The following is a 144,179-nucleotide window of genomic DNA, read 5'->3' on the forward strand; positions in this document are numbered from 1 at the left end:
GACATCTGCTTGCTTGATACTTCAGATCTCATATAACCCAATCCGCAACAGAAGAGTGGGCCAAGGTGCCTTCTTCTTCCGATGCAGTCTAGCTGTCAATCCTACTGAGATGTGATATGCTACTTCCTGCATGACAAGTATGTCCAAGGAAAACTTTGGCAGAACATGCAGAGGCTTCTCTGCACTAAACATTCGGATGAAAGTGTCAGACGGTGAGGCATACCAATCTGCAATGCCTATCAATGCCTCCATTGCTTCCTTTGACATGCAGGGTGGATCCTGTTCGAATATCATCTTGTACACAAGGGCGACAAAATGATCAGACAACCGTGTGATTACTCCTTTGAAGCTGCATTCAGACAACTTGAAATATGTGTTCACAACAGTCTCCACTGGTGACTATGCCCCCTCCAAACCCGGGAACTCCTATCGGGCACAGACTGCATCTAGGATGTAGGCAGACATGTAAATCTCTGCATGCATACCTTCGGGTGACTGTCGAGCCTTCATTACTTGCTCCTTCAACTGATGAGCCAGTATGTCGAACCAGTTACATGGTTTTCCTTCTCTAGCCAATTGGTCCAGTGCAACCATCCAACTCTGTGGGAAGGTTTCCATGCTTGCTTGGCCATACAGTTGACAATAAAATATGATCAAGTATTGGTACGCCTTCCTCAGTATATTTTCTTGTAGACTTGGTTGGGTGTCAACCTGAATCGAGCTGGCTCCTTTACCCAATTCTTCAGAATGTCTCTAGAGTTAGTACTGTTGTTGGGTAAGCTGAAAGGAGTCTCCATGACAGTCACGGGATTTGACATCAGATACATCTCATCATAATCTCGTTCCCAGAAGGTTGCAAGCTTCGTCCCACTAACACTTCTCAAGGTAATTGTCTTGAGATCAATGTAAGAGACAATCTAGTGTATCATGTCCGCGCATGGGAACATGGGATATCTACATGCAATCCGGTAGAAGCAAAACTTGTGAAAGTTCACGTACACCTGACGGTCTTTGAGGTGTTCCCCAAAAGTGCCTGCAAATATTTCATTGACCTCTTGCCACTTCAGCTTGATGTCCTTGTTTAGATACAACTTTGTATCTTCATAGATCGACATACTAGAGGACACTTGCTCAACTACTGCTCCAGTTGCATTTCCATCAGTGTCCTGTGATCCTATTCTCTTGGAAGCCATTGAGATAGATGAACACCTGAAAGATAGAGACAAGCAACATGCATGGCAAGAAACCTGTCAGTGAAAACAAGGCATCTTCGGGAAATGACATAGCACATACTTGGGAAACTAATGGGCAAGATTGCACAATTTCTTCTGGTAGGTTAGGTGACTGGCTGCTAGAACTGTGCAAAAAGCAGTCTAGGCTATCTGGGAGGTAGGACTAGTTGCTAGATCTATGCAATGCACAATCCAGACTGGCTATTGGTTGTTGGGATTGCACAATGCGCAATTATAGCTGGGAGTGACTGCAGGCTTAGGGACTGCATTGCACAATTTTCTGGGCCAGCAGTCATTGCCCCTCATAGATGTGAAAAATAGTCTGGAGGGTAGTGCTAGACAGAGATGCGCAATTCTAGAGAGGAAGGTAGAGCCTTCCTTCCCCAGATTGTGTAATGCAGTCTTAGTGAAGGTAGAGTTTGGGCCAAGGTTGGCCCGACTCGCTGACAGGCAACTGAAAGAAAATAAGATAGTGAATGCATTGCAACACTAAGTGAAAGCAAAAGTGATTGACAGTGCATGCAAAAATGAAAGATTCAACAAACAGATCAACATGCATGTGGGTGAAGCGATTCGCTGGTTCGAAGAACATTCGTGCAAAATAGTTTCATGCATGCAACAATAGTGAGATAGCAACAAAAACTGAAACAGAGCTAGGACAAGCTAGTATACATGTAAACGATAGAAAGTGTTCAAATAAATCAAGAAAACAATGCTCACACAAGTGAATACACAAAAAGCAACATAAATGTTGAAAAAGAGAAGTTAAGGCCACTTACCCGTGAATAACTGAGCCGGACATGTCCAAGAGTCCTAGATATGTTGTGGGGTGTCAGAGCTCCAATCAGTGTGAAAGAATGGGCTCTGATGCATCGAATAAATAAGTTTGGGCTCATGACGCACATGCCACAAATCTAGGAAAAAGTGACACTTGGAGGGAAGTTTCTAAAACAAATTTGCATGTAACCCCCGACTACTAAAAATAGCTCCTTGAATCAAGGGATGCCTTTTTCATGTTGCCTTTTGCTATTCCAGGAAAAAGCAAGTCATGCATGCATGCAAGTCAATTTTCCTTGGTCCCGGGTGGGACTGGTCAACTGGACTGCTCATGCATGAAACTACTCAAATGCTTGAGAAAAATGTACATTTTTGGCTGGGAGATGGGCTGGCTACCCAAGAGGTTTGCGCAATTTCTGGGCAAAGCAACCGACTGCTGCCCAGATTTGCGCAAATTTTGGTCTGAGCAGCCCTACTAGGGAAATTTGCGCAATTCCTGTTGGGAGTGTTGGCTGGCAGAATTGAACAATTTTGGAGCCCAGCAGGCTGCCAGATAGAATTGCGTAATTTCTGGAGGGAAGGCTGGTTTCCCTCCAGAAATGTGCAATTTTCTTGGGGAATTTGCTCAACCTGCAACTGGACTAAGTATATGTGAAAAGCCTATGAGGGGAATGCATCAAGCTATGATCAACAGGCTGCATTTATGCAAGAAAAACACTGAGGCTTGTGTACTTGATGAAGCAAGACTAGATGTTGTGAAAGGTTGGTAGGGAGGCTGCAAAATGGGCTAAGGAAAAAATTTGGAGGGTGGTTGTTGCCGCTACAACACTTCTATATGACTTTTCACATTCTATAGGTGACTCTTGGACTTCCACTTTACATTTATCATTTATTGAAATTGCATAATTACATCTTCAAATGATGTGGTACATGGTGACTCATATGACTCTTCAAATGACACTTTGACAAGACATGACTTGACACTGATGACATGGACTTGTTGTTGATCTGGAAATATCAAGTTTGTTCTCTTGATGTTATCTTTATGTCTTCATGAAAGATGTTGCATGGTATTCCTCTTCCTCTTCCAAAAGGCTTGAAGATAAGGAGTCTTAACTATGATCTTGATCTTCCAACTTTTGTCGCAATCTAGTGCCTCTTCGTCTTCTTGTTCAATGATCATCTTGCCTTTACATATTCAAAGTGTCTTCTAGCATAGTCTCCTTCTCCTATTTTCTGAGTATCATCATGTCATGTCAAGATGTAGTACCTACAAATGAAATCCACTCATCACAAGATGACATCAGTCAGGAAAGATCCTAGTCTAACTTTCTTCATGAGAATCATTGATTGGCCTGGAACTGAGTACTGTACTGGGAGAAAGGGTTAGGGATTGTGAAATGCATAGTTGCATAGGAAATGAGTGAGGGAATGTGGCTTGTAACTACACAATGCACATTTAGGGAGGCCTCAGAGGAAATATTGTGCAATTTACGGTCATAGTGAGGCAAGCATGCCCACTGTAATTGTGTAATGCGCAGTTTTGGAGGGAGACTGGGTAGTTGGGTTGCGCAGTTCAAGGGGCCAAGGAGACATACTGCAGACTGGGATTGCGCAATGCACATAAATAGATTGGTTGGGAGGAAAAATTACACATTTATGGAGGTCAAGAGGTAAGGATTTACCACTATGACTTTGCATTGTGTAGTTCTAGGAGGCAGAGATGCAGTGTTGAGGTTTGCAACTACGCAATGCACAGTTCAGAGGGGCAGAGTGAGCTCATGTTGGCTAGGTATGAAGTCTTCTAGAATTTGACTAAGTGTGCGATCAGTAAGGAAAATATGAAATCAAGGTAGGACTTGGACATGATCACATACTAAAAACCATTGATGATACAACATAGAACACTCAACACTTAGAAACAACATGATCTCCTTAATGTGATGACAAAACAACAATCTCCTCCAAGTGCGACACTTAAGATGTAATTTGCGATGATTGTAACGACACTAGTATGACAGTGCATAAAAATTTGGAAATGAGTCTAGTACATTTCTATATGATAGATATGAACCATTAGTACCAAAGTTGCCTCTTGAAATAGACCAGAACTCTACTTTCACAATTTGTGACACTTCCCATGACAAAACATGACACTTTGGTTTTCTACTTAAAGGGACTGGAAATCTCAGAGAATTTACATTGAATGATTCTTACCACTAAAAAAGACAGCGTGCAAGGTCAGAGTAGGCTCCAAAATTTGGATGTAGGCCAAAATTTTGGAGGGAATTGTAGCAATGATAATACTTGGCCACACACTGATAAGACTCCAACTTCTTTGACTTGGTCTAGCTTTATGCATATGGTCTAGTTCCTCAGGAAGTATTGATTCATCGTGTGGATTAATCTGCTTTTCCCACTTAACCTAGTTATAGATGTAGTCCCCCCCATTCATTTCTTGGTTAAACACATTCATAAATTTAGCTATATCAAAATTGTTTTGATTTAGAAGAAGGGTCATATAGTTCATGAATTTAAGATAATCAGAGTCCGAGTTTTCATCTCCGGCGTTGCTCCGCTGCTAGTAGGCCTAGACAATACCCCAACAGAATCACTAAAGGAACAAAAGCATTACTTCGTTGTTAGGGAGCGTGTTGAGTATCTTGAAGAAGTTACTTTCTTCACCTCTATACGTAGGAAGCCTTTCTCTTCTTTTGCCCTTATTTATTTTATTTATAGAACGATGCTAAGGAATTTATTTATTTCCATGTGGCAGAACAAGGATTCCGACTTATTGAGATAATAAGAGGTTGTTCCTTTAGAGAAGTATTTATATATCTCTAGTATAGGTTTGATCGTTATATATTTTCCGCTTGTCCTTCTCTACTTTATTGGATCATCATGCAAAGCACCAAAAAATTACAAAATTGAGCTCAAAAATGAGGTTCCTAGAATATATACGGGTACCATGGTTCTACAAAAAGCTCTCCTTATGGAAGGATCAAATTTTCCATCAAAACATCATTGACCAAAAGATATAAGAAAAAATAAAGAAGGACTAAAGGTTAGCTAAATGTTGCAGTGTCACAAGCCCTTTTCATTTTTCCACATGCATTGGAACTAAACAAAATACTTTCACACCAAGTTTTATTCACAAGGACAACACAAAAGACAATGAAAAAACTGGACATAACATGAACAAACAAACAAAATAAAGACAAGAAAACAAAATAAATTTGTACATCAGGTTGGGACACAACCCTAGGTTGCTATTGAAAATATCATTTTAGATCTTGGCCATTGACAGGAAGAGAATCCATCTTCCCATCCAAAGATTGGAGATGATAAGTATGGTGGCCAAGCTTGTCATGAACAACAAATGGTCTGATCCACAGGGACTAGAATTTAGTGTGCTTCCCTTTCTCTTTGTGGGCTTTATCCCACTTCAATACTAGGTCTCCCACACTAAACTCCTTTTTCCCCGTAGAATTCTTATCAAGTCATCATTTAATACGACTCTGATGAATGGAAATTTTTTCTTTTGCTTTCCTCCTTTCTTCCTGTAACTTCAAAAGAGTATATATCCTACTCTGAACCATAAGAAAAGTCTTACTCCATGACTCTTGAGAAATTTGAAGGTTGTTAGGTATATGTTCAGAGGTAGGATGACTTCTTTCCCATACACCAAAAAGTATGGAGAATCTTTCAGAAAGGGCTTAGGTGTAACATGGTTAGCCCATATAGAATTCATCAAAGCATAATGTCAGTTCCTTTGTTCAAAGTAACTGGTTTTCTTGATAATGAAGATCAATTTTTTATTGGTTGACTTAGCAAGATTGTTACCCTGTGGATAATAGTTATATGAGTGTTTCAAAACAATGCGTTTCTCTAATGAAAAATCATGAAGTTTAAGCAATGATAAATAAGTTTCATTATCGAAAAAAAGTGACGTAGGAACGCCAAACCTAGTGATGATGTTTTTCTTGAGGAAATTCATGACTTCCAGTTCATTCTCTTGTTTGAGAGAAACTGCTTCTATTTACCATGTGAAGTAGTTTGTAGCAGTTGGGATGCATCAATGTTTCTTTGATCAGTGTGGAAATATTTTTCCAATGAAATCCAATCCCCATTGTTGAAAAGGATCTTCTACAACGATGTGTTGCAATGGGGTAGATGACTTCCTATCATGACCAACACATTTCTAACAAATCGAACACTTGTGGGCATTAGCATGATCATCTTTGAAAAGTGTGGGCCAATAGTAACCAACCCACATGATCTTGTGCACAGTAGTGTCACCTGCATAATTTCCACCAGCTGGTCCCTCATGGAGATCTCATAATACCCTTTCTAAATCATGTTGTTCTAGACTTCTGACTAGGATCTCATTATGGTGCTTTCGAAAAAGTATTATGTGTACCAATTAATATGATATAGCTTTAAGTCGAGTAGTCCTCTTTTTTCATACTAATAAGTGTGAGGGAAAGGTACCATGCTCAATATACTATCACAGATATGTGTACCATGAGGTGGATGCTTCAGTGGGGGTAGCTTGTTCAATGTTATACATTTCCATTTTCTATTCCCACCCAGAAGACTCCTCTTCTAGCGTGTTAATCACTTCTGCTGTAAGTTGGCATAGACCATCGCCTTTTATAATGTGAGCTGGATTAAATTTAATATCATACTCTTGCAAGCTCGTCATCCAGTTCACCCTTATTTAGCCTAGCTCTTGTTGAATAAACAATGATCTGACCACTAGGTGAGGAACAAATATAATGACATGATTTTTCAGAAGGCATGGCCTGAAATGTTTTACCACCTTGTACATTGTGTACGCTTCTTTATCAATGGTGGGCTAGTTTAACTTAGGTCCTTGCAAGCTAACACTCGTGAGCGATATGGGCTGCTCATTACCTTAATCATCCTTTTATGTGATAACGATTGCAAGAGAAGTATCAGAAGCGAAAGTATACAACAATAATTCTTTACCAAAATTTGGACCATATAATGTTGGAGCTTCAACGATTGCTTTCTTGATATGGGAAAAGGCATCCTTTTCCCTTTTATCCCACTTATAAGTTGCATCCCTCGTAATAATCTCTTGTAATGGATTTACTATCTGTGCATAATTAGAGATGAACTTATGGAGGAAATTAATTTTTCCTAAGAAGGATTACAAAGCTTTCTTGTTCACCGAAAATAGAATATGAGTGATAGCTTTGACCCATTATGGGTCCAATTTAATCCCACTCTTTGTGATAATATGGCCCAAGATATTTCCCTCAAACACTCCAAAAATTCTCTTGTTAGGATTTAAAGATATCTCGTATTTGCGATATCAATCGAAAATTTGCTTCAGATGATGCTGGTGATGTGATCTTTTCTTTGAAAATATTGTTACACCATCTAAGTAGAACACAACACTTTGACCAATCAAATCATGGAATGTGATGTCTATAGATAATTGTAATGTAGCTCCTACGTTGATAAGCCCAAAAGGAATTCATTTGAATGAAAAAGTACCCCACTTGGTCCTAAAAGTGGTCTTGTGTCTGTCGGGTTTTGCTACTCGAACCTGGTCGTAACTAGAAAAAATGTCTAGTAACGAGAACATATCCAACCCCGATATTGTTTCTAGAATTTTTTCCATTGACGACACGAGATAGTTATACTTATCCAAAGCCTGGTTCAAATTGAAAAAATCAACACATAGATGTATTTCCCTGGACTTCTTCCTTACCGAAACCAGATTAGAGACCCATTTCAAATGACAAAATTTAAATATGATCCGAGCATCCAACAATTTTTAGAGTTCTTTCTAAATAATGGGTTCGAGCATAGGTTGAAATTTCCTTGGTTTCTGCTAAAATGGCTTAACCCCTTCCTTGATGGGAATCACATGTTGGATTATTCGTGTGTCATAAGTTTTCAGATCATCGCATGTCCATGCGAACACATCTCGATATTGTTTAAAGAGGTGAATGAAAGCTTATCGCTCTTGAGGTGTGCAACAAGTATTGAGATTTTCATACCTCATATCCTCTTTTGTACCAAGATTCACTTGTTCATGTGAAAGAGTGGAACTATGAGTCTTTACGTTAACTGGTACCTTGAAGCGATTGTGCAGGTCATATAGATTTTCCAGAGATACCGCACCCTTAGACATGGGGTTTCCTTTATTTGCTTAAGATGATACCTACAATGTTTTCTCATTCTTGTCCTCACCAATGGTTATGTACTTGAACACATCAGTGTTCGCCATAATGTCCAGTATCTACTAGTCGTCACTAAAAACACAAAATTTATTTATATTGTTGGGCATGGATGGCCTATAAAGAATTTCAATTGAAAATCCATCCTTCAAAGGTGAAAACCTAGCAACAACATTAGGAATTTGAGGAACATAATTAATATTGAAATCTTGAAAATGCAAAATTTGATGCCATACCTCTTGATAATATTTTTTGAGATTGGGTGAAACACAATGTATTGTAGTTCATACCTGTCGTGTAACAAGTTATGAGTCACCTATTGGTTTTAGTACTTCAACTTTGAGGTCAATGGATTTCTTTAAACCCAGAATGAGCACTTCATATTAAAAAACATTGTTAGTGCACTCAAGATCCAAGCGACAAGAGATTAGATATTTGTTATGTTGTGGGTCTATTAAAATACAACTAGATACAAAACCCTCTTGTGCCCTCGAGCCATCAAAATACAATGTCCAAATGTTAGCAGTACTAAAGTTTAATACTATTTACATCTACTGTACAAGAGTCATTTTCATTAGTTGGATTTTGAGGAAGGAGTTCCAACTATCTATCTAGTGGGACAGGTGAAGGTTTTTCTAGATAACATCCGTGATCTACTTCTAGACAACAATTTTTGAAATTAACCTCCACAAATCCAATTGGCTCGTTTCATCCCCCAAGTGGTGCCAAGGTATATTTCCTATAGGGCTCGCTTTATACTCAAATATGATTGTTTATGCCCTTATACAGAAGCCATAAATGTGTCCAATCTATTGAGATATACCCTTCCAACTTACTGGACCAATCTCTACTCAAAAGTAAACCATAGGCTTCGAGAATATCCACAATAACGATGTTTATGCACTGGTGAACTCTATGGTATGATGACAAGTGAATGATGACATTGTTAAGTTCACTAACAACCTAGACTAATGATCTATCCATCTGTATGATTCGGGCATCAATCTTATCCCATTTAGTATTACTTTGCTTTGTAACTGATAACGACATGAAATTCACAGATGTGTCAGAATCGACCAAACAATTATGGAAATTATAATTAAAGATTTCAAATGTTGAAAGAAACAAGGGGTAGAGTGTGTTAGGATTTAAATTGACAACATTCACTATATATTTGATGATGTCACGAGAGTTATCATACATAAATTGAGAAGCAAAAACTTCCTTACTTGCCGAAGAGTGTGATGAGAGTGCTTGAATAATCAGTTCTCGTTGTCCCATTTTTTGAGAAGTGTCTAAAGATAGGCTCAATTTGACTTTGCCTTAGTCAAATTGAGAAAATTTGAATTTCCACATCAACAAACAACTTGGAGGCAGTTAACTAAGGTGTCATGGGTCTTGTCACTTAGTTAACTCAGTAAATTTGAGTTAAAGGGCTTGGAGTTCAGATAAGCATGTGTGATCGGTAAATTATAGTAATCTAGTTCAATTATTTCTAGTTGTATTTTTTCAAACTAGTTCCAACTATGATAGAACTAGTGGAAGGGCAGTTGTGTAGTGGGACAATAGTCTAACTCAGTGATCATCTAGTTAATTGATCAATTAGCTAAAAATATCTAGTGCATGCAATAAATTTGATTTCCTCAACTATGGTGGATATTCCAAGGTACTGTAATAAGTAGTTGTAAACTAGTTTGAGTGTACATGTGTTGCATTTAGTCAGATGATCAATCATTGATATTTGCGTAACCAATTGGAGAAAAATTATTAAAAAATAGGGGCTAATTCCTCAAGATTTGCGCAAGGAAATAGGGGCTCAAGTTGAGGCATAAATTGACTAAGTCTGGGTCAAATCTTCTCATTGAGCAGAAAAATTAGTTATTCACTCGCTGGTTGAGCTCAGAGCAAGCAAGAAATTATAATACATTATCTATTCATCTGATTAATGCAAGAAGGCTTAAGGAGTTTTTACCAGTTGGTTTCCCCTAGATAAATTTGTGTACTTGTGTATGTGATTGATGCATGTTTGTGAATTTTGTTCTAAACTGTGAATTAATATTCGTAAAGCAATAGAGTAGAATTGTGTCTCTTGATTTAGATAAAATCCCTTGAGTAGTTGCATTTTTATCACCATATTTCTACATGGTATTAGAGCAGGATTCACATTAGAACAAAAATTTCAATTTTTTTTCTCAGGAGGTTCAAATGTACAGCTTTAGTGTGGCAAAATCTCGTCAGAGTTGGGAGAATGACCTTCAACGGACTGAGATTAGAGTATGCCTTGGAAGGATGCTTGCATTTACTTTCATGGAAGGATTGCATGGAGGTGGTGCTTGCTAACAATGAATTGTTGGAATATGTCAATACAGACATTCTAAAACTAGGATCATCTAAAGCCCAAAACCTAGCCGAATGGAAGAAGGATGTCACCAAGGCGAGTAGAATAATATTGGAGGCGGTGTGAGACCACATTATCTCAAGTATCCATCGGAAATAAACTCCTTTCGTAATGGGGAATGTAGGCTTTAACCCTGTACATAAATTACTTGCATACAAATTCTAAAACACAGAAAATAAACAATGCGAGAGCATTAACACATAAAACACATAGACACAGATATTTTCCCCTGGATCCCAAAACTGGGACTACTAGCTTGATTTTTCATTATGTTCCTTTCAATGTTACAATACATATTTATACATGTTGAAGCATCCAATACCATGGAACGAAACCATCACGTCCAAAACCATGGACCGAAAACCATCACGTCCAAAACCATGTGTGAAAATCATGAAAAAAACCATAGGTAGGTCCGCCCAACCTAATATAGGGTCCAAAAAACAAAATTTTTTGGGGTGCTGCCCCAGACCCCATAGAGGGGGGTTACCTGCACCCCTCAAACCCCTGTGACCCCCTCGCTACGTAATCGACGCAACAAAGGGGGGGCTCCGCCCCCCTTGTAACTCCCCGGTTAACTATGTGGGCTAGTTGTGGAAAGAATATAACACAACCCAACATTCTCCCACTTGTTGTTTTCTTTCCACAGGGTCCCACAAGAGAGCTTAGTCATTTATACAGCCCTGCAACACCCATTATTTGTCTACACCAAGAGAAATTCTCAGAGCTCACAGATTTTGTCAATGCATCTGGAGTACTCTTCAAAGTGTCCACCTTTACGAATGACACCTTTTTGTCTTCTATCATATCCCTTAAAAAGTGATATTGAACATCAATGTGCTTTGTCTTTGAATGATATGCAGGGTTCATTGCCAAGAAAATTGCACTTTGGCTGTCACAGTCTATCCTTATAGCTCCTTGTACTAACCCCATACTTGAACACAATCTCTACAACCAAACTGCTTCCTTGCTTGCATGAGTGGCTGCCATGTATTCTGCCTCTGTAATTGATAGTGCCACTACAGATTATTTCTTACTCATCCAACTGATTGCAAATCCAAATAGGTTAAACACATACCCACTTGTAGATCTTCTTTGATCCAGATCTCCAGCCCAGTCTAAATCAACAAAGCCACGAATATCCAACACTATGTCGAATCCTAGTCTTCCTTGGTAGCACAAACCATAATCACTAGTGCCACGCAAATACCTGAAAACCCGCTTCACTGCTATCCAGTGCTCCTTCCTTGGTTTTGACATAAAGCTGCTCAATTCTCCCACTACATGTGCAATGTATGGTCTAGTCTAGACCATTGCATACATCAGGCTACCGACTACACTTGCATATGGAACACGGGACATGTCCTCTTCCTCTTCTTGTGTCTTGGGACACTGTTCAATAGATAACCTCACACCTACAGGAATAGGAACCTTCACCGGTTTACTATCCTGCATATTAAACCTCTGCAGTATTGTCTCGACATACTTCCTCTGGTTTAACCAGAGCTTCCTCTTTGCTCGATCTCTTTTAATTTCCATGCCCAAAATATAGTTTGCAGCACCAAGATATTTCATGTCGAATTTGGAGGACAATTGGGTCTTCAAATCCTGGATAATTTCTTTGTCATTTCCAACTAGCAACATATCATCCACATACAAGACCAGATAAATAACACGATCACCAATTAATTTAAAATACACACAGTGATCTGCTTTGATTCTGGTGAAGCCAAGTCCCCGTATAAATGTATCAAATTTCTGATACCACATCCTTGGTCATTGTTTTAACCCATACAAAGACTTCCTTAAATAGCATACCAGTTCTTTCTTAGCCTTCACCGCAAAGCCTTCAGGTCGCTTCATGTAGATTTCCTCTTCCAGATCCCCATGAGGAAATGTTGTCTTCACATCCATCTGTTCTACCTCAAAATTAAAAGCAACAACGATAGATAAAAGTAATCTAATAGATGTTACCTTGGTAACAAGAGAAAAAATATCACAAAATCAATTCCCAGCACCTGGGAATAACCTTTTGCTACCAACTGAGCTTTGTATTTCTCCACCTTTCCTTCTGCATTCGTCTTCTTCTTGAACACCCATTTGATGCCAATAGGTTTCCTTCCAGCCAACAACTCCACCAGATCCAAAGCCTCATTTTTGTGCAAAGATGCCATTTCATCAACCATGGCCTCTTTCCAGAGTTTGCCATCCTCTAAATCTACTGCTTCCTTCACAGTTTTGGGATCATCGTCAGTAATAGATAAAGAAAAATTTGAATAGAAAGCAAATGGACTATACCTTTCTGGATACCTTCTTTCTTGAACTGATATTCTCATTCCTGGAGTTTGTGGCTCTTCATCTTCTGATTCCTCCTTTGTTGTAGATTCTGATTCTTCCTCCTTAAGCTCAAAATCTATCTTCTTAGGTTCCTTTGGTTGGACTTCATGTTTAATAACATCTTTTACCTCTCTGAACATCACATCTCGGCTGTACACAACCTTCCTTGTTACTGGGTTCCAAAGATTATAACCCTTTAAACCATCCTTGTAACCAATAAAGATGCACTTTTCAGATTTACTATCCAACTTGGTTCATTTCTCCTTTAGAACATGTACATATGCATCACATCCAAATACCCTCAGATGTGAAAGAGAGGGTTTCTTACCAGTCCATACCTCTTGTGGAGTCTTATCCTCCAACGCTGATGAAGGTGATCTATTGACTAGGTAACATGTTGTCTCCACCACCTCTACCCAGAATATTCCTGTCCTAACCCGACCGCACTGAGCATGCTTCTTGCCCTTTCCATCAATGTCTTGTTCATTCTTTCAAAAACTCCATTTTGCTCAGGTGTGTATGGATTAGTCTTCTGCCGTGCTATACCACACTTCATACAGAATTCTTCAAATTCCTTACTGCAAAACTCTCCACCGTTATCTGTCCTCAACACCTTTATCTTCTTCTTTGTCTGGTTTTCCACCAGAGCTTTAAATTCTTTAAACCTGTCAAAGACTTCAGATTTCTTCTTAAGGAAATATCCATGTGTTCCTTGAGAAGTCATCTATAAATGATACATAGTACACAAACTTACCCAGTGATGGAACCTTCACAGGTCCAAACACATCACTTTGCACAAGTTCTAATATTTGTTTCTCCCTCTTACCACCAGAGGGGAAACTCACCCGATTCTACTTCCCATATATACAATTTTCACAGAAATCAAAATCCAGAGAGCTATTACTCATACCTTCTAACATACCTTTACCATGAAGTATTCGAAGACCCTTCTCTCCAATATGTCCAGGACTTTGATGCCACAACATGATCTTCTCTCCAGAGACCACTAGATTTTCTGCTCCACTTTCAGGAACCACAGAGCTGTTGCACCCATCAACAACAATGCTACCTTGTAGCTTGTACAAATTTCAAATCCGAACTCCTCACATCAATACCAGTGCTCCCCCCTACCATCTTACAGGTATCCTTCTCAAACACTGTTTTTACACCTACATCATCCAACTTTCTTACAGAAATCAGATTTCTGGCCAATGCAGGAATATGCAGAACACTCGGAAGAGTTCTAACCCTTCCACCTTGCAACTTCAACTTTACTTTTCTACAACCAACGATTCTAGCCTTCCTATCATCCCCTAAGAAGACATCACCACCATCGTATTTCTCATACTCACAGAACCACTCTCTATGGGGAGTGAAGTGAAAGGATGCACCTGAGTCAATCAACCATGCCTCATGATCTACATGTGTACTTAAAGAAGCCAAGTACACATCCCCACCTTCATCTGAGGTGGTTTTCACCTTTGCAGAAGGAGCATCATCAAATCCCTTTCCTTTATTAGGAGCTTTAGATGTACAGTCCCTTTTGTAGTGCCCTTCCTTTATGCATTTCCAGCACACCATCTCTACAAATTTTCCTAGAGATTTAGATCTCCCTCTAGATTTAGATATCCCACTCGATGACTTATTTTTGTTTCTGTTCTGGGAGCATCCTCACACAGACAAAGCATCACCATTCTAGCTCTCCATATCTTTCCGTATCATCTCCTCTGTTAGCAAGGATGAGACTATTTCATCAAAGTGTAAGGCAGTTGTATTGCTACCTATTGCAATAACCAGACTATCCCACGAATCTGGTAGAGAACACAACATACTGATGCACTTATCTTCATCTAAAATTTTAATATCAACAGATAATAGCTGACTTACGACAATATTAAATGTGTTCAGATGCTCTGTCATTGAGTCTCCATCTTTCATCCTCAGGTTATACAACTTTTTCCGCAGGAAGAATTTAATCACCAGAGACTTATATTGGTACAAAGTCCCTAACTTGTTCCACAAAGCCTTCGTCATAGCTTCCCCTGATACATTTAACAATACGGAATCTGAAACACACAATCGTATTGTGCTCTTTGCCTTCTGATCCAACCAGGGAAAATTTTAAGAACCCCCCCTAAATTTATAAATATAATAAATGGGCGAATCTCCATGGTATATAGGAAAAATGGAAGGCGATTTTATCAATAATATAATATGTATATATAATTTTTTGGCGAATCTCTCACCAAGCATGGCAAATATTTTACTCAATTATAAAATCTTGTAAGATCTTGGCGAGTCTTTCACTAAATAATAAAACTTTGTAAAGTCCTAGTGAATCTTAGCATAGGCTACATGCTGGTTTAATTCCCCCATTTAAATAGGCTACATTCCAGGTGAATACCATGGGTCAATACCATGTGCCATTTTGGTGAATACCATGGTTCAATACCATGTGCCATTTTTATTTTTATTAATTCTAATATTAGGGTTAATAATGGTTTTTTGCATGGTATTAATAACGATCTAGTCCATGGTATTTGTCCCATAGTATTTTGGCCATAGGTTTGACCTAAATATAACCCATTTTTTGAGTGTTCGTAAATATAAGGTGACTTATGGAGTAAATATAAAAAAATGTTTTATTTGTTTACCATACCTCTCGTTTATTTATATTTTTATTAATTTACCATACCTCTTTTACAAATATGGTATTTGGCCCATAGGATTCACTTAAATAAAACCTCTTTCTTGAGCCTTCATAAATAGAACGAGGGTTATGGACTAAATATAAAAAGAGGTTTTATTTATTTATGATACGTCTAGTTTATTTATATTTTTATTTATTTACCATACCTTTTGAGTAAGTATAAAAATACGTTTTATTTATTTACCATACCTCCACTTTACTTATATTTTTATTTTTTTACACCCTTACATGTATATAAGGTGACTTATGGAGTAAATATAAAAAATGTTATATTTATTTACCATACCTCTCATTTATTTATATTTTTATTAATTTACCATACCTCTTTTATAAATATGGTATTTGGCCCATAGGGTTCACTTAAATAAAACCTATTCTTGAAAATAGGCGAATGGATGCACTTAAATAAAACCTATTCTTGAAAATGGGCGAATGGAAGGTTGTAAGTCCTAATTTCAAGGGCTAAATTTACCTTTTTTACCCTCTCCCTTAAAATAAGGTGGGCTATTTGAGGTGATTTGTAAAAATGTACTATGATACAAAATATTCGCCCACTAAAAATTTAAAACCCCTTAATTTCGCCAAAGGGCGAACATTCGCCCCTAAAATTATCCTTGGATCCAACTTCTTCCATTCTTCATCGGACACTCCCATTGGTTTAGTACTCGGATCTACCATGATCCACTGATCTTTATCCACCAACAGATCCTCCATCTTGAATTTCCAAACTCAAAACTCTGACCATTAAATTTCTCGATCACTATCTTTCCACTGCTCGCCATATTCTTTCACCACTAGAATCGATCTCGCAGATCTCCCACTGAATAGGGTCTACTACAGGCTCGAGCGAAACCCCTCAACAATAAAGGCGTCCCCTTGAAGCCAAAACAACTATGATACCAAATGTAGTTTTTAACCCTATACAAAAATTACCTGCATACGAATTCTAAAACACAGAATATAAACAATGCGAAAGCATAACACATAAAACACATATACAAAGAGATTTTCCCCTAGATACCATGGACCGAAACCATCGCGTCCAAAACCATGGACCGAAAACCATCACGTCCAAAACCATGTAAGAAAATCATGCACAAAACCATAGGTAGGTCTGCCCAACCTAATATAGGGTCCAAAAAACAAAATTTTCCGGGGCGCTGCCTCAGAGCCCATAGAGGGGGGTTACCTGCACCCCTCAAACCCTTTGTGACCCCCCCGCTACACAATTGGAACAACGAAGGGGGGGCTCCGCCCCCCTTCTAAACCCCCAGTTAACTACGTGGGCTAGTCATGGAAAGAATATGACACAACCCAACATGGAAGACACTAAAAGAGTTATTCGAGAATAATGGTGATCATAGAACACTGGCCCTCAAAGAAAAACTTTGAAATGTCAAGATGTAGAAGAATGATATTATTCTGTAGTATCTCACCATATTTATGAAATTTTGGGATGAGCTTGGAAGGGTTGGTGTGAATGTTGTAGAAGATGACCTGGTGAGCCTAACTCTTCTAGGCCTTCCCAAAATATGGCATAGCTATTAGGAATCTGTGAATGGGAGGGATAAATTGCCGAATAAGGAACGCTTATGGTATGATTTGGTGCACGAAGAGATTAAGCAGAATGACAATGGACCCTCATGTGGTGAAGTAAAATTATAAGTGTAGACACAAACAAATTCCTCTAGCCCGATAATGGGCCTAGCCACAAAAGATACATTCTATGGAAGATTTCCTTAGGTTAGAACCAATTAAGAGGGCCTACCTCTTAGTACGCTTATCCCGTTTGATGATGTCCTTTCTTGCTTGCTTAAGCTATCTCTTGCTTCCTTCTTCAAGCACCTGAAACAAGTAAATAGTAGCAAACAACAACTGTGATAATAGACAAATTGTAATTCAACCTACTTAACAAGTCAAGAAACATTAAGCCATGAATATGTAAGATGACAAAACATGTAGGAAATCTATTGATAGTTGCATATATATTGACATCAAAGAGAGATTACAACCATTGTCTTGACGTTGCGGTTCTCCTCTGTCAAGACCAGGTTCCCACACATTTCTGCTAGCATTCCATGATGGCCTAAATCAATAATAGTTTTAAGGCTCTTCCCTTTGGGCTTCACTCTAAACCAAATCACACTTCTCCCTCACATAACTAGATAGCTACATATATGAATATCTTTCTGTTTACCCCAAACCAAAGTAGCACTAGCACACCAACATTAACACTAGCTTGTGATTGGGAAGAAGGGAGGTTTATATAGGACGAATGGATGGGAGATGGACCCACTTCTCATGGGAGAAGGTCTTATCCCTTGAAGTAGTTCCATCATGATAGGGGAAAGGAGCCCAAACTGACATCCTCGACCCCATCCGGCCAAACCATTTACTAGACTTCCGTTACAAAGCTTCTAGAGCTGGAAGCTCCAACTCTTAATTTAAAAAACTTTCCATAACGGGACTGGCGTGACTGTAACACAACTCAGTCGCTTCGGTCAGTGCTATGGATAGTGCTAATCTCTGCACATTGCGGTGGGGGAGACAAAGGTCATTAGCACTGGGCTTGTAAATTGGGCAAAACAGAAGTTTCAGGGGAAATGGTACAAAAGGGAATTGATCTACTCATGAAGAGGGACACAATGGGAGTTTCTTCATGAACGAAAAGCATGTGGGGTTCACTGTAGATTTCCTCCAGGATCAAGGAATGGGGAGTATAGGGACAGTGACAAAATGATGTGTAACAGATGCTCCCTAAAGCGTGAAGGCCGAACTAGAGTGAGGGATGAAATGCTTTATAAATCAGTGCGGGGAACTATAGTCTGCCGTCGGAAAACCTACAAGAAAGTGCAAATACATATACATAATTGAGAACTCTGTCAAATTATACATGAATCGTGGCATGGACGCAACCATCTCGAGAATGATCATGTAACTGGACCCATGTATGGGTGCAACCATCCGTTAAACAAGATCATAATGAAACCAAGTTATGGTTGCAACCATCCAATAATGAGAAGGATCACATACGTTAACTCATGGTATGGTTGCAACCATCCATTTGAAAGAGACATGCATATAAACATAATCATGTCACATCACTTCGCAACTTGGACTTTTGTGATCTAAGTCCAGGGTCTTGTGCTCCAACACGACCCGATCAAAGTACAAATTCTAACATGTGAATACATGTGTTGACGTCGAACATGCTAGAAAGTTGCTTGATTACCAGTAAATGATGTAAACTGTTAATAAGTATGAGAGAAACCACCAATAATGACAATGGTCCTCAAGGTACTATTAGCACAATCCATGGAATGTGAATAGAGGAACTGAAGTCAAACACCTATGAAATCACTCAATTGAAAGCCAATGATGTGAACTTTTCATTGAGTGTAGAGAACTTGCCATTAGGGCATGCAAGCTCTGAGGTACTAAAAGGGAGTTTCTCGGTCAACTTCCCAGATAATGAGCTGAAGTCGACAGGAAGCGACCATCTCGAAGGAGGGCCATAATGTTTCCCACATCATCGACACGAGACGAAAGGATGAAAAATTATTTTGGATGATACAAAGAATTAGAGGTAAGTGTAACTACAGAAGGACAACTCTTGAACATATCGGCGAGACAACTAGAAGTTTGGCAGCTTTTGGATCCATTGGATCGGTGGTCATGATGATGTGGCAAAGACAAGATGGAAGGCAAAAATGAATGACCTAACCTAGGAAAGGTCAACGATTCAAATGAGGATATCCCAACCCGACACGATTCAAAGGAGGATATCCCTTTTCATACGTTCGTGTCTCTCGAGCCCGAAAAGGTAGAAAACGATACTTGAGAGAACTACTTGACCATTTCAGTCAAGGAGTGCCTTTTTTGTAAATAGTGCATCCCAACCAGAAAAAGGGGTAAACTTATATTGGGCGCATGACATTTCACATCCGTTAATGAGTTCGAAACGACAAGGTCTCGGCTATATTTTCGCTTTTAAAGGGTCAGAAAAGAGCTTGAAATCGGACTCCCCATTTTATTCTCTTTTACGAGTCAAAAGGAAAAAATACTCGGCAATCTTTTCATTTTTTACGAGTCAGAAAAGTGCTTAAAGATGACTTGTCCTGGAGCAACGAGTGGTATAAAGGGTAGCAATTGGTTCCGGTAATGAAGGAACTGCTCAAAACATGTAATGGTCAAGGGGTTGGCTAACAAAACCACTCATCGCTGCTATTCCTCTGGAAAAGGAAAAACAATCGAGTGAAAGCATATGATCGGCCAAAGAGATGGTGGCAATGGAATGAAACAACCAAGGCTCATCTAGCAAAAATTAGCTGATTAAAATGACAATCACAAGATGTAAATTGGGCATGGGTTCATTTTTACACAAGCTTGAATAATGGAGAACCCTGCTTGGATTTGGTTTCATGTTTACACAAGCTTGAAATGAAAAAATATGCTTGCTATAAGTTTGCATGCCCCCAACATAATGACTCAAATCAAGGTACATGCCCCCTAAGCTTCATTTCATTCAAGTAGGTGGATGGAATGAAGGTTTGCTTTTGAGATCATGGAAAGAATCGACTGGGATTTTATGAGATCTTAATCAAAGACTCGATTTGGAGAAGGGAGTTGTTTCATTTTTTTAACGAGGTTGACACAGTAAAAGAACTATCCTCATAACTCCTTGTTTCATTTTTTAAGGAGCTTGACACAAGACCAGGAACCATGCTCCTACCCTTTGTTTCATTTTTTAACGAGGTTGACACAAGATCGGGAACGATCCTCATGCCCCTTTGTTTATGACCCATAAGAGAACATGGCTCCCAAAAGGTCTTCACTAGATGGAAGAACCACGCTTCAGGAGGAATACATGTCATTTGGTACCAAAGATAGATCAGGTTCCAATGCCCCCAATATATAACGTACTATACCATCTGTGTGATCATTAGCAAATGTGGGGACAAAACGTGTAGCCATATAATTGACCTGCGGCGGAGGAGGTACTGCTTGCAAACAAGAGCCAATAGGGGTTGATGGTTGCAAAGGTGGCACCTGGTGACCAATGAATGACAATTGATCAATTGTCACTATTCTCCCTTCACGCAGAAAACAAGCCACATGGAAAAGTGAAGAAATAAGAGCTCCCATGACATAAACATAGTCGCATCCAAGGAGAAGATTTAAATCTAAAGGACCTTGGACTACCATCACATCTATATAGATGGTCTTCCCTTCCAAAGTAATAGGGAACTTTGGAAGGACCCCCAAGGGTTGACTGGTTCCTCTGTTGAAAGCCAACAGATTCTGAGTGACAAGCACAAGTTGTGGGGAGCCCAAATCTTGCCAAGTAGTAGAAGACATGATGCTAACAGATGCGCCTTCATCTAATATAGTGCCATGTACTACCATATTATAGGTTTGTACTGTGATTTGGAAAGGCACATAAGATGGGAGGCGGAAAGCAGTCAAGTGACTCCAATTGAAAGAAACAACAAAACTACTTGGTGGGGGCATCGTATGATTTCCCTCATGCTGTATAGGAATAGCAGAAGGACTCTCCTTAACAACAGGGATGGGAGGGTCACCCTTCGATTCATGAGAATATGAAGAACATGAGTAGTATGATCACTACTCTCTTTGGGAACAGAGTGAACAACTGAAGGCGGAGCCAAGTCAACACTCTTTTCGATCAATGGTTGGTCGGGAATAGACAGAAGAGAGTCTCGCTTAGGAAGAGAAGGATGGGTAAGAGATGAGCCTAAATCAATCTCTTAACCAATTGGGAGAGGGCCAGAAGAAAGTCTCCGATGACCAACAAGAAGTTGGGGTTGAGGAGTTGCAAGGTTTTCCAAAAATTTGGAAGCCTTATCCATAAGAGGACAAAGGTGAAGGAGATGCTCTCCTTCACATAACTTATAGGTGAATCTAATCTTTCTCTTCTTCTTCCCATCATTAGCTGAAGGTGTAGCATCGACATGATCTCCAGAGGGAGATGGGGATAGTCGATTTAGGTCTTGAGACCATACCTCTAAGACTTTGGGAATACCAGGACAGTCGTGGAGGAGATGGTCACCCTCACATAACCTATAAGGGAATCTGACTTTTCATGGAGGATCAGAAGGTTTGTCTACAGGAGTTGCATTTGGAGTAACAGCCGCACAGTTGGCCTCTCTCTTATCTGTCTTCTTCTTCTTCATCATCATCTTCTTCTTCTTAGCCTCCCGGTTACTGGATTTCAAACTTTCACTAGGTGATGTAGAAGGTGAAGATGAAGAAACATGGGAAGAAGGTGAGAGGTCAACCTTAGAATCATTGTGATGTGATTCAAATGAAGGAGATGTTTGGACAAGAGTCAGGATGCTCGGGACCACCGAGGTCAAAAACATCCAAATAGGTATACCGATGGTTAACCTAGTAAGGGACAACATCGCTATATAAGGAGCACTAGCGTTTCCAAAAGAAGGAAAAAGACCAGGATTCCCATCTGAGGGGAATTCTTGACTAGTAGAGTCTGGGAATGTTGCCATCGGAATCGAATCTAAAGAATTACCAAGGAAGATAAACTTTTTCTAGGAATATTTCGTGGGAAGTTAATTTTAGAACACTGAAACAAAACTTTACCTTTTCATGTTTTAAGAGTCAAGAAAAGGACGAAAGATGACTCTAGTTGCTTTCGGAGTTAACGAGCTTGAAAGGACCAGTGCTAGATGATATTTTCAATTAACGAGTCAAAAAGACCAAAATGACTGCTCAGGGTACTCTAGGCGTAAAGGATTACCAGGTAACCGTGAACTGCAGAATACCTCTTGGCAAACTGAGAAGTAGGGGCAGGCAATCTCCCCGAATATTGTGTTCGGTGTATCATGCTTACAAGGCGGCAGACTTGGCTTCCTATGGATAAAGGATTGCAACCTAGTGGGGTCTCTCTTTATATACACGATGGTATGGGTAGTAAAATTCCGTACTAGCGTTGTCTAGTGTCGAAGCAAACAACAATTGCTAGGTTTAAAGATGTCGGAACACGTCTCTAGCCTAGACCACTAAATGTGAGCGTTAAGTTTCAATGCTTCCTTAGGCTAATTCAATAAATTTTAACGGTTGATCTTGAATTAGGTTTCAATTTCAAGGACCTACCACTATCATCTGACAAAACTCCTATGAAAATAGATACCTTTGTCTTTAATGAAAGTTAACACTAATTGTGAGATAAGGAACACAAAATCAATGGAACAATCAAAGAATGAAATCTTTCTTTAATAAATCTCCTAAATGCACTGAATCTTCCTATAACAACAAAATAAGTTTCATTTCATTTCCAATGCTTATGATGATGCAATTCTAGCTTCTCAATGGCGCTACTAATACAATATTTTCGCTTAAGTAAACTAGAATGATGTTCTCCTTTTCATAAAATGCAAAATGAATCTTTCACATAAAGCACTTTAAATGAAAATTTTCACAATTCCGAACAAACAAGCATCAATCAAATCCAAAGCATGATGAATGAAACTAAAAACAACTTCTTCCCTGAATCGAACAAACCAAACACATAAATGCTTCAATTGAGAAACCAAGCAATGTAATCTATGCTTGGAAAGAGAAAAGAGACACTCGAAATAAGAGAACAAACGTGACTCTTTCACTCATTTAATTGAAAATGAAGCAAACAAAGCAGCCTAGTCACTTTTGGGAGGAAGAAGAGAATCCGAGGGTCAAGACACACTTACACTGGAATGGGATAAATTCTGTATTTATTTATTTATTATTATTATTATTTTTTAAACTTAGAGACCGGAGTGACTTTTGGGCCAAAATTAGCGCTGATCGGCACGACTGACACGACTTTCAGGCTAAAACTAGTGCTGATAGGCCTGATCGGCGTGAATGTTTGGCCAAAAATAGCGTTGATCGAGGGATTCAAAGAAAAATAAAAAAGAAATTCACACAGGGCCAGACTTAACACATCAGAGGGTGGGCTAAACCAAGAAAGCACACGAATCAAGCTAAATGAAGCTCTCTAGTCAGGGAGAAGACGGTCTAAACAACTTACGAGGTGGAAATGATGAGAGCAAAACACACTGGCCAAGATTGGGGACGAACCCTAATCTTCACTTATAGGCATCGGCGTGACTGCCTAACTGACAACAAGCACCAGAGGTTGGTTGGCGCGACTGTTTCTCAGCATATCGCGCTGATTGGCATGATTGTCAGCGAATTAAGTGTGCTGAGTGAGGGAGCCAAAAAAAAAAACAAAATTTAAAGCCGGGACCAGATCTATTACTATGAACTTCAAACTCAGACTAGTAAGCAGAAGAAAAAAAACAGAACCAAAGGGAAAAAGTGGAACTATAAAAGTTCACACGAAATCATGAAATTTAAGACAAGCAAAATGATTGGTTCCCCAATGTGGTCGCTAATTTGTGGTGAAGTAAAATTATAAGTACGGACACAAATAAATTCCTCTAGCCTGATAATGGGTCTAGCCACAACAGATACATTCTATGGAAGGTTTCCTTAGGTTAGAACCAATTAAGAGGGCCTACCTCTTAGTATGCTTATCCTATTTGATGATGTCCTTGCTTTCTCGCTTCAGCTATCTCTCACTTCCTTCTTCAAGCACCTAAAACAAGTAAACAATAGAAAACAACAACCATGATACTAGACAAATTGTAATTCAACCTACTTAACAAGTCAAGAAACATTAAGCCATGAATATGTAAGTTGACAAAACATGTAGAAAATCAATCGATAGTTTCATATATATTGATATCAAAGAGAGATTACAACCATTGTCTTGACGTTGCGGTTCTCCTCTGACAAGACCAGGTTCCCACACACTTCTGATAGCATTCCATGATGGACTCAATCAAAAATAGTTTTAAGGATCTTCCCTTTAGGCTTCACTCCAAACCAAATCACACTTCTCCGTCACACAACTAGATAGATACAACTATGAATAGCTTGTTGTTTACTCTAAACCAAAATAACACTAGCACACCAACATTAACACTAGCTTGTGCTTGGGAAGAAGGGATGTTTATATAGATGAATGGATGGAAGATGGATCCTCTTATCATGGGAGAAGGTCTTATCCCTTGAAGTAATTCCATCATTATAGGGGAAAGGAGCCCAAACTGACATCCTCAACCTCATCCGACCAAACCATTTACCAGACTTCTGTTACGAAGCTTCTAGAGCTGGAAGCTTCGACTCTTAATTTAAAAAACTTTCCATAACAGGACTGATGCGACTGGAACACAACTTAGTCACTCCGATCGACGCTAGGGATAATGCTAATCTCTGCACATCAACGGGGGGAGACAAAGGTCATTAGCACCGATCTTGTAAACTGGGCAAAATAGAAGTTTCAGGGGAAATGGTGCAAAAGGGAATTGATCTTCTCATGAAGAGGGACACAATGGGAGTTTCTTCATGAAGAAAAAGCATGTGGGGTTCACTATAGAGGTCCTCCAGGATCAAGGAATGAGGAGTACAGGGACAGTGACAAAATGCTGTGTAACACCTCATCAAAGGGAGAGGATGAAAGAAATTTTGCATTGATTGGAAAGGGAAAGAAGAGACAAGGGAAGAAGTCTCAAACCAAACCAAAATCCATCCAAGGGGGTAAGAAGCAAGACTTGTCCAAAATAAAATGCTTCAATTGTCATGAATTCAGGCACTATGCTACAAAGTGTCTCACACAAAAATTCTAGCAAGAATAACTCAAGAGGAGCAATAGGTGAAGCATTAGCCTCACAATTCGAGCTAGACTTCTCCCTAACCACATGCACGACCAACATTGTGATGGGGAGTGTGTGGTACTTGGTCTCAGGTGCCTCGTTCCACATGACATGGTCTAGAGAGTTTTTTAGTGACTTGGAGGAGAAAGATCTCCAGATGCATATTGAGCTTGGGGATAACGGAAGGTACAATGCTACTAGGATTGGTACAATAACCTTTAAGAGGGAGTTAGGATCCCCTCTTCACCTCAAATATGTCATGTTTGTTCCAGGTCTAAAGAAGAACCTCATCTCTGTAGCAGTTTTGGAATAACGTGGTTATGATGTAATCTTCAGTAAAGGGAACACATTTCTGAGGCACATAACCACTAGACAGGTGAAGCAGATCAGGGTTCATGTGAAGAACATGTACAAGTTGGATGTGGAATATTGTGCTACATTAAGCAGTAAGGTAGAGAAAGTGCAGAGTCGTGATGTCAGTAAACTTTGGCACAGGAGATTGGGCTATTTGCATCATGACACCCTAAAAATTATGCAACAAATAACCACTATCCTCCCTAAAGGATCACTTGAGCAACAACATGTCTACAAAGGTTTTACCATGATCGAGACATCAAATCACATGTAGTCTTGGAAACAGTCCACTCTGATGTTTATGGACCTTTCTCGACAGCCTCCACTACTAGAAATCAGTACGGAAATTTTGAGGTAAAAAATGGACCTCTTAAGGAAAATGTACAATCAAAATTCATTTTATGTAAACCAATCACATTTTAGGGGATGCCATCATTCCCCATGGTTGAGGTGGCATTGCTTGAGTTAAATGTACTTACTTGTCACATTCTCAATGGTGGATAAAAACTCATGGTTAATCATGGTAGTGCTATAAGTACTTTTAAAGTCATAAAGTAAAATACTCATAATAAAGGTCATTTTACACTTTTTGAACAAAATATTATAATTGTTTGTGAAAGAAACAATGCTTATCCCTATACAATCTTCATGTCTTTATGCATTTTTCAATAAATATTATATTTGTAGATTTTCATACATTTATTTTTAAATTAAAATTCATTCCCTTTTATTTAATATTACAATTTCAAGTTAATTATAAGTTAATATCTATACATATATAAATAAATACCTACTCATAAATACAAATTACATCTATTTTAATACTTTTTTCTTTAATTTTAAATACAACTCAATTCATTTCATTATGATTCTATTTTTTTTTTTTGTGTAAGTTAGAAGATTATATTATAGAACAGAGTATAATACAAAAAATCTGCCGAGGCAGATCAAAGCAGGGATGTACAATAAACGAGAGCTAATCACCTGCTTAGAAGTTCAAACACAAAAGACCAAAAAGAAGCCCACCGCGCAGGGTGGCTCGAACAGAGCAAAACAAAACCTTAACACTGATACTGCCGACACATTACAGTAAGAGGCAACAACACAAACAGACTTATGCCGAGACAGAAAGAAAGCAGAGGAGAACAAGACAGGTGCCTCCTTAGATGTGTTTGCCCATCTGGCCGATGGTGTCCAGTCCTATCTCCCGCACATGGCGATCCACCTTCGCTTGCATTGCTTCAAGGGACTCGGGCTTGTCCTCTTCAGTGGTAGCCTGCTTTGGGGTCGGAGGAGCCGTGTTAATAGTGTCTCTCAGAAGCCTGATGAGCAGCGTTAGCATCCGATGGAGAGTCTTAACCGCCTCATGCACAGTGGAAATCTTGCTGTCCAGCGCGCTATTGTAATCAATAATCTTAGCCATTTGCGCCTCCGTGAGGTTCACCTCTGTGACAATGTGCTGCTTCTCCTTTTCAATCGACTCCAGAGCCTTGGCTATAAGGGTCTTGGTGTGCCAGCTCTCCGCCTTTGTCCTGACAAATTGAGTTGCCCTTTTCGAGGGGGTTCCCGGGTCCTTCAGCCAGTCCACCTCCTCTGCAATTTCCTCCTCCGTTCGCCCTTCCTCCTCCTGCTTGGCTTGTGCTTCCAGTTCAGCAATCTTCCGTTTGATTCTTGCAACTGTCCGGGTTTCATAACCTCCCTTGGCCTCCTGGAGGTCCCGGTTTGCTGCAGCGCAGCGACTTCCTCCCGAATCCATTACCGACGCTTCGTGCTTCTTCCGACTTAAGCAAATTCTGTTTACAGTCTCGTTCTCAATACTAACTTGAAGAACTGTGAGGAAGACAGGGCAGTTGCCCGCTGCTTTATAGCGAATTCCCTTGTGCATCCTCATGAGGGTGGTGTTAATGCCTTTGAAGGTGGGAGTACTTTGATAATAAGTGTGATTGAGGATCGCACAAGCGGAGCTGACGCAGGTCGAATAGGATTGCAAATGGCTGCTCCCAATCTGACTGACCTTAAGCCATGTGTTTGGTACTTTCCATCGGTGGGGATGGTGGAAGGTTGTGCTTGCGATGCCCCGTATGCCTGCATGCTCGATCTTAATCCGCGGAGCCTTGTTCCACCTCTCCTCAAACAGGATTGCCATTAATGGCAATGAAACCTTGCTATACGGATCCCCTCCATGCGTGTTGATTGTGCTTTTGCTGATATTATGCATCCCGTTTCTCGATCTGTAATGATCGCCTTTCTGAAAGACCTGCCGCCGCCAGGATCTCCACCGTTTGAGACGTCCTGTCATCCCGTAGTATAGTTTGGCCTTACATCCATGACCGGTATCCTTAGAATTCCGGTACCAAAGCCGAATGCCATCACCAATTAAGGTTGGCTGGCCTGGAGTAAATCTTTTTCCGCCAGCTGTTCGCATGTAACTTTGATGATTGGGCACGCGACCTCCTGCCAACACCTGTCCATAACATTGTTCGGGTTGTCAGCTCCATAGTTTGCCAAAAAATCCGCCAATCCATTAGCCTTTCTCCTTACGGTCTGGAAGACTAGGCCTCTCATCTCCGTAATTAGTTCTGCTATGCTCTCCGTTGCTTTGGCTAGCCTCCAGTGTCTTGTAGCCTTGCTGATGCTCGTTCCTGCTTGTAGGCGTTTAGCCGCCATGATGGCCAGGAGTGAGTCCCCCTCGACTATTACATTTCCTCGCCGGAGATTCCTTAGAATTTTTAAGCCCTGCTCAAGCGCAGCAAACTCTGCTTCATTATTTGTACTTTCGCCCAGAGCTCTGCAGAAAATATGGATGATTTCCCCAGCCTGATTGCGAATGGCACCACCAATGCCTGCTGTACCTGGGTTGCCCCGCGAAGCCCCATCAAAGTTCAATTTCAGGCCACCCTCAGGAGGGCACTGCCATTTTAAGATTTGCGATGAAGGTTGTGAAGAATTTCCCCCTGTTGGTTGATTACTGGACGCTTCCAATTGAAACACCTTTAAGATTTGTAAGTCCTGAATCGTAGGTTTTTCATCTGCTTCTACCTTACATTTTGCCTGTATGAGCTGTTTGATGTTAATTGTTATAGAATCCTGTGCTAATTCTAGGCTTCGAGTTTCTTCTCTGAAAATTCTCCGGTTTCGTTCTTTCCATATTGTCCAAACAATAAAGCCGGGGGCAGATTTCCAGATACTTTCCACTCTGTTCACTCTAGAAAATTTACTCCTCCAGTTGGTGATAGTTTCCTGGATGGAGTCTCTGTTCCGGTCAGAAGCTCCAAGAATGTTTTCCATCCAGTGCCAGAGCTGGGAGGCCCAATCACAGGAGTTAAAAAGGTGATTCATTGTTTCCTCCTCCTTTGTGCACATAGGACATCTGGAGGGTCCCCTGAACCCTTTTTTCATTAAGTTCTCCCAAGTAAGAGTCCTCTTCTGCATAAGTAGCCAGAGAAAAGTTCTGATCTTCGGCCATTGAAGGCTGTCCCAAACTTTAGTGGCCCAGGGCATTATGTTCGGTTGTTCTTCCCCCTCTATGATGCTCCTAGCCTCTTTCAGGGAGAAGTCCCCGTTGCCTTTTGGACCCCATCTGAGCTTGTCATTTTCAGCAGCAACTCGAATTTTCCTTTTTAAGATTCGTTGATTTAGATCTTGAATGGTTTCCTGAGTGTGTTCATTGTGGGTGGAGTCGAAAACCATCCACTCCCTCCAATCCTGGTCTTCACTGTTGGGAGTCCAGTATTGACTCACTTTGAATCTGCCCTCATTTTGATGAATATGTTTCAGGGGAAGGAGTTGAGGGGAATCCAATTTGGGAGACTGCTGCCAGGCATCCTCCCAGAAGAGAGCTTGATTGCCATTTCTTATCTCCCAGAAGCTATAGTCCTGGACAATGCTTCTATTGGCTTGAGCATGATTCCATATCGGTGAGCCGTTGGGGGTATCCTGCATTCTTATTAGGTCTAGATAGTTGCTGTTTGGCACATACTTCTCCTTCCAGTGAGTTGCCCAGGGAAGGCTCGTTTCTGAGATCCACTTCCACCAAGTCTTGGCTCCGCAGATTTTGTTTACTGTCGAGGGGTCAACTAAATTCAGACCCCCCCTGTTCTTAGGTTTACATAGCTTCTGCCAGGCTACTAGAGACCATTTTTTCTTCTCGCTGCTTCCACTCCACAGAAAGGAACGTTGGATGACTCGTATTTGGTTTAAAACCCCTTTCGGTGCCGGAAGAATAGAGAGCATATATTGAGGAATGGCCTGCAGAACCACTTTTGTTAGAATTAATCTGCCTGCAAAATTCAAGGCCCTGTTGGTCCAATGTTTACACTTCCTTTCCATGCTAGCTAGGACTTTCTCCCAATGTCCTTTCTGCCACGGTTTTAGAGTTAGGGGGGCACCAAGGTATCTTGAAGGTAAAGAGCCAATTTTAAACCCCAGAAGTCGGGAGAGATGAGATTGGATAGCTTGATGCGTGTTGAAGAAGAAAAGAGTGGATTTGGGGTAGTTAATCTCCATGCCCGAGGCTTGGCTGAACAAGTTGAGGATATCTCTGTAGGCCAAGGCTTCTTTGACTGTGGGGGAGCCATGTAACATGGTGTCGTCCACAAACTGTTGATGAGTTGTGGCTGGACAGGCTCTAATTGGTTGTAGACCTCTAATTTGACCTTCTACTTTTTTCCTGGCTATCAATCTGCTAAGGCCTTCCATGAGAATGACAAACAGAAAGGGGGACAGGGGATCTCCCTGTCTGATGCCTCTGGTGGGGTGGAAGGGAGCAGAGGGAACACCATTCACCAGGATGGAGTATCTGGGCGATTTGATGAGGGCTAGAATCCACTTGATCCATTGACTACTGAATCCAAAAGCTGCTAACACTGCTTCCAAATAAGACCAGCTTACCTTGTCATATGCTTTGGATAGGTCTAACTGCATGAGCATACCGGCTTCTTTTCGCGAATGAAGAGAGTGAATCATCTCCTGGGCAAGCAAGATATTGTCCATAATTTGCCTTCCCTCCACATAGCCAGACTGTTCTTGCGATATGATGCCGGGTAGGATAGCCTTCAGTCTGTTCGCTATGACCTTTGAAATTATTTTATAGATGACATTACAGAGTGCTATGGGTCTGAATTTTTCCGGAGTGTTGGCTTCCTCCACTTTGGGCACAAGAGCGATGAAGGTGGAGTTTAAAGATTTAAGGATGGTTTTGGATCGTCTTGAGTCTTCCACGATCTCCCAAATGTCTTGCTTGACGATGTTCCAGCAGGCTTTGTAGAAGTTGATGGTGAAACCATCCGGACCCGGAGCTTTGTCATTGGGCATGCTTCTAACTGCCTCCTCAACTTCTTCCATAGTAATTGTTCTTCTAAGGGTCCAGTTCTGCTCTTCTGTGATCATTCTTGGTATTACATTGGTGATTTCTTTAATGGCTTCCTCCCTATTAATCCCTGGTTCTTGCGCTATGAGGCTGAAGTGGTTTGTTAGGGAGGCTGAAATTTCATTATGATTTCTGAGAATAACACCCTCACTGTTTTTTAGCTCCAGTATTTTGTTGGCGCTTCTGTAGTCCATGGCTGATCTGTGGAAGAACTTGGTATTTTGCTCCCCTTCTTTCAACCATAGGATTCTAGATTTCTGCTTCCACAATGTTTCTTCCTGCTTGCATCTGTTGTGCCATTGCTGAGTTAGCTCGTCTTCTAGCTTGCTGGTTTCCTCCTCTCTGCGTCCTGCCATGCCTTCCTTGTGAATCTGTTCCAGCTTGTTTTCGATGATGGCCTTCTCCTGAAAGATATTTCCGAAATTTTTTTTGTTCCAATCCTTCAGTTTCATTTTGATGTTTTTTAATTTCTGTTGAAGAATATACATTTTGGAGCCTTCCTCCCCTAAGGGCTCTGACCACCATTTTTCCACCATCGTGAGGAAGGTTGGGTGTTCTATCCAGAACTTTTCAAACCTGAAGGGTTTGTTTCTAGGGGTGCCCTGTATCTCAACGGCTAGTGATATCGGCCAGTGGTCTGAACCTCCACTAGGGAGGATATTTGATTCAACAACCGTCCCTTCTAAAATCAGGCTTTCTGAGACTAAAAAACGGTCTAGTCTGGAAGAAATGAGCCTTTCGCCCCCCCTTCTGTTGTTCCAAGTATAATTGCCACTCTTGGGATAAACATCAACCAGTTTTGCATTGTCTATGAAACTTATGAAGGCCTCTCCATCCCTGTGTAGTTTCCTTAGGCCTCCTTTTTTCTCCAGGAGGGAGGTTATCATATTGAAATCTCCCCCCAAAATGAGTTTAGCATCATGGTGCCTATCTATGAACTTGGTTAAAGAATCTAGGAAACTAATTTTATCTTCTAGCTTCTGAGGACTATAGACATTGATGCATAAAAAAGATGATGAGTTACCTGTTGGCTGCACTTCCAGTGCCAGGTAATGTTTGCTAGCTTCAGCTGTAATAAGCTGGTATCTTCTTGTATCCCAGAAGGTCGCTAAGCCCCCTTCTCACCCCTTACTTCCGATCTCCAAAGCTTCAAGATTTCTCCCTAACTTCCCTCGTAGCTTGTCTATGAGAGCGCTGTTGCATTTAGTTTCTTGTAGAAACAGCATGTCCGGGTTATACTTTTCCATCTTCCGTTTCAGAACCCTCTGTTTGGCCTGACTGCTTATCCCTCTTGCGTTCCATGAGACAATCTTCATAGTTAAATATTTGGTTGGAAGGACGGGTAGTCACTTAACTGCCTTATCAAACCGGCATTGATTAACATCTCTCCGAGTTCCTGTAGGTGTTCTATGCTTGTCTTGCGGCCTCTTCGGCGTTTGTGTCTCGAGCCTGAGGTCCTTCCTAGCAGTGTTTGGTAGTGAGGTGAGCCTCCCTTGATTATACCTAGCTTTCTCTTCTGTGTTTCCATTATTGCCTTCTGCCGCGCTATAAAGAGGTTATTGACCTTCCTTATTTCTTCCTCCGGTACTGCTTCAATCCCTTTGGCTTTCCAGCTTTCTACGAGCGCGGTTAGGTCCATCCCGTCCATTGCTAGGGTTTCTTCTAGCTCCAAATCCTCACTCCCTGCTTCACTTGTTAGCATATCTGTTTCTTCTTCCGTTTCTGCTGTTCTGTCCTGCATATGGATTTCTCCTGTGATTGCTTCGTCTGTCCTTCCTTCCCCTGTGGGTTTTTCCGGATCCTCTTGCCCTGCCTCCCTGTTGGGCATATCCTGCTTTTCCTCCGAGTCCGTCTCCAGGTCTAGGATCTCAAAGGGATTACTGAAATAATTTCTTTCTGTGTTTCCTTTCGTGTTCCTCCTCCTGTTGGCCCGCTGCCTGTTCTTGGGTTTGGTGAAGTTGTTCTTGTCTCTGGTGTTCTGTATTTTCTCTTCTTCTGCCTCCTTTCTGTTCAAAGGACAATCCCTTACCAGATGTCCATGCTCGTGGCATTTCCGACATCTAAAAGGTATTTGCTCGTAGTCTAGTGCCTGAAAGTATTCTTCATCCCTATATTCGAGCCATACCCCCTCGTGTAGCGCCCCTGAAACATCCAGTTCTACACAGATTCTAGCATAGGTTGTGTATCTTTTCTGCATGGTAGCTTCCGATGCTTTAACAAAGGTCCCGAGCTTGTCCCCTATTTGCTTGAGTGCATTCAAACCCCAATAATCGATTGGGAGAGAAAAAAGTCTGATCCAGACAGGCACCTGGGTGAAAGTTTCCTTCTCTGGGACGAAGTTTGGCCTCCAAGGTCTCATGTATAATCCTGCTGCTGCAAGGAAATATGGGCCGCCCTCAAACACTCTATCCTTGTCTTCTAGACTTGTGAAGACAACTGTAAAAAATCCTTTAGCTCCTAAATGTAACTGCACATCCCCTTTTGGTTTCCACTGCTGTCTTATCCATTGGCACAGAGTCCTCTCAGATGGCCAGATTCCCATAAATTTGCAGATGATGGCGTGTTCAGCCATGTGTTCCCTGTAGGCTTGGATTTCAGGGTCGATGATTGTAACCCGCAGGCTGTCTTCTTTTTTAGGCTTACATGCGTTGCTGGTCACGTTGGTTCTTTTGGGGGTCGCGCTTGTCTCCCCCTCCTTCTCCGGATGGATTATTCCTTTATTTTTTGGTTCTTTGTCTTTTGTAGGTTGTTCCTTCTCATTTTCTGAGGGCTGCGACTTGTCAGCAGTTTTGTCTTGTTTATCAGCATTATTCTGCTTCTCTGTATTCCCGTTTTCTGAGGTCTTGTCTGTCTTGTCAGACATTATTGGCCTTTTTTCCTTGTTTTTCCTGCTGCTTTGCATCCTGCTGTTCATGCCTTCGATTCTGACTCCTTCTTTCATCTTCTGTGGCTGTTTCTGCAAAACAGCTTGCTTAAAAGTTGGGGTCCCACTGGACCCCTCTGCTCCCATCCAGTCCGACAGCAGTTGCCCTCTTCGAAACAATGCTGCCAGAGTGGTTCTGTGGTGTTCCAGGCCTGCTACCACTGCGTAAATGCCAAACCCTAGCTAGGTCAGAACTCCATTGCTGCGCGCTCCATGTCTGCCGCCCTATCGATTGCAATGCACTCATTATGATTCTATTAATATTATATATTATTATAATAATATTATGAAAAATAGTCTAAGCGTAATAGAACATATGTTATATTCCTTTTTATATTATATATTATTTCTTCTTAGGTTATAAATCAAGTCAATTCAATGTGTAATATAAAATTAATACATAAAATAATATATTACATTTATTATATTATATTATTTGATTTTTATCTAGTATCTTAATTACGCGTTATTATAAAATTTAATTGTATAATTTAAATAATATACATTTTAATTAATAGTATATTATACAATTAAGAATTTATGAATTTATAATTTCTTTTAAGTACAAAGGACAAATCATTAGTTGTTCAATGATAATGACTTTTTCTTAAAAAGCTCATTTTTATTTATAGTCACATCAATACAATTTTTTTATTAATTTTATTTTGGTACAATTTTTCATGTGGATTTAACCATGGTTACATGGATTGTGGTGCAAAAAGTGAATTGTAAATTCATAAATATTATTTCGTTGGTTTAGCTATTATTTTATTATTTCCTTAGGAGGCCCATTTTAGACCTCGAAATTGCCCTAATGAAATACTTTGCCATTTTTATTAATGATTTCTCAAGAAAGTGTTGGATCTTCTTCATGTGGAGGAAGGCTGAGAGATTCTCAAAGTTTGTAGAATTCAAGGCATTAGTTGAGAAAGAGACCAACAAAAAGGTGAAGGCTCTTAGGAGCGAAAATGGAGGTGAGTATGTTTCGAATGATTTCAAGGATTTATGTGTGAAAGAAGGCATTCAAAGAGAGTTGACAACACCCCACAATTCGCAACAGAATGGGGTAGTTGAGAGAAGGAACCGAAGCATTGTTGGAACTGCTAGAGCTATCCTACATGACCAAGGCTTAGCACTACATTTGTGGGCAGAGGCATGTAACACAACAATCTACTAGTAGAACTGAAGTCCTCATCGGATTCTTGGTATAATTACACTGGAGCGGGATTTCTTGGGGAGAAAGATAGATGTGTCTCACTTCAAAATTTTTGGATCCTCTATATATTGCCACGTCTCAAAAAATTTGAGGAAGAAACTTGAGCCAAAAACCAAGTTGGGAGTTTTTGTGGGTTACACCAAAACTCCACACAATTACCATGAGTAATTAACTTCCCTCAAAATGAGATTTGTGTGAAGGGATGTAAAGTTTGATGAGGAGAAAGAGATGTAGTGTTCTCTTGAGAGGGAGCTTCAGATCCCACTAGAAGAGGAGCTTTTATCTCCAAAACAAGAGCTTGAGGAAGTTTTGGAGTTGCCATAAATGGATAAACAAAGAGGAGGCAGAGTGGAGACATCCACTCAAGTATAAACATCCATAGAAGGTAGGAAAAGAACCAAGGAAGTTGATAGATTAGTGTAGGATGTGAGGGAGAATGTGGGAACTCCTTCAAATTTGCGTAGGAAAAGGAGGTCACATGAGAGGTACACTGCCTACATGCCTCTAATGGCTGAGCTTGTAGATACTGAGCCATCCAATTTTGAGGAATAAGTTGAGAAACCAGTTTAGGTTGATGCAATGGTGGAAGAATATGAATCCATCATGAAGAACAATGTTTGGGAAGTGGTCCCAAGACTAGTAGCTAAATCAATTGTGGGTTCGAGATGGGTCTTCAAGGTTAAGCATGCAACAAACATAAGAATAGATAAGTATAAGGCCAAATTTGTGGCCAAAGGATTCTTTGAAGTTGAGGGATTTGAATATGAGGAAAAAGTTTCCCCCATAACAAAATATTCATCCATTAGATCAATTCTTGCACTGACTGCGTACATAGGGTGGAAGATCCACCATATGGATGTAAAAACAATATTTCTCAATAGTTTTATTGAGGAGGAAGTGTACATAGAGCAACCATAAGGTTTTGAGACATTTGATTGAGAGTTTCATGTGTGAAAACTCAAGCGTTCTTTGTACGATCTCAAACATGCACCCTGAGCTTGCTACACTCAGATTGACAGTTATCTCACTGGTTTTGGCTTCACCAAAAGTGAAGTAGATGCAAAACTCTATCATGTTTTGGTAGAAGGTAAATTTCTTATCATATTTTTATATGTTGATGATTTAATATTGACAGGTGATGAGCAGTTGATCAACTCTTGCAAGGAGGACCTTGCAAGGGAATTTGAGATGAAGGAAATGGGTCTCATGCACTACTTCCTTGGGTTGGAAGTATGGCAAGGTCATGGGGAATTGTTTATGTCTCAAGGAAGGTATTCCACTGAGATACTGTAGAGATTTCACATGGAGAGTTGTAAGGCCATGGAGACACCTCTAGCGACAAAATAGGGGAAGGATGATGCCACTTCAGGTGAAGAGGTTGATTCTACCTTTTACTGGTAGCTAGTGGGTTCACTGATGTATCTTGTGAACACACGGCCATATATGTGTCATGTAGTGAACCAACTAAGCCAAGCTATTGTTAGGCTGACAAAATTGTATTGGAAGTCAACTAAGGATGTTTTACAGTACCTCAGAGGCACTACCCAGTGTGGATTATGGTAGAGATGAACAAAGGGAGTGAAGTTGTGTGGCTTCACAGATGTAGATCGGGAAGAGAGTCCATCTGATCGAAAGAGTACATCAAGTGGAATTTTCAACGTTGGGTCCACAACGGTTTCCTGTTACAGTAGGAAGCAGAGGTTTGTGGCCTTCAACTCAATAGATCTAAATAATGGCTGCAAGTCAAGCAACATGTGAGGTGATATAGATGAGAAAGATACTTGTGGGACTGTTTGGTCAGGATATGGATCCAACTGTGATATATTGTGATAATCAAAGTTGCATTAAGCTCTCTGAGAATTTGGTATTTCTTGATCGATCCAAGCATATATATATCTAGTATCGTAATTTATGGGATTGTGCGCAGAGGAGGATAATGTTGCTACAATACATTCCAACAAAGGAACAAGATGCTAAAATATTGACAAAGGACTTATTAAGATGGAAGTTTGAATTCCATAGGTGTAGGATAGGGGTGATTGAAAATATATTTCTTGTTAAAAGGGAGTGTTGAGAAGTGTAGTAAGAAAGGCTCAATTTGACTTTGCCTTTGTCAAATTGAGAAAATTCAAATTTCCACATCAACAGAGAACTTGGAGGCAGTTAACTGAGGTGACATGGTTCTTGTCACTCAATTAGCTCAGTAAATTTGATTTAGAGGGCTTGGAGTTTAGTTAAGCATGTGTGATTGCTAAATTTTAGTAATCCAATTCAGTTATTTCTAGTTGTATTTAGTTAAACTAGTTCCAACTGTTGATAGAACTAGTGGAAGGTCAGTTGTGCAATGGGACAATAGTCTAACTCAGTGATCATCCAGTTAACTGATCAATCAACTAAAAATAGTTAGTTCATGCAAGAAATTTGTGTTCCCAACTATGGTGGAGATTCCAAGGTAGTGTAATAAGTAGTTGTAAACTAGTTTGAATGTACAGGTGTTGCATGTAACAACCTCCTCCCACATATACACAAGAAACCATGCCAACCGGGGTAAACATGAGACGAGAGGCTAATATGATCAGATTCGACCTCCTATGTGACCTTAAGGAAGTGGAATCGATGAAACATCACACACAATCATCCAACATCAACAACAGAACCGTCAGGAGACATGTCAACCACTCAGACAACTTGTCCCTGGGTCCCACTACTGTTTTGGATCTCTTCAGCCATAGTCGCTCTCATGCTACGGGAAGGGAGAAACCAACAACCTAAATTCACTCTAACAAGCTTGTCTGCCAGTGATTAGAGACCAAAATTTCCATTTCTGTGCCAGGGACCCTGTGATTTAAGCCACTTTTTCAGGCCCATAACCCAGGCCACTGCCCAAAATGGAGTGATAGCCTGAAATCAGTAAAAGTACAGGGAAAAAATGATGCAAAATCAATAAGCTGAAAAGACCATAATCAGACCCCTACTAGCCATGACATGCATTTTTTCAAACATATCATTAACATGTAACCTACAAGTGTAAACAACATAATTAAGTGTAGGGATCTCATACTTACCTGAGAATCACTATGAACCATTGCTCCCTCATGTTATTTGCTGCATTATCATCTATTAGGTCATAGACACATTATCCATTCATATACAAGTAAAAAGATGTTGAGATCCATACATAACTATTGTCATAAAATAGATATATAGCTGAGCCAAATCTCTCTTCAACCATTCACCCTCGTGCCATATTCCAAACATGAATGTGGGACTCAAACCAAAAGAACCAACCAGGGCATACCAAGGCTAAACCACCTCACCCTCATTACTAGAAACCAGGCTTTATTGTAATCCACCCTGGATCACTAGGCCAACACAATGAACACATCATAATAGGCTTTACCTTGAACCACACCCGATCACTAAGCCAAGCAAGCATGGATGCCACCAGATTTCTCCACCTACACTGTGAGAAATTTTCTTGTCTCCTAGTCTTTCAGGGTTTACCATTCCCACTTTGTATTCACTCTTGTACTGACCTTGTCTCAGACCTTATTTTGGTCATCTAATAGACAATAATAAACTTATTTTATCTTTGGGATGCATAATAAGTTTCTTCTAGTTTACAAATAAAAAAAGGTGAATTGCCAACGCATTTTTTTGGCTATTATGCTTCTTTTGGCATTTTTTTCTTTCAATATTGAGTTAAAAACAAAAATATAAATGAGGGAGATTAATTTGGTAAGCCATGACAATTAGCAGTGTGAAGTTGTTAGACCTAAGAATTATCCTTAAAATTCATCCACTTTCACTCCATTCAACATTCACCTTCTCTCCATTCACACATTTTCTCACCTCTATTCCACCACCATGTCATCACATTAGCTTCACTTTCATCATTAAATGGGTTACCATTGTGTTTTCCAAAATATTATTAATTCTTAGTATTTTTAAGATAATTTGTGGTTAAACTTCAGAAAATGATATCCATATACTTATACCTAACAATTAGAATGAGTTTGTTGACATGTGTAGGTACAAAGGAAGCTTCTAAGGAACCCTTATGTGGCACCCTATGTTCAAATTCGAATTTGAGGAGATCATGGACCTCTGGATAAGATCATGGACCTCATGGAGAAGATCATGGAGGATAGGGTTATGTGTCACCATTGGTTGAGAGATATGTGGATTTGAAGAGGGAATAGTGGATCCACATTTATGAGTTTGTTATCATAACTTTTGTATAAATAGGAGTGTTATCTCCTTCATTTGTAACTTTGGAATTTAGAATTTAGAATTGAGAAGTTAGAATTTAGAACCTTAGGATCTTATAAGTTGTAATGAGAAGTTAGAATTTGGAATCATTGTAATGGAGATTTTAGAGCCTCTTGGGATGTAGAACTTGTAATTGCAATTTGCAATTGATGATAAATAAAATGGAGCTTCTTTGATCTTCTACATTTGACTTCTCTTTTGATGTGCTTGTGAATCCTTGGAAGGGCCCCCATTGTTTAGCAAGTACACTTTTGTTTTGGTAAGCTTTCATTTTATGTTTGTTTGTAAATTTCATTAGGTTCATATGTTTGAAATATTAACGAATGACCTTTCGTAAGAAAGTATTAATGTTTCTTTCAATGAATTTGATTTGTTTGATTTCATTAGTTTAAATAGTTTGTTGATTAAGATGATTAGAAATATTAATGAACAATCTCCTGTAAGGGAGCTTTAACATTTCTCACACTTGTCACAATGTCTTTAGATTTCATTTTGTTAAATGACTAGATAGGTGTTGGAGATCCCAATGAAAGACCTCTTGTAAGGGAGCTTTGGAATTTCTTCACCTAGCTTAGTTTAGTTTGTCTCTAAGTCCATATATATTGGACGATCCTCAAAGTTTACTTACCCGGATTGATAGTAAATAAAACTCTAATGTGCATCCGCATTTTAGACCAAACATTTTGGCGTCGTTGCCGGGGAGGATGATTTGGAGATAGACTTAGGAACTTATTTTTATTACAATTTATTTTTATGTACTAACTTGTGAAACCTGGTGACAGTAGGATCTTCATAAAGAAGTTCAAGTTTGAGCTTTTTGATTTTTTTCGTACTTAGTTAGTTTCAAATTCAGTTTTTAAACTCCCCATTTCTTAATAATCCATCTACGGATGAGAAAATTGAAAACATTGAACATGTACTTCTTGGAGAGCAAGAACAATATTGAAGATTGGTTCCAAAAGAACCTTGCGCCAACTCCAAGAATAAGACATGTTACTCACATCCTTGCAAATAATCAAGTAAAATTTTTAAATCCTGATGTGAGCATTTTCAAATTCTTAGTCTGTAGATGGCTTCACTGGAAGCATTCTTTCACTTAGAAAAATAAAAAAATCTTTCAAGTTAAAATAGAATAGATTAGGAAAATAAAACTAGATCTGGTAGAGTTTCCTTTTAGTCTTGATTTTTTTAAAATAAAAATAATAAAAAAATCATCATCATTTCTCATGAATAAATTTACATCCACACTAACCTGAAAAATAAAAATAAACAAATCAATAGGTTAGTATGCTCTCTTCCTGCGCTTCGAGCGATCAAGAAGATCAGAAAATCTATTGATTTATTTTCAAAATTAAATAAAAATTTCTTGCTGGGAAATTTGCATAAATCATTAAAACTACAACATTATAAGAAATAAGAGTCATTTTTTTTTTAATTTCGTTTATTTTTTATTTCAATTTTTAAAAATTAAATTTGTAGCTTAGTGATTTGATCAATGTGTTAAAACTTCTCTGCATAAAACTTCTTGGCATATGATTTCTTTCTCTGCATATGTGCTGGAATCATTTCTTCAAACAAGCCAAATCTGCATATAAGCAATTCAAAATCAGTCTTTAAAGAAGAAATTTGCAATAAAAATCCATTCAGCTTGATCTAATTGCAAACAAATATTTTCTCTTAATATTTTTGAAACTAATTATTTCATGATAAAGACGACACATTTGGAAGACATTCAAGGACTGCCTTTCCATATCTTGTGCACCCATGTAAACAACACACTGCAAACCGAACTGTGCACAGACAACAACTGTTGTAACACTATGTTGCCCAACACCTGTCTTAGCTATTATTCTTTTTTTGCCGATGTTTTTAGCGATAAGTGCTGGTGCAACAACGTTGTTAATCTTATGGGAACCAGTATGGTTGATATCTTCTCTTTTCAGATAAATTTGTGGTCCTCCATATGAACGTTTTATTGAGTGTAGGGTACGTATTTTATGTATTTCCTCAGGCAGACACTATGGCTATCGTTTTCGTTATGGCTATTGCTATGGCTCTTTCCCTTTGCACAAAATATCTATAGGTAAGGCATATAATCTTGTTGGCTCCCACCAAAAACCACACCCACTGAAAACAATTCCAACATGATAAGGTGTGGCCCTCTTTTACATACCGCCATTCTAGATTTGCCACACTCAAATTCAGTACAAATTTGTCATTAATAGGCAACATGTTGACTCCTTTCCACGCGTCATTAATAGGCAGCATGTTGACCCCTTCTCCATTGATACATTTTGGCAAACCATTCACCCCATTCGATGAACTCATTTTTGGCAAACCATTCGATGATACAATACAGATTTAGTTCTGATTTCCTCATCTGGATGCATGGGATTTGATCTATTTTGGTAAGATTTGACTGTTTGGCTGTGGCTTAGTTCTTCGAGAGTATAGTGTAATTCTTGTCGACTGCATTCAAAGCACCTGAATGTTAGGAATCATGCTCAGATTCAAAAAACCCAAGCCTACATGCTCGAGATTCATTTGGTTATGACAATGCAAAAGTGATAGACCCTAGTGGAAATCACTCCAAAAATAAGGTGTAAAATTCCGACATCAACATCTTTCGTAGTTGAATAAATTTGATCCTAGAAAATCATTCACACTCATGTGACCTTTTGACTGGATAGTGGTGAATGATAATGAAATTTCATCCAAAATTATCTTATCAAGTGGTAAATCCTGCACTTAAATTTCCACTGAATCTGGTCTACCAAGTCCCTGGTGGTTTTCTACTAATAAAGGAATTATTTGCAGCCTAGAGGAATTTCATTGGATCGTATTCATTTTTATCCACATATTGAAATCTCTCTATTAGAACAGAAATGAAAAATCGATGATATTACTAAGTTGAAATCAATCTTGGATCAAGTGCTATCGACGCTCCTGAATATTTCCATGTAAATTTCACAAGATACTTCAGTAGTTCCTTCTAGTCGGACAACAATCTGGCAAACACGTTTGAATGAAGGAGACAACCATGCTACTTCAATACCTGGGTAATGGTAATCGATATAGCCAAATGGCAGCAGATGCAGGCGCTACTCATTCAACCAGCTTCCAACTCCCAAGAAAAGTTTCACGACATACATATAAATTCTGCTCTCTTATGCCCTGATGATGGCACGCGCCATGAATGAAAAAAAAAATCTAACACGTTTCGAACATTTGTTCCGCTATTACGTGAAAGAACCTTCATTCCATCCCTTCGTTCATTCATTAGTTCCACGATTGCATGGCAATGATTGTTTTCACGGTTTGTTTTCATGGATGTATTCTTTATGGGATGTTCTCATGATTTTCAAAATGATTTTTTCAAAATCTAACAATTGTGCCATATTTATATTGCAAAACAATTTTGTGATCTACACAGAAGACTGTTCCAGAAACTATCTGCTGAGGATAGTCACCAATTGAGGCGCTCGATCAACATTTCAGTTTGACTGTGCTCAAATGATATTGCTCAACTACATAGTCAACTTATACTTGCTCAGTACCAGTTTAGCGAAGATGGCACAACAAAAATGTATCGATTTGTCACGCAGGTTACCCGAATCTGAATACCAGTGGTAAAGCTACTTTGATTCTTAATGAATTCTAGGATTACCGAATCAGAATACCAATCTCCAGCAAAAGACACTAGCCTAGACTCCAACAAAAACGTAGCAGAGAAACAGAACCTCTGTAAAAACGTCTATTTTAAAAAGAGGTTTCTAATTGAACCAGGGCGAATTTGAAAAAATGAAGACATGTGTTTTTTCCAGAACGGAATGAATTACATAACCCAGAAATCGTTTCCTTGGATTCCTAACGATTTTGAGAGGAAATAGTAGTTCTTTGGGACCCCATTTTAGTGACTGCGTGAAGAAAAAATGGTTTTTAAAATTGTATCACCGCTTATCTACTGAGTCCTGCAATGTATTGGGCTATGAAATCCTAAAGGATACTCGTGTTCTCGTGAATCTTTGTGCATCAATAACTTGTGTGTGTTGTGCATAAGATCATGTTCATTTTCCTATTTGATAATAATTTGATTTTGTGCAGTGCCCTACAAATTGTTTGGTAGGATGTTTACATAAAATGTAGAATTGGTGCCTTGCATCAGTATTTAATGAATATGAGCGATTTGTTGGAACAAAAACTTGAGTATTAGACTTGCAATTCATAGAATGGTTCAACGTAGCAAATAAATAGAATCGTAGTTATTCCTCGACAATTTTCTTAATTATCAGGGGTTAAAATCTAGGGGCCTGTGGCAACTTCAAAACAAATATGATTTTCATTTCGCTGAAATGAATGCAAAAGGGCAAGTAATTTCCTTTCAACATTGCTCAGGTTACAATATTGTTCATTGAGTTCAGCTTGGAAATAGTTTCTTTGGCTGTGCTATATGGCTCATTTACCACATGTGAATTTTGATCCTTGGTCATGGAATTTAATTATATATTTAGGGACTAATAATTGACTATTAGAGTTTCCGATTTGAAGTCAATACCAATTCTGGTCCAAACATAAAGATAAGTGTGCAGTTCTGTTGCACCTATGACCAAAATCTTTAATTTTGATTACACGTTTACCAACTCCAAGCTTTAATCAATTTCCATCATTGTTTGAGTGGGCAGTTGTTTAAAATGAACTATGCATATGATCAGAAATAGATTTTTGTGTAGGTTGTGCCAAAGTACCCTATATTTTACTATGTCAAACAAGATGTTTTTGAGGAAATCCAAGGGCTTTTTCCAATGTGAGCCATACAATGTTGTTCATCTTATTCGTGGATTCCATACCAGCTTGTGTATCAAACATCCATGATGAAAAGTGCAGATTTCAAAGGGACACAACAAATCTCTAATATCAAGTTTTTTGCCATGCACATTCCATGAACCATCTGACACAAGTAAGTAATTTATTTTTCATGGGTATTTATTAAAAATGGATTGTTATCAACATCAGGAATTAGACTAAAATTACACTTTTGAGTCTCCATAAACTGTTTCATTTGGCATTAATTTTTGTGTAAGAATCATCAAGGAATTGGCCATTCCTTTTTGAACACACTAATGTTCTTTATGCCAAGTTTTTTTTGCATATTTTGGATGATCAACTAATCATTAAGGAAACTAATTATGCGCACAATTGGTCTTCAAAAGAATAATTTCATGAGAAATTCTAAAGAACAAGTCCATGATTATAAACGAAATTTCCAGAAAATTACAAGTTCTTGCAACTTCGTGTAATAGCTTAATGGTTTGACATGTTGCATGACATATTAGAAAATTCGAAGAGCTGGGGTTTGTTCCTAAATGTACAAGGATGGTGAAATACCTATCCACACTTGAATTCGACGTCTATAGGTGGCTGGTCAATGCTGGTCAAACTTAGATATTTTAGAAGAAATTCCAGAATTAATGAGCATATTTGTTATATTTGCGATTTTGCATGCCAAAATTCACCTTTTTTTTCCCAGCAAGAGTCATTAACCATTTCTCATTATCCACATACACTTAATTACATTTTCATCATACCTAACCCATGAATAAAAGCAACGAAGCTCATTTCCAAGCTTTTTGTTCCACTTTGGCGCAACACATTGCCAGTTTCCTATTCATTGTCAGTTTCCTTTTTCCTACCCTTGCAAATAAAACCTTGCTTCCATACACCATTGAGTCCATAGTCCTTGAGTCTAAATATTTTTCTAGAAACTCCTTGAAGCTTGCATGCCTTAAGGGCAAGCTACATGCCGATAAACAAGGGAATACATCAATGTCCCTCGTTCGTCGGATCTTCTGAGTATTTGACAACAACAAATTCATTCATACTTAGAAAGATGTGTTCGGGGCATCTTGACTCTCATCCAAGTCAAAGATGGGAGCTCTCGTGTTGACTAGTGGAATTCATCAATGGCCACTAAGTTAACAATTTATTGTTATGTTTGACACCCAAACATTTATTCACATGACAAGAATTGCGCCAATGAGCGTTGAAGACTTGAAGACCAATCATTTTGTAGCAGAGGAAGCAGAATTAATTTCATTACTTTTCAGTTTTTAATGTAAATGACTTGAGGACAAGTCAATAAATAAGGCTGGGGGGAAGTGTAAATTCTGAACTTTGTATACCTTCCAAGCCTTATACATTTCCAACCGCATTTAACAACAGATTCCAAACATTCAGCAGAAGATCCATCAACGGATTTAGCAGTAGCTGCAACAACAATAAAAGATTCACTTTTTCGACTTCATCCACCATTTTCACAACCAAGTGAAGAAGACTATGATCAGAATTTTGCAGCCACGCATGTAAAACTCTCATCCATTTTTGAAAGGGTAAGTTGAGGTATGATGTTTTCTAACTTTTAACCATTTAATTCCTTGAAAAACAAGAATGATAATTTTTGGAAAAAAGACTTCCTTTCCTCATTTCACAAAATTTCCAAACCATCAGTTTGGGGGGGGGGAATACATTTACATTCATACTTTGTCACCTTCATATTTTTCCATATTCATATATCACATTCTAAAACCCACATACTTTCAAAATATATTCACTATTACATGAGCATATAAATGGATTTTTAAAAAAGTACTTAAAAGTTAATTGGATGCCAACACAATCATGGTTGTTACGCAAGAACCAACCATGATGCATTCCAACAAAATACTTTGCAATAAAAATCAAATTATCATTATGCAAAGATCATACATTAAAATTGATTGCAACAAACAAAATATGGTTGAAACACAAGAACCAACCAAGTTGCAATTCATCAAAAACACTTTTCAAAAGTTAAGTAAATAATATCATGCAAAGTTTAAGCCAAAGCTCAAGTATCAAAAGTAATGCCATAGATTGCATGAGAACATGAAATACCTTCAGTTTGGGGGTATGTTGGTCCTAAGAAGTATCCTTAAAATTCATCCCCTTTCACTCCATTCCACATTCACTTTTTCTCCATTCACACATTTTCTCACCTCTATTCCACCACCATGTCATCACATTAGCTTCACTTTCATCATTAAATGGGTTACCATTGTGTTTTCCAAAATATTATTAATTCTTAGTATTTTTAAGAGAATTTGTGGTTAAACTTTAGAAAATAATATCCATATACTTATACCTAACAATTAGAATGAGTTTGTTGAGATGTGTAGGTACAAAGGAAGCTTCTAAGGCACCCTTATGTGGCACCCTATGTTCAAATTCGAATTTGAGGAGATCATGGTCCTCATGGGTAAGATCATAGACCTCATGGAGAAGATCATGGAGGATAGGGTTATGTGTCACCATTGGTTGAGAGATATGTGGATTTGAAGAGGGAATAATGGATCCACATTTATGAGTTTGTTATCATAACTTTTGTATAAATAGGAGTGTTATCTCTTTCATTTGTAACTTTGGAATTTAGAATTTAGAATTGAGAAGTTAGAATTTAGAACCTTAGGATCTTATAAGTTGTAATGAGAAGTTAGAATTTGGAATCATTGTAATGGAGATTTTAAAGCTTCTTGGGATGTACAACTTGTAATTGCAATTTTCAATTGATGATAAATAAAATGGAGCTTCTTTGATCTTCTACATTTGACTTCTCTTTTGATGTGCTTGTGAATCCTTGGAAGGGCCCCCATTGTTTAGCAAGTACACTTTTGTTTTGGTAAGCTTTCATTTTATGTTTGTTTGTAAATTTCATTAGGTTCATATGTTTGAAATATTAACGAATGACCTTTCATAAGAAAGTATTAATGTTTCTTTCAATGAATTTGATTTGTTTGATTTCATTAGTTTAAATATTTTTTTGATTAAGATGATTAGAAATATTAATGAACAATCTCCTATAAGGGAGCTTTAATATTTCTTACACTTGTCACAATGTATTTAGATTTCATTTTGTTAAACGAATAGATAGGTTTTGGAGATCCCAATGAAAGACCTCCTGTAAGGGAGCTTTGGCATTTCTTCACCTAGCTTAGTTTAGTTTGTCTCTAAGTCCATATATTTTGGATGATCCTCAAAGTTTACTTACCCAGATTGATAGTAAATAAAACTCTAATTTACGTCCGCATTTTAGACCAAACAGAAGTCCACCAACAATTACCATTAAAAACCCCCCTCAAGATCTACGGATCAAAATTCAAGGCCTCAAGCTTCTCCTTGCAATGACCCTGTTATGGTTGCATATATTGTTTGGAGCTTTTTTCTTGCAATGACCCTATTATGGTTACATATATTTTTTGGAGTTTTTGTTGAATATTTGGCACTCTTTCCCCAAAAAAGGCACATGGTCGTCTCTCGTCTCTCTTGATTCATGTTTGAAGCATTCTTATTGAGCTTGAAACTTGAGTTTTGTAAGATAACTCTAAACTTTGGCAATTTGCTTGAAGCACTCTTGTTGATCTTTGACACTTTTCAATATTGTCATCTTTGGACACTGTTAATTCACAAGGTCGTAGATTTAAATCTGTGTACTTTATTTCTTATGCTTATTCTCATTGTGTTAATAGGAACTCCACAACCTAGAATGGGGGAGATATTATCATCTAACATAATGTAACATGACCAAAAAGAAATAAAAAATCTTAAAACAAATTACATGTCGGATGGAAAAAGAAATGTTTTGACATTGACACACACATTTATCTAGTTATCCATTTATCCATAGGAGAAGCAACGAACTGAGGAGTTGTGAACTCTAACAATAGGTACATTTTGATTTTTGGATGGCTGTAAATTTCTGTGTGACTTTTATGGTTTCAAATTTACATTTAATCAGATTAAATAAATTTTGGTGTGCTTCCTTCACCTCAAGGAACATCTCACATGTTCACAATTCGATTTATATTGGAGTTGTCAACATATGTCTATTGATTTATGGCTTTCCAAAATATATTTTAGCCAATTTTTAAATGATTTAAAAAAATGGGTAGAGCTGACTTTGCCAGAAAATTTTAGAATCTATCAAACCAAGAGTTAAAAAAAATGACCTTTTTTTTTTTTTTTTATCGAATTTGAAATTTCTCTCCCCTAAAATTTTCTATTGATGGTTAATTCTTCCTATTTACTTAGAATATAATGAAATTTGATGGATCTTAAACCTAGACTGGATCCATCATAACTCCATATATGTTAAACAATGAGAGGGATCAAATCCTTTGAGGTGCAAACCTTTTTTAGAGTGAAAAACTTGAGGAAACATTTTCACCTTGACGGTTTTGATTTTTGTTGGTGCTTCATAGTTATGGAGTTAAGATGTGATATAGGATGGTTTATGAAAACTTTTGTTAGTGTTGTTGTTTTTGAAGAGGTTCACATGAAGATTATTGGTTTTTGAAGGTTACAATCTCGAAAAAGCGCTCTCTACTATGAGCTTGTCTACACCTTGTTATGATTAAGATGTCAATTTTGGTCATTGTGTTCCCTTTTTAAATGAACATTAAAGGGTAATTATTGTAATGCTTATTTGGTCAAGTTCTTTGTACACTTTTCCCAAGTGAAGGGAGATGTTTACTTGGTCAAATATTTCTTATGAGAACTTTTACTTGTGGCCATATTGGCCCTTAATATCAATCTTTACCTCACCACTTTCCTACTTTTGAATGTGTATTTGTGTATATGTGTATGAATGTTTGCATGCGTTCCTTTGTATACCTGATCAATCCTTATATAACGAAGGGTTGTTCCTAAAAGGTCAATCTAGTGAGGCCTTGATCATTTTTGACACTAAGAAAATGGTTTCTTTTTCAAGGTCAATCCTTCAAAATTAAGGTCCACGGTTGTTTTTTTTTCGTAGTTCACAGACACCCGTGGTCATTGGGTTGTTGCTACGTCCATGGAAATATCTGAGCTTGATAAGGGTATCAAGACCTGCAACCAATAGCTAGGCCTAACCCCAAGGGCTTCGGGGAGAATTGACCCTGTGACCTCCTGAATGATGAGGCACTTATTTGACCAGTTGAGCTAACCCTTGGGGCTAAGGTCCACGGTTGTCCTTATTTTGCCTTTTGTTGGAGTTAAATGGGTTGTTGGTATCAATCTTGGAGGAGTTAGGTAATGTCTTGATATATGTATGCATGCACTTCCATCACTGCAGCCTGCAATCATTTGCATTGCCATCTCTATTTCATCCTTATCCAAGTAAAACAAATTGTTGAAGGTGACAAAATTTAAGTGAAAATTTAGGTTTCCAATGTAGAAGACAGATTGTACAGTGTCCAAGTACAATCCAACAATATTTCTTTTCATGTGTTTTTTATTAAATTTTAAAGGTCTATGATGGCTTGGAGTTTGAAAACCATCACCTGCTTTTTAAAGAAAATATGGTAATATGTAAAGCTAAATTAAATTTATAATGAACCTATAAAACTAATCACTTATTGGAAGTAATTTTATAAAACCTTGTAAGAAGGGCAGTCTTATTTGTGTAACTATCACAAGATTTTGGCTTAACAGGCAAGGTTCTTGTCAAATTCCAAGCCTATATAAGGCTATAAACATGACATATTTTTTGGTTTACATAGTGTAAGCATAGACAAACAAGAAATACCAAGTTTTCATATTTCCTACAAATTGTTGGTTCTTGAGTTTTATTATTAATCATTCTTCTTATTTTAGCTTCCAAGTTGTGGGGTCGACACACATCATGCTTAGAAAATATTAAAAATATATTATGAAATACAAAAATGGCACCAGTATATAATTGTTGGGAAATATTTCCCAGTGATTTCCTAGAGCCGAGGCCACAAACATTCCCATACTATTTCCATGCCAGAAATGTTTTTCTTTATGAAAACAAGTTCGTTTTGATCTCATAGATGTATGTCATATTGGATATATTAAACTATATTTATAATAATTTAGTATAATATATGTTTTATTGTATAAGGTCCCAAATGGCCTAGGTATTTTATCATTTACCTGACACTTTTGCTTGAGCATTGTGTGAAGATATACATTACCATATAAAGTGTATATTGAAAACATTAGGCACCACTCACTTACCAAGATACCCAATCCATCACTGTAGTGATCAAGTTAATAAATTGGGGACAATATCTTGCCAATTAGTGAGGACAACATGTTATGAAAAAGTTGTGGCTTTTTGTTTGTTTTATTTTGGTGTTTTGATTTCTTAAATGTATTTTATTTTTCGTTACCTTTCTTCTCTAAATATGACCATTATGCTACCATCAAACTTACTACCATTATTTTTTCCTAAGTACAACATCTAATAATGGTGCATATGCCATTCACATTTTGTTTCCTTCAGTGGAAATTGTTGCCAGTAAAGTTAAAAATTGACAGTTCATCTCAATTTTTCTCAGGAGAAATAATAGGACTAGGGGAACAAGTAGAAGATCATGTTGGGTTGCTACACACCTTGACAACACTTCTTGAGCATCTAGAGAGTGTTCCTATAAATGCTTTACCTGCAGTCAAAGGCACACCTCTTCAAGATCAAAAGGTGCTTAATTTTCCTAATTTTAGTGAACAACTTTTTGCTCAATTGAATGATATGTTATATTTCATTTTATTGTCGTGATGATTTTATGAGGCTTTGACATTTAAGGGTAATGAAACATAAATTGTGTCTTCTCACAACCAGTTGAAATATGGGAAATGATTCACATGATAGCAACAAAAAAAATTGTGATGCCAAAGGCCATGGTTCGATTATTTGTTAAGCAGGTCTATTTATCTCTTCTAGAATAGGCGTTGTTCTTTCTAGCATGGGCAAATTCCATTTTTACCGGTGAAAAATTGTTGACCACACCTAATAATGACTTTGATGCCGATCAACAAATGTTCAAGTTGTTGGGTCGTATACCCAAAGCTACTAGCATTGTAGATGAAATCAAGTGTGAGGCTGAGACTATAGAAAATGATGTAGATAGTGAAAAAGATGAGGCGGCTGCTGCCAATTCCAGATGACAAAATTCAATTGATTTAATATAGAAATGTTAAAAGTGTCAGGCGTGCTTCACGTTTTTTTGGTGTCAATATTAATTTTCACTAATTGGTGGATACTTGGTTAGAGGTTAATATATGTGTGCTTGGGCACTTTTTTCAGGCAATTTCTCTGTTGTATGTACTTTACTTACAACTTTTTCAGGTGTTGCATATATTCACACATAACAATGGGTCTGACAATTCATGGCATTATTGGTGGTGTTGGATTTCTCTATCTTATTATTCATTTTATAGTTTTCCTTCATTTATATTTCCTATTACCATGGTAAGGTTTTCAAGAGTCCAAGATGCCTTTCTTTCTATCTTACACTGCCTAATGATTTGCAGAGTGTGAAATTCATTGGTAAGTAATTTCATTTAATTGATAATACAATTTAATGTCAACTTGTCAGGCATCCATAAATTTCAATTGAAATCAGTACCACGGTTTAAGTTATAATGCTAAGCTCATTCTAGAAGTGGAAGAAAGTAAATAGGTTGCGTTTTGATCCAAAAATAATAGTAGGATAGCCTTATGAAATCATATTAAAGAAGTTTTATGCAGTGTAACTCGAATCAAGTTGTTAGTTAAGATATCCATTTTGTTTGTTTTTGTTGGTTGAAGACTGTTTTGGTCCAAAATTTTAACTTGGGGTTGCCTTTGCGAGCTGGAACTTTGACCTCTTTAGGTGTAATAATGATGGACTTATTTTTATTTTTTGGACTCACAAAGGAGAGGCAAGGCCAATATGCAATCACTCAATCATTATGTTAGTAGGAGGGTTACTTCCTCTGGACCCTAAGGATTATGGCATATTGGGGCATTTTACCCATCCACGTGTATCAGTAACCATGAATTTTTTTTCTTCTATGATGCAATTTTCTAGCCAAATATCATACATTATTTATTATATGTTGTCTTTTTCTTTCCATTTGCTTTCACAAGTTATTTACAACTTGAGCTTTTTAGCATGTAACTTAGTTGGCATGATTGTGCCTAAGTTTTTTTCTAAAGGTTGAATATTAAGCTCCTAAGTTGTTCTTTTCAATGGTGACATTTTATTTGCTTTGTTTATACATGTCACCTAGCCATATAGTGGTCACTATCACCCAATCGACGAAAATTTGTTCGAGTTTCTTGCTTTTCTGGCGAAAAATGGAATTGGCATTATTGATGTTGAGGTATATGTCGTTTAAGTCCTTTATAGTTTCATTTAGTTTATATTTCAGTGTTCATCATCTTTCATGTCTTATATTTTTCATTGTATCTTCTTTCATTTTTAGAAGAGGAGTTCAATATTGATGGTAAGAAGAAGGAATTGAAGAAAGAGGAGAACAAAAACACTGGAGCGAAAAATGCAGAAAGAGAGAGAGAAGAGAATAATCTAGTGATACCCTTAAAGCCAATACCTCGCATGAGACACATATATAGACTGATGGTCAAGTATTTAGAGTTGGTGAATTCACCTGCAATGCCTTGGCAACACAATGATAATTTTTTAAAGTGATGAAACAATATTTCATGTGTAAATTGTAGTCCAACCAATATTAAGTTGGAAACTCATATTGTAATACTTGACATTTCACATAATATTTTTTTGTGGTTGAAAATATTTATAGTTGTAAATGATATTATTTGGTATTGCAATTAACATATATAACTTTGCATTTTCATATTAGATGAACATGCACATTATATGACATTTTTAAAATTTAGTTTCAAAATCATACTAATTAATTTATGTCGATTAAAAATGAACATATAAAATCAATTTAAAATTACTAAATTAACAATTTATATTGATTAATGATGAACACTAATAAAATGAGTATACAACAACCAAATTAGTTGTTTATAATGATCATTAATAAAAGTAAATGAAATTAATATAAATTACTAAATTAGTCATTTATATAATGAATATGAAACTACCAAAATAAGATAAATGATTAGTGTAAATGATAAATTTGTGATTACAAATAATGGCTAAATTTTGCATACATACGTCGACTATTAGTAGCTAATTTATAGTATCTTATAACATAACAAAATTTAGTCATATTTCTTTGGTCATTAATTGGTTTCAAACAATGATTAAATTTTGCACATATATGACTATTAGTAGTTAATTTACAATATATTATAACACGACCAACATTTTGGTCATATTTTTTTGGCCATTAATCAGTTTTCTCGGGTGATCATATAGTAATATATTTTGTTGTATATTTGGTCATTAATTGTGACAATTAACGACTAAATTAATGACTAAATATACTACTAAATGATGAAATTGAGACAACCAATTAATGACTAAGTTAAAAATTACTAAAAGTTGGTCACATTATAAGATACTGTTAATTAACTATGACTGGTCACCGAATGAAAAATGGTCGTTTATACGCAAATTTTAGTCATTTTTTTAGTAACTAATTAGCCATTTTTTACTAGTGTTCTTTTTTAAGAAAGGTAGCTTAGAGAAATTGTTGTTAGTGGTTACCTCACTTGACCTCCTCTTTAATTCAGATACTTCATTCATAAGAAACTTCAAAGACTTAGTCAATCTTTCCATATCAAAATAATCTTTCTCTTTACCTTTGGTGGAAGATCCTTACATTTTCTTACCAGTTTCCTTGGAGTCTTTGGGATTGTCAAGGTCTTCAATGAATCCAATAGAACGCAGATCATTTTCAATAGTAATAGCTTCTGCAAAGTTTAAAGCCAAAGTATCCTTTGCAACTCTTTTGACAAACACATAAATGTTAGTTGGAAAGACAGTTATATAATAATCTTTCGTAATGTTATCGTTTGGTTACACATCCATGGGGAACTTGTTCAACAAATGAGTAAATCTTTTGTCAAAATCTCTCACTCTTTCCTTGTCCCCCATTTTGAGATTCCTAAGCTCTTTTAATAACATGGCGAGAGTTTTATCATCAACAATTTTTTCCAAAAACAACTTCTTAAACTCCCTCCAGCTACAGATGGAATTGTCCAGAAAGCTATGATACCATACTCATGCTCTGCCCTCTAAAGTGTATGAAAAAAGCCTACAAACAATGTCATCAAAATGTACCTCAAGCATTTGTAAATGCATGTAGAAATCATTAATATGGTCTTCGACATTAAATGAATATTATTCGAAAGAGTGAGTGGCCCTTGGGGCATCCAATCCAAGTCTGCATTGTTAGGCCCCAAAATTGTTGTACTTAATGCACCTTTTTTATTCATATGTTGCCCTACTTATTCCCTTGTTTTACCAGTTTATGAACTCTTTCTACATTCTTTTAATGCAATAACAAATATTTGTGCTTGTTTTGTATTTTATATAAGAAGACCTTCGTTATATGCATTTCTAGGATTAATGGTCATTAAAATATTGTTAATGTAGATTGTCTTGTTCTTGCATCGCATAGGGATCATGCAACAAGTACATGTGGACCACTTCATCATTCAATCTTTCCACAAAGGAAAATGCTAGCTGGTAGTAAAAACATGCATTTGGAATGAGCATGGATCCTTTTTTACAGTCAAACGTGGACTTATATTTTATTGACATGTTCCTGCACTAAAGAGTAGCATCCTGCACTAGAGAGCAACCAATTTGGGGATACGACTTCTTAGCACACTTCAGAAGAAAACCAACGAAGGTTATTGTCAAAAATGATGTTCAAACACCTTCCCATGATTTGGATTGCACCTAGGTCACACATGTGGGTATCTAGAAGAAAATCAACAAATCTGCTCAAAATTCACACAGTTTTCATACTGACAAGTTTGACCTCGATTTGTGTGCAGATGGAGGCGAATATTGGAAATCCAATAAAATGGGGTTTTTTTACCAGTATAACAAATTATCTAGAACCAAAATTGTTTCCCAAGATTCACATTGTTGTAGAATTCTAGGATCTTACCTAAATTTGTAAAAGTAGCAAAACAATCAAATTTGGGCACACTTTACGAGGAAATGGAGTTGAATAAGAAAATTATAAGAGAGGTTTTTGTTTCAAACATGAAAAATTAGGTTTCCTCCAAACATTTTTCCAAAATTCGCCATGGTTAGGAAGATATGCAGATATCTTTGAATCCAATTTGTTTAAAATATGTAATTTTCCAGAATGAAGAAAAATGGTTGTTAGAGCCAAAATTCGCCTTGTAAATTTTATAAAAGGATTAGCCATGGCCTGTGGAGGGAGGATTTTATTTTAATTCAATATTGATGGTTGGAGCTTGAAGCATATGGCTGCTAATGTAAAAGACTAATTTCTTTTTAATACAAGATCTCTAATGTCAGGTTTCTTTTTCCATACCTGTAGTTTTTAATGATCTTATTCATTCTGTAACTTGGTTCATTTTAAGAGGAAAAAAGTAGTTTTGGAGTGCCCCCCAACCCAACTTGTTTTCCTCTCATTCATTTCCCTCCTTCTTACACATTTTATTTAACTAGATTGCAGATCTAATCACTGGTGTTGTATGATTTTGTGTGCAAATCAGTGTGTTCAGTTTCAGGTTTAGAGTTTCTTTATAAATATATATACTCTACCTCTTGGAGATTTAAACAAGAGTTTGACTTGTATCCAAATTTGGAAAAGTAAGTTATATGTATGATAGATCTTCTTCAAATCATTACATACATTTTGATTGTGTGAATAGAAATCATAAACTACAATAATATGTTGTCATATGGTCAAGGGTGATTTATCTTACTGTAGATATGAAATATCTTCATACAATATTGATACAAAGACATCTTAAGTGAGATATCTCGAATCTTAAGGCCTATGTTATAGTGAAAGTAATAGCAGATCTATGAGAATTTGAAGCCTTTCATTTGAGCAGTAACTTGGTTTATAAAAGAAGTAACAAGCCTTTCAGTTATTATTAAAGAAGTCAATGACCTTGTTCATATTTGACAAGTGTTGAGGTCTAATTTATATTCATATGATCTAAATCTTGTTAATGACAATAAGAACCCTAGTTACAGCAAGTTGAAAAGTAACCTGGAACCACCATTTGAGTATAGTTGCAAACATTGTGATCTCATTTGATCTACTTTATATTGGCACGAAATAGAGTTTCTATATTGATTCTATGTCATTGCATGATATGTCAAGTTTACACAATCCCTTTTGTTGTTGATTTACCCATAAAGCTTTCAAGTTTATCTATTTGGATTTGTGGCTTATATTTTACACTTATAACCTTCATGAATAATGAGTGCAGGAAGAGTTATAACTTGAGTTTGAGTAGTTGTTTGGAGAATATTAGGTTGCAGAGCACTCTGCCTCTAGTTTCTTCTTTGCATGTGTGTTGGAAACATAATTTTCAGTATTCATGAGACAAATCATTTGTTGAAATGTGATTACAAGTTTGAGAGAACTTTAAGACAAAGTGAGGTTATTTTTATTTATGCACACATAGATTGCTCACATAGTAATGTATTTGAGTGTGTTGATAAGAATCAGAATCAAATTCACACTATCATTTTGATTGCACACATAGTAGAATGGAGATTGAAGCTAGTGCAAAAACTTGAACATAGATTTTATTTTATTTAAGAGTCTTGTTTGGCATTAGTAGAGCTTGATTTCTTAAGGTTTAGACAGTCGTTAAATTTTCTTGGTTAATGCTCATGTTTCCAGTTAATTACTAGTTAGGGTTTGCTTATTGATTTCCAAACATTTAGGATTTTCTCTTAATTAGGGTTTACTTTTCAAGTTGCCAATAACTGGGGTTTGTTTATAATTGTTGACAAAACTACAGGATTGATGTTTGCAGCATTTATGGTTTTTCTTCTAATGAATGTTTTGAGTGCAGGAATTGAGTAGTGCGGGAATCCAAAGGTGTGACCAGTTTCTACACAAGATAAGGTTTTGTTTTACAGGTTACTGAAGTCTCTCTCTAACATTTCCAGTGTTGTGCCTCTAAGTTCACGAACTCCTGGATTGACAATTAAATGTTGGTCCATTAATATGCCCTATATTTCACCCAAATTTTTTGCGTTGTTGTCGAGGAGGCGCTTAGGGGATTGACCTTGGTGACCTTTTGCATTTGGTTTTCTTTTCACATAGTTTCTCTTGCAAGTTTCTGTTCTTTGAATTTATTTCTTTCCTGCATATTTTGGTTTTTTTAAGGTTTTTAATTTCTCTTATGTTGTAAGAACCCCCCCTTTATATACTAATCCATATGATAACATAGTATACCAGTTGGCTTGTCATGAGAACATGGAAATGGTACTTTGAGGAATCATTCAATGAGGAGTTTTGATGCTACTACAGAGACATATAAATCGTCCAATGAAGAACTCAAAATTGTAGAATTTAATATTTTGCCTCAACATAAAGATAATATTATTAAATATTTGATTTCAAAATTGGATGATTTTCTGGAAGAACAGAAGAAGGATGAAGAACCACTATTGATATTTTGTGCCAATTGTAGAAAGAAACACTTCCTTGGAAAGTGTCCACTTAGTAGCTTGAAAGTTTGTAGAATTTGTGAAGAGGCTCATGTTGGAAATAATGCTGAGAGGGGGGGGGGTGAATCAATACTAGTTAAATCAATAACTTTTTCCTTTCATACTCTGATTTATATACGCTAAGTCAATGAAGGTAACTTGTGTGTACACGCAATTGTATTTAAGGCAACCAGCGTATATCCAATGAACTTATGATTCAGTTAATTCATCATATGTTGATCTTTAATCAGTGCATCGGTACTTCATTAACCATATAAATAGTAACCATGTGTAGTAATAACAGAACAAACCATCACACATAAGAAACACACATGAACAACAAGATTTAAGGTGGAAACCCAATGCGGGACCAAAACCACCTGTTGTTGTCTTCTTTTAATATAAGAAAAACCTGTTTACAATCTTATACTAGTGCAGACTCATACCAGTACATAGGCACCCACCCGCAGAAGACTATAACCTTCTCTGGTTCTCCAACTTCTACTGGAAGGGAGCTACAACCCCTTAGCTCTTGTACTAGCCGATTCGTTTACTAGTACGTAGGCGCTGACCTATAGAAGGCTCCAACCTCCACTTGTTTTCCAATTGCTACTAGAAGGGAGCCCGAACCCCCTAGATCTTGTACTAGCCGATCCATTTACTAGTACGTAGGCGCCGACCTACTGAAGGCTCCAACCTTCACTCTTTTTCTAGCTGCTATTGGAAGGGAGCTCCAACCCCATGGTTCTTGTACTGGCCGATATGTTTATCAGTATGTAGGTGCTAACCTATAGAAGGCTACGACCTTCTCTCTTCCTCTAGGGACCACGTTTCATAAATTTTCAGACTGGATACTCCTGGAACATAACACCAAAATCTGAAGGCCTCGTTTCATCAAATTTGCATACTGGGCCCATCAACAACATTGAAGCTCAAAATCAATCATAACTGCAATACAACCATCAAATACATCTGTATCAACCAATCACTGAAACTCAATCATCAATCTCTGAATCAATCATTGAAAACCCATAATCACTGAAGCAAGTCACAATCAATCAATCTGAATATTCAAACCACTATCACCAGAACACAGTCACCAGAACACAAAGCAGAACCTAGAACTTTGCAACAACAACCAGATCCAACTGCAACTTCAAATATCATACTTCATAATGTATATGCTACTTGGATGTGACTAACCAGTGTGTATACATGCTTTTACCAAAGCGAACAAGCGTATAGATATGCAAAGACTATCTTAAAAACTTCTCAGATATTCCAGACTTCAGCCATACCCAGATCATAACATTTATAGAATAAAACATGCGTTAGTATTAAGATCTAGACTATCCATGATCAAACCACATAATGATAATTCATTTCAAGCCTTATGATCCTGATCCATCATCCATCCTCAACCACATAGGTGCATCCTTAGTTCAGATCAAGCAAAGCATCAAAAATCCATAACCTGCATATTTGATCTAACACTTCATAAGATTTTCAATACTTGCACTGCTTGGCCTAATGATCTTCTCCTCCTTATATAGTTTTAGGCCTTTCTCAATACCTTGGACCAAAACCACTTAGGACCAATACCTTGGACCAAATACCTAGGGTCAATACCTCAGACCAAATACCTCAGATCAAATACCTTGGACCAAAACCTTGGTTTTCCAACATGTATGCACTTTTCTTCCTGTGGGAGTGTGTGTATACGTATACATCCCTTTTGTTTTGTTAACCCGTGTGTATATGCTGATTGGACAAAGTGAACCAGTGTATACTTCTTAAACCACTCTCTTTCTTCAATATCTGTAGTCTGATCTGTAAGTTAACCTGTTGCACTGTGAACTATCATCCGAGTGATTTGCCATCAAGGACAACACATGTATCATAATGCCAACAATCTCCCCCTTTGGACTTGATGGCAACAACAACACCAAGACACTCTCCCCCTTTGACATCAAGGGAAAAGGGAAAACCAAGATATTCCCCCCCTTTGATATAAATTATGATGTCCATGCTCCCCCTGGGTACATGTTGAATTCTCTGATTAAGCTCCCCCTTTGTACATGCTGAGATGCACTAAACCATCCATGCTCCCCCTGAGCACATGCAGAGTCTGTAAAAAATATTTTCCATAGGAATACCATAACTCTATAACTCAACTAAGTGAGTATGACCTTCCTATCATCAATGACTTATACATATATCAATCTCCCAACCAAATGGGGATACACCAATTTTGACTCATCCACCCAACCAAGTGGGGATATACCAAATGTTTATACATGACTGAAATAGAAATTATTACATCATCCTTTCCATGCATAGTGGGGTTACAAATTAGGTCTTATCATGACCTTTACATCAAATGATATACATGATATTTATAACAAGGACCAACAATCTAAACAAGACCATGATAGTCATCAACAACTATCATACACCATATATGATCTGCACCATCAGCATCTGTCAGTAGCATCAAGATCAACATCATCAAAAGAGTCACCTGAATCAAAACAACTATGTGGATCAACCAATATAAGTATCTTCATGTACCAAGATCTTCTAACTTAATGCCAACAATGCATTATTAGAAGCATATGCTCCCCCTGAACCTGTGCCAGTTGTTCACTATCAGATCTTATCATTGCAAATATCAGTAATAATCATCAAGGAATCATCATCAATCATATATACATCAAGTCATCAACAACTCAAGAGCATTTCTACATATTATCAGCATACTGTAATCATCATCAATCAGAACATAACAGATATTTTATAATTGACTGAACCATATTAGACCCCTTTTTTTGAGTCTGTCCCACTGTTTTTTCCTCAAACCAACATATACGCGACTATGCAGATTCGAACTCGCGTATATACGCAACTTGTCTTCATGATAACTGTGTATGAGATTTAGAACATTGAAGTTTCATACTTTGAGCACCCCCTGAGTCTGTTATGTCTATACATTTTGTTATACCACATCTTTCTGACTGTACTTCCTTCTTCTTCCATATCTTTGAGTGTGATGATGTTTTCTCCTTTTGGTATGGTGGCAGAAAGCCGCTCCTACATTCCTTTGCTATATGTCCAAACTTGTTGCATGCATAACATCTTACATGTTTCATATTCCCTCTATAACATTCAATGGCTTTGTGACCAAATATATTGCAAGAAAAACAATATCCCTTAAAGTACCTGGAAGCTGATGATGTTTCTGTGTGATGGTCTTGAATCATTCTACTTCTACATCTCACTGCAACGTGTCCAAAATTATGACATATAAAACATTCAACATTATTCATCAGAGAAAATAACTGACTATCACTTCCATAGTTAGGAGTCAAAGACTTTATTTCCTTGGTTGTTGATGGGGTTGACCTCTCATCTCCTTTTTGAGAATTTCAAATTTTGCATTGGAGTTCCTTGCCTCATCTTGTGAGCTATATTCACCTTCAACATATTCATGAAAACGAAGACCAGTTTTGATGGTAGGAGACCTTTGACTACTAAGAATATTATCCAAAATGAGTATTGTCTTGAAATCGTAACAGTTTATCATTTTCTTCTAATTTACCTTTTAAGATATTTACCTCAACCTGATATTGCTCTTCCTTTTTCAGATATTGCTTCTTCAAGATTTCTTCAGCCTTTCTTCCTTCTTCCACTTGTTGCCTTAATTTGAGAATCTCATTTTCTTGTTCTTCATCTACTTGAGGTAGTTCTTCATTTTTCTTATTTGATTTTTCAAGATCTTCTTTTAGAGAGAGGATCTTAGCTTCAAGACTTTCATAGTAACTGGATCTATCTTTAAGTCTCTTGATTGTTGTACTCTTTTTACTTACTTCATTTCTTAATGATGTCACTTCATCCTGCAACTTTTGACATTGATCTTCCTTTTCCTTGTACTGCTTCCTTACTTTGTTTCCTTCCTCCAACTGAGCTTTTAATCTGGTAACTTCTTCTCTGAAGGCACACTCCATTTTTTTAAATAGATCTTGTTGATCTCTGATTTTATCTGCGAGTATTTTAACTTCTTCCTCTATGTTTCTTTCACGATCACTTTCAATATCTTCAACATTTCTTGAACATAGAAAAGTATCACTAGAAGACCAAAAATTTGTACCTGATACTTATTTTTCTTGTTCATCTTCAATCTGAGGTGATTTTGAATCTGAATACTTGCTTCCACCTAACGGCTAATTGTCTCTCCTATTGTCACTGTTCCTTTGATTTGTCTTCTTCTTCTAAGGAACTTTCTTCTTTAGCTTCTTTCCCATTGTTTCTATGGATCTCCTTCAAGCGATCAAGCTTCTACCAAAGGACTTGCTCCGATTCCAATTGTTGGAAATAACACTGAGATGGGGGGGGGGGGGTGAATCAGTATTAGTCAAATCAATAACTTTTTCTTTTCATACTCTGATTTATATACACTACTTCAATGAAGGTAACTCGCGTGTACATGAAACTGTATTTAAGGCAACCAACGTATATCCAACAAACTTATGATTCAGTTAATTCTTCATATGTGTATCTTTAATCAGTGCATCAGTACTTCATTAAACATATAAATAGTAAACATGTGCAGTAATAATAGAAAAAACCATGACACATAAGAAACACACATGAACACCAAGATTTAAGGTGGAAACCCAATGCGGCACAAAAACCACCTGCTGCTATCTTCTTTTAATATAAGAGAAACCTATTTACAATCTTGTACTGGTGCAGACTCATACCAGTACGCAGGCACCCACCTGCAGAAGGCTACAACCTTCTCTCATTCTCCAGCTTCTACTAGAAGGGAGCTACAACCCCCTAGCTCTTGTACTAGACAATCCGTTTACTAGTACGTAAGCGCCGACCTACAAAAGGCTCCAACCTTCACTCGTTTTCCAGTTGCTACTAGAAGGGAGCTCCAACCCCCTGGCTCTTGTACTAGTCAATCCATTTACTAGTACGTAGGCACCGACCTAGTGAAGGCTCCAACCTTCACTCATTTCCTGCTGCTACTAGAAGGGAGCTCCAACCCCCTGGCTCTTGTACTGGCCGATATGTTTACTAGTACGTAGGTGTCAACCTATAGAAGGATACGACCTTCTCTGTTCCTCCAAGGACCACGTTTCATAAATTTTCAGACTAGATACTCCTGGAAGACAACACCACAATCTGAAGGCCTCGTTTCATCAAATTTTCATACCTTCAACAACATTGAAGCTCAAAATCAATCACAACTACGATACAACCATCAAATACATTTGTATCAACCAATCACTGAAACTCAATCATCAATCTCTAAATCAACCACAACTAAATCAATAATTGAAAACCCATCATCATTGAAGCAAATCACAATCAATCAATCTGAACATTCAGACCACTGTCACTAGAACACAGTCACCAGAACACAAAGCAGAACTCAGAACTCTGCAACAAGAACCAGATCCAACTGCAACTTCAAATATCATACTTCATAATGTATACGCTACTTGGATGTGAATAACCAGCATGTATACACTATTTTACCAAAGCGAACTAGCATATAGATATGCAAATAGTATCTTAAAAACTTCTCAGCTATTCCAGACTTAAGTAATACCCAGGTCATAACACTTACAGAATAAAAAATGCATTAGTATTTAGATCTATACTATCCATGATCAAATCACATAATGATAATTCATTTCAGGCCTTATGATCTCGATCCATCATCCATCATCAACCACATAGGTGCATCCTTAGTTCAGATCAAGAAAAGCATCAGAAACCCATAACCTGCATATTTGATCTAACACTTCATAAGATATTCAATACTTGCATTGCTTGGCCTAATGATCTTCTCCTCCTTATATAGTTTTAGGCCTTTCTCAATACCTTGGACCAAAACCACTTATGACCAATACCTTGGACCAAATACCTAGGGTCAATACCTCGGACCAAATACCTCGAATCAACTACCTTGGACCAAAACCTTGGTTTTCCAACATGTACACGCTTTTCCTCCCGTGGGAGTGTGTGTATATGTATACACCCCTTTTGTTCTGTTAACCCATGTGTATACGCTTCTTGGACAAAGTGAACCAATGTATACTTCTTAAACCAATCTCTTTCTTCAATCTCTAGAGTCTAATCTGTAAGTTAACTTGTTGCACTGTGAACTATCATCTAAGTGAGTTTCCATCAAGGACAACACCTGTATCGTAATGCCAACAACTCATGCAATAAAACATATCCCATCACTGCTAGGATTACTAAAGGTACTCAGGAAATCAAGTAAGGAATCGAATCAACTTCTAGGTATAACTCAAAACCCATCACCATCTAATACTTGGACTAATTCTTATTATCTTGAGCAAGTTCCTCAACAGATTTATAATCCTACAGCTCTATGGAAAACTTTTGATCCTCCTCCAACTCAATACCTTACTTCGTAGCCAGAGTGGCCCTCTCCTTAGACCTCTTCCTCAAGTCAAATATCCCCATGGCCTTAAGAATGGTTTGGAGCCCCTTCCCTAGGGAAGTCTTTCATGGAAAATCAACAACATCAACTGTAATTTCCACTTAATGCACCGTCAAGTTATCATCCTTCATGGTCCCAGTTACTTGTGCAACCTTACTTTAGCCCTAACCCTAATCAAATACCTATAACTAACCCTAGTACACACCCTAATCCATACCCTAGCCCTTATCCTAATCCATACCCTAGCTGTAATATGTACCTTAGCCTTTATCCAAACCCCATACCTAACCGTACTCCATACCCTAATTAAAACCCTAGTCTAAACCATATCCCAAACGCTAATCCAAGCCAACAGGTTGCACAATAATTTAAAACACCTATTCTTCCCGTTAACTCCCCTACTTATTGTAATGATATATCTTTGAAGTTGGGGGAAGGGGTGAGTTTGGAAATATCTCCTATCACTACAAAACATTCACCTCGGGAACATCTAAGACCATTAGAGGAGAAATCTATAATTGGAACCTATTATAAAACTATTTTTGAATCTCCAAACCCCAAAACTTCCCTTAACCATTCTTGTTAATCTAAAAAGAAGATATTTGAGCTTGAACTTCATGGATTTTTCTTTTGTCTTTCACCAGATCCCTTATGCCTCCCAAAGAGTGATTATCAAGTTGTGAAAGATTTATACAAGTTGGAGAATCATAAATATGTGGATCCCATTGAATCCTAGTTTCAAGCAATCATCAACACACCTTATTCCCTCATCATTTGACATATCTTGGTACCATATCAATTAAATCAACTAGTTTCTCATACTCTGGTATGTGTTGAAGCTTATTCTTTAAAATTGAGTGTGAGTATATTTAGCATTCTGTTATGCACATGGCTACATTGGAAGTACTCCTACACTTGAAGGAGATATTCCTCTCTCTAAATTAGGGTAGGGTAGTATAAGAGCAATGAATAAAAATGTCATTTGAAATAAAATTGTTACAACAACACTCTTGAAACTGCAATTCCTAAGGCAAAACTATTGAAATTTCTGTCATTAAGCACTCTTGTGGTAAGACTTGTCAGAAGCAATTCACTCTTAATGCCTCATATTTTATAAAGTGACTTTTATTGTTAACTGAGATTATTCATTGGGTCAATTAGGGGGATTGTTATTGTTATGTTTAATACTTTCCATTTATAATCTTAAAAACCTAGTTTTGGCCTATGCATTCTAATAGACTGTCATCCAAGAAACCCTTTCAAGATTCTCTTCGAAGGTATTGATGAAAATCCTCCTATGTGGACCACTCCTATAAAACCCTAATGAGCTCTAATGAGAACCATAGCATGATTAACTCGAGGAATATTTTGGTCATTATTTGAGATGTTTTCTTTAAAATGAGTCTTTAGGGTAGAAGGACCAACCAGTAAAGATTAGTAATTAAAAAAAATTCACGCCATCTCGTGCTCTTAAGGAGCAGATTTTCCTCCCCACCTATTAAGTAACCTATTTAAGTTTAATTATAATCAAAGTATCTTTTAAAATGATTAATTGAGGGATAGGAGGTCTCATTACGAGTTGATCTACCATGATCATGGGTCCTAACAAGAATTTCATTATTGCTACTGGTCACCAAGCTAGGGTAATGGCTTTTAGTTGAAAAGCTGGAAGATAAGAGGTCTCATCGCAAGCCGACTTGTTCATTCTTGTTATTTCTTGTGAATGGCACTGTTGTTAGCTGGTTACCAAGCCAAGACAACGGCCTTTAATTAATTTCTAAATATATGTAAATTCTTTCAATTGACTATGACTTTATATCTAATAGATGGGACACAAACATTTCAATGGGGTAAAAGGCATCCTTGTCAAGGCTATAGATTCTTGCTGGCAGCAAGGCCATGCCTGTGGTATTAAAGTTAATTTTACACTATGATTTACTTGGTTGTCTTTGTCTTTCTCAGAAATCATTATTATATCTCTTTGAGAATGGATTTAATATCCTTATGGTAATGTGCTTTGGAGTTCTATCTTTCAAAAATAATTTGGTTTTTATGGATGTGGGACCCTTAGTGCAGGTGATTCACTTTGCTTGAACAACAAGAGCTTCATCTATATGATTGGGTAATGGTAATATGGTCATCCTGGGAAGGTGTCATTTTGTCATATTTGTTTTTCCATATTTCCATCCATTTTAATGCCTTGGCTTCCAAATAATGTCACTTTTATTTATAATAATGAGGTTATTGAAAGTGAGGACCTGCCGATTTGGACTCTTGTTGAGATGCTTTGTGGAAATTTTGGCAATTGGTTATTTCATTATGACACTATCCTTGCAATTTATCATTTTTTATAGCAGCTCTTGTATCAAAATTTCTTTGGATCAATCTTAATGAATAAATAATCTAGTACAAAAACAAACCAACATGCATTATCTTTTAGAACAATCAAATCTAGCAGGGAACATTTGTTTACATATGGTTGCAGGAACATTTATGGTTCAACTTTGGTTTTTTGCAAGGGAACATCAGTATAGCAGTTGATTCAATTTCATGAGGACATGCAAGATGATTGGCATGGGGGGATGTTAGGCCTCGAAATTGTTGTACTTAATGCACATTTTTATTCATATGATGCCCTACTTATTCCATTGTTTTACTAGATTATGAATTCTTTCTAGATTATTTTAATGCAATAGCGAAGATTTGCGCTTGGGTTGTATTTTATATAGGAATACCTTCGTTATATGAATATCTAGCATTAATGATCATTAAAATGTTGTTAGTGTATATTGTCTTGTTCTTGCATCGCATAGGGACACCAAGTACATGTGGTCCACTTCATCATTCAAGCTTGTCACGAAAGAAAATGCTAGCTAGTAGTACAAACATGCATTTTGAATGATCTTGGATCCTTTTTTACAGAGTCAGAGGTGGAATTATCTTTCATTGACATGTTCTTGCATTAAAGAGCAGCATCCATGCACTAGAGAGTAACCAATTTGGGGATACGACATCTCAACACACTTTCAAAGAAAACTGAGGCAATTTATTGTCTAAAATGATGTTCTAGCACATTCCCATGAGTTTGATTACACCTAGGTCGCACGTATGGGTCTCTAGAATAAAATCAACAAATTTGCTCAAAATTCACATAGTTTTCGAATTGCCACGTTTGACCTAGATTTGCAGGCATATGAAGGCGAATCTGAAAATATGAGAAAATGGGTTTTCTACCAATTTAAAAAATTATTTATAACCAAAAATGTTTCCCAAGATTCACATTTTTCTAAAAGTTACACGAGGGTCTTTGAGGAAGTGTTATAAAAAAAACATTATTTTTCTAGAATTATAGGATCTTGCCCAGATTTGTAAAAGTAGCCAAACAATCAACTTTAGGCATGATTTACAAGGAAATGGAGTTGAATAAGAAAAATACAAGAGAGTTTTTTGTTTCAAACATGAAAAATTAGGTTTCTTCGAAACAATTTTCCAAAACTTGCCATGGTCAGGAAGATATGAAAATATCTTTGAAGCCAATTTGTTAAAAAAATGTAATTTTCCAGAATTAAGAAAAATGGTTGTTAGAGCCAAAAATCTCCTTGTGAATTTTATAAAAGGCTTAGCCATGGCCTATGGAGGGAGGATGTTGTTTTAATTCCATATTGATGGTTGGAGCTTGAAGCATATGCCTGCTGATGTAAAAGACAGATTGCTTTTTAATACAAGATCTCTAATGTTAGGTTTCTTTTTCCATACCTATGGTTTTTAATGATCTTATTCATTCTGTAATTTGGTTTATTTTAAGAGGAAATAAGCTGGTTGGGAGGCCCCCCCAACCCATCTTGTTGTCATCTCATTCATTTCCCTCCTTCTTTCACATTTTATTTAACTAGATTGTAGATCTAATCACTGGTGTTGTATGATTTTGTGTGGAAATTTGTGCGTTCAGTTTCAGATTTAGACTTTCTCTATAAATATATATACTCTGCCTCTTAGAGATTTAAACAATAGTTTGACTTATATCCAAATATGGAAAAGTAAGTTATATGTATGATAGATCTTCTTCAAATCATTACATACATTTGATTGTGTGAACAGAAATCATAAACTACAATAATACATTGTCATATGCTCAAGGGTGATTTATCTTACTGTAGATCTGAAATATCTTCATACAATATTGATACAGAGACATCTTAAGTGAGATATCTCTAATCTTAAGGCCTTTGTTATAGTGCAAGTAATAGTAGATCTATGAGCATTTGAAGCCTTTCATTTGAACAGTAACTTGGTTTATAAATGAAATAGCAAGTCTGTCAGTTATTATTAAAGTAGTCAACGACCTTGTTCATATTTCACAAGTGTTGAGGTCTAATTTATATTCATATGATCTGAAGCTTGTTAATGACAATAAGAAACCTAGTTATAGCAAGTTGAAAAGTAACTTGGAATCAACATTTGAGTATAGTTGCAAACATTGTGATCTCATTTGATCTAGTTTATATTGGCATGAAATAGAGTTTCTATATTGATTCTGTGTGGTTGCATTATATATCAAGTTTACACAATCCCTTTTGTTATTGATTTACTCATAAAGCTCACAAGTTTATCTATTTGGAGTTGTGGCTTATATTTTACACTTATAACCTTCATGAACAGTGAGTGCGGGAAGAGTTATCACTTCAGCTTGAGTATTTGTTTGAAGAATATTCAGTTGCAGAGCACTCTGCCTCTAGCTGTTTCTTCTTTGCATGTGTGTTGGCAACATAATTTCTAGTATTCATGGGACAAGTCATTTGTTGAAATGTGTTTACAAGTTTGAGAGAACTTTAGGATAGTGAGGTCATTTTTATTTATGTACATAGAGATTTCTCACATAGTTAATGTATTTGAGTGTGTTGATAAGAACTAGAATCAAATTCACACTATCCTTTTGATTGCACACATAATGGAGTGGAGATTAAAGCTAGTGAAAAAACTTGAATACAGATTTTATTTTATTTAAGAGCCCTGTTTGGCATTAGTAGAGCTTGGATTGCTTAAGGTTTAGACAATCGTTACATTTTCTTGGTTAATGCTCATGTTTCCACTTAGTTACTAGTTAGGTTTTGCTTATTTATTTCCAAACAGTTAGGATTTTCTCTTAATTAGGGTTTACTTTTCAAGTTGCCGATAACTAGGGTTTGTTTACAATTGTTGACAAAATTGCAGGATTGGTGTTTGCATCATTTATAGTTTTTCTTCTAATGAATGTTTTGAGTGCAGGAATCCAAAGGTGTGACTAGTTTCTACACAAACTAAGGTTTTGTTTTGCAGGTTAGTGAATTCTCTCTCTGGAATTTCCAGTGTTGTGCCTCGAAGTTCACGAACTTCGTGATTGACAATTAAATGTTGGTCCATTAATATGTCCTATATTGCACCCAACATGCATTAGCCATGTCTTCGCCTCCTTCCTTCTCCTCTTCTTCTGATTTTGAAGAGACTTCTCCTTCATCGTTAAAGTCTTCATTATAATTAGGTTGTTCCTAATTAGAAAATTGAAGATCCCCCGATTCACTGTCCAAATTCTCCTCAATGGGCAGAAATTCCCCTTGCTAATTTATTCTTTTTGTTGGATCGACTAACTCCTCAAGGGTTGAATAAAAAAATATTCCACTGAAGAAACCAACACACTAGTGGGATTTGTTTCTTTTTTTACAGGTTTATGAGGTAGAATAAAAAAAACAAGGAATAAAACAAGAGCTCTCGCAAACTGATGAGTAATAGGTCAGATTGTCTGAAGTTAATCTTAAGTAACTTCAAAAGCTTGTCCCAAACTAGGATGAGAAGTTTCTTCTCTCTCAGAAGTATGGGTTGGAGTGGAAATCAGAGCATTACTTCCTTGAGTGAAATTTTCCTTGTTAAGATGTGGTGAGTTATTAGCCATAAAAAGGTGGTTTCCCTCCTAGCACCAGAACGTTGACAATGCTGGAACCCACCAACATGAAAGGGGGTCTCCCTGATGTGAAGCCCCAATTATACCTCACACTGTTTGGTATAGGAGCCCTTTTGGAAATAAGGCCTGGCTTCCATTTTCTTAAGTATTTTCCTTCGCTACAATAGTTAGCACAAGAGAGTAATGTACTTGTACTTTTAAATGAACATGTGAGTATGCCTTGTGAAATGCTTAGTTGTAGAATGTATCAAGGTTCTTTCACTGGAGGGAAACGAAAGTGAGCCTTTAAGAGAAAAGTAATAGTACTAATATAATAAAGACACATGAGCATATATACAAGAAATAAATTTTAATCAACTAGCAAAATAGTTCACATAGAAGTAACGATAATTAAAAAAAGTACAACACACATTCAATAAGATAAGCACCAAAGCCACCGAAATAGTTCAATTTCATTAGTGCAAAATAATAGCAACATATACCAAAAACATTAAAAAAAACATCTTACAACATTTACGACATATGCTTGAAAGTGTGTTGGAAGATTAAGCTTCAAGTATTAAGTGAAAGTTCCAATATACATTGATACAATGAACATCACTAGCTCCAATAGTGGAGTGTTAGAGCTACCACCTACTCTCTAATAGAATTATCTTCCTCTCTAATGCCATGAGTGTGTATATATAACAAATGGGGTGACTCTCCACCTCCCCTATGACTATAGGACTCCCCTCATGACTCTTGGGCTTCCATATGACTTTTCGAATTCTCATGAGACTCTTTGACTTCTATATGACTTTTCACATTCTATAGGTGACTCTTGGAATTCTACTTTACATTTATCATTTATTGAAATTGCATATATACATCCAAAAATGATGTGGCACATAGTGACTTATACAACTCCTGAAATGACACTTTGACAAGACATGACTTGACAGTGATGACATGGACTTTTTGTTGATGTGGTAATGTCAAGTTTCTTCTATTGTTGCTATCTTTGTGTCTTCATGAAATATGTCGCATGGTCTTCCTATTCCTCCTCCAAAAGGCTTGAAGAGAAGGAGTCTTCACTATGATATTGATTTTCCAACTTTTGTCACAATCTAGTGTCCCTTCATCTTCTTATTCAATGATCATCTTGTCTTTATAGCTTGCAAGTTTCTTCTAACATAATCTCCTTCTCCTATTTTCTAAGTGTCATCCTGTCATGTTAAGATGTAGTACCTGTAAGATAAATCCACTCATGACAAGACGAAAGCAATCTAGAAATCTCTTAGTCTAAATTTCTTCCAGAAAATCATAGACTAGCCTAGAACTGGATACTAGATTGGGAGAAAGGGTTAGGGATTGTGCAGTGAGTAGTTCTAGAGGAGAGGGGTGAGGGACTAAGGCTTGCAACTATGTAATGCACAGTTCTAGAGGCATGAAAGTTAGGATTGCATAGTTGAGGGTCACAGTAAAGCAAGCTTTCCCATTGTAACTACACAACGTGTAGTTCTAGAGGGAGACTGGTCAGTTGGATTACGTAGTTACATAGTTTAAGGAGCCAGTGAGACAGACTACAGACTAGGATTCTGCAATGCATAGAAAGAGGTTGGATGGGAGGCAATTTTACACAGTTCTAAAGGTTAGGAGGTTGGTATTGAGCACTATGACTACACAATGCATAGTCATTGGAGCTAGTGATTATGCATTGTGTAGTTACAGAAGGAAAGGATGCAGTGTTGAGGCTTGCAATTATGCAATGTGCAGTTCAGAGGGGAAGAGTGAGCTTAGGTTGGTCGGGCATGAAGTCTTTCAGAATTTGACTAAGCTTGGGATCAGTAAGGAAAATATGAAATCAAGATAGGACTTGGACATGATCACATACTCAAAACCATCGACGACACAACATAGAACACTCAACACTTAGAAACAACATGATCTCCTTAATGTGACAACAAAAAAACAATCTCCTCCAAGTGTAACACTTAAGATATACTTTGTAACGATAGTAACGACACTAGTATGATAGTGTATAAAATTTCAGGAATGAGTAAAGTATATGTCTATATGATAGATAAGACCCATTAGTACCAAAGTTGCCACTTGAAATAGACTAGAGCTCTGCTTTCACAATGTGTGACACTTCCCATGACAAAAGACAACACTTTGGTTTTCTACATAAAGGGACTGGAAAGCTTAGAGAATTTGCATAGAATGATTCTTACCACTAGAAACGACAACTTGCAAGGTCAGAGTAGGCTCCAAAATTTGGATGTAGGACAAATGTTTTGAGGGTGTTGTAGCAGCGACAACAGTTCCCATAAATCTTGAGCGATGAATATAGGTTACCTGTATTTTCTCCAATGAAAATAGTATGTACCAACAACTTTAGGAAATACATTGTTGCTTGTCTCTATTGAGAGAATTAGAGAGAGAAAGTGCACAATAAACAAAATGTGTCCCACTTCAACATGTGACCAAAATCAAATGTCCAAAAAAAATGGGACTCAACCACTACCACAAAAATATCTTTTTTATTAATAGAGAGTATAACAAACACATAATTACAACCAAGTTCTTCTTGAAATATAAGGTGATTAGTGCTCCTCACCTTCCATTTACAACTCTATTACAAATCCCATTTCAAACCCTTTAAAAAAAAAAAACCCTAAATTTAAGCCAAATACAAACTTAATATTAAAACACTCATTTTCTCTCATGCTCAAAAAATTTTCTCCTCACTAATTCTCTCTATTACATTTATTTACAGACTCTCTCCTCCATTAATTATGTCGATAAGAATTTTCTCGGTGGGGTTGGGGTGAGCAAACAATGTTCACCCTAGCCAATAGGCATCCTTCATTTTCATCTTCCACACTACAATCAAAATTCGACAAGTGGAAATGTGGAGGACAACATTTTCAACAGTGACGTTAGGTCCAATCCAAAAAGTACTCCAATGTCCAATCCTTATCCAGTAGTTGAAATGCCCATTCTGCCCTGACGACTTCCTCATATCATCCAAGATGAAGTGCACGCACGCGCTCGACATGCTCCTGTACTTTCTCAACACTTTGACACTCTCACTTTCTTGGGGTCCAGATTCAGTTTGGCTTCAAATTGATTTAAAATAGTAGGCCCTCCTGGGATCCCGATTCAGTTTGACTTCAACTTGATTTAGAATAGTAGGCCCTCCTGGATGGGTGATCCAGAGTAATTGGTTCCTGCCCGAGATTCCAGACTATTAGAAGGCATCCACCAAACTCTTTTCTCTTTTCTATGTTCTTGGAGATGAGCCCCAGAACGTCTTAGAAGAAGGTGGAAGGTGAGGCCCACCTCTCTGCCAGGTATTTAGCCAGACAAGGAACGATACCTAAATGCATGTGCCTCGAGAATCCATGGTGAAAGATGGATGTGTCGTTCCATAGGAGACCATATGAAAGAAACAATGAAAATATGGTTAGAATCCATGAGATAAGAGGTAATTCAGAGGATGTGTATGATGTTCGTTTTCTAGCTTAAGAATTTGTCCCTGGTCAAGTTATCGACATATTTTTTTGTAATGTTTTTTTTTAATTGTCTTCTTAAAAGTGACTTGTGATTCCTTATTTAACAATAAAATTATGAATGAGAAAGGTGATTGACATCAAACATTTCGTTCATGCTATACACAAAAAAAATCCATGGTTGATAAATGAAATTGTGGAGTGTGTAAGATACAATAATAAGGGTAGCATTTATGGTTATCTCTTTGGCTTGAACCTCACATGGAAACTCATAAATCTTACACAATATAGAGGCATCAACATTAAGTAATATTAAACATCAAACAATATCAATTAGGAATGTTTGGTGGATAAACATCACATTGGGTGGTATATCTTTGTAATGTTGGGTTTGATATATTGGATGGAAACCATGTTAATAAACCAATAGTGGTTATATTAAATATAATAAATAATAGTAGTTAGATAGAAAGTTTGAAGATATTAATTAGATTTTGTATTATTTTAATTAAATTTATAATGTTTTGTTATTTTTAATTTAGTTAAAAGTGTATGTAGTAAATCACTTATAATAGATTATCGAATTTTAGAATTTTCAAAATAGTTAAGAGTGCATTTAGTGAGGTTGGGGCTTAGTTTTTTTTGATAAATTTTTAAATATCTAAATTAAAGTTTTACAATACTATAGTGAAGCTTTTAAAGATACGGAGAAGAATGTTTTATGTTTATAATTGTTTATAATAGTGAAGCTTTATAGGATGTTTTTAAATTAATTATATATCTATATATATATATATATATATATTAAAATTTATTTTTTAATATGTATAGTTTTTTAGATTATTAAAATTATAATTATTAAAAAATTACATAGTAATTTTAGTTTTGTAAATTATATTTTTTATATATAATATAATAGAATTATCAATCCGGAGGAATTTAATTAGCGATGGTGGTGAAAATGAAGTGTTATGTGTACTGAAGATATAAATAGACACTTAGATATTATATTGGTAGTTGTCATTTTCTCTAGATACAAAAATAATAATAATAATGCAATAAAATTACAATTATTATTTATAGAAATCATTACAATTACAATTACAGTTTTTAACTTTTAAAATTAAAATTATGATATGTTTTTTTGGATTATTTAAATTAAAACTTTTTAATACATGAAATTAATTTCAATTTTTAAAGTATCTAATTATTTAATTTTTAAAACATTCATATATTGAAATAACTATTTATATTTTATGAAATTGTATTTTTTTAATGTAGTAAAATTATTATTATTAATTATCTAAGTTATTTGGATCACAATTTTTAATTTTTAAAATTATAATTCTTAATTTTACTTTTTGAAATGCAATTTTAATTTATCTAAATAATTATGCAATTTTAATTTATCTAAATAATTGTTCATATTTTATGAGATTGCAATTAAACTTTATAATAAAATTATAACCACTATTTATTAAATTTGTTGCAGCTATAACTTTTCAAACTTTAAATCTAAATTTAAATTTATTAAAATAACAATATTATATAAGCTAATTATTATTATTATTAGTAATTTGTTATTTTTAACATTGTAGTCCTTAATTGTATTGATGAACAATGGTACATACTTAAAATGATATTAGTTGTTAGTTAAAATGTAAATCAAATAAGTAATAGTAAAAAGAGATGGATGATTATCCCAATTTCTCTGTGTTGAAATTGTCATTTTTAATTGTTGAATTTATAAATGTGTGATTGTTTTTACATATTGGTTGATAAATTAGACACCACAAATATAAGTATTGTACAATATATTTTTGTTTTTCTAATGCAATGTATTGTTGATCTACAATTTGATTTGTAATATTATAAAGTTCTTCATTATATGTTATTGTTAAAATTGTAATTTTAAAATTTTGAAGTTTTGCATTTCTTATTGTTGAAATTGTAATAAAATGTTATTATCTTTATATATTTTGAAAATTCTAATTCTTCATAGATTGTAACATCAAAATTGCAATATTTTCTTGTTAAAATTATAAGTCATGATTGTTGGATTATGTTCATTCAATTGTTAAAATTGCACTTTCTCATACAAAAATCCACTTTCTAAGACTTAAATAAGAATATCGGTTTGTTAAAATTATAAATTTTAATTGTTGATGTTGTACTTTTAGATATAGTATTTTTTTTGGTTAAAATGTTAAAAAAATTATTAGACAAGAGTGGCTAGGTACTTATACAACTCAATATGATGAAGATGTTTTCAAATAGGTCATGCTTACATCATCATAGATGTGTTTAAATAAATGATATTTATACAAATACTAAAAATAATATTTTGTATTAACTAAATATAAATATAAATGGAAGTAAATATATCTTTATATTTATGAAAGGAAAAGATTTGATATGTACACCTAACATAAATATGGTTATATAAAGATGTACAATTAAAAAAAATAGATATAACATTTGCATATTTATATTGTTTCAATGTAAATATCAATATCTTAAGGATAATAAAAATTATAATTTTGCATATCTATAATTATATAGTTTGTGAGTTCTATGTTTTATAGAATTGAGTGGTGATGATACTAATAGTAATAATAAGGTCACAATCAACCCAAACACCAAATTCATATATGAAACCCCCTTATTTGTGGCATTGTCAAAGTCTATAGATGTATACATATTCTAACCCACTCTTAATTTGAACTTGTGACCTCTTAAGAGGAAACACATATTCTTAATCATTAAATCCACTCATCTATTTTAAATGATCAACACCTCTTTAAATGTTTGATAATTCTAAATTAAGATAGATTTATATTTTTTTCCTCTTAATAAAAATAAATATTTAACAATTAAACCTCTTAAAACATCACAAATATTATGATTTTTTAAAAATAAATATTATAATATAAAATCACTATTAAACTTACTTAAAAAAAAAAAATCCAAACTAAAATAAATAGACTATAGTTAAAATTAATATAGACTAGCACAACCATATCAATTAAATGGTTGGCAGATGTCCATAAGAATCCATCTATGATAAACATCAAAACACTTACTTCATAATACATCTCACATTGATAAGATTTAAGAAAAAAAAACACAAAATCACAATATTTATTTAAATTATAACTGTATTTTAAATTTCTATTATTATTGTTATTATTAAATATAAAAAGAATTAATATATGAGTTAAACATATATACATTAAAAAAAAACATGTAACATGATTATTAACTTGTAAATAAGTTTTGTTACCATAACATTGCTTATCAATACCACATGCACAAAAAACCATAAGTCATTTCATATGACACTTATTTATATGATATATATTTTTTAATTAATAAATTTAATTAAAAGGGTAGAAATAAATATCAACATTTGATTTGTGATTACTACTAACAATATTCTAGAATATTTTGTGGAGGTTAAATCCCTACCATCCACTTAATAATTATTGATAATTAGTGAAATCTCTATTCCAAAATAGAGGGATTTCAAAATAGACACCCTATATATTATTAAAGGAATAAAATGATCTCTCAGATAATAATTTTTTTGTTATTTTATTTCTAATAATTAAAATATAAATTTAATATACCCTTTACACCTGATGCGCTACCATGATAGTAGATTTGGACAACCCATATTTCACTATTACATGTACAACCTTATCATGTCCCATTGCAGTGAGGCAACAAATTTTGTCTTCATTAAAAGAGACCTTGCAGATAGCATGTTGACAATCATTGTCGACCTTCACCACCACCTTCAACGGTTGCCTCTTTCATGCTTTATGTATAGTGCTCGAATGCATAACTCTTACTTGCTCTCTTCTATTTAGCCTAGGTATGAGTGGAAACATAAAGGGTCTGCATATATACATGGTTTCCTATGGATAGAAAATGCACCAGATATGGACAACCTCGACTGGAACAATGAATCCAACATTGTTGCTACCAAGTCCTTCTTCAATACATACATTACTACTTGGAACCCTTGAGCCCTCCATCAAAGTAAGTTAGGAATACATTGATCAATAGTTCATGATTGCTGCCTACTTGCAACAAACAATATCCTTGCTTCTAATGATCTCCAAGACTACGAGGAGTTTGTTAAATTTGTCTAATGCCACACAACTTTCCATTCCTCTACATGCCTTCGAAAAAATATAACACTATTGAATCTTGTCGATATGGAGTCTCTTGGAAGTTATGCGAAATTCGCTTCTATGCACATCGATGCTTCTAGCTGGAAAACTCATAGTCCTACTATAAATGATGACAGACTTAACATCCACAACCTTCACATGCTTACTATGTGGAGGGCCAACATTGACTTCCAAGCCTGTCCTCTTGTGTCATGCTATCTTAAACTACATTTCCCAATATGCTGCAAAAGGAGAGACAAAGATCGAAAGTTTCCATCAGATGCTCTCACGCCTCACACAAAGTTCTCCTCTTGATGCCTCTACTATCACTGTCATCTACAAACTCCCAATCGAAATGATTGTTGATAGTGACATCAATGCATAGGAGACATACCACATGCTCCAAAATCTCCCCCTAACATAATGTAGTCATTCATTTTTCCTCCCTAAATGTCAAGTGAATTATTTTTAGATGTGTTTCACATAACTTGGATGGCCAACTTCCAACAACACCCTTCATCACTTCCTATATGCAAAGACCTCCTTCACTCAAGACATTGTCTGTTATTGAGGTTGCATGCTCTTGGTTGTTCTCTTGTCGAAGGAAAAAAAACACCGTGGAAGCATATCTGCGTCGTCATTGTCATATGCGTCTTACCTCAGTACACTTCCATCCCATCTCATGATGCAAACTACTATGTCGAATTTTGTTGGAGTGAGCTACTCTTGTACTGCCCTTTCCACAAGCTACCTGATGACATTGGTGAAACTGACATGGAGCTTGTTGTACACTGACAACAAATAAAGAACACAGATCATGCATGGCATGTCCATTATGGATCTAAAGAGCCACCGCTTGTTTACTCTGATGATGACTTTGTTCCTAAAAATGTATCCCCCCAACTCCATGGATATTGAAGAACAACAATTCCTTTCTCAACTCCACCCAAGTAACAACATCCTCCTTGATGACCTTCACATGCTTGGCCACCATGAATTTGATGCAAACCATAACTGGGCCCATACTCTTACCCCTTCAAACATGCAAGAGATGACCATTCACTTCAAAGAATTCAACCACTCCTCCACACAACTTTGCCATCTCCCCTCTCCAAATCCACACTCCTTTGTCTCCTTGTCCCCCAGCCAAAGCATGGCTTTCAATATCATTTTTACCCACTTTTCAAGCAATGCCTCCACCACATTGCTAAAGATGATCATCCAAGGTAGTGTTGGGAAAGGAAAGTATTTCCTAATTGGTTGCCTTGAGGACACATTAATGGCCAACTCTGTCAATAGAGAAAGCCCTCTACTCTTGCTTGCTCCAACAGGTGTTGCAGTCTTCCACATAAATGCACTAACAATACACTCTGGCCTTCGCATCCTTGTCTCTTCTATGCACCCTTTGGAAGGTCAGTCCTTTCTAAATCTCCAAAAACTTGCAAGGACTACCATTGTTTTGGGACATTTATGTTAGTGTAACTTTATTCTTAAATTAGAAACTCAAATTTTGATTGTATTTCATTGTCCATATATTTCGCTTCATTATTTCCTTCAACATTCCCCCGCTTCTTTTATCAACATTCCTTTGCACCTCTCAATGCAATTGCTAGTTTACATATGTTTACATTTTTAACATATATTTCCATCATGTAAAGTGAGAATAAAATATTTAATATAATGTGTTGTCTTATTCCCACGCACTATTCTCCTCCACGGGGGCTTCATCAGGGGAGCAATTCCATACCACGTGGGTTCATATTGGGGGATATTTATTGAGGAAAAAATGACATAATATAATGGGGGATATATAGGGGTTAGAGGGTTTTTATATTGGCATGTATAAAAAATGGAGCCTAAAGTTAAGGAAAAAATATAAAGGGCTATAAAAAATGTTAATGAAAAATGGGTACCTACAATATCTAGTGAAAGTAGGGGTTTTTAAATTGGGAAGGTATATTGGGTTCATATTGGTAGGGGGTTAAATAATGTGATTTTTAGAAGTATTTTCCAATATGTAGTCAAATTAAGGGTATTGTTTAATATGCCATGAACGCACATGATATGTCAGAGGTTCCTTGAGTGTAGCCCCCGTGGCCTCCTCATACCATATTAAATTAAAAAAACATTTGTCATTTTATCTTGTACAAAAATGATGTGTCCTTTATAAATTCTTTAAAGACTTTTCATGATCAACATACGTTGATTCCGAAAAAACCCACCCTTTGAAAAAATTTCACTTTGTGACCTGAATGAAATAAGACTGCATGCAGGTTCTATATGCAAATCTCAAGAGCAACTCCTCACAAATCCACAGTTCCATTTGAATCAACTGCAAAATATATTGTTGGCTCCACCCCTTCAACCTGCGCTAATTTGATATGTATAAGTTCAACAAACTTCCATACAAGTCAAAAAAAAATGTGCGCATTGATTTCTTATCTATGCAGGACAAAAATGTAGGACATAAAAAATACACAAACTTTATGATTTAACAAAAATTCACATTGGTCACTCTGTGCAGCCTTCACATCTTCACACACCATGCAGGTCTTCAATGTTCAGTCCAATTCTTTGCACAACAACCCACATTGATTTCGCTAGGAGCTCCACGCTTGCTCTGGTTGTTCACACACAAATTACAATGTTCACGATGCTTCTCCAACATTCACACAATCTACAAATTCACACAAATTTCAAGTTCAAAAATTTCTCTAACTTTTTGTTAATGGCTCTAATACCAAATTAATAAATACATCAACAAAACAAATAACAAAGAAAAAGTAATTTAACTATAATTCACACAAGTTCATCCAATTTTCATTATCAACATCATATATTTATACATGAGTAGAGGCCTTTGGGAATCTCTCATCTCCACAAATATCTCAACCATTTCCTATAATCTCTCAACAATCGTTCCACGAATCACTCCACCAATCTCTCCATAAATATATTTCACACAAAATAAAACATTTAATATTTAAAAAATGATTCATTATTCCATCATCCACACCATAATAGTAAGTGGCAGGATCTTACAATGGGGGAACGGCCAACAAGAGGCCTCTGAGGAGTTGAAGAAAATTATTCAAGCACCAATTCATGCATTAACAAACTTGTGGTGGGCCTTCAAAGTGGATATAGATGCAAGTGGGTATGCTATGGGAGTGATCTTGATGCAAGGAGGAAGGCTTGTATGTTACCATTTTGATAACTACCCTACCTATGACAAGGATTTCTATCCCCTGGTACAAGCTATCAAAAAGTGGAAACCTTTTTTTATGTAGTCATCCACACAGATCACTGGTCACTAGAGAGCCTGTGATCCCAAAGTAAGTTATAGCATACCTGATATTATAAGTGGATGGGATTTTTACAACAATTTCATTTAGTGATTAAGTATAATAAGGACAACAAAAACAATTTGGTTGAAATTATTTCAAGACCACCCACATCAAAAACTATAGCTTTAGGAACTTTGATGCACATGAATCCTTTCACCCATGATGCACAAAGGATGAATACTTCAAGGAGTTATTTCAATAGTTGCAAAGCCAATGTCATGCAAACAATGGAGATAACATTGTTTATTATCATCTCCAGAATGGGTTACTCAACACATTGGACATTATATGCATTCCTAAAGGTGATTTATTATAGTTACTCAATGAGGCTTACACCTCTAAGGTTGCAAGGAATTTTGGTGTAGAGAAGACAATTGCCAATTTGCAAAGTTATATGTATTCTCCCATAAAGCAAGAAGATGTAGCTGGGTTCATAAAAGGATGCATGATTTGTTGTACTAGAAAGTCTAGTAATAGGAAACAAGATCTACATTATCCTTCACATATACCTGTTGGGTCATTGATTTATCATCATTCTCACTTGTCTTTGTCATTCATTAAGCCATTACTTCCAACCATCCATTGCACCATTTCACTCACTTGCCACCATTTTTACCATAATTCTTCATGATGTGTCTCTATATGTTTAATTGGTTAATTAAAATGGTTTTCCTTTATTTTTAGTAGATTAAGGAGAATTATGCATGGTTTTACTAAATGATAGTTTGACAATTCAAGATTTTGCAACTCAAGTCAATTTATGTAGATATCTCTGTGGTTAAGGTAGTAGCACCACTCTAAAAAGAAATATGGAACTTGGACTTGGTTTCTATAAGCTCCAATATGGATTTGTATTGGTCAAACTCCACCCATCTCGCACATGTGGACCTCCAGCAAGATATCAAAGGAAAAGCGCAACAGTTTTGACCAGTTAACTTCAAATGCGTTTTCTGAGCAAATGAAGATGAATTTTGGAAAACGAAAACATGGGATTTTTTCATCACAAGACCAATTAGGTTTTGTATGACTAGTTTTTTCAAATTTGTTACCATTTGATATATTTTATGTGTTCTTTGGAGCCCTATTTTGCAGATTGTGTGAGCAAACTGTTTTGTAATTTCACAGTCAATGCCCAGTCACCAAAAATATTGGAATGCATCATTCTTTAGCAAATTCGTGGCAGGGAGATCATTCGTATCATATTTGGGCTGATATTTCATCCAAGGATCCATCAAATAAGATTGGATTTTATTTTCAAAACTGATCTCATGACCAGAACTCCAGAAAGAAAATCCTGAGTTTGTTAATTGCCTCAAAACTTTATAAATTTCAGTCTCTTTAATGAGAGGGGGATCAGATGTCAAGGATGAATATTAATTTTTAATTTTTGTTGCTGATTCAAGAAGAAAACTCTATTTTTTTAATGAATGCAATCTCTTTTATGGCTTAATTATGAATGTGATTGGTGATTCCAGTCTTGTGATCTGAGTTTTTAAGCATCTCACACTCACTAGGAAGGCCCTCTGAGGATGTGTGAGAGATAGTATAGTTGTATTTTACTATTTTTTTTTTTCAATTTCTTATGCTTTGCAATTAGATCAAAATGTTCCTCATTCAATTGTTCAATTTATTTAGATGTTCAGTTTCATGTCAATGCTCTATTTTTTTAAAACTAAAATTGCACTCATTTTTTCTTGTTTCATTATAGGTCAAGCGTTTGATAATAAATAAAAAACACCAAAAGATTTACCTCAAATTGTCTTTTAAGCTTAAGTCTCAGATCTATATGTGATAGGATATGATTGACTTTGGTTTAGAGTGCAGACATCAGTAATATTTTTTAGGCTTCCGATAATTATTATTTCATTTCTCTTTATTTGCTATACTCTAAAATAGTTTTTGATTTCAAAGTCTTGTAGTCTTTAGATCAACTTTAATTTCACGGATTGATAGTCTTAGTTTTCTTTCCAAGTCGATTATATTAAATTTCACTTCAAAACAAAATAGAATAATCTTGTCTTTTAAGTTCACTAGAATATAGATTTCCATTGTCAGAATAGATCTTGAAGTTCTTTCTTTAGAATAATTTTCTTTTTATTCATTTCCAAGTATTGAGTTGGAATTAAAAAAAACATGTGCAATTAGTCATAGATAGATTTTCATTACATTTTCACATCTTTCTTATTTTCCTTTTTTTTTCTTTGAATTGAAAGTAAATTGCCTAACACATACAGTGCATGTATACTTCACAAGTTCACGTACCCATATTGACATATAAATGCAAGTAATTTAACAATCAATTAAATTACCCAATAATACCCACTCACCATTAGAAAATAATTTCCATGGAATTTGTGGCCAACAATTTCGAAGGCACGTGACTACTTATTTATGATAACTGATAGTTTCAACAAGATGTTCATTCTCATTCCTTGTGAGAATACCATCAATGAACAAGAAGCACCAAACTTGTTCCTTGGATGGTTTTGATTGCACTTTTCGATACCAAGGAGCATCATTTCAAATGGGGAAACTAGATTTATTAGTGCATTTTGGACTACATGCTGGGAGAAGATGGGTATAAAGTTGAAGAGGTCTAAAATATTCCATCCACGGATAGATGGGTAAATAGAAGTAGTCAAGAGTACTTTTGTGTGGCTTTTGATGGGTTACAGCCAAATCATATAAGACTTGAGAAGAAAATATAGTATATATACGACATTTTTATAATGAAGCAGTCCACACTTCTATTCGTAAGTGCCCATTTGAAACTTGTTTTGTATATTTACCACATTTATCTTTGGATATTGCATATGGATAACAAGGGGGAGTGAGGGAGGATCTCACAAGGAATGCTTTAAGGGCAAAGAAAATTGTTGAGAATATTAGGTAGATATTTTCAAATACAAGAGAAACTCAAGAAGTCATATGAAAAGTACAAGTTCAAGCATGATCAACACAATACAAAGAAGTTTTTTAGAGTGAGATACATAGTATGGTTACCTATGAACAAGGAGAGGCTATAGAGTCTTGGTAAGAAAATCAAGACTTTATGATATGGTCCTTTCAATATACTAGAAAATGTGGGAGATAATTCCTACAAACTCAATCACCCTCCATACATGTGCATTTACTCAATGATGAATGTGGAAAATCTAAAACTTTATGGGTCATCCATGTTGGATCAGAAAGAGGAGAAGGTCATACCTTTCATAGAGGACCCATATCTAGATGCTCAGGTAGAGTTTAAAAAGGATGCAATTTAGTAGAAGAGGCCTAGAACTACAATACAAGGGAAGCATGGTCTTTCATAGATTGGGTTGAAAGCATAGCTTTCAGGCAAGGTTAAATGGTACTTCAGGGAGAATTTAGAGGAAAATTTTCCTCACCTCATTTAGTAAAAGTGTTTGGGGACCAAAATCCTCCTAGAATAGGAAGGTATGATCTAGATTAGATCACTATATAATTTGTCATCTATCTTAATTCTTTTAGAGTGGAAAATTTGAAGGAACTGAATTATAGGAGCAAATTTAGTGATGGGGCCCAATTTGGAGTGTTTGGGTCTGAAACCTTCTTGGGTGTGTTTGAGGACTTAAATAACATTTTTTTAGGGTTAAAAATTTGTTTCTTAAGAATCACACCTGTGAAACTATTCTACACACATAGACCTTTCCAATGATCTATGAAATATGTCAATCGTAGTTTGGATACAAAATTTATCCCTCTTGGCAGTTGACTTATCATGATTTACCACCATAATTCAAGAGGATGCCACATCAGCCTCTGATACTCATGGAAAAGGGGTTAGCCACACTATGACTATGAACAAGAATCTAGAAGGGTCGAATTGTAAATCATGTTGAGGGTTCAATGGATCAAATTTAACCCCTAGTTGGCTATTGGTGCAAGTCATTGCAGATGTGGATTGAAGGTTGTCCATTAATTTATAATGTACTTAGCCTACACCGCTGTTGAAGTCATTTTTTCTAAGCATTACAACTTTTTGTCAAAGCAACATCCTACACTTCTTGCAATTACAGGTTGCATTAATTCTTTGGTGTTTGTACTTGTTGTATTTCTTTATTGAAATGTTCAAGGGAATTTTTTTTCTTCCATATATAATATTTTTTCCCTCTTGAAACCATTTCCTTTCCTCTTGAATCAATGTACCCATAACTTCCTTTTTTGCATTTATATGTGTCGATAAGGCTTGTCATGCTATAAATTCAAGAAATGTTTGTTCCTTGTTTGGTAAATCCTTTATTTAGTTCTATTGAAATTTTAATCAATTGCGGGTCAATGAAAAGTATATTGGCCAAATATTCAAAATGGTCAATATTATTGTGGCTTAATCTAATATTGTTTGTAATTATTTCATGTTTGTTAGAACTTATTAAATTCATCTTTCAAAATGGCATATGGGTTAGCTTTTGATTTCTCACCGTGTTTGTGCACCTATTAATTCTCCTCTTGCATTCGTACCTTCATATCAACCAATTGATGGAATAAATGTAAAGGAGAGCCCAGTTAATATGTATCTATATTAGGTGGCCCATTATTAATCTTTTCTTATGCCAAGTATATTCGTTCCTACTAGACCTGGTTTTCTTTAATTTTTCTCATCTCAAATCTTCCTGCATTTATTTTCTCCATCTGAATGTGAATTCTTTATTGTTCTCATTGTATAAGTCAAAAATTTGAATACCCACTATTTTCTATAGATCAAATGTGAGTTTGTTTATCTAAGTCACCTGGACCTTTGCAGGTAGGGATGTTGTATATTTTTTTGGTGTTGTTTGTTTTTCCTTCTTCTTCTTCTTGTTCTTAGAAATAACCCCTAGTTCTTGCACTACTTGAGTTGGAAAGTGTGGAGGTGGTTATATCTACACTATAGGTGGTTTTATTGGCATCGTGGGAGTTGGAACTATGGGATTCGACTACTGGGTAGAACCCTACATGGGTTGATGTATAGATTTGGTTGAAGTGAACTACCGAGTTTGTTCAAATTGTTCTTGATTTTGCACCCGTTCCTACTCATTTATCTACATAGGCTCTATCACATATAGCCCACTCGACACCAATTCATCCTATATTGACCCTCTAAGATCTTCATCTAGTTCAACATTTGGTGGTGGATCCTCCAAGGTTTTCTACATGAGTTTTGCAACTCGTTACTATGCTAGTGTCTATTTCACTATCTTCTTATTTCACTGTTGTTGTTACACTTATTTTTGTGCACCAACACCACCATTCTATAATTATATGTTGGAATCATAATTCTCAGTTGGTTTAATGGATTCTAACTGCACTACATATTCATCATTCTTATACTATTTTTTTCCCTTTTTCCTCTCAATAGTTGGTGGTTCATCTAATATCATTTTCTTAAAAAATTGAGTGGTCTTATTAGATGATATTTCCTACTCGACCAAATTTGGCTTAAAAATGGATGATTATTTAGTTAGGTTGGTTGACCTAACTATCTTGTTCTTGGCTTCTTAACAAATGGTTTGGATGTTGGCCTTGGGTTTTGTCAAGATGCCACAGTGCTTAACTTTTGTCAGTCTTGTTTGGTATTTCACTTTGCTCTATTTTCTAAATTTTCTTTTCTCTTCATGGATTAGGTAATTTTCTATTTATTCTTTTCCATAGATTTAGCATATGTGAGTCTGAAACTTGACCCCAAAATAACCTTGTTAATGATGACTCCCATCATGTCAAAATTTCTTTTTGTTTTTTCTTCTAAGTGAAATTTCCTGAAACTCTTGCATTTTCCTACCATTTCTGGGTCATCCACGTCAATGGCCTAGAAATCCCAAAGGATTTAATTGATGTCTTCATCAAATTTTATAAGTTTTGTAGCATTTGTTTATTTTCTCTTCCTTCTTATATGCTTCTTTCATGGAGAGTAGACCGACATATCAAGAAACTTGAAAAAAGGTCGAGTGTAAATTTCAACTCGTTTTCCTTCTTCTAACTATGCATTTGTCAAAGGCATAATTAGTTGTGCGACTTCATTCTAGGATTAAGGAGCGATGGAGAATATAATGTTTTATTATATCTCTAGTTATTCAAAGATATGCTCACAATAAGGTGTTATGCTACTTTTATGGGCATCAACATTATTCTTTCTATGTACCAAATATTTGTGTTATCAATGCATAATTGTATATGTGTCGAGGTGTGGAATGCTCGGAAAACTATTTATACAACTCTCCACCTATGGGAGACAATTTTGAGGTTTTGCACTGAATGTTTGAAAATGATATTTAGGGGAATGGATTTGATAGATGTTGGTGCACCAAAAGCAAAACATTAATTGTTTTGTATTTTCAAGGTTTCCCCCTTTTTAAATATATATTTTCCAATTGGGATGACTTGGCTCATTGATAGCCAAATCAATAGAGAAGGGAATCAGATAGCCTTTTCCAAACCCTATAATTCCTTTAAATTTGTTTTAATAATATCATCAAGGTGTTATACCCAATTAAACACTTTTCCCTCTTCTATAATATTAACCATTACTTCCAACATGTTTCGCTTTACAATGGAGCTTGAACATATTGTTATAAAGCAAAGTGATACAATTATATAGACCCATGTTGCTCCATGGTTGTTTACCCTCCTAATTATTATACCTTTGGAGTTATTTACAATGGTTTACCCTATAAATATTTCAATCCAACATCCTAGATCATTTGTTTTTGGAATATTTTCACATCTCCTAAGAAGTCTAGTGATTCACAGAATTAGAACTGCTATGATAGAAAATGGTCATTCAAACCAAAGGAAACATCCATGTATTTGAATCATTGTGAACTTTTCATATTCCTCTTTCCAACCCCCAAAATCATCAACTTGGGGGTGCCTAATCTAAGTGGATATTGGTGTCCACCCACCTCTTCCATTGTCTCAATGGTTCTCTATCTTCTTGGTAGTTTTTCTATGATTTTGTGGGTCCCAAACTTCCAGGGTTATTTCCCTAGATGATTTTTTTGGAAATTCAAGGTTTCAAAGATTTCATTGGAATGTCCTAGGCCTAGTTGAAAGTTGTAGTCCTCAGATAACTATTTTCAAGGATATATTATGCACCACAAATGGACATTATATGCAAAAGTTGTGCCTTACCGAATTTGATGTACCAACTAACAACCTCAGGGCCCATAAATCTTTTGTTGTTTCATCTGATAGGGTTAGGGTTTTGGACCTCTAGGGTTCTTTATCTATGTCAAAATTCCATTCTTTCATTCTCTTGCAAAAGATTTTGTCAATGTATGTAGCAACCATATCTCTCTTTCTAGAGAAAACTACCACCATTTTAGTGAGTTTTTGTTCTACAATATTATGCTCTTTCATTTATTAATAAATGTTGGGTTTTCGTCATATTATTATAATTTATGTTATAATCTCTATGTGTATTTAATTTCCTTTCTTGGCTTTCATTTCATTCCTTACAACCTATTACAACAAGATTGTACGTAATTTTATAAGTGTAATATATACTATTAATGAATATTAAAAAATAGATGCCTATTTACAATGAAGTACCTCCTATATAAATACTAGGTGGTTTCCTGGTTTACATGGAGTGTTTCCTTTAAAATAGAGCACATCCATATATTTCCCTAACTAATTATGTTTTTTACATTTCCACCCCATTTTAAAAAAATATGTATTCTCAAAGAAAAGGTAATGAGGGATATTTTTGGCAAAAACTTTCTATCTCCCATTATGAATATTCTTCCGCAAGGTTTTTCTATTTGATAAGGTATTCTTTGATGGTTTTGGAATTTAAGACTTTTTTCCTAGTGGCCATAATACCTTCCGGTTCTAGAATAATTCTTCCTTCATTTTTGAAATTTTGGAATCTCTTTATAAATAGGTTGGACTTGTCCTAACATCTTCTTGAGGCATGTCATAAAGAAGACATTATGGATGTGACAATTGTCTAGTATTTCAATCCATAAGATACTTTACTAATTTTTTTGTTAATTTAAAAAGGCCCATAGAATTTTAGAGCCAACTTGTTTTTCTCTTTTTATTTAAGGGATAATTGTTTGTAAGGTTGGAGTCTTACAAACACCCAATTTCGTTCTTCTAAATTTATCTTTGATATATGTTAGACTGCTTGTTGTTTCATTCTATTTTGAGTTATTGCTAAATTTTCTTTTAATATTTTGATGATACTTTTCTCTTCATCAATTTGATTCTTGATTGCTTGGACCTTAACATCAGTTAGTGCAAATTCCTTCCACTTTGGTGATCCATAAACATATAGGGATTGGAAGGGATTCATTTTGGTGAATGTGTGGTAGGTAGAATTATACCGCCCTTCGGCTAAATGCAACCATTGGGACAACTTTCTCTATGTATATGTTACAAAACAACAGAAGCAAGTTTCCAAGCATTTATTTACAATTAATGTTTGGTCATCTATTTTCAGATGGTAAGTTGAACTCATATTAAGGAATATTTTAGTTTGTTTGCAAAATTCTTTCCAAAATTTCCCTTTAAATTTTGGATCCCTATCACTCACAATGACCTTCAAAAACCCATGCAACTTGTAGATGTTCTTATAGTAGAAATCACAAACTATTTTGTTGAATATTTCCTTTTTATTGCCATAAAATGCACATATTTAGATAGTTTGTCAGCCATGACAAAAATCTTATCTTTCGCATCAAACATGGGTAATCCTTCGATGAATTCCATTGAAATTTCTTCCAATTTTTGTTAGGGATGTATCAGCCTAATTTAGATGCCTAAATTAGGACATAATATTTATGTCAATCTAGGTATCTGTAAACTTAGAAGCATAATAGAATATGTAGAGAGATATTCTATACTGATTATTACATCCAAATTAAGTAATAAAGTTAGATGATGAAGGGTAAGCTCTTCTATTTTTACAAAAGTTAAAGGGCTAAGCTAGGAAAGCATGAAACAAAACTTAATCTAATCACATTGTTATAAAAGTAAATCACACACACTTGGATCATGAACACATCAGATTGGGCGTGCACTAAGACCTCTCACACAAATCATAGTCTTCTACACAATCACATTCAAGAATATCAAGTAATTCACACTCAAATGTTTGTAAATGACTTAAATTGAAACAATGATAAAAGGGGTTTTGGTTTAACAGATTGGTGATTCACTAGGGCCTCTCTTGTTGATAGAAGAAAGTGGACACTCCAGTATTATTTTATTCAATCTAATAGATTTTAACCAAATACCAACTAAAAATATGAGAATGCAATACGACCTTCTCATTTATGAGAGTGAAACAAGTGGTTACTCATAGCCTTCTACTCATCTTCTTAACTAGTATGTACCAAATTCATTGATCTACTTAAGGAAGCAATAAATGATTGAAAACAATGAATTATGGTGTTGATTAATATAATGCTATGTGAAAAAAAATTGAATCGAGTAGGGCTTCTTCCACCAAGAAAAGTGGTGGATAACACTCTTGGTGATTATCTCAACCTTTTCAATTAGATTATTCTCACAAGCAACAACAACCCTATGATATATAAAGCTCATAAACCATATTTGAACTCATTAAATGAAAATATCCATGTAAACACACTATAGACAACATTATGGCAATGAATATATTAATGATCTCACACAAGCATAATCAACTAATATAAACAAGGAATTAAAAATATGTAAGAGAAATAGTATGAACATGGAGGAAAAACATGCATACATAGGTCATACCAACATATACCAAATGAATGAACATCACATGGAAAACAATGCACAAGGTTTGGTTTATGGGGGCCCTCTACACCTCATCGAGCACATTAGATTGTCTACCAGAAGTTGAAAATCAAAACAACAACATATAAGCAAGTGAAATAAGCTTGGAGCAAGCTATAAAATATTGAATTCTAGGCTAGAAAGATATTTCTCTAAATATACTAATTACAAACTCTAAATATCCAAATATTTACACATAAATTTTCTTTGAGAATAAGATGAGAAGCCAATACGTTCATATCCACACATTTCTCATATGGTTACAACCATTTATTAATATTTAAACTAATATGAACAAGGAATTAAAAAAATATAAGAGAAATAGTAGGAACATGGAGGAAAAACATGCATACACAAGTCATACTATCATATACCAAATGAATGAACATCACATGGAAATCATTGCACAAGTTTTGGTTTATGGGGGCTCTCCACACCTTAGTGAGCACATTATATTGTTTACGAGAAGTTGAAAATCAAGACAACAACATATAAATAAGTTAAATAAGCTTGGAGCAAGCCTCAAAAGATTGAAGTTTGGGCTAGAAAAATATTTTTCCAAATATTATAATTACCAACTCTAAATCTCCCCTTTTGAAATGAAGGCACTCTTATTTACACAACTTTTCTTTTAGAATAAGATCAGAAGCCAATAAGTTTGGATCTACATATTTATCATGTGGTTACAACCATTTATAAATAATTAGAAGATAATTATCTCTAAATATCTTCTCGTAAATATCTCCAAGATATTTGATAAGAGATATTCCATGATTCTTATTTATCCAAGATGCTTGAGTAATCATCCCAAATCCATGATAAATCTCCAAAGATTGAAGAAGAAATTCGAATTTGAGCCTTAATGCTAAAACTTAGCATTGTTGGAATCTTCAATTTTACTTGTACATATCACCAAACTCACATATATTTCAAGTATAAGTTAGGATATTTTATTTTTCTAATATTTAGTCATAAATTCACTTAAAATACCAAAATAAATGCTTTGGAAAATAATAAGTCTAAACCCTTATCCAATCATTAAAATGGTATTAATACAAGGTTATGGGAAAGCGAAATATGGTTAAAAGTGAACGGAAAGAGGGTGAAAAGATGACATTTTGGTAACCCAACAACATGTGTAAGGGGTAAAGTAACGTTGATGTCAAAATATTATCATTTTTATGCCTTCTACAGGTGTCACATTCAACTTTTACCGAATCCATGTAATCAAGGATGAGGATATTTTCAGTGTCTTGAGGGGTGGCAAGAGCAGGGGGAGTGATTTATCACTCTTTGAGAAAAGTTGAATACAGATTCACATGGGGCTTGGGAACAACCACAAATAATATGGTAGAGGCATATGCAATGTATCAAGGTTTGGTTCAATTGAGAAAATTGGGAGCTTAGGAAGTGTTGATCATTGGGGATTTTGTAACTCTAATCTATCATTTATTTGCTAGCTCTCTTCCTCTAGAATTTATGTTGAGAAATTTATTTCAAAGAATACAAAGACTCTACAACCACTTTCATGTTTTAAGGGACCAAAACATGGTAGTGGACCAAATGGAAAATTTGGGCACCACCATGAATAAAGGGGATTTGCAATGGCAAGGAGTAAGGGGGTATTTCCCCTTACCTTAGCTTCAATGAAAAGTTTCATTTAAACAAGAAGGCCCTCCTCAAGCCTAGGGAGTGGCCATGAAAACTACAAAGAAAAATGGATAAGAATACAATTCAAAAATTGGCAAGGATTCATTTATCATTCTTCAAACTCCTTGAGTCCTATGTTTCCTTAAGGAATTAGAATTATGATCCTTCCAAGTGGCAAGAAGCCAAGCTACTAGTTGTTATTGATGTTAGTGGGAAATATGGGGAGAAATTGGGATTTAGACTTCATTCTATATGCAAGGAGGATCAACTAGACAATATGATGAAGCATTGGGGAAGTATTGATTGCTTCGCATTGGGCATAACAAGTAGGTTACATAAGGACCAACATGATCTGAAAAGAGAGGAAGTGTTGAATTACAGTAAAGGCTTGAGACTTACATATCTCAACAATTTGTTGTTTGTGAAAGTAGGTGGATACACCTATAGGCATAATTAGTCTATACTAAATAATGAACGAGTCAATTGTATCCAGCTTAGCATGGAAGGATATAGGATGCACTTTAGGGATTATATAGGTTTGTGTTTGGAACATGTGGTGGATCATCAGAACACTTGTAACTTTGTCAAGACAAAAGGTATTCTGATGCCTCTTTTCTTAATTTTGTTTAGAGAATTTAGTATAGGAAAAGTTAGAATCCCTCCTTAGATATATTTAACTTATGGTGGTGCCAATAATTGTAGTTTTTAGGCTCTCCTTATATCGTGTAACTAGTCTGCAGACAGAGTATGAGAGAGTCTGATATAGGAATCCTTGAGGATCTCCTTTTGGAGAAATTTGTTGTTGAAGTCAGACTACACTCAATTCCAATGCATATGCTTTCCTGTTAAGTTTAAGATGTGGTCACACGGAACTTGTCATACAGGTGGTACGATGGGGGATCAACATGAGAAAAATCATCCTGTTGGTCTTTGTATTGTCATAATCTAGAAAGGGAAGGAACAAATCCCTTCAACTTCTCTCAAAGAGGGACTCCTTCTATGGTAATTGATTTTATAGTGTATATGTTATCTTACTTTTGCCTTTGAGAGTGAGATGATATGTGTGTCCTCATGAATATATATATATATATATATATATATATATATATATATATATATATATATATATATATATATATATATATATATATATATATCAAGCCTATATTGATGCTTAGGTGAGCCATGGTGAAATCAAGTCAGCTTGGGCCATTGATTGGGAATCAACAACAATTGGCCAATACGAAATTAAAGGAATTTATTGGTCAAGTATATTGTTGGGGACTGAATAAAGCAAGCTAGGATGTTTTTCTCCCAAATTCATTTACTAGATTAGAATTCGAGTTATGTTGCAATATCAACTGAAGTTGACTGTCAAAGGTAATTCCAACAAACCAATGGAAGAAAAGAATGTTTGAATGTTAGTATGGATCCAAAAGTAAAGACCATGTTGTGTTTGTTAGTTAGTGGGTTAGCTCATATTATTTTTTTGTTGTGGGGGGGAGTTGGAATGATTATAAAATGGAAAATACAATTTAACATTAGGATGGGAGGATGGTCTTTAAGAATGCTTGATGAGAAACTATGTAGTAGTTAGCAAGGAAACATACGGCATAGGTTGGATTCGAGGATGGTGGATAAGTTTCTATACACATAGAGGAATTGTGAGGAAGCTCATGGATATGGAAGAAATACAAGCCTCAACAATATTGAGGAAGCTAGAAAAGAAGAAGGGGCTCCATATCCTAAAATGGACATGTAAGCAATCAAGATGTTTTCCAAATTTTGGTTTTCCTTATGATTCTTTTGGAAGGCCTAGTCGTGGTCTAGTTTTGAAAAAAATCCCATTATCAAGGGAAGGATGATGTAAGTGGAAATAGTCCTACTAGAAACCAGAATATAGCCATACTACTCGAAAAATGGAGAAGAAATATGCATGATGTAAGTTGCATTATTCCTTTCATAGAGTGCTTTTAAATCAATAAATATTCAAGGTTATGTTAAAAAAATTATCGCATTCAGCGACAAATTTTTGAATATCTATGTTCATCCCTTTCTAGTAGAATGATTGTCATGCATTGTAGTATGTTTTAAAAAACATAATGTCTCATGTTGTTGGAGAACTATGTAATTCCATCAATACTATCAATTTAAATCTTGAAGAGGGACTTAGGTAAATTTTGTGCTTGTACCATAAGATGTCATTTTTCCATTCGAATTTTGGATTTTTGTCCAAATTATTGATTAGGGAATAAGATTCAGAATATTGGGCACATTCAACTTGAATTTCATATAACTAACCAAGAATCATCACTATTGTCACACAAGTTGTTGTTTCATCATTTTTTGTGGTAGTGCTTCAACAACTACATTGGCCTTCCCCTTTTTGTGTAATATTTCCATATTAAAGGTGGATTTTTTTTTTCCATCCCTTTTTATTTTTCAGTGGATGATTTCTTTTGTTGTAATAAAAATTAATGATAGTTGTGATCTATATGTATTGAGAATTTGCTTCCTAAGAGTTATTATTGGAATTTTTCCAATGCATGGATAATGGCACACATCTCTTTATTAGATGTAGACTTTCATATTTCTCTTGTGTTGAGTTTTCAGCTTTCAAACGTTATGGGGTGGTTGTTTTGCATTAATGTTGGCTTAAGGGGGCTTGGACCCAGGTTCATAGTTAATTGTGCTAACCAACAAAACCCTACACTACCGGCCCTTTCGGTAACAACACGCGTAGCTCAAACTGTAGTCTCACCCAAGGCAGTATTGGGGGATGTCAGAACCAGGTTTTTGCATCCAAAGGACTATGTGACGTGTTTATATTACTCCTAGGGCTTTATTTCGACCTTCACGAGTGCCAACCCTTAAAACCTAGAAATTACAGTAACTCACAGTTAACTAATTCAAACCGTGCACCAATTGTGCTAAACATTCATAACATCATGTAATTAAACAGATCTACCACTTTCGCGCATTTATTAAGCACTTTTCATGATAAATGCAATAAACAGAGCGAACATAAAGTAATTTCAGAATTAAATCATAACACACAGGTACAGAGATAATGCTCTAAAATAGCCTTTGTTATGCTCAGATCTTCTATTACATACTCTTTCTACGCTGTGCACATAGTTGCAGGGGCTTGCGCACTCAGCTGCAAACTTACCCAGGTCTCCATGCACTCATTCGCATGAGCATTCCCCTTTGCCTAAGTACCGAAAAAAAACTTATCTTACTTAGATCAATTACCCATACATAGAATTATCTCTTATGACTCTCTATGAATCATTTTTATATCATCTTCTATTACAATACCATGGTTTGTGAACCATGGGTGGGTCACAAAACAACTTAACTTCTAACAAACTAAGGGGCTTTGACCTTCCTAAAGGCCCTTTCACTCCTATCAACCTTCGTGGTCTGATCCTTAAAATGCAGAGACTTTACAATAATAACAAAACCTTTTACAAAATTGACCCTAGGGGACCCTGCCCCAACAGGCCCCCAACACAAAGTCGTGACTCGTCCCGTGTCACTCTATTGGTGTTGCCTCAATATTTTTCTGCAGATCCCTGAACTCTATCTTCAATGTTTGAATATCTGTTGTTCCCTTCGTAGCGGCCTGACGAACTTCCTCAACCAATTTTCTGTAGTTGGACCTTCAACTGCAAGGCCAATGGTTCTCTATGTCTATTTCATATCATTCAACTTGCTCTACACCGTCTGGGTCAACTCACTGGCCTCCTCTGTCCAGGGTTGAGTCCTTGAGGATATTATGGATGGCTTCCAACACAGCTCATCAATCTCAATCTAGATGAACTTCCCCTCCTACAGTCAAGTGAACCTTTGCACTGGTGCTAAGATCTGCGCTATAGCCCTAATCTCGTAAAACTGCCTTTTCTTTTCTCGAATGTCTTCTTCTATTTTCTGCAAAGTTGGATCCTCCTCTAGCGAGTTCTGCAATTCTATGACTTGTTCAAAAAACTAGGTGCAGTCCTTGACTGCAGCTTCTAGTGTAGCCATCTCTTCTTTAATAGCAACCTTGCACTGCTCTTTGAATTTCAGAGGAGTGGTTGGCTACAGCTTAAGTTGGAGCTCAGATATCTGAAGCTGCAACTCAAATCAAACTTTTCCAATCTCCTCCTTTGATTCTTTTACCGCAACAGTTAGCTTTTGTATCTTTTCAGTGGAGGCCGCTTCTGCTAGAATTTGGAGCTCGGGTAGCTCACTACAGGCCTACGCTATTGCTTCTTCTATCTGTTGACTAAGCACAATGAATTCTTCCCTTTCCTTAAGTTCCTACGCCTTTTCCTCGAACATCTGCTGGTTGTTGGTTTTTACTTCGCTTATCACCGAGAGTGCTCTTTGTTCCTGAACTCTGATATCATATGATACCCCTTGATGCAGCTCATGCAATGCCTGAATAATGAGTGTTGCAAGGTTCAGACTCAAATCCTTTAGATGTGATAGGTGCACCCTGTCCTCTGATGTCTCAACATGCAGTGACCCCTTTGGTAGCTGCACTGTGCAAAGGTCTGTGGTGATCTCTAATGATAAGGCTAAACCCTCGCTTGCTTCAGGCTCGCATGTCGAACACTCACTTGAATAATTGCTATCTAGACCTACAATTCCTTCAGGCCCTGTTGCACCTTGTCCAATGTCTAATGGTATTGGTCCTCAATGTGGCTCCAAATATTCTTCATTACATTGCAGACCACATCACCAATTTCGTCCAGGTCCCCCTCCGTGAGGACCAAAGGTGTCGCACTCATAGACTTTCCATACTTTTGCTTCTTGCGCGATCTCGTGGAGCTCTGCTTCTACCTCTTTTTGACAATGAAGGGGGACTCCAAGCCCATGCCCCCTTCCTCTTCAACCTCTGTCTCGACCTCTTCATTGGTGCGCTCTGTTTCAAATTCTTTGAGGTCAATAGTGGCTTGCAACGTGGTGGCAACTTTCTCCTTTGGTGCTTATGTCTCTTTGGAAAAGACCTTCTATTTCGATGCTTCTCTCTCCTTTGTAGAAGCATCTTTTTGTTGTGCATCCTTTTCTTTTTCCGTGGTCTTTTCATTTGTGGAAGGATTTTGTGCTTCCTTATTCTTTTCATTTTTTGTTGTTGTCGCAGCTGTGGTTTTCTCTTCTTCACCTTCGACAACCCTACTAGTTCCTGCGCCGACATCAAAAGGGGTGAGACAGTTGCTCGAACATTTACTAACGACCCACAGAACATTGTCTTCGGCGACCAAGTATGGAAACTTGTGTAATGTGCCTATGGCATCTTTCTTCGTGCGAATAGATAGATTATGAAAATCTGCCTTGAAATCAATGACATTCATATATTGGGCATGCAAGCTTGGTGATAACTGTGGCCGCTGGTTAATCACCATCCTCAACTCCGATTCAAATAGGACCCAATATATTTTTGTCTCCATTACGCGCTCAGGGTCCTCCGTTGCCCACAACGAGGCGAATTTGGTTGCCTCGCATAGGTTTGGATCATGCTGCGGGAATTGACTTTCCTCCAACATCCTCCATGCCACTAGTGTGATTAGCAGAAGTAGCCACGCATAGTGGAATGCTTTTCCCTTGTCCTGGCCCTCTTAGAAATCTTCCAAAAAATCATGACATAAATATTTAGCCCAATCATATTGGAATCGCTTGGCGCAATGCACAGCCAAAGACACCATTAGCACCAACATTTCATCGGTGCGACATTTCCTCTTGAAATTCTCAGCCAATATTTGTGCAGCAAACTGCACCACGCCATCTAATATGAAACTAATTGCATAGCCGCGTGACTTCTTCACCAACCTGAAGTCACTCTTCATCTGATCTACCAACTTCTTCTCCTGCGATTTTCCTACGAAAGAATCCACAGGGTCTACTCCTTGATACGGCAACAATGTTATGTGGTGAATCAACATATCAGTGATTGGGATGGGCCCTCCCAACCAAAGGCACCCATCATGAACCAACGTCAATAATTGACACACACAAACTGTGTTAATGGTGCTACAGCTGAAATGCGGCACCCACAACATATTGAGCAACCCTGCGCACTCAACTCCAACCACCCACTTCATTGGTTCGAGCCGTGTAACATTTGACTCCTCATAGTATACCTTCTTCAGGTATTTTCTCAGTTCTAGCTGTAGGAACTTCACGTGATCCCCCAAGTCCCAGTCTTCCATCTTCAAATATGGTATTCGGGGCCAGCATATTTCCCTCAAAAGGTATGTTCTCTGGCAGCAATGGTGTGGAGACCATGAACTTTGCCGAATATGGGTCTTTAGGAACCTTGGTGGTGGATTTCCTTGGTGGTATATAAGGCAATAGCCAAGTAATTAGCATGGCTTCATCTGCATCAATTTCTTCAATCCCCATGGTGATCTCTTCATTGTCTCAGTCCAGGGGTTCTGTCGGCTACTTGGTTCTATTCATCTTCCCCTTTTTTCTGACCTCCATTGGATTTTTGCGCGACATTTGTTGCACCAACGCTTGCTATGGATTCTTCTGCTTCTTTTCTCCTACCGCAGAAGCAGATAGTAGGAAAACTTGTAGGCATAAGTTGGGCTAGTTCAGGTTGGGCTGCAGTCATTCTCTCCAAGAATCTTTCATGTTTCCAATAAATTAAATTCCCAAATCATGGTTGTGAAATCTTCTCTCAGAGTATTTCCCATCTTCTACAGACGTACAACAATTCTCTTGGCCAAACTAAAGCAAAAAATATCAAGGCAATTTCTAAGGAAGCAAAGTGTTTGAATGTTGAGCGAGACGTTGTATTTATAGCACAATTTGAATTCAAATCCATCTATTCCCTCTATAGCCCTGTCATTAATGCATATTTTGAATTCAAATCCATCTGTTATCCCTGTCATTAATGCACGTTTTGCAGCAGATTTCCAAAGATATGCATCTTAAATTCTCCCCTGCTGCTCCCTTTAATGGAAAAATTGCCATCCAATCATCTACAGTGCTTCCAAAAGTCACTTTTTGGACAGGCTACACAGGACCCACCATTCTAACGCAGCTCCTTCATCGCAGCTCTCCTCTACACCTTTCCTCGATTCGTCGCACAACCCATTCACTTCGCCCAACCATCCTTCTAGTAGTGTAGTTTATAGTCCCGCACTCCCTTGCAACTACCTAGAGTACTAAGACTATCCTGCATCCATATAGTCATTGCGCAGGGGTAGGATCACCCATGTACAACTTTAACCAGCTCCCATTGACCTTTCCTAGAAATAACTCCCCATTTAGCTTCGCGAGCTAAACTACGCCTCCATCTGTAATCTCCTTGACGATATAGGGCCCCAACCAATGCATTTGGAACTTTCCTGGAAACTTCGTGAACTTACTATCATACAACAATACCAAATCTCCATTCTTAAAGGTGTGCTGCTTAATATGGTGATCATGCCATGCCTTTTTGCGATCCTTCTACACCTACTGATGAAAACCGGCCAAGAAGTGATCTTCTTCCAACTCAACTATCTGCGTGAGGCATTCTTCCATGGTATCCCGATCAGCCATCTCTATAATTGTGGCAATATGCAAACTTGACACATTGTACTCCATTGGCATCACAACTTCTTATCCATAAACTAGTCTAAATGGTGTTTATCTAGTCAATTTTTTACTGGTAGTTCTATATGCCCATAGAACAGCTAGTATGCGCACATCCCAATCATTATGTTTTTCATTACAAATATTTGTTAAGGCATTCTCCAAGATTTTGTTAAAGGCTTCCACTGTTCCATTTGCTTGAGGGTGACACGATGTACTTTTATGGTGATACAATTGGAACTCTTCAATCAAGGCAGCAATCATTTCATTTAAGAAGTCCAAACCTCTATCACTCATCAAAATTTTAGGGCATCCAAACCGAGACAAAATGTATCCAAAAATGAACTTTGTGCGCTACAATCCTTTATGGGATTTCCCTCACCACACCTGTTCAAGTATTCAATCATTGTAATAATGTATCTTGCTCATTTGTTCTTTCCTAGTGGTTTAATTGGTCCCACGAAGTCTATTTTCCACTTATCAAATTCCTATAGTGACACTTGCTGGTTCAGAGGCAATTCATGATCCGGATCTTGGGGGGAGGCCCTCAAGATCTAAAAGATTGAAATGGATCTTGGGGGGGAGGCCCCCAAGATCTGAAAAATTGAAATTGCCAGAAGAAAAAGAGGAGAATGCCCAATAAACAAAACCACAAAGAATTTTTTTATTAAAACAGATAATAATTGTAAGGACTACATTGTGGTGGACAATCTGTCCTTTTACAAAATGTGACTTGTTACTTATAGTATTTTTCAGTTACAATACCACAGGTCAATTCCATGGGTGAATGAATACCATGGGTGGATGTCACAATACCACGGGTCAATTCCATGAGTGAATGAATACCATGGGTGGATGTCACAATACCACGAGTCGATTCCATGGGTGGATAAGTACCATGGGTGGATACCACTTACAATACCATGAGTAAATTCCATCGGTGGATGAATACCATGGGTTGATGCCATTTTCCATTCGGATCATTCCTCCCTCAAGAATCATTGGTCCCCATTGCGTGAAGTTCCCTCCTGCGAAGCCTTTGTTGAATATGAAGACCCACTGAAGAGAAAAGTTTTATGTGGTTAACCCATAACCATGATGAACGAAGATCCGAGGATAGAGATACCCTGTAATGCTTGTCACCAACTGTGATACTAACAGTGTATGGCCTAGCAAATGGAATTCGATGAAGTGTGGGTTTGTGGATGACCCATAACCATGACAAACGAAGATCCGAGGATAGAGATACCTTGTAATGCTTGTGACCAACTGTGATACTAACAGTGTGCGGCCTAGCAAATGGACTTCGATGACAAGGATTTTGTGCGGTTGACCCATAACCGTGATGTTCGTTGTTGATGAAGTAGCAGATGCCTACATAGCCTGTGGTGGGAGGACATGTCTCCAAATAACCCAAGTTGAATGCTGCTATGCTGAAATTGATGACTGTGAAGCAAGTGCCTACTAAAGTGGGGTGGGAGGGCACATCTCCAATAGGAACCCGCTCTGAATGTTGCTCTAGAATTAAAATGGACATAAATCGATCAATATAAATTAGAATATTCATTATAACATGTTTTTGGAAGTAGAATGACCATTTTGCATCTTCTCATGTGTTGGAAATCCTTATCTTGACACCCTAGAATCTTCGATTCGCACTGTAGTTTTTTTCGCCGTCACAAAAGTTCTGAAAAAGTAGTTGATTTTAAATGAGCGATATCTCCCACATCCGAACTCCGATTCGACCCATTTTTTTTTGAAATTGGGTGATTTTTCAAGAGGAGATCAGATCTATAATCCTTTTTATGAAATTATGCACAAAAACTTCAAAAAATGATAGGAGAGTCGTCGTCCACCAGTTGTCGTTAGAAAAAAATTCTACAACATAGCTAATTTTAAATCAGCGATATCTCCCTCATCCAGACTCCGATTTGGCCAATTTATTTTTTGAATTTTGGTATTTTTTCACAAGGAATCCAGATATGTTATTTGTTTTTGTAAATATTGTACCAAATGTTTCAGATCTGATCTGCAAACTCGCTGCCCAAAAAAAATTCTTGCAAAAAAATGAAAAAAGAAAAATTCTTCCTACTTGGCCCAAGAAAGTGCTTTGTGGAGGTTAAGTGCATGCTTGAAGTTTGTTGAATATTGCTGCAAAAATTTGAAACTGAAATATGCATGAAACTCTCATTCCCATGGAATCGTAACCTGCTCTGATACCACTGATCCGGATCTTGGGGGGAGGCCCTCAAGATCTAAAAGATTGAAATGGATCTTTGGGGGAGGCCCCCAAGATCTGAAAAATTGAAATTGCCAGAAGAAAAAGAGGAGAATGCCCAATAAACAAAACCACAAAGAAACTTTTTATTAGAACAAATAATAATTGTAAGGACTACATTGTGTTGCACAATCTGTCCTTTTACAAAACATGACTTGTTACTTATAGTATTTTTCAGTTACAATACCACGGGTCAATTCCATGGGTGAATGAATAGCATGGGTGGATGTCACAATACCACGGGTCAATTCCATGAGTGAATGAATACCATGGGTGGTTGTAACAATACCACGGGTCAATTCCATGAGTGAATGAATACCATGGGTGGATGTCACAATACCACGGGTCAATTCCATGGGTGAATGAATATCATGGGTGGATATCATAATACCATGGGAAAATACCATGGGTGAATTAACACCATGGGTGGATGTCACTTATAATACCATGGGTGGATGCCACTTACAATACCATGGGTAAATTCCATGGGTGGATGAATACCATGGGTTGATGCCACTTTCCATTCGGATTAATTTATCCCTTCGTGACAGCCTCCCCATTCTCTGAAAAACATCACATGCCCTATAATACTCCTTGGAATCCTTGTGCACAGTCGGCCACCATAGTCCCACTTGTAGGATTTTCTGTGCGGTTTCTCTTCTCGCAAAATGTCCTCCTGTAACTCCTCCATGTGCTTCAGCGAGGATACTTTGTCTTTCATAATCTGGGACATACCTATGCAGCACTTCATTCGATCCGATTTTATATAAGTGCCATGCGATGACAGAAAAATCTACAGCCTTGACCATCAATTCCTTCTTCTTTTGCATTGTATACCCTTCAGGAGCTATACTCATAGAGAATAATTGGACTATGTCTGAAAAATGTTCATCGACGATGCACACAGCAGAGAGTTCGCATCAGGCAATCCTTCATCTAGATTTGTAGGTTCGTCACCATTCTCAATCTATGAGAGGTGATCTGGTTTAGCATTTAATCGCTCTGGCTTCACAATTACTTCAAAGTCATGTTCTTGAAAGAGAAGCAACCATTTAAAAATCCCCCCCAACAAAGGCTTGTTGACTAGGTACTTCAAAGCGAAATGGTCTATGTACATTTTGCAGTGTGCACCCAACAAATAGTGCTTGAATTTTTGGAGTGCATGCACCATTTCCAGTCCTTTGCACTCCATAGTTGAATAAAAATTTTCTGCCTTCGACAACTTCCTGCTCGCAAACACTATCAGATGGTCGATATCACCCATGACTGGTTGGGTTAGCACAACTCATAATGCTATTCAGGATGCATCTACATCCACATGGAATTCCTTCTTCCATTTGGGGAACACTAGAATAGGTGATGTGACCATTTTTTCCTTCAATACATCCAAACTCTTCTAGAAATCATCGTTCCAGCAAAACATCGCATCCTTATTTAATAATCTCTCCATGGGCACACTGATCTGCGCATATGCTTTGATGAACTTCCTATAATATCCTGTGGCCCAATGTTGCACGCAGCTGTTTGACGAAGGCTCCAAACTGATAATAACTACAATTTTGGCAGGGTCTACCATGAACCCCTTCTTACAGATAACATGGCCCAAAAGTATCCATATGGTACGTAGAATATGCACTTCTTCAAATTAAGGGATATCTGATACTTTTGACAAGTATCTAGCATGAGGCGAACACTAACAACATGCCTTTTTACTAACCCAAACACTATCCAATCATCAAATTAAACCTCCAAAAACTTACGAATAAATTCTTTGAAAGATGTGACTACCACCCTAGAGAAGATTGCAGGGGCATTATTAAATCTAAAGGGCATAATTTTATACAGAAACAACCCCATTCAGTAGCGAAGGTAGTCTTACTCTGATCCTCCAGTGCAATTTTGATCTGATGATACCCTGAGAACCCATCAGTAAACGAATAGGCTTCTTGACCTCCAACATTCTCCAATACTTCGTTTGTGAATGGCGTAGGAAATGGATCATGGACACAAGCATCATTCAACTTTATTAAATCTATGTAGATCCAAATTTCTCCCTTCATCTTATTTTCCTGAACCACCATAGGACTAACCCAGTCTGATTCCTCTATAGGTTCAATAATCCCAGCTGCAAGCATCTTATCCAATTATTTGCACACTTTTTCTTTGTACTTAGGATTCAACTGGTATGGGCACTGTCACTAGCTTTGTATTTGGCTTTAGAGTGATCTTCATGACACCTAGATCACCTACCATTCCCTTTAAATCTGAGAAATTTGTGGGAAACAAGCCTTGATACTCCCTTAATAACTTTGCGAATTTTTCCACTGTGTCCTCATCCCAGTAATCACCTATATTTGTGAACTTTAGCTGTGCTTTCGACCCAATATTCACCTACTTAGTCTTCAAGGGCTTTGAGATGTCAGGGACTTCCGCCTTAGGCCCTGTGATCCTTTTGACTCAGGAATATTGATGTTCCTAGGATCTTCCTCATCTTCTTCTATGGTCACATTATAGCATTCCAAAGCATGGCATAGCTACGTATTCCAGTCTGGCTGTACCCACACGATAGGTTCTTATGGCATTTTGAATATTGCATCTTTGATCTCCTGTAATGCTTTGTCAATACACTTAAATCCATCTTCAAAAATGAAAGTTAACCGAAAAATTTCCTTCAGAACATCCCACTATGTGGTTCCATGTCGTAACTTTGTCTCTAGATACCACTTCATCGAGATAGTATCCAAAGTGTGGTAGAATATGTGAACCCATTATTGTTGTGGTTCTTCTCCTCATGTTTTCGTCCATCGAGCTACATGCTCGTGTGAATCATATTTTCTTGTATATTTCTCTGCAATGCGAGTATTGACATACACAAGATACAGCTTCATCATCCGTCGATATTCATTCTAGTCTGCAAAGTTGTTCTTATGTGTACCCCACCATATGGCAAGGGTAGCTCTCAGTGCGATTTCTAATGCCTGGAACTGATGTTCCTCTGGTACATCCCTTTCAAATTTATCCAGAAATAAATTGACATCTTCTAAACCATCATAATATGGTAAGTTCCATACCTCAGTGGATATACATCAGAGTGACTTAGTAAGCCTGTTGCATTGCAGCAAAGATACCTCATATAATCTATTTTGCCAGTGCTCAAGCTCCTCATCGGAATCTAAGTTGCAGGAGGTTTCCTTCTCCCAAGTAATTCACCCATATGCCGTAGGGTTGATCCAGTCCTTGTCCTGCCCAGTAAGCTTATATATTTTCTCAATATCATCCTCCTCATAATAATCTCAGACTGGTTTAGTATATCGCACACCCTCGGCTGAATCCAATGGAACAATAACCCTTAGTTCCTTCTTCTCAAATGTCATGTTGCGCTTCTTGAGGTTGATGACTGTGTTCATATCAAATGCCCAATCAATGCCAAGCAGTGCCAGGTATGGATTATTGTCGTCCACTATTTCGATCACTTCAAAATAGGCTATGGTGTGTGCCCCTTCAATATCCACAATTACTCCATGGAGATGCCCCATAGGAATAATATTTTGTTGACTCACCATTCTCAGCTAGATTGGGGACCACTATAGTGTTGGTCTTCCCATTCTTTCCTAGGATTGCTTCGGCAAGAAATTTGCATCAGATCCCAAATCAAGGATCGCTTGGTCCAATTAAAATTCTCCAATTTGGGCAGTCAATCTCATCTCTCGACCAGTCATTTTCTTACCTTTTCCAACCTTATGTACTACGCGTTATTCAAGTAGTGGCTTACCCTTTCTAGCACAGTTATCTATTAACTCTTGTAGTCCCTCTACTGCTTTTTGATCCCTTAGGAGCTTCATGCAAGTCTATAAGAAAAATGTCAACAATGAAGGATATGTTTCTTTCGCAGTATTGACTTCTACAGGTTTCTCCGTGCGTGTACTCTAAGCCCTTGATGTAGAAGCTCCTGCGCTAACAAAGCTCCTCTTTTCCTCCATAAAAGTTCCATTTGCTTTATTCAAATAAAATCCAGCCTCCTTGTCAGCAGCCTTGTGAACCCATACACTTTCCTCTAGTTGTTTCCCCTTATCCTCCCCGTAGCTATACTGCTCTGCATAACGATATTAACACTAGTACCATCTTCGTGTGGTTCTGATCTCATCATCTAGATGTTTTGAGTAGGCTTATGGGTCTGGGTTTTCTTTTCTTTCATCTTTGTGATGAGCGGATAATCTTCTATGATATGATATGGCCTCGGCCTCGTCCAGCTCCTCCCCCTCGTCCTCTTCCCCGGAATCCTCCTTACACTGCAACTGCACTTTGATCCTATTGAGGATGTGCCTCCGTTTGTACTCTATATGTCAGTGTCTTGTCCATCATTAATTCATAAGTTCGGAAATTACGCTCATCATGACCTACATACTTATAAAAATTGCAAAACAGTTGCTGGGGAGTCTACACAAACTTCTGTAACAAATGACAATTATTCGTCGTATGTGTTGGTAGGCTAAATTGCTTCAAATTTAACCCCTTTCCTACTTCCAATTCATAATGTTAGACCTCTATTTTAACCTCGCAAACTCCTTATTCCTACAATATTCCAAGAATCGTGCCTTTTCTTGCACTAGCTTTATATTTCATATTTAAGGGTTACAAATGTACTTAATTAATTATTTTTATAGAATTTATACCTTTAATATTATTTCAAACTAATATCTTCTTTCCTAATGTATTTGGTAAGCAACATATTAATCATTTCTTTAGCATGGTCGAGTGCAGGTAGGATTCTTGCACCACTGGAGAATCCTAAACTTCCGTGACATCTCACTACCTAACGTGGACATCTCGTTAAGAATCGGTCATCTCGAGTTGGTATCGGAGTGGAGATAAGTCAAGGATATGATAGAGATCAGGTCGCTGAACAAATGCTTAAGTTTAGTGTTTTGTTACAGCCGAAATAATTAGAATGTAATGTTGTTGTTATTTCGTTATAGTCGAAAGGCTTAGATCGTAACACTAAATGTAATTTTGTTACGGTCGCAAGCCTAAAGGAATGTATATAATGTAGGTTTCAGATAGGAAATGGGAGCGATATCAATGCTACTATAACTGTGGTATTTTGTAATTTTTCGAGTATCACGCTTGTTATGGGCTAGATTTGATTTCATCATATACATTTGTTGATTCTGAAATTTAATATAAAGGGATTGTGCCATGTTATTTCAATCCTATGTTTTAATTCCATGTTGTTGTGTTGCTGAGAGTTGAGTTTCCATGTTTCTTAAACAAGGAAATGAGTTGGTTGGCTAGGGCCCAGCCAACCCACCTCGTTCTCCCTCACATTCTTTTTTCTCGTTAAAGGTGTGTTGATTTCGTTTTAATGCAAGGCGTGAATTAAGTAGATGCTTCTATTCTTTCACAAAGTTCAGGTTCTATTTAATTTATATCCATTGTGTGACAGATCCATGGTGTGCATGCTTAACTAAGTCTGATTTTACCTTTTTGTATTTTTTCTTTTCAAAGCTTAGTATTATTTTTGATTGGATATTGCAAGCACGTTATTCCTGCACTAGTGCATTTATAGTTCTGCAATTTGATTTCTTTGGTTCATTACAACAAAGTATTTCATTCTTTTCTATCATAAGGATCTTGATGCACTTTTGCAAGTGAGTGTTCATCTTTTAGAAGTATTCTTGATATTTTGGATTAAATATTCTTTGGTAATTAAGGAATGAACATTGTTATAACACATTAATTTGTACCTTCACTTTACACTTTTAAGGAAAGGATAGAACTCCACATCTAATTATTCAAATGAACCTTTCTGAATTAAAAAGATTAAAAAGTCAGATCGGATTTATGTGAATAACTATTACAAGGATAAATCATGTTGTCACAATTAGATGAATTCTTTAGTTGAATGAGAGAGTTCCTCGATTGAAGAAAAGTGTGCTTTGACTTTCGAAGTTAATTCTTATTTTGAAGTTAAGTTGGGTTGAAGCATCTTTCTATTTGTGAAAGCTATTTCGAAGTTATGTTCACCTTTGCAAAGTATTTTCTTAATTAACACACTCTTTATTCTTTATGAAAGAAATTTAAAAACTTGATGCAGGAATCTTTGTTCCAGTACAGGAATCAATATCCTGATGCAGGAACATAGTGCTCTAGTCCTAAGACTTAAAGCCCCTGCATGAGGAAAAAAATATTCAGTATAAGTGTAGAATACACTTCCAGCATATAAACTTTGTTCCGGTACTAGTGCAAGAATATTGCAGGAGTACTAGAATAACAACTCAGTGCAGGGAGAAAGATCTATACAGAAGTCAGATATCTTCAAGGGTCCAATTATTAATCTAACATACAACTATACTAAATATAGACATAGATTTCCATTGCAATTAATCAGGATTTCCTACAAGAGTTTGAAAGTCCTATTTATTTATTTCTTCACAAAATTACTTTCTTTCATATTCCAGCAATAGAACATCTTTGGTGTAAATTTTCAGGTGATATTTTCTTTTCGATTCTGCAAGATTGTAATTAAGGAAGTAGGAATAGAGGTAGGAAATTTTCATATCATTTCTGGCATTTCTTGTGCTTCGCCTCTAATTTTACAGAAACCCCGGGTTGAAAATTAAGTGTTGAAGGAGTCTTCTTAACCACAATTCCTGCACCCAACATTTTGGCACCATTGCTGGGGAGGCGATTTGAAATTGGTAAGAACTTTCCATTTTGCAATAGGGGTAAGTGTGCTGTTATTTTTTCTGCAGTATGCTTCTATTGTTTTAAGGATTTTACGGGTGTTGATTTTTTATTCTTTGCAGCAATTGATATATTATTTTCTTTACACATTTGAATTTTGTTTTTTTGGGTTTGATTTTTAAAATGAATGCCTAAGAAAGGTAGGGGTCCAAAGCCCAATAAGGGCTGCTGAAACACTGAAAAATATGAAAACTCTTCTTATATTGGACCTTCTTTTGCAGGTAGAAAGTCCAAGCAGACCCAGACTCATCACGCCAGACGGTCCACTTGGATTCTGGAAATAGTGATTTAGGTGTGACACAACCCAAGGGGAAGAAGGAGTCTAACGGTGATTGGAAAGTCCAATGCAGCAATAGTCAACCTTCATCTTCTGCAAGTTGTTCGACCAGAGGCACAAAAATGGCTAATCATGAAGACCATGCAGAGGGGACTGGCGAGAATCAGGTAAATGAAGAGCAGTCCACTTTTGGATTTCCAATAGTTAATTTTGAAGTGAATGTGCAAATGAAGAATATTTCACCCTCAGCTCTTCCACATTTTCATGGTAAGGTTCACGAAGACCCAGATGCCCAGAAATCAAAATTGTTTATTGCAACTCTCAAGGATTCAACCTTGCACTGGTTCGTGGGACTAGGAGGAAACACTATAAGTTCCTGGGAGAAAATGAAGAGAGTGTTTTTGAATAAATATCAGGAATATTGTAAAACTAGAGAAATGCAGGATGAGATCTTCACCATTGTACAAGGTGATGATGAGACTTTGGAGGACTATTTAGGGAGATTTTTGTATATACTCCAAAGATCCAAACACAAATTTGATTTAAGTACCATTCGAACCTTATTCCTACAAGGGCTTACTGAGGATTCTAGAAATAATTTGAATTTGTTAGGACAATGAGATATTTCTCAGAAAACTTTTGAACAAATTTGTGACTTGTGCAGGAAGTTCTCACGAAGTCAATCTAGATCCACTAGAGGAGGTCAAAGCAGAACTAACAAACTGGGATCTACAGATGCTATTATTATTGGCTTGGAGAATAAAATGGACATTATGAAAATTGAAATAATGAATATTGTTAGCAAACAAATACTCTTTGAAATTTCAGCAAAAACTAGAAAAAGAACAAGAGTCATTGTCTATTTTTTGTCCAAAATGTAGGAAAAAGCATCCTTTAAGAGAGTGTCCTGCTGATATAACGAGTGCTAATAAATGTGTGATATGTGTAGAGAACCATGCCATCGAGGAATGCCCCTCCCTACCTAGATTAAGAGTTGTATTTGAAGGAGAGCATTCTGAACTTGAGCCATTACCTGCCATGGGAGCGCAAAGGAACTGATCACAGGTAAGTGCAGGTATGGTTCCTGAACCACATTTTTATGGTTCTAATGTACCTCCATATTCCTATCATAATAATAATAATCACTCTCAACATTGTCAACACAAAAACCATTTTCACCATGGACAGTCCTCTCAACGTTGGCAACAAGGATGGAAAGGGCCAAACCATTCATATCATTCCTATCTTGCTCAGATGCCATCATATCCTCCTTCATATGCACCGCACCATATGTCGCAGCCATATTTTCCCTGTTTACCACATTAGAGTCAACCAATGCCACCATTTCCTTTTCCACCACCATTTAGACGACCTCAACTACCTGCTCAACCAGTACCGAATCCTAATAATAAGGCAGTACAACTGATTCACTCGGTTGGACTGTTCCCTTCTCCTACCTATCGAACCTTGTCAGTTGGGATAAATGAGATTCAATTAAGATCTGGAAGGGTAGTTAAACCAAAAAAAAAAAAACAACCCATGGTGATCATTGAGGAGGAAAATGAGGAGGCAACTCTTGATCATTTGAAAAACAGTGTCACCATTCAGCCCATTCTCGTACCTTCAGATTCACCATCTTCTTCAAACTAGCCTCCTTATCCAAAGAGGTTGGATATGGAGAAGAGTGACCCCGACTCCACTCTGGCTTCAGAGTTAAGGAATCTTTGCATAAAGGTTCCTTTACTTCAGGCTATTAGAGAAATTCCCATCTCCACAAATATCATTAGGGAGTTATGTCTTAAAAAGCTAGGGAGGAAGAGAGTAGAACCTTAGACCATTCAGTTTGTTGGTAGAGCAGCTGAATTAATGATAGGATGTGTATCAATGGAGAAATATACAGATCCTAGAAACTGAGTTGTTTCTGTCCAGATAGGTGATATCCTTGTCTCTAATGTATTAATAGACCTGGGGATGGCCATCAACGTTATTACTAGGAAAACCATGGAACAACTTGGGTTGGACCATATTCGTCCTACACCCACTGTGCTTGAACTTGCAGACAGATCTAAAATCAAGTCTGATGGAGTATTGGATGATGTGTTTGTCTCTGTAGATTCATGGGAATACCCCGTGGATTTCATTATGCTTTATCCAAAGAATCCAGTGGGAGGACATCCTTTGAGTCTGGGATGGCCATGGCTTGCCATGACTGATGCTTATATTGGATGTCGCTTCAGTGATATGTACATTTCAGATGGAGACTCTAAGAAAAAGGTCACCTTATATCCACCTACTAGATCTATTTGGGAACTCAAGGACACTTTATGGTTATATTATGACAGTAGTGATGAGGAGAACAATTTAGACACTATGCCTAACTTTGACACACTTCATCAGATCCTTAGTCTAGATTTTCAAGAAAATTCTGATTCCAAACCTTCCTCATCCCATACTGTAGCATCATCTTCCTATACTCTTGAACCCGAGACCACTCTTATTGAAATTAGTCCAGGAAAATCTCTACACATTAGCTCAAACCTGGATTCATCTCAGAAAGAGTAGCTTGTTACCTTGTTGCGAGATCACCTAGATGCATTCGCTTGGTGTTATGAAGACATGAAAGGCATTCCTCCTGAGACTTGTACTCATCATATCTATATTCAGGAGGGAGCTTGACCTGTCCGACAACCCCAGAGACGAATGAATCCCACTCTAATATATATTGTTAAAGAGGAATGACAAAAACTCTTAGACGCTAATTTCATCTATCCCATTTCTGATAGTCAGTGGGTCTCTCCATTAGTGATAGTCCCTAAGAAAGATGGGAGATGGTGTATTTGCATTGGTTACCAAGAATTAAACAAATCCACTCTCAAGGATTACTTTCCCCTTCCTCTCATCGATCAAGTGCTAGATACACTTTCCGGTAAAAAGTACTATTCATTTTTAGATGGCTTCAGTGGGTATAACCAAATCCAGATCGCACCCTCAGATCAAGACAAAACTACCTTTACATGCCCTTGGGGTACATTTTCTTATCGAGTGCTTCCTTTCAAGTTGTGTAATGCACCTGCCACCTTTCAGAGGGTTGTGCTGGCTATTTTTGTTGATCTTGAATGTGTTGAGATTTATATGGATGATTTTTCTATGTTTGGTAACTCATTTGATGAAACTCTTTAAAATATAGAAAAAAATGATTTTGCGTTGCCAAGAGGCTCATCTTGCTTTGAGTGATAAAAAATGTAGATTAATGTGCAAAGCAGGAGTGGTTCTTGGTCATTTGGTTTTTGACAAAGGTATCCAGGTAGACCCCGCTAAAGTTGAAGTTATTTTTCGTCTGCCTGCACCCAAAACACAAAGGGAAGTGAGAGGCTTCTTGGGACATGTTGGTTATTACTGGAGATTCATTGAGAATTTTTCCAAGATTTCTACCCCCGTTTTTCAATTATTAGCTAAAGATAGTGAATTCTCCTAGTCCATAACTTGCCAACAATCGTTTGACACATTGAAGGAAAAATTAGTACATGCACCAGTTTTGAGAGGACCAAACTGGTCCCTGCCATTTCACATTTCCTCTGATGCCTCAGACACTGCCATTGGCACAACTTTAGGACAAGAGTAAAATAGACAATCCTATGTAATTTATTACATTAGTAAAAAAAATTCACCTACCGAATTTAACTATACAGTGACTGAGAAAGAAGTTTTAGTCATTATTTTGCTATTAATAAATTCAGAAATTACATTATAGGATATGAAGTTTATAAGCATATTGATCATTCTGCTATAAAATATTTAATGAATAAACCTTTAACTAGCGGTAGAGTGACTAGGTGGTTTCTTTTATTACATGAATTCAACGTTACAATTATTGATAGAACAGGAAAATATAATGTTGTAACTGATTGTATTTCTAGATTAAATAATCCTTGTGAGGTAATTATTGTTGATGATGATTTCCCTGGCGAACATATTTTTTCTATGTCAGCAAGATCCCCATGGTTTGTTGACATATCTAACTATTTAGTCACCGAAAAAACACCACCTCACTTATCCGCTCGTGAAAAGTGGAATATCATTTAGAAATGTGTTTCGTATTCTTGGATACATGGAGACCTCTTTCATACTAGACTAGATCTTGTTATTCGTAGATGTGTGAGAGAGGAAGAAATGTTTGATATCTTAAAATCTGCCCATGATGAACCTTGCGGTGACCACTTCACTGATAAATAAACTACATATAAAATTTTACGCACTGGCTATTTTTGGCCTTCTTTGTTTAAGGATGCCAAGCAATATGTTAAGCATTGTGATAGTTGTCAACGGATGGGTCAACCTATTCAAGCCAATGAAATGCCTTTATGTCCTCAAGTTATGATTGAGCCCTTTGAAAAATGGGCTATTGATTTCGTAGGACCCATAAACCCCACATCTTTAAATAAAAAGCATATCTTGGTTTGTACTGATTTTGTTACTAAATGGGTAGAGGCTAAAGTTGTTTCTTTTGCTACTTAGAAAGTTTTTGTTGATTTTCTATTTAGTGAAATTTTTTCTAGATTTGGTGTTCCTAGAGAAATTGTTTCTGACAATGGACCACAGTTTGTTTCTAAATTGGTACAGGAAGTCATAATCAATATAAGATTCAACACAAGAAATCTACATTGTACCACCCACAAGCAAATGGTCACGTGGAATCTACAAGGTGATAGAATCCATCCTCACCAAAATAGTAAACATGTATAGGAAGGATTGGGCCATCCGATTTCCTAAAGCCTTATGGACTTATCGAACCACATGGAGGAATAGCACAGGGCATACACCATATGAGTTGGTGTACGGAAAACAAGTCCTTTTGTCGATTGAATTTCAGATAAAGACTTTCACAACTGTAGTTCAATTGGGTCTTAGATCTCTCGGAAGCACAGAAGCAACGTCTATTGCAGTTAAATGAGTTGGATTATTACATCATACCGACACATGTCTGAAGATCAAGGAACGTGGTAGCAGATTGCCTAGCAAACTGGGGATGTGGAAAATTTGGAAGCAACCTAGATATATCGGGCAAAGATATAAGTCAAATAGAAGGAATGAATAGCCTCATAGAAATCCTAAGAAAATATAGGGAAGAAGGACAAAATCCCCGATCGGGGTGTGGAGGGAAATGGAGGGCAGAGGTAAGAAGGACAAGACATATGGAAGGAAGGCAATCAAGTTGTCGAAGGGAAACAGAAAATTTAAGACGGTAAGAGCAACCAGAAATGGAAAGGTGATGATGGAGGATAATAAATGTAAGGTAATTGGGCACCTAGACCGATACTTACACACGAAGGAAAGGGAGGCGGACAGCGAAGCAAGGCAAGTGGAGGGTACCTCGGTAATGAGGATAGGTAGGTGGGAGAGAAAGTTAAGGAAAAAGGTGGCAAGGGTGAAGGGTAATTGCATGCAGGCAGCAAAGGAAGAACGATCAGATGGAGCTAGTGAATGCTGAGAGCTGGGGCACGATGACCAGCAAACGGCCTTCGTAAGCAACACCTAGTATGTACTTACAACCTCCCCCTGTGTCGATAGGGTAACAATGCCATGGAATTTGAGAAGAATTTGGAATTTAAGGAGAAAAGTAATTAATACTCTAGAAATATGTTGGCTTTGTGTTACTGGTCTCCCAGTCGAGAGATTGAATGGAAAATCTAAAGTATTCAAGCATAATTGTCTGTTAACCCGAAATGGGTTCGAACTAATAGCTTTTCGAGAAGGGTGGGAAGGAAAATTCAAACCCCATAAGACGGTTGCTTGGTCCTGGGGAAGAACAAGATTGTCGAGCCATATAGATGTTAAAAGTAGCGATATTTTAAGCGTCTCCCTCTGTAATTTCCTGAGGATAATCTCATGGTATAAAGGGATGGTTATCCTGCTGGGGTGGGTGGGGAAAAAAGGGCATTGTAAGAGGCATGGGGGGGAACGTAACCTAGAGAAAAATCTGGACTGCCTACCTATAGGAACCGCCACAGAATTGAGAAGAAGAAAGGCCAGAAGGCCTCAGCGAGATGTCGAGGGAGTTGCTACCCCTTGGACTGGGGAGGGGAGAAGGATAAACATTGGAATTGGCAAAATAGCCAACGGATGCCCATCCCGATGGCAGAATGGCAGACAAAGTTCAACTACCTAGAAGACGATAAAATCTCTAGCCCATTAAACCATGAGCATGGAGGGGGTTACCTGGGATCCTCAAGGGGAATGAGAAATAGAGGGGGCATAGAGCCGAGGATTGAGAATGTAACAGAGTGGTTTCAAACTGATAGTGATGGGAAGAATGCAGGAAAAATTGGAAGAGAAAAGGCCAAAACACAGACCGTAAAAGAAAGTAAGAATACTAAGGTCAAACTTATTCCTGATTTTAATGTTTTACTATTGGTTCACATTACAAGTAGTATAAAACTCAGTGTTCATCAGGCCCTGACGCACCGAAACTTGAATCAAGCAAGGGCACAGGAGTGCAGGGACTGGAAGAATAGAGAGCAGAAAAATATGGTAAAGGAAGGCAGACAACAGGGATGAAAAGGGAGTAGAAGAACAGGAAAAAAGATTGATCATAAAATGAAAGGCCTGGAGACTTCAGTAAGAAAACCACCGAGGAAAATGGGTATAAAAATAGGACAGGAAAGTATGCAGAATCTAATCAATGCCTACTCTGTAGGAACACCGGATGAAGTAAAAGAAGCCATAGCCGAATGGGAAAGGGAGCTAAATGCCAATATAGAAAACGAAGAAATTCATGCAGCAAAATGGGAGCCTATAATTCAGGATCCAGGCCATACCCGAGGTCGCCAAACATTGTTTAGGCAGACCATCCATCAATATTAGATAATGAAATACCTTTTGGTTAAAGCAATGACAACTTACAAGGATAGATAAGAGCCCGAAGTGGACAGACAAGCAGAACCAAGCCTAAAATATCTCTAGAAGGAGATCCGGTCAGTTCAAATGCAACAATATCATAACAATCTTTGCTTGAAGAGAATGGAATAGCAGCTCTAGACACTGGTATAGAGTGAAGCACTTGGGTCAAGTACGAAAGGCCCGGCTCTAGTAGATTCCTCAGATGAATGAAGCAGAGGTCCAGCTAGTAAAAAAAAATTATTATGTCGATTAACATTTACTTTTTAAGTATGAAGCATATAGTAGATAAAGTAGCAAATGCAGCCTGGATGATAATAATTAAACTGTTTAAATTTTGGACAGCTTTTGATGTGGATAGGTGGCCAACAGACCTGGTTTCCTGCGGGTAGGTTGAGGCCACCAACAGTATTTTGAAAACCATATTTGACTATCTGTTTATGAAAAATTAATAGAAAAGGGAGTACCACTAAGCTTACACAAAAAAAAATGCAATCTGCCCACTATGTAATTAAAAAGAAATAATATAACAATAATTGGTATTCGTCATAGACCCATAAGAATAATCATGAGAAAGTATAAATATGTGTGCATCATTGCATTGGATGTGTTTGGATTATATTGTATTTGGTGGTGTTACCCTACCTTAAGGGTTCTTCTCTCTACATTGTTATGTTTCTAATGGTGAATGTTTAGCTAGCTTTGGTGTTTAAGGGCTTATTTTGGAAGTTTTATGATGGATTGTCTTTCATATCTTTGAAGTTTTACTACAATAAATGCTCAAAAACAACATAGTAAAATAGTACTTTGATGCATGTAGTGATAAAGGTTAAAGACCTTAATCAGCAATGGTAATGGGTTTTCATAAGGGCTTTTCTATCATGTTCCATAAATAGTGTATATCCACATAGGTCGAACACCTTAAGGCAACCCACGCAAATAGATCAAATATTGGTCATCAATATATTACAAGGTTAAAACTCTCATAGAAACAGTCCATGGCCCAAACCATTGTGGCCACTTGAGGTAATGTATTAATGCAAAAGGAAAATTATTTACATATGAATGTGACAATCAATCAGTAGCATATGATCCTCCATTCTATTTAAATAGGGATCATGGACCAATTGGGTGTTAAGCCAAGGATTGATAGGACCATTAGTATGAAGAAGAAAGTGAATTGTGAAATTATTTTATGTGTAGAACATAATCATGACTATTATATTGGATAATTTTGATGCATACTAAAGAAACACACTAAATAAACACACTTTTCCTAAAGACACATTGGACCAAGTTGATATTAACCAACAAGTCTCTAAATATCTTGACAATTTTGCTCAAAACACCTTTGTAACCAAACTTTAGTTTTCCTTCCAATAACCAAAGCCATCTCTCCCTTTAATATTTAATTAAAGTAGTGAGATAACTATTTAAAATAAATAACTTGTCTATTAAATTTGAAAAAGTGAAAGATATTATAGTTAAAAGAGATCTACATTTGTCTTTATTCTTTTTTTCACTTTTTTTTAACAATAACTAGGAGATTTATATTGATATAAAAAAGTGAAGCAAAAATGCATAGAGAGTACAATCAAAAGTGTTTCGAAGAGGTATAATTGTAGCAATATTCATTACAATTTATGAAACTATAGTCTAGCCTAATAATGTCACAAAGGAAAAAATAACCAGTGTTTTTGAGAGTTCTATATTCTATAAAATAAACCAGATAATCTAATAACTTTACAAAACATAAAAGACTAAAAGAAGGCATATCTACTCATTGCTTCATCTAATGTTGCATTGATATATTTCCTACTCAATTTCCATTACATCATCATGTTAATGCATTGTTTCTACATTATTCAACTTGCCACAATTTGAGATCACATATTGGGCCTAGTTTGATGCCCCTAAATGATTTCCCTTGCTCATGTTAATTACCATCATCTGGAGCATATTGCATTTCACTTCTAGGACTACTACATAATTTTTTTGTTATACAAGTGTGCCCATAATTGTGTCACCCTAGTGACTACTTGTTCCCATTCTTGTGAGTCTTTGTAGTTGCTATGAAAATTGATGTCCCGTTGGTATGAAAGGTTTCTTCGTGATTTCTCAAAACCCTCCTATTATCCTTCAAGTCATGATAATCCATTTAAGAGAGTAATAAAGAGAACACTAGTTCACCTACAAAAATACCACAAAATGCACCATGCTTAGGCTCAATAGATAGAAAAACTCAAAAGAGAGAAAAGAGGATTCAAAATAACCAAATTAAAGGTATTTGGAAGCATTCACTAAAGGCCCATAGAATAAAATTCCTCTTGAAATAAAAGTACACAAAATTGTTATGAAGCACAATGAAACAAACACCCCTTTATACTAGGAAACCAAATATAAGCCCAAGCCTTTCTAGAACCAAGAACTCTTCACGACTACACCACTTTGATGTGCCAATGCAGGGAAAGACAAAAAATGAACCAAAATTATATCAATAGAACTTCCCAACAAATATCAAAACTTAGTAGTTTAGATCCTCCCTACCCCAATTATGAGAGAAGTGGGTTCACAATAATTACGAAGCAATAAACCAAGAAGAGATACCCCCAAAAAAAAGGCATACCTTTCCAAGGAGCTTGTTAACCATAGCTTCTTCATTTGCATTACCAAAGGCTTAATCCGGCAATGATTAACAAACATGCAAATAAATAGTTGTGATCACATGACCTAAGATTCGCATCTCTTCTCATAATTGACTCTGCAATATGGTCTAGTGACTACACACAGAGCCGTGTGATTCCTTAATTTTTTGATACATGACTTAAACCTCTTATTGATGTACTATGGAATGGGTAGATCAATTTGACTTCCATTCATGCTAATATCCCTCTCTTAAGAGAGTGGCTTTATTAGCAACATTACCTACAACTTGATTGTGCTCTCAAACTACTAGAGAGAAACTAATACTAGTAAATTTAAGCATCTCTTTTTTTTTCCAACCTAGCACTAAATCTAGAGTATGGTCAGTGATGACATTCTTAGTAAGCACTTTGGGTATGATGAGCTTCAAAACTCTGATCATGATCAAGGATTGAATATTAACTTTGATAAATCACCTTAACCTTGCATTAAGATGTAAATTTTTAGCAAAACCAAACCCCTCAACAAACATTAATTATCTTGTTTTTCCATGGCTTATAATAGCCCCCAACCCCCACCCGAATTCCCACACCTTCGGCTCCACCCAAAGGCCCTTACCTTCGACTCAAATACTTTTATTTATATTCTTGTTAAAATCTCACTGCCAAAAATGACTAGTAATGTTAATTTGAAGAGCAAAAACACTGAAAAGTATGGGAGAAATTAATACCCAAATATATGATGGCATAACATACCCCTCTCTCAAAACTTACACATGAATGCATAAACAAATTGTGAAAAGGGTTTAACATCACACTTTTCTCTGGGCTATCTTAACACTAGATCACTTCAAAATTTGTTTTTTTACACTTGACTATTGTTATAATTGGTTTCTATATAGAATTTGTTTGACACTTCACTATTGTTATAATTGGTTTCTATATAGAGCTTAAGCCCCTCTCATGGCTGCCAACGTTTGAGATTTCAAACTTGATCTTTATTTTCAACTTATGATCTACTTCAAACATATCACTTTGAAGGCTGGTGTGTATGGTAATGATGTCTGCATACACTTGCAAACATCTCATTGGCATGTCATTTAACGCAGCGTACCATTACTTCTCTGAAATTTGGTTACATGCATACTTTTAGCACTTGTTCTCATGGTGTTTTCTTGATGTTAGTGGCATAAAAATCTCGTGATCAGGTTAAATAACCACTGTTAGAGGACACGTGTACAAGTGTGATACTTCTTTGTTGAAATTTTAGTTGAATGTGGTGGTGAATGTCTTTATATGTCTCCTGAGCTCTATTGAATGCATAGATATTATGAGTCCCGTGATACTATATGTTGGGGTGGAAGGGCCTAGATGCTGATATATCATTCCTTTCCTAAGCATTGTTACTGCATCAATTCATTGTTGTTCACATACTCCCGTCTCTCTAGCTAGTATCTATTACTTTAAATATAGTAATGTTGCAATTTAATAAATGAATTATGGACTTTGAATATATATATATATATATATATATATATATATATATATATATATAAATTTTATAAAATATATTATATGGTTAATATATCTTTAAATTATAATTATTTTATATTTAATTTTTATTTTAAATGACTGAATTTAAAAATAATAATTTAAATTATTAAATTTGAAAAAGTATTTTTATAAATATTAAAAAATTAAGATATAAAGTATTTAATCATTATATATAATACATGTTTACTGATATTTTTAATGAATGACGTAAAAGTTAAAAAATGAAAAGAATAGGAGTTTCATTTCTTTCGATATTGGGTAGATTCAGATTTAAAATAGATCTAGGGTGGTCCTTATTTTTTCAAATTATATGAGTAATTTAAACATTTGATTTTTTAACCTTTTATGAAAAATAAATTATGTTTAGAAAGTAGAAAAAAAAATAATCTTTATCACTTGGAATATAATGTGTAAATTATATGAGTAGTTTGAATATTTGATTTTTAGATTTTTTTATGATTTTATTTTCTAATTAGTTTTCAACAATTAGTTATTAGTTTTCTAATTATTTTTTTCCAAAATTTGATTAGATGTTTTTCAATTAAGTTGAGTTAAAATATATCTTTATACTAAATAATTATTTTAAAGTTAATAATTACCTTTAAAATGGTCGATAACCTAATGCTTTCATAAGACAAATTTTCTCTTAAATTTTTAGAAAGACTATATGGATTTACTTAATGCATAATTAAGAACAAGAGTTAAATGTGCTAAGTAAACGAGAACAAAATTTATTACTAAAAATATTTAATTTACTAAAAACTGCAAAATAATAATTAACCATATACCAAAATCTTTATTTTTCTTATTAATATAAAGCAAATAATAATTATTTTCAACAACCATATTAAAAATATTAATGTTTTTATATTAAACACATTGTTTTTTCTATAATATATTATATGCATCTATTTAAATGAACACATTAATATGATTAATGTAATTTTAAATGCCATATTTTTACAATTCCTTTACTTTTTATAGCAAAACAAAAGCAAAACAAAAAATCTTGTCTATTAATTATTCCATGTAAAAATTCAATGACAATTATAATTTTTAATTATTGAAATTTTATTTACTACCTAGCAAGGATTAAGTGTTTAATCTCTTAAGTGTTGTAAACTTTAATTTTGGTTTGTATTTGCAATATTCATGTTCAAATCATCGCTAATGGGGATTTGAACTTCGAACTTTATGGTTTACACAATACTTCTTAATGCTACAATTGTCAATTGAACTATTCCAATCAACTCTATAAAACAAGCGATGCAGGGTAGTGTGGTTCGAGTAATTCGAGTGGAAATTATGTTTTCAAAAATTTGCAAATTGAATATGAAATGGAAAAAATAATTCCCTTGCATAAATTTTGGCTGGTAGTAACCACTATGAAGTCTGCACATTTACAGTTTTACTCCTACTTATTAAGGGGTTGAAAAACACATAAATAATGGTGGGCAATAACTTTTGGTAAGTATATTTTTATTTATATATTGTTCCTATAACTAATTGTAAATATGTTATTTATGTGAGTATGAGTTGTTTTCAAGTATTTTAATTTTCCCAGGTTTAATATTGAAAATTCATTGCCCAAATATCTAAAAAACATGGCATAAATATTGTAATTGCATTCAAGAATTATGACAGAAAAAAATTGAGCGAGTTATCTACATGGAATTGTATTGTGCAAAGGCTATTGTGTTAAATATTATAACTTGCACTGGTAAAATCTAAACTAATAGTAGTATAGAAATAAATAAATGGCTAAAATCATACCTTAACAAAAATTAATAATATATTGAAAATAATTAAAAATAAATAAATAAAATAATTATATATTTATTATAATAAATATATTTTTATAGTATTTACGTTCACGTTGCTTTTTAATATTTCAATAAAATTCAAAATTATTATAGTTGTTTAGATATTATTATATTGGTCGTGATAGTCCTATATTATTTAAAGTCAAAATGTTTTTGTATAATAATAAGATTTAAAATTTTGTTCGTTTGGGATAGTTCAATTGGCAATGGTTGTGGAAATGAAGTCTTACTGAACCAGAAGTCTTGGGTTCAAATCTTGTGCTATCCCCTCGATTGGGTGAGAAGTTGGACATGATGAAGATGTAGTCCTACCAAGCTTACAAAAAAAAATTGTTTAATTGCGCAGATCTTGTTATATTTGTGGAATGGTGTATATAGCAATTCATTTAATCTTATTGATTTAACTTTCCAAAACGTAAACCATTCTCATAATTTATAGCGCTTCCTAGGGTTTGGTGCAGTCTCGATTGGAGGAGTGTACCATTTATAGTGCATCTGCGAGAAGATTAAAGCTATAAAATTGTTGTTAAATTAATTGTAACGTCTGTCTTTTTAGAATTTAAATGAATTCAATGGAATTCTGGATAGATGTAGAATGACTTGACACCAGTACTTTTCATTATAGAGTAGAGGGTGAGGTGTACTTTTTATTAATTACATATGTGAACAAGTAATGATGCCAAAATACGAGTTATAAGAATTCAATCAATCACATTTTAAATAAATAAATTTAAATATTATGAAAAAAATAATAATAAAATTTAACTGTTAATGTTAAACTATGGAGGGCCTATAATTTTTTTTGGTCAAACATAATTAATAGCTAGTCATTGCAAAATTGAATGCATTATACACTTGCTTGCAACAAGTATAACAAGTAGTGTTATTAAGTTGAATGTTTTAAGTTTGTTATGTTTATGGATATGTCTATTTCATAATAGAGCTTCTAGAATTTTAATTTAATTATCAATACTTATTAGGTGGACTATAAAGATTTAACCTCCATAAAATATTTTAGAATATTTTTAGTAACATTTTTACTAATGTGCTTGATATACGTCGATAGGCGTATATGAAACACATCTACAACCACACTTACCAATGTGCTTGATATATGTCAATAGGAATATATCCACCACCCACCACATTAATAATTGTTAGGTGTATTTTGTTAAAGGCTAACTATTTCTCATTATTAATAATTATATAAATAATAATAGCCATATTATTTTTTATTTATATAATTATACTTATTATATTAACATTATTTTGTATAATATCACTTATTGCATAAAATTTTGTTAATATTAATAGTTATATTTAAAATTATAATATAATTTACATATAACAGAATAATAACATTTAGTCATTACTAATATTATGTATTTATCTCCCCGATGGGGGTGACGAGCCGGGAAAGCGAGTTACACGTGGGAAATAATGATTAACATGGTCGTTGGTATGGGGACCACCCTCCCTATCCTCTCATGGAATTTTTGTATGGGAAGCGTGATTGAAATTTGTATGAATTGCCCATCAACCTTGAGGAGAGTGGGAGGGGGCGATCGTCGAAGGTTTATGGAGGGTGGTGTGCTTCTCTAGCAAGTAGGTTGGGCGTGGTAGTAGTTTGAAGAGCATAGTTTGAGTTTTGGGCACAGGAGTAGGAAGTGCAATGGGCACCTTGTCTGGGAAAGGTGGTGATTCCGTCGTCAACATCCCCTCCCCAGCTTTTGGGCTAGTAATTTGGTCGATTTCCTTTTTGGTGTGTGGTCTTTGGTTTTTTCAAGTAGGAGAGGATTTGGGCATTTGGTTATGAAGCCCATTCGAAGGTCCTATTGTGGGTGGGTGGGTTCTCCTCTGCGTCTACGTGGAAATTGGCTTGCCTTCCTCAGTAGTTCTTCCTTGGGCTTTGCATGGTTAAGTGGCTTTTGTGGCGAAGGTGTGTTGGCTTTCGAGTGGTCTGGTCTGTGGATGTCTTGCAAAGGGTCGAGGATGGAGAATTGACGGTCCAGTTCCCTGTTTCCATTTGGAAATTTTGGTTCCCCGTTCTTCTCTTGGTCTGGTTGTTTGTGGTCTTGCTGGCGTGGGTGGGGAAACTCTCTGCGGTTAAAATTTGTAGTCTGTGTTGAATTCTGTTAGTTCACTTCGTCTCTTCTCAGTGATGTCAGTTATGTTATAATGCACCTGGTACGATGTATACTCCTCTTCCCCATCGAAGCACAGTGACTGGTCAAGGGGGACGGGAATCTCATATTCAGGTGGCAGTAGCGACCACTAGCTCCGTTCAGGGTGGTAGAATTGTTGATCATTCGGGTCGGGTGGTTTCTTGGGCTCACAATGGTCATGGTGCCTGGTCGTGGGGGTAGCACATTATGGACCCAACAGTGGAGTGGAGCGACGCTCATGGAGGCACAGGTAGATTTGGGAAGGCGAGTCGTTTGGGGCATGGACAGAGAAAGGAACATCAATGTTGTTTGGAAAATTGTCGGGATTTGATTTAGACAGTACTGGAACACCTAGAAACCTTGAAGCGGGTGCGGTGGGAAGAGCATGCAGAGCTCATTGCCATGTTGAACAAGATGCATTACTTCCAGTGTCATGTCTAAGAGTGGGTCATGGTGGTTTGGCAAGGCCATAATCTATTATCCAAGAAGGTGGAGAAGCTAGAGTCATGGATGGCCCACTTCGAAGAGCATGTCCAATGTTCCTTCCACCCTCCTCCTCCTCTAGGGACAGCTTTGGACAACCCTGCTTCTATTACTTCAAATGACTAGCATGGTTACAGGTGTTTTACTTGTTTTATGTGTTTTTTGGTGTTTTTGGCCTCCTAAGTTGTGGACTATGTTTTTAGTTGTATTTTTGCTTCTTTTCGATATTTTGATCACGATAGTCAACAAACCTGGTTAGGGTGAGACTACATCCATTTTTCTACTGATGTACCTCCTTTTTTATGAATAAATAGAATCTCGACTTATATATATATATATATATATATATATATATATATATATATATATATGTTATCGTCAATAATTGATATATTTATTAATATAATTGTCAATATATTTTATATATTTACTTGGAGTATATTAAAAATATTAACTATATATTATACTATTACTTCAAAATAAAATAAAATAATATAAATAATAATATATATAATAATATTTTATATAATAATATATTATTTAATAATATAATATGTAATAATATATTATAAAATTTAAACCCTAGGGTTTACTATTAAAAACACTAGCGCTTAAACTCTCATATGTTAAACCCTAGGGTTTATTAATTTGTGAGGTTTATTAATCCCTTTTGTTTTAAATATTGATCCCAAGATATTTTTTTTCTAAGGCTAATTCTATTACTGGGAAAAAAAATATTGTACACTGAGGTCGTAGCCTTTGCAAATCCATGCCTGAGAGTTGGCAAAATCAGCAGAAGATAGAGTCCAGACTACCCAAAAAGGGAAACCAGCCCAAATCAAAAAACGAGTGCATAATTAACTTGTTGTCCACGTAGGGGAAACCAACAATTGCGCATAATTGTTTAGCAGTTTTTCCAAAAAATAAACAAAAAATATCCAGGGAACCTGAAACTATCATATTTTCCTAAACCCCATTAACAAGTCTAAAAAGCCACATAATTTGAGTGAAAAACCTGTAAAGAAGCAAACATGTGGCATGCACAGGGCAGACCAAGTGGCGAACACGTGTCTAGCAGAATGGCTGACTAGGGGTGATGTGGAGGCGACAGGTGTTCCTCCACAATGAAGCACCTGTATTCCTCCATGTCGACAGCTGCCTGGTTGAATGCTTCCATGTCATCAGGTTGCTACGTTGGTTGTTCTTCCTCAACGTAGCAGCTGTAAGGTTCTGCCTCTTCGTCAACTTTCTAGTCTGATTCCTTCTCTGGTTGTCCCGTGCCCTTCTCAGTATGTTGCATTCGAGCTCCTTGGGTGCTCATATGAGCCATGTCCAAAGCTGTGTTGTTGTGGCTGCCACCAACAGTGACCGACTTCTTAATTGTACTGTCTTGGCCAGCACCTGCGACTGTCTGTCCCGCAATTGCAGATTCCGTCTCATGAAAGCTAATGGAGAAAGTGGCTATAATGAGGGGCCTGTTCATGGAAGAACGGAAGGTGAATTGGGCGGTCTGGAGATTCATTTGAGGATTTGAGGGAGATTCCCTAGGGGGCAAAGCAGGAATTGAAGGATTACCATTGAAAGGCGAGGCAGGGGGCATCGGATGGTGGTTGTGAGGCTGAGAGCGGCCTCTGCCTCTGCCACTGTGGGTGTTTGGGTAGCCCCCTGTAAATTGCAGGGCCAGAGAGGATGTGGTCTCCGAAACCGAGGAAGGTGGTGGATGAGCCAAGCTGCCCCTGCTTCCGCCCTGACGACTGCGCATGCGGTGATGAGTTCTCGTCATGATGGCTGTAGAAATTTGTGAATTTCTTCCTGAGTTGGGTTCAGGGTAAAGCAGAGGCTCAGGGAGATTATCGTGCAGCTCTGAGAAGGGACCGGCTACGGAGGTCGAAGGGAAGATGTAATGGCAGTCCAGGCTCTGGGAGAAGTGAATTCCGGGGCCGAATTCAATACAGCAGAGGAGATGGCAACGCCTCTCGGTGGAAGTGCAATGGCTTGGAGTAGCAGCAGCTTGAGGACAGTAGCTTTGCAGTGGTAGAGGATGGTGAACAGGTTCAGTGGAAATAGCATCGTCGATATTCATTTTCGCGCGGAGCCAAGGTTGGTGGTTGCAGTCCTGTTGGAGACGGCGTCCCCTTAAGTGCCATTTATGGCTGTGATTAATTGCTTGCTTAGACCAGTGTGCCAGATTACGGAAGGCCATGTGGTTTGGCCACATGCCATTCCGTTCTGCCGCCACCGCTTTATTCCCTCTGAGCACCCGCATCCAGGGGAAGTGCTTCCTCTTGCACCAGGTCAGTGCATGCTTGTAATTGAGCTTGGTCATGTAAAATGTTGATTGTTCCAGATTGAAGGACCTGATCATGTTCAACTCCAATGTTTGCCAAAAGATCGGCCACCCTGTTGTTTTCTCTTTTGACATGAGTGAAAGTGGTAGCTCTGTTGTTTGTCATCCATTGCTCTATTAGTTCTAGCCTAGCCGCTAGTCTCCAGCTAGTAGCGACTCTCGTAGCTGTAGTTCCCAATTGAATTTGGGATACCATGTTTATCAAAATTTGGGAGTCCCCTTATATTATGATGGGATGAAAATTGTGTTGATGTGCTAAGTTCATACCTTGCCACAATCCTTCCAGTTCTGCAGAGTTATTCGTGTCCCATCCTATTGAGCCATAGTATATTAGCAATGGTCGGCCATCTTGATCTCTGAAAATACCACCGTGTCCAGCTTTGCCTGGGTTGCCTTTTGAGGCCCGATCAAAATTTAGTTTGATCACATTTGTTGGAGGGGGGTTCCAATGTGATGGCTGCTTAGTGATAATGCTTGCTTTGTTGGGATCAATTTGAACCTGTGGGAGCTTTAATTTCCAGTTGTTCCATATACTTTGTTCCTGTGCTTGAGTGGGAAAGTCCTCAACACTCCACTTTTTGAGAGCTAGAGTTTCTTGAATATTCTGACATAAATTGGTCCATATGATCTCCAGAGTAGTGCCTTGATTTTTAAAAATTCGTTTGTTTCTTTCCTTCCATATTGTCCAGAAAAGGAATCCCAGGAGAATTGTCCATAGCGCATTTAGAAGTTTGCTTTTATATGGCGCAGGGGGCCAATTACGGATGGTGCTTTTGATATCCCCTAAGATTCTGCATGGTCTCTGACATCTGAAGGTGAGTTTTTCCCATAATTGATTGGCCATGTAGCAGGAGTCCATGAGATGTTGAATAGATTCTCTTTGTCTCTGACAATTGGGACAATAAGAGGGTCCCTAGAATCCTCTTTTGATTAAATTATCCCAAGTGAGAATTCATTGATGATAGAGCAGCCAAGTGAAGGTAGATATTTTAGGCCAAATTCCTGTAGTCTAGAGACGAGTCCAAGCCAGATCAACTAGTTCCTGTGTATGGAGCATCAACTTATAAGCTTCTTTTGTTGTATAAGTTCCCCTTGGGGTATAGCCCCATCTCAAAATATCCTTTCCATTAGTATGTCTGATTTTCTTGCTGGTCAGTTCTTTGTGTAACTCCGAGTTATAGGCTTCAGTTTCATGCTGTATTATCTGTTCAATAGGTTTCCATTGTCTAAAGCCTTGATTGGTACTTTGAGTCCAGTGGTTTGCTACATGATCAGTGGGGTTGATGTTGTTTCCATCCGTAGGGGGAAGGATTCCTACCATTTTTGGTCTCTGTTGCCATGAATCCATCCAAAACCATGTAGATTGTCCATCGCGTATTTCCCAGAAGCTATGCTTTTGTATTAGCTCTCTATGTTGTTTTGTTGCGTTCCAAATTAGAGATCCTGTGTCTGTAGTGGTGATTCTTATTAATTCTTCCTGCAGACGATTGTCTGCATATTTTGCAGTCCAAATTTGTGCCCATGGCTTCTGTGGCCTTGAAACCCACTGCCACCATATTCGTGCTCCCATTAATGTGTTACTGTGTTGTCGGTCTCACAATCCTAGTCCCCCCTGCTTTTTTGGTGTGCAGACAGTCTCCCATTTAACTAACGCCCATTTATGGTTTTGCCCTGTGGAGCCCCATAAAAAGTTGCGTTGCAGATTTTTGATCTTTTTGAGAGCCCATTTCGGAGCTGCAAGTACTGAGAAGAGATAGAGAGGCATGGATTGTAAAATTGCCTTTATCAAAACTAGCCTGCTTCCCATGTTGAGAGTTCTGTAGGTCCAGGACGATAGGTGACTTTCAAGTTTCTCAAAGAGTTGTTGCCAAGAGGCATGCTTTAAGGCTGAATCTATCAGTGGAGCGCCCAAATATTTGGAAGGAAGATTAGCTTGAGAGAATCCTATGATTCAAGCATATATTCTTTGAGTGACTAGAGGAGTGTGGAAAAAGAAAATTTGAGATTTGGCAGTGTTAATAGTGGTTCTTGATGCCCTTGAAAAGGTTTCTAGCAGAGCTTTGAAGGTGCGGGCTTCAATGACAGAAGGGTGATTGAATAACATATTATCATCAACAAATTATTGATGTGTTATCGCAGAGGTTCCATGGACGAAGATGCCTCTAAGGTCATGAGATTGAACATCATTCTTTATAAGGCGACCCAAAACTTTTGCCATAATAATAAAGAGGAAGGGGGATAAAGGGTCACGTTGATGGATTCCTCTAGAAGGGGAGTAGGGTTTGGAGGGGATTCCATTAACAAGGATGGAGCAGAAAGGGGAGGATATGAGACTCATTAGCCATCGAACCCATGTCGGGCTGAAGCCAAAGGTAGTTAGCATGTGTTTTATGTAGGACCACCTAATTTTGTCAAATGCTTTAGAAAGATCGATTTTAAGAAGCATACCTGCCTGTTTGTTGCTCTTTAAGGAGTGAATGATTTCATGAGTCAAAATGATGCCATCCAAGATTTGACGTCCTTCAACATAGCCAGATTGTTCCGGAGAAATGAGAAGAGGAAGAAGCGGTTTGAGGTGATTGGCGATGACTTTCGAAATGATTTTGTATATGACATTGCACAAAGCAATAGGCTTGAACTTCTCTGGAGTACTCGACTGAGCTTCTTTGGGGATGAGAGTTATGAATGTCGCATTGAGAGATGGAAGTAGCCAACGCATAGCTCGAGATTCTTCTACCATATTCCAGACTTCCTCTTTGATTAAATCCCAAAAGTGATAGTAGAAGTTAGAGGTGAAGCCATCAGGTCCTGGAGCTTTCCCATCTTTCAGTTGATCTGAGGCTGCTTCTACTTCCATCAAAGTGACCGGTCACAACAAGAGCTGATTGTGCTCCTCTGATATAATTTTGGGAATATGTTGGAGTATTTCTTTTATTGCAGGTTGTCTATCTGTAGGTGGCTCTTGATGTACTGTTTTGAAGTGATTAGTGAGCTCTTTCTCAATATCTTCCTATTTCTCCATTCTGTCTCCCTGTGGATTTTAAATATGCGAGATGGTGTTATTCATTCTTCTTTGGATAGTTGTGCGGTGAAAGAATTTGGTGTTACTTTCCCCTTCTTTTAGCCATTTGATTCTTGACTTTTGTTTCTAGAGCATTTCCTCTTGTTTCCTTCTTTCTTCCAATTGTGTGAGAAGAGCTTGTTGTTGACTTGCTAAGTTTTCCGTTATGCCTCCTGTAATGATCTTCTGCTGTAACTCTGTCATACTTTGCTCGAGCACTTTTTGATCTTGAAAGATATTACCAAATGTGGTGTGATTCCAGGTCTTGATTTGCCGTTTGATATGCTTCAACCTCTGCTGGAATTTATACATATTTGAGCCGCCATTGGGAATAAAGCTCTCCCACACTGAATTGACCATATTTTTGAACTTAGGGTGAGTGAGCCAAAAAGTTTCAAATTTAAAGGGTTTCCTGTTTGAATTTCCAGGATCCTTCCATTGTAGGGAAATAGGCCAGTGATCCGAGCCAGAAATGGGGAGTATTGAGGCGCTGATATCACCTCCTAGATGAACAGAGTTGTCTGAGATAAGATATCTATCCAACCTGGATGAGATTTGTTGAGAGCCCGTCCTTTTATTATTCCATGTGAAAGTACCATTATCAAATGGTAAATCAATTAGCCAATTTTTTTGAATGTATTCTTTGAAGCTACTGCTTTCACTGTCCAGCTTCCTTCTGCCTCCTAGTTTTTCCTCCAACCGAGTGATCATATTGAAGTCACCGCCTGTTATCTAGAGTGGATGTGTTCTTGTAGAATTAAGAATTTCCAGCGATTTTAGCAGCGTATTCTTTTGCATAGTATCTTGGGGGAAGTATACATTTGTCAGGTGACCATGTATATTAGTTCCAATGAGGTGGAAAGTGGCTTGGATAAAATGATGAGAAGCATGGAAGTCTGTAAGGGATACGTGCTACATATTCCAGGCTATAGCAAGCCCCCCCGAAGCTCCTGTTGCATCTACCGTAACAGTCTGGCATCCCGACCAGGCTTTGGATAAAATGGCAGCTAATGTGCTAGTGTTACATTTTGTTTCCTGCATAAATAAAATATGTGGTCTTTCTTGCTGAATCATGTTCTTTATCATCCTATATTTCCCGGGACTATTAAGTCCTTGAATGTTCCATGAGATGAGCTTCATGGTTGACTGGTAGGTAAGGATCTGTAGTATTTAGTCAGCTTGGAGCACCTTCCAGACTCCACTAGCATTTCCCCAATGAGGATGGTGTGTTGCAGATCTATCTTTCTGCCTCTTTTCTTCCCGTCTTTGGTAATGTGTTTCCCATCCCATCTGCTTCCTTGTTGTATGCCCAGTGTGTTGTGCTGATGCACTCTTGAGAGTACTACTTCCAGATTTTCAAGTTGTCTTTCCGGTATTTTGTCGAACTCTTTACTTTTGCATGCTTGTTCTAAACTGAAAATGTCTAGGTCCCCTAGATCAAAGCTTTCAGGTTCTTCTTCCATTATACTTTGTTGACTGCTTTCATTCATGTGGTGTGTTGCATTAAGAGGTTCTGTCAACAGGTTATCAATGTCCATTCCTTTTGCGGACCAGAGGGCTTTATTTTGATCTTGAAGGAGAGTGGGCTGCGAGGTTGTTGGTTATGGATCAGGGTTATTTGTTGATAATGGTTGACTGGCCTCATGAGGGTTAGGTATAACTAAAGGTTCGGTGGATGGTATAGAGGTTGTCTTAGCTATCTTAGAAGGATCTGAATCAGGCATATCTAGGTTTGACAGAATGCTAAAACTATTGCTGGAGGATGGAGCATCATAGGATGGTATTACATTTTTTGGTGTTGTAGGGGGTTTTTTATTATGCTTCTTTCTACTTGCAACTTTGGTAAACCCTTCCACATCAGATTTTCCCCCATTATCTGTAGATTTAGGAGGGGAATTTAAGGGACAATCCCGGAATAGATGTCCATGGGCGTGGCATTTCCTGCATCTAAAAGGCACATGTTCATAGTCTATGGGTTGAATCCATTCAAAGTCATCGTGAAGGAGACTTACTGAATCTGTGAGTGCTTTGCCAAGTTTCATATAAACGCAGATGCGAGCATATGAGGTGTACCCGCGAAGCTTTGTTTCCTTTGTAGTCTTTATGAATTCTCCTAACCCATTTCCAATAGCTTGAAGTGATTCTTCGTCCCAGTATTCCAGCGGTAAGGAATACATGTGAATCCATACCGGTGCCCAGCTGAAGTCTTCCTTGTCTAGATTGAATCTTTCTATCCAGTCTCGTAGATATAGACCCGCTGCATTGAAGAAATAGGGTCCTCCATCTAGAACGTGATTTACGTCTTCAATACAGTTAAAGATGGTTGTGAAAAAACCTTTGGGGCCTAGCTGTAGGGTTACATGTCCCTTGAGCTTCCACTTTGAGGTTATCCAACAAGGATAATTTTAGGGGCGAATGTTCGCCCTTTGGCGAAATTAAGGGGTTTTAAATTTTTAGTGGGCGAATATTTTGTATCATAGTACATTTTTACAAATCACCTCAAATAGCCCACCTTATTTTAAGGGAGAGGGTAAAAAAGGTAAATTTAGCCCTTGAAATTAGGACTTACAACCTTCCATTCGCCCATTTTCAAGAATAGGTTTTATTTAAGTGAATCCATTCGCCCATTTTCAAGAATAGGTTTTATTTAAGTGAATCCTATGGGCCAAATACCATATTTATAAAAGAGGTATGGTAAATTAATAAAAATATAAATAAATGAGAGGTATGGTAAATAAATAAAACATTGTTTATATTTACTCCATAAGTCACCTTATATACATGTAACGGTGTAAACAAATAAAAATATAAGTAAAGTGGAGGTATGGTAAATAAATAAAACATCTTTTTATACTTACTCAAACGGTATGGTAAATAAATAAAAATATAAATAAACTAGACGCATCGTAAATAAATAAAACCACTTTTTATATTTAGTCCATAACCCTCGTTCTATTTATGAAGGCTCAAGAAAGAGGTTTTATTTAAGTGAATCCTATGGGCCAAATACCATATTTGTAAAAAAGGTATGGTAAATTAATAAAAATATAAATAAACGAGAGGTATGGTAAACAAATAAAACATTTTTTTATATTTACTCCATAAGTCACCTTATATTTACGAACACTCAAAAAATGGGTTATATTTAGGTGAAACCTATGGCCAAAATACTATGGGACAAATACCATGGACTAGATTGTTATTAATACTATGCAAAAAACCATTATTAACCCTAATATTAGAATTAATAAAAATAAAAATGGCACATGGTATTGACCCATGGTATTCACCAAAATGGCACATGGTATTGACTCATGGTATTCACCTAGAATGTAGCCTATTTAAATGGGGGAATTAAACCAACATGTACCCTATGCTAAGATTCACTAGGACTTTACAAAGTTTTATTATTTAGTGAAAGACTCGGCAAGATCTTACAAGATTTTATAATTGAGTAAAATATTCGCCATGCCTGGTGAGAGATTCGCCAAAAAATTATATATACATATTATATTATTGATAAAATCGCCTTCCATTTTTCCTATATACCATGGAGATTCGCCCATTTATTATATTTATAAATTTAGGGGGGGTTCTTAAAATTTTCCCTGTTATCCAACCTTGTAGAGCTCTTTCGCTGGGCTAGTAGCCTATAAATTTACCTATCAATGCGTGGTCTTTCATATATTGTATCTGTGCATTGATTCTGTGACTGGGCAACTCAATCTTGGGTCGTTCTGTTGCAATGGGCTTGCAAGTGGAAGACGATGCCTTCTTTGGTTGTTCAGATGCTGCAGGGTTATTTTCCGTTTCATTATTCAGATCTGCCTATTCGTTCGGCTCCTGCTGCTGCGCAGGCTGTACCGCTGGTTGTTCTGCACTTCCATTTGTGGGCTTTTCATTTCCGTCTTCAAGTGTCCTGTCTCCATTGTTGCGCCCTGTGGGGGGAGGCCCTGTTGCCTCCCCCATCGGGATGTTCATTGGTGGTTCCTACCAGATCTGCCGAACCCGCACTGGCAGCAGTACTGCCTAAGCCTGAGAACCTGCTTGCTCTATCTCTGTGCCATGTAAGGGTTTGTCAAAAACCCTTGTTCGCCATTTTCCTCTCAGCCCGCTCGCTTCGGTGAGTGTCAGTGACAATTTAATATCAATCCCAAGATATTAATAACCCCCTAAGAATTAATATTTTAGACCCAACCGATTAATAAACCAAAGGGATTAAATTATAAACCCAGGGAATTATTAATATTATAAACCGAAGCAACTAATAAACCCAAGGTTTTAATATTATAAACACAATGAATTAGTAAACCCAAAGGATTAATAAATCTTAGGAATTAATATTTTAAACTCAATGGATTAATAAATCCTAGGAATTGTTAATATTATAAACCCAGCCACATTAGTAAATGTGGTTGAAAAATGCATATAAACATTAATGATATAAATATAATATTAATCATAAATGAATATTAATATTGATAAATATATCATAATAAAAATAATAATAATATTAAAAAATAACTATTATAATAAAAATATTTCGAAGTAGTATGATCCGGATTATCCACAAGACGTTTCAAACCCCAAAGGGGGTCCATCATCAGGACTAATTTTTTAGAATATGATTGATAGTTCCTTGAGAGAAGAATCTTGCGACCAGAGTATAAATAAATAAATAAACCTAAATCCTGGTAAATTTCATATTGAAGCCGACATATGAATATTATAATAATTTAAGTTTAATTATTTCAATTTTGATTTTAATATGTAGATTATTAATCATATTTATTTCCTTTGATTATAGGTTAGTTTATTGTTTTAATTAGTTATTATTTCTCTTTTTATTAATTATTAATTTTCTCTTTTTATTTTGTTTAACCAAAAAATATTTTAATTAATATAATTAATTCATAAATTAATTTAATTAATTAATTTATAATTCTTTCTATTGCTTTCATTTTTATTTTAGTTAATTAATCTTTAAGAAAGAAACATAATTGTTTAATTAAATCAATTAATTAGTTAATAATTTTATTTATTTGATTAATTAATTAATTTTATTTAATTAATTTAATTCATAATTTTGTTTTATTTTATTAATATTATTTTCCAATTTTTATTTTAATTTTTATAATTTTATTTTATTTTATCGAATGTTATTTTCAGTTTTATTTTTATTTAAGTTTTTAAAAACTAATTTAATTAATTAAAATTAAAATAATTTAATTAGTCAAAATAATTATTTTAATATAATCAATTAAAATAAAATAATTAATCAAATTAATTAATTAATTTAATTAATTAATTTGATTGATTAATTTAATTAATTAATTAATTAGCTTAAAATTAATTAATTTATTAATTTTATTAATCTTCTAAATATCAAAAACCTATGATACTATGCTTTTAAAGGTTCCAAAAGATTTATATGTATAATAATAATATAGCCGTTACCTATTAATATTTAATAAATTAATGAAATAATGTCATTATTTAAATATTTATTTCAAAAACTAGTCGTTTAATATAGTCATTACTTAATAATATTTGTTTTTAATATATTAATAAATTAATATTATAATTTAAACATTATTGCTCAAATATCGCCATTACTTGAAATTATGTCTCTACATTGCTCTCTATTTAAGCCTTTGCCATGGTCTGCCTCTTCATCTGGTCCTAATGATGAACCACACTTGTTGATTCGAAACACGTTGGTCAAAAAATTCTCTCATGTGATTTCTACCGAAAGACTTTATTTAATTCATTATGGATCACAAAAGCTTGAATACAGAAATTATTTATTATTATTAATCAATATTACTATTATTTTTTATTATTATTAATATAATTTATTATTTATTATTAATATTAATATTATTTATTATTATTAATTAATATTATTATTATTATTATGAGTAGTAGTTAATATTATTATTTTTGTTGTTAATTAATTAAATCCAAAAGATTTATATTAAACCCAAGGATTAATATTATAAACTCTTTGGTTCACTTGAGGTAGCTCAATTAGCAATGGCTATGGAAACGAAGTCTCACCGAACTGGAAGTCTTGGGTTCAAATCTTATGCTATCCCCCAATCAGGGTGAGAAGTTGGACATGATGAAGATGTAGTTCTACCAAACTCACAAAAAAAAAATATTATAAACCCTATAATTACTATTACACCCTAAGAATATGAACTCTTAGATTAATAAACCCAAACGGTTGATATTATAAAATCATGGGAATAATAAACCCAAGGGATTAATACTAACAACCCAAAGGATTATAAACCCAAGTTAATAATATTTCACTCAAGGGATTAATATTATAAACCCAAGGTATATAAACCCTAATTTAAATATTGTAAACCCTGGAATTATTATCGTTGACCATGGTTGATTTTCATATTGAGACAATCTTTGTGACAATACAACATTGCACCATGGTTGACCATGATTGATTTTCATATGCAAAAAATCTTTATCACAATGCAACGTTAGACCATGGTTGATTTTCATATTGAGAAAATATGTGTTACAATGTGACGTTGGACCAGGATTATAAACCAAGGGGATTTATATTAGGCCCAATAATTGATAATATAAACTTTATACTAAAAACCCAAGGGATTAATACTAAAAACCTAAGGGAATAATATTAAACCCAAGGGATAAATATTATAAACCCAAGGTATATAAACCCTAAGATAAATATTATAAACCCTAAAATAAACATGGTTTACCATGGTTGATTTTCATATTAAGACAATATTTTCCACAATGTGACGTTGGACCATGGTTGACCATGGTTGACTATGGATGATTTTCATATTGAAACCATCTTTGTCATAATGCAACATTGGACCATGGTTGACAATGTTTGTTTTTCATATTGAGATAATCTTTGTCACAATGTGACATTAGAACAATGTTGACCTGGAATATGAGCCCTAGGAATATGCACCCTTAGAATAATAAACCAAAGGGATTAATACTAAAAACTCAAGGGAATACTATTAAACCCAAGGTATATAAACTCTAAGATAAATATTGTAAACCCTAGAATTATCACGATTGATAATGGTTTACCACGGTTGATTTTCATATTGAGACAATACTTGTGACAACGCAACATTGCACCATGGTTGACCATGATTGATTTCCATATGCAAAAAATATTTGTCACAGTGCAACGTTGGACTATGGTAGATTTTCATATTGAAAAAATCTTTGTGATAATGTGATGTTGGACGGTGATTGACCATGATTGAACCTAGGAATATGAACCCTTAGATTAATAAACCCAAAGGGTTGATATTATAAATGCATGGGAATAATAGACCTAAGGTATTAATACTAAACACCGAAGGATATAATATTACACCTAAGGGGTTAATATTATAAACCCAAGGTATATAAACCCCAAGATAAATATTGTAAACCCTAGAATTATCATGGTTGACCATGGTTGATTTTCATATTGAGACAATCTTTGTGACAATACAACCTTGCACCATGGTTAACCATGATTTACCATGATTGATTTTCATATGCAGAAAATCTTTGTCACAATACAACGTTGGACCATGGTTGATTTTCATATTGAGAAAATTGTTGTCACAATGTGATGTTGGACCATGGTTGACTATGATTATAAACCAAGGGAATGTATATTACACCCAAGAATTGATCTTATAAACCTTATGAATAATATTAAACCTTAGGAATAAGAACCCTTAAATTAATAAACCCATGGAAATAATAAACCAAAGGGATTAATACTAAAAACCCAAGGGAATAATATTAAACCCAAGGGATAAATATTATAAGCCCAAGGTATATAAACCCTAAGATAAATATTATAAACCCTAAAATAAATATGGTTGACCATGGTTTTACCATTGTTGATTTTCATAGAGACGATTTGTGTCACAATGTGACGTTGGACCATGATTGACCATGGGTTATTTTCATATTAAAACAATATTTTTCACGAAGCGATATTGGACCATGGTTGACCACGGTTCACCATGCTTGATTTTCATATTGAGACAATATTTGTCACAATGAGACATTGGAACATAGTTGACCATGGAATATGAACCCTTAGATTAATACACCCAAGGGATTGATATTATAAACCCATGGGAATAATAAACCCAAGGAATTAATACTAAAAACCCAAGGGAATAATATGACACCCAAGGGATTAATACTATAAACCCAAGGTATATAAACCCTAAGAAAAATATTATAAACCCTAGAATTATCATGGTTGACCATGGTTGATTTTCATATTGAGACAATCTTTGTGGTAATGCGATGTTGCACTATGGTTGACCATGGTCAACCATGATTGATTTTCATATTCAAAAAATCTTTGTCACAATGCAACATTGGACCATGGTTGATTTTCATATTGAGAAAATCTTTGTCATAATGTGATGTTAGACCATGGTTGATTGTGATTGAATCCTAGGAATATGAACCCTATTGTTAGGTCCTTATGCTACTAGTGTAAACCCTTATTATTATTAGTGCAGCCCCCTTATTGTATTATTGTGCTCATATAGTCCCCATGTTGTTATTATTGTACCCAATAGAAGCCCACTATTGTTATTGTTGTGCCCCTGCAATATTATTGTTATGTAGGCTCTTATTATATTAGGACAACTTAGACTTCTATATATAGAAAGAAGTTCTTGTCATTTGTATCACCCAAGAATTGTTCATTTATGTAATGTAAAGGAAGTTGCTCCCTCGAAGAGGCTGATTTCTAAGTCATTGATCTATCTTTTCTATCTTTTTCTGAGTTGGTTCCATAACATTTGGTATCGAAGCTTTGGATTCTAGGGTTTCGCTACTCCAAAACAGGTCGTCATGGAATTTTTGCTATAACATTTTTCTGCGACGTTTCAGAAGCTAAAAAACCCATTTAAGCCGAAATCTTGGTGAAGCTCCAGCCCAAATTTCAGATCGTGTTTCACTATATTTTCGGAGATATAGTTCAAAACATTTAGGGTTTTTGCAAGCTCCCGAATTATATCCCAAATAAGTGATCTTGAAAAATCATCATAACTTTCTCTCTAAGTATCAAATTGAAATTTCATAAGAAGTTACAGAGAGAGGAAGAACTGTAGTTTTCTGAACATTGTTTTCAGGTCTGAAGGTTGAAACAGTGACATGTGGCACTTCGTAAAAGTTCGCTCTACTGAGAAAGTGTATAATCAAGTCATCTATGGAGATTGGGCATAATGCTTTCTTGGAGAATCAAATTTCAATTAGACTGGTGGCGTTGGAAATAGGACTGAGAGGGCTACCACAGTTCGTAATTTCAGACCTTGGAGATCTGAAATTTCAGAGAAACATCAGACCTTACCTAATGGGAAGAAACTTCAAGGTAAAAATGGATCATGATAGCCTTAAATACCTTTTAGAACAAAGATTATCTTCAGAAGAACAACAAAAATGGGTCACAAATATGTTGGGTTATCACTTTGAAATCATATACAAAAAAGTGAAGAAAAATGTTGTTGCAAATGCACTCTCAAGAAAGGATGAGGATGTGGATGTTAGGGTATTCCAACACATATGAAATAGTTAAGTATAACTTGGTCTAGTGTAGAGTTAGGTAAAGTGTGTTTCTTTACTATGTACATTTGTAACTTACAATCTGATAGTCGCAATATGTTCTAGACATGAAGTGATCCGACGGTTCATTCTCTCCTTGGTATTACCGACACTTGATTTGTGGCTTAACACCCGATTGCTCCATGATCTCTATTTAAAGATCATGGAGGGTTATTTGTAGGGTGACCGTTCATGAGAGAAGCTTATGTAAATTGTCTTTCTTTTATTAATAAATTGCCTGAAGTGGTTGTGTTGGCTTAGGCCATGGATTGTTTCCCTCTTTGACGAGTTTAACCACGTCATGAATATTGGTGTATTGATCTATGATCTGTTTGTGAGCGGTTTCCTTTCGTGTTTTATCTAAGGAACTTACCCTGTAAATTCCTACATGGTATCAGAGCTATTTGAGGGCCGCATCCATTGGTGATCCAAGTCTGAAACCGGTACAACTGCATCAAATTGTCATTTCCTAAATCTACAATTTTTTACTGCTTTCGGGCCGAGAGGACTACTCTATTGTGTTAGGAGCATATGTTCCAGTGAGGAACCCATTTCTCTTCACGCAAAAAGGTTTCCAGTAGCCCTAGCTACGTCATTTTTAAGATCTGGAGGTATACAGGCTTTATTTACAGTTTTAATTATTCATCTCTCTATTTATTTCGGTTTATTTAGCTCTCTGTTTTTTATTACTGAATCTATACCTTTCATTTCTGCACATGCTCTTTGCCCTGCGACTCTGTGCGATCTGGGCAAATCAGAAACAAAAAGGAATAATTTTTCTCATGTGTATGCTCTTTTCTGCTGTGCCTTAGTGTGATCTCAGAAAATCAAAAACATTCAGAAAAATATATAGTTTTACAGCGAAAGCTAACTTCAAGCCATAAGGTTTGGTTTTTTTGCATGTCCATGTTGGGTTGTGTGATTTTGTGTTTTGTAGGAAAAAAGAGTTTTTTCAAGTAAGCACGCACCCCAAAGCTTTAGTGACTTAAAAAAAAACCCTTCCTTTTTTCCAAAAATTACTAACCTTTTAAACTAGCTCACTTGATCCAAAGTTACTTTATGAGAATAGAGGTCTTGGGTTCAAGTCTTTCTTTTTGTTTATTTACTTTTCCAAAAAGCACATGTAAATTATGTTTTAAAGTTACTTTATGTAAAAGTGTTCTCACTCATTATAAAAAGTGAGTCACATATAATTCTAAAGTCTCTTTATCTTTTATTTAAGTTACAATTTAGTGAGTAGCTCATAAAGTACCATTGTAAAAGTGACTTTCACTTATTTATAAAAGTGGGTTACATAAAATCTTTTTTTAAAATGAGCTAATTAGATTAAGTTTGGAAAGGTGGGATATTTTTTTTTAAATATAAAATTATCATTCACTTCCGCACATTCACGCACTTCGTCGGAATCTTCAACAACTTTTCTTCAAAAAGCCATAACTTTTTCATCCGAAAGCCTTTTCTTTTAATCATTCTAATTTTTCGAGATCTTTCCATTGGAGCACTTAGTTTCAGCATCTACAACTTTAGTTTCTGTTAAAATGGAAAGTCCATGCCAAGTTATTCTTGATAGCACCAACTACTTCCAATGGTGGTCCTACATTGTGGATTTACTTAGAAGTAAAGGTCTTTACAAAATAGCCTTAGTCCATGAAACTAAACCTAAAGATGAAGATAAGGCAGTCAAATGGGAAAATAGGCAAGATCAAACACGTGGGTTGATAGGGATTTTTATTTCTCCAGAGCTTAGACTCCATATCGCAGAACTTAATACCCCTAATGAAGCAATGAAACAACTTACTAAAGTTTTTGGAATTAAAAATGAAATTAGAAATCATCAACTCGAAAATGAGTTGTTACGTTGGACCCCAATAATTTTTCTTCCATTGAAGATTTTTTGTCCAAGTTCAAGACCCTTAGACTTCTCTTGGAAGGTGTTAAGGTTAAGAAATAAGATGGTAGCATTATCTATTCCATTCTTACTAAGCTAGGACCAGCCTACTCTGTGTTTGTTTCCACCTTCCATTATACTAGAGAAGCCTTCATTTCTCAAGGACAAGACTACAAATCGCCCTCTTTTGATACCTTTTGTGATTCTTTAATAAGATAACAAGAAAAAATCTTACATATTGGTCTTCTTAATCTTGGAAACTCTTCTAAGAAAGCCTTAGCTACCCAGCAACAACCAAATTCAAATAATCCTAAGAAGTAGTATCCTAAAACGAATGGTCCTAAACCAAACAAGGGTCCTAAGAAATTTCAGTCTCAAAATGAAAAATCATTTCAACAAAATGATAAGGAAAATAAAAACAAAGGGAAGAAGACTGATAGAAATTGCCACTTTTGTAATCAAGATGGCCACTTAGAATCCAAATTCTTTAAGACGATGGAAGCCCTGGAAGCAGCAGTGAAGAATCATAACATCCATTTGGATCACTCTTCAACTTCAACTTCATATTCAGGAATATAACTTTCTACATGTGGTTGACAAGCATCTCGTTCTGGTTATGCACTAAATTTGTCTTCTTCTTCTCATTCTCATGAGTGGCTCATTGATTCTGGAGCTTCTTATCTCATGGCCAAAAACAAAGCCATGTTTTCTTCTTTAAATGATTGTAACACCAAAAATATATATGTTGGTGATGATAGATCTCTTAGTGTTGTAGGGACTAGAACTGTTCATCTAGACAATGGTCAATTTAATGATGTATTATGTGTTCCAACTTTATCTTACAACCTTCTATATGTATATCAGATATCTCATTCAGGTGAAAGTAAAATCGTTGAATTTTCACCTCACGATGTTAAGGACCTAAGAGATCCTAAACAGATTCTAGCTACTGGCATTGCTGATGATTCTACAAGGTTGTAGATGTTTAACAACTTTGGTTCATGAACTCTTCCCTCGGTATTTGTTGTTCATAATGATGAAGTGAGCAAACTTTGGCATGAGTGATTTGGTCACTTAAACTATTGTTCCCTTCAAAATCTATGTAAAGAAAATATGGTGACAGGTATTCCTATGGTATCTTGCAGAGATGGTGTTTGTTCCGGATGTGTACTCAAAAAACATCATTGGGATAGTTTTAAAAAATGTGCCTCTTGGCACGCCTCATCCCCTTTACAGCTTGTGCATAGTGATTTATGTGGTCCACTACCAGTTGTTTCGTTCTCTGGCTACAAGTATTTCTTAACTTTCATTGATGATTTCTCCAAACGCACTTGGGCATAATTCTTAAAACTCAAGAGTGAAGTATTTAACATGTTCTTGGCCTTTAAGGCCTTTGTTGAAAAATAATATGGACATCAAATTCTTAAGCTAAGATCTGATAATGGCGGAGAATATGTTAACAACAAATTCATCAACTTTTGCACTAAGAATGGAATTCAAATGCAACATATTGTTCCATATAATCTATAACAAAATGGTGTAGCTGAAAGGAAGAATCGCACCTTAAAGGAGATGGCTAATTATATGCTTCAATATAATGGACTTAGTCTTAATTTTTGGGCAGAAGTAATTAACTGTGCAAATTACATAGTAAATCGCACTCCTACTAAGGTTTTAAAGAATATCACTCCAGAAGAAGCATGGAGCTCAATTAAACCATATGTAAGTCACTTTCGTATTTTTGAAAGTGAAGAATGGGCCCATATTCCAGATGAGAAACATAAAGCCTTAGAACCTAAGAGTGAAAAATGTACTTTTTTTGGATATTCTGAAGATGTCAAAGGATATAGACTTATTCCACTTAAGTCCAAAAATGTTAAAATTAGAAAAGATGTAAAGTTTGCTGAAAATATATCACCCTACGAGCCTAGTTCGGCAGATGTGCCACCTCTCTCTATCCCT

The sequence above is a fragment of the Pinus tabuliformis genome, chromosome J (assembly GCF_031772625.1).
Source record: "Pinus tabuliformis cultivar Carrire ecotype Pingquan chromosome J, CPIR1, whole genome shotgun sequence".
Taxonomy (NCBI): domain Eukaryota; kingdom Viridiplantae; phylum Streptophyta; class Pinopsida; order Pinales; family Pinaceae; genus Pinus; species Pinus tabuliformis.